Source organism: Carlito syrichta, unplaced genomic scaffold (genome assembly GCF_000164805.1).
Source record: "Carlito syrichta isolate Samal-C Ts95f unplaced genomic scaffold, Tarsius_syrichta-2.0.1 Scaffold288175, whole genome shotgun sequence".
Taxonomy (NCBI): Eukaryota; Metazoa; Chordata; class Mammalia; order Primates; family Tarsiidae; genus Carlito; species Carlito syrichta.
This window is the reverse complement of record NW_007232271.1, coordinates 1-108,719: the sequence shown is the minus strand read 5'-3', so window position 1 is coordinate 108,719 and position 108,719 is coordinate 1. Positions and strand designations below refer to the sequence as shown.

The 108,719-nt window shown below is 42.2% G+C and overlaps 4 protein-coding genes across 9 annotated transcripts; 2 read left to right on the top strand and 2 right to left on the bottom strand.

Moving 5' to 3' along the window:
- Positions 1 to 4,515: 4,515 nt before the first annotated feature.
- TRO (trophinin) lies at positions 4,516 to 12,233 on the top strand. The gene is given in 14 exon segments (XM_021710143.1): positions 4,516 to 5,450; positions 5,452 to 5,698; positions 6,353 to 6,457; positions 6,547 to 6,580; positions 6,583 to 6,606; positions 6,843 to 6,922; positions 7,436 to 7,466; positions 7,469 to 7,527; positions 8,259 to 8,340; positions 8,428 to 8,470; positions 8,876 to 8,938; positions 9,502 to 9,616; positions 10,415 to 11,398; positions 11,430 to 12,233. Coding segments are annotated over 14 exon segments (3,606 nt in total).
- Positions 12,234 to 14,351: 2,118 nt separating this feature from the next.
- PFKFB1 (6-phosphofructo-2-kinase/fructose-2,6-biphosphatase 1) lies at positions 14,352 to 65,834 on the bottom strand. 3 transcript variants are annotated; one of them, XM_008053461.1, is made up of 14 exons: positions 60,830 to 61,207; positions 42,326 to 42,451; positions 40,183 to 40,276; positions 39,322 to 39,388; positions 38,332 to 38,406; positions 37,805 to 37,861; positions 35,658 to 35,779; positions 28,997 to 29,204; positions 26,126 to 26,272; positions 22,617 to 22,721; positions 19,216 to 19,345; positions 16,116 to 16,178; positions 15,028 to 15,092; positions 14,352 to 14,669 (listed from the first exon to the last, which is right to left on the bottom strand). In XM_008053461.1, the coding sequence occupies exons 1-14, from the start codon at positions 60,921 to 60,923 to the stop codon at positions 14,610 to 14,612; spliced, it is 1,413 nt and encodes a 470-aa protein (XP_008051652.1). In that variant the 5' UTR covers positions 60,924 to 61,207; the 3' UTR covers positions 14,352 to 14,609. The 3 variants fall into 3 exon arrangements, with proteins under 3 accessions (XP_008051652.1, XP_008051653.1, XP_008051654.1); XM_008053462.1 differs by having other exon boundaries at positions 40,183 to 40,210; positions 60,830 to 60,996; XM_008053463.2 differs by lacking the exons at positions 42,326 to 42,451; positions 60,830 to 61,207 and adding an exon at positions 65,445 to 65,834.
- Positions 65,835 to 67,605: 1,771 nt separating this feature from the next.
- APEX2 (apurinic/apyrimidinic endodeoxyribonuclease 2) lies at positions 67,606 to 75,422 on the top strand. Of its 2 annotated transcripts, XM_008053457.1 has the most exons (6): positions 67,606 to 67,843; positions 68,736 to 68,819; positions 69,501 to 69,681; positions 70,226 to 70,372; positions 71,378 to 71,447; positions 74,181 to 75,422. In XM_008053457.1, the coding sequence occupies exons 1-6, from the start codon at positions 67,687 to 67,689 to the stop codon at positions 75,081 to 75,083; spliced, it is 1,542 nt and encodes a 513-aa protein (XP_008051648.1). In that variant the 5' UTR covers positions 67,606 to 67,686; the 3' UTR covers positions 75,084 to 75,422. The 2 variants fall into 2 exon arrangements, with proteins under 2 accessions (XP_008051648.1, XP_008051649.1); XM_008053458.1 differs by lacking the exon at positions 69,501 to 69,681.
- A 921-nt stretch (positions 75,423 to 76,343) lies between these two features.
- Positions 76,344 to 102,973, bottom strand: ALAS2 (5'-aminolevulinate synthase 2). Of its 3 annotated transcripts, XM_021710142.1 has the most exons (12): positions 102,929 to 102,973; positions 98,160 to 98,200; positions 93,105 to 93,300; positions 92,311 to 92,433; positions 91,357 to 91,467; positions 88,584 to 88,806; positions 87,973 to 88,157; positions 84,875 to 85,054; positions 81,572 to 81,736; positions 80,745 to 81,013; positions 79,524 to 79,686; positions 76,344 to 76,629 (listed from the first exon to the last, which is right to left on the bottom strand). In XM_021710142.1, exons 3-12 carry the CDS (start codon positions 93,283 to 93,285, stop codon positions 76,466 to 76,468), a joined length of 1,764 nt encoding a protein of 587 aa, XP_021565817.1. In that variant the 5' UTR covers positions 93,286 to 93,300; positions 98,160 to 98,200; positions 102,929 to 102,973; the 3' UTR covers positions 76,344 to 76,465. The 3 variants fall into 3 exon arrangements, with proteins under 3 accessions (XP_021565817.1, XP_008051650.1, XP_008051651.1); XM_008053459.1 differs by lacking the exon at positions 102,929 to 102,973 and having other exon boundaries at positions 98,160 to 98,284; XM_008053460.1 differs by lacking the exons at positions 91,357 to 91,467; positions 102,929 to 102,973 and having other exon boundaries at positions 98,160 to 98,284.
- Between the last annotated feature and the right edge of the window lie 5,746 nt (positions 102,974 to 108,719).

Genomic DNA, 108,719 nt, shown 5'->3' with positions numbered 1-108,719 from the left:
AAGGGGTTTGGTAGAATTTCGGTCCTTTTAAATTTGCTTATGCTTGATTTATGGCCGAGTATGTGGCCGATCTTAGAATATGTTCCATGTGGTGATGAGTAGAATGTGTATTCTGTGGTCTTTGGATGGAGTGTTCTGTAGGTATCATTAAGTCCATTTGGTCCAAAGTCACATTGAGGTTCCGGATCTCCTTGCTGATTTTTTGTCCTGATGATCTGTCTAGATTTGTGAGTGGGGTATTAAAGTCCCCAGTTATGATAGTGGTAGAGTCAATATCTTTCTTTAGTTTTCCAAGAAGTTGCTTTATGAAAGTTGGTGCACCTATGTTGGGTGCATATATGTTTAGGATAGATATTTCTTGTTGATGGATTGAGCCTTTTATCATTATGTAGTGGCCTTCTGTATCTTTTTTGATTTTTAATAGCTTGAAGGGTATTTTGTCTGAAATTAAGATCGCTACTCCTCCTTTCTTTTGTATTCCGTTTGCCTGAAAGTTTGTTTCCCATCCTCTTACTTTGAGTCTGTGGGTGTCCTTTCTAGTGAGGTGAGTCTCTTGAAGGCAATAGATTGTTGCCTGATGATATTTTATCCATTTTGCCATTCTATGTCTTTTCAGTGGGGCATTTAGTCCATTCACATTTAGGCTAATAATTGAAATGCAAGAGTTGATCCCTGTCATAAGTTTCTTACAGAGTTGATCCTGTTTATTTGTTGTCTTTCTTTGGGTTTTGGAGTTGATTCATGTGTGTTTTTAATCTTTTGCCTGTACTCTTGTGAAGAATGCTGTTGTTCTTTTTTGTTTTTCTTCTGTGTTCAGTACTTTCTTAAGTGTTTCTTGTAGAGGTGGTCTGGTGGTAGTGTAGGTTCTTAGGGATTGGATGTCTGGAAAAGATTTCAATTCTCCCTCACTAATGAAGCTTAGTTTGGCTGGGTAGGTTATTCTTGGTTGAAATTATTTCTCTTTTAGAACTTTGAAGATAGGGCTCCAGGCTCTTCTGGCCTGAAGGGTGGATAAATCTGCTGCTATTCTAATTGGTTTTCCCTGGTAGGTAGTCTGGCCTTTTTCTCTTGCTGCCTTTAGGATTTTTCCTTTCATAGCTACTTTGTTTAGGTGAATTATTATGTGTCTGGGAGTTGGTCTTCTCGTTTGTTGTCTTGCTGGGGTTCATAACTGTTCTTAATAGCCTCTTATAATCTTTTACATTTCTATGGCATCAATTGCAATGTCTCCTTTTTCATTTCTGATTTTATTTGAGTCTTGATTTTCTTAGTTCAGCTAAGTAAAGATATCAATTTTATCTTTTCAAAAAATCTCTTAGTTTCATTATGTTTTTCTGTTGTTTCTCTATTCTCTATCTCATTTATTTCTGCTATGATCTTTCCTTCCTTCCTTCTACTAACTTTGGACTTTGTTCTTCTTTTTCTAGTTCCTTGAGGTGTAAAAATAGGATGTTTGAGATTTTTCTCCTACTCCTCCTCTGCCTTCTTCTTCTTGATGTGGGCATTTATTGTTATAAACTTCCTTCTTACAACTGCTTTTGCCTTATCCCATAAGTTTTGGTATGTTGTACTTAATTTTTGTTTGTCTCAAGATATTTTAAATTTCCCTTTTACTTTCTTTTTTGACACTTTGGCTGTTTGGGAGCATGTTGTTTAATTTCCATGTATTTGTGATGAAAAAAATTCCTCCTTGCATTAATTTCTAGTTTCATATCATTGTGATTGGAAAAGATACTTGACATGATTTCAGTCTTATATTTGTTAACACTTGTTTTGTGGCCTAACTTATGATCTGTCCTGGAGAATGTCCCATGTGTGCTTGAAAAGACTATATATCCTTTTACTGCTAGGTGGAATGTTCTGTATATGTTTGTTAGGTTCATTTTGTCACATGTATAGTTTAAGGCCAATGTATTCCTATTTTCTGTCTCAGTGATCTGTGCATTGTTGAAAGTGGTTTATTAAATTCTCCTACTATTATTGTCTCTATCTCTTCCTTCAAATCTATTGTTTGTTTTTATATATTTAGCTGTTCCTATTTTGGGTGCATACATATTTATAATTATTAGATACTTTTGATGAATTGACCACTTTATCACTATACAATGACTTTTAAAATCTCATTTTACAGTTTTTAACTTAAAGTCTGTTTTATCTAACATAAAGTTACTCCTGTTCTCGTTTGAATGATTGAGTGAGTAAATGAATGCTGCAAATTGTTTTCTGCATTGGGGAGCAGTGCACTATGTTACAAGAGACAGCCTAAGTACTTTTTTAGTATACCAGTAAAGGATGATCATGGCCCACAATAGTTTTCAAATAAGTTGATTATTTTTAAAGTATTAACATAGCTATTGTGGGATCAATAAAAACCATTTGTACACATTTTTGCATTTATTGTTTTTATTCTGAATTACATACAATGTAGGGGAACCCTAACTTTTAGTGTTTGGAGCCTCTAAGTGTCATCATATGGTCGTATTTGAGAGACAAAAATGAATATGACCTAGTTTCCTGCCCCATAGAGCAGTTCCTGGGAGAGAGAGAGAGCCAGACACATAGTATAACAACATTTTATGTTATTAGTGTTGGGATAGAGGGTCTGTAGGAAGGGTTCATGTGGATGCTCAGAGAAGCACATTCCTCCTAGGAAGAACAGAAGAATCAATTAGGAATGAGAATACAGGGTGGGGAATAGAGAAATTAAATGGGATATGAGAGGGAGTGATGAATAAGGGGTAGTAAGGAGAAAAGAAGAGCCACAATGAGAAAACTGGAAAGTTGGAAGTAGGGAGCTGTGGAAGGAGGCTGACAGGCAGAAGCAGAGACCCTTCTGGAGGTGAAAAGAGGCAGGACCACTTCGGAAAGGTGGGGGGGGCTTAGACCTAAGGAGAGGCTTGGAGAGAGCAGTCCCCTTCTGAACTCTAGAGGATGAGGTGAACTGAAGTGCCTGGCTTTAGTGAAGACCTTCTGGGGGCTTTCTGGCTGAGATTTCGACACGCCTGACTCTACACGCCTCTAAGGTTTGAAGAAAACCTGCTGGGGATTCGGAACCTAACAGCTTCAAAGTGGTCGTGTTGAGAAGTGTATGAACCCAGTTCGCATGGGAAAACGTGAGGAGGCAATATTCCCTTTGGGACGCAGAAAGGAGAGATCTGGACTCGGTTCGGGTCATAGAAAGGAGGGATGCAGATCCGGTTGGGGCCGCAGAAAAGAAGGGTCAAGAAATCATTTAGGCTGTAGCAAGAGGGAAAGAGGACATAGTTCGAGAGAGAGATAGAAGACAGCATGATTCTGTTCAGGCTAGAGAAAGGGGGCAGGACCCTGTTTGGGCCACTGGAAAGAGGGGTCGGGAGCCAGAGAAAGGAGGGGCCAGAATCCCTTATGGGCAACTGAAAGTATCAGACTCCAACAGGAGAAATGAGGGGTTAGGGCCCAGTTGATTCTGGTTTGAATAGGGAAGAGATAGAACCTGGTAAGGTTTGAGAGCAAGGAATACACAGGAGGTTAATGCCGTTGGATTCAGGGGTGAGGTATCCATGTTGCAGAAAGAGTGGGCGGGCACTAACAGAGGTGGAAAGAGAGGGGAGTGGTGTTGGGGGAAGGGGCGGTGCAGAGACCTACCGCAGAGCAGAGGGAGGAGGCTTATTAATGGAAGGGGAGGTGCGGAAAAGCGCTGCAGAGAAGAGGCAGGCGGCACGTTGGCAAGTGGCGGTGCACGGTTGTACCGCAGAGGAGAGGTGGACAGTGTTGGGGAAGGGGTGGTGGGAAGTGGTACTGCAGAGCAGAGGGAGGGGGAGGTGTTGGGGAAAGGGTTGGATCAAGATGTGATGCAGTTAGCAAGAGTGGGTCAGGGGTGGGATGGAGATGCTGTGCTCTGAGAGCAGATTTATACAGGGAAGAACTGGTTAGAAACTGACAGGTTCACTAAAGCGCATGCGTGTTAAGGGCCTTGAAGACCGGGTTCTTTTGGGATAGCAGTGGGCTCGAGATGGGTCTCTGGTCGGTTCGCATGCACACTCTCAAGTTGCAGTAGGAGGCGTGGCGTGTAAAGGGACGAGGTCGTGGAACTGACCTTCTTAGAGGCAAAAGGAGCTAGGGCTAGGAAGCCATATGGCCTGAGTTTCTAGGTATGAGAACCCGAGTTGAAAGATTTTGAGCCCAAGATTAGATGAGACCCCTGCCGCTGTTCTTCAGGATAGGAGAGACATCTGATGAATCTTCCCCTCCCTCTCATTCTCCTCTAACTTAGGCCCATTCCCCTGTGGCTTGACTATGGTTTTGGGATGCCTGCATTCCAGGTGAGACCTTTGCATTCTCAACAGGCCATTTGTCTCTTGTATAATTCCCTGCTTAACCCGTCTCACCTCCCCTGCATAGTGAAGGTGGAGGAGTGGAAAATTTGCCCTACTCTTATTCCTTGTCCCTTTCCCCTTTTCCCATCCCCCTTCAATCAACCACTGCTCAGAGGAAGGCGAGGCCTTTGTGGAAAGGGGTGGGCTTTAGGGAGGCAAGATGACCCAGTCTGTAGGGACTGCTGCCTCTCCTGGGAGCCTGGGGCTTCTCTTTCCTCCAGATATACAGACTAAGACCGCAGAAGAGGACAATGTCTTGCTGATGCATACCTTGTTGGCAGCAACCAAGGACTTCCTAACAGTTACCAACAAGCCTAAGAAAAACAAGACCAAGAAGGCCCCCATAAAGGCTATTAGTAAGGCCGTGCCTGTTGCCCCTTCAGTCCCAAATGCCAATGAGATTGCCACCACCAAGCCCAAAATAACTTTGCAAGCTTTGAACCTGTCAATCATTACCCAGGTAAACCAGACTTCAGCTACCACTGAGGCAGCAAATACTCAGGCTTCTTCAGTCACCACTCAGACTAAGATGAAAAGAGTTACTGCCAAGGCAGCCCAAGGCTTCCAATCTGCAACTGGCAGTGAGGATGTCTCTACACAGCTCAAATCACCCTTGCAGGTCCTAAACCTACCAGTCATCTTGCAGACTATTCAGACTATTCAGGCTCCATCTGCCAGTGAATCAGCCAATTCCCATGCCTTGATAACCTCCACCAAGCCTTAGACAGCTGCAAATAAGGCCATATTTAATGTCACTGAGATGTCACTGACTCCAACTACCACCCATACAGCTACCATCCAAGTCCAAATTATCAATGAGACAACCAATGACACAACCAATATCCAGGCCACAACAGTCTCCATCCAAACCAAGAAAGCCTTCAATGCCAAGAAGACAACCGCTAAGGCCATAAATATTGACACTGAGCATTTAGAGGTTCCAGATGTCACCGAGGCAGCTACTAGGCAGATTGAGGCCTCAGTAGCAGCTGTCTGGCCCCCAAAATCCAAGGGCGAGAAGACTGCCAATAAAAGCCCAAATTCTGCCTCTGAGATCTCTGAGGCCCTACTTGCCACTCAGATGGTCACAAACCAAGCTAGCAGTCACTCTTCCTGTCAAAAGAGAGTCTAGGGCTTGGAAGGCCGTCACTAAGGCTTGGGCAACTGAAAGTCAGATTCAAATTGCTGACCAAGGGGTCCAGGCCAAGATGGCCACCATTCAGACCAGCATAAGTGCCCTTGAGACTCAGGCTGCTGATGCTGTTCAGGCTCTGGCAGATGACTATCTGGCTCAGTTGAGTCTGGAGCCCACAACCAGGATCCAGGGCAAGAGGAACCGCAAGGTGAGATCTCTGACATCGCCATCCTTAACTTTGTGTTTCTTTTCCATTCCTATTCTTATAGAAAAGTTTACTGAGCCTTTTTACTTTGTGCTAGTCCCTATGTTCAGATAGGCTGTGAAAGATACTGAGATGAATGTGATATAGCTTATGCTCCCTGGAAATTCAAAGATTGGCGAGGAAGTAAGACGTCCATACACTCAGCTACAACCTGTATGGAATCCAACTTGTACTGACATAGTAGTTACCATGTGCCAGGATTTATGTTGGGTACATTTGCACAGGCTATGTCTTTATGTCTTGAAAGTAACTCTTACCAGTGAGAGATCATAGGACCCAGTTTTACACATACGAAAACTGAATTTCAGAAATGTAAAATAACTTGCCCAAGTGATTCCAGCTGGCAGAATCAGTGGTGGCCAAAGGAAGAGGAGGAAGCCCCAGGCCCTATCCTTGGGTTGCTCCTGGCATGGCAGGGAAATGAAACTTCTGCCTGGAAGATAGTGAAAGACAAGCTGAGGACTCAGGGTGGCCAATGGCAGGGTCAAGCCCCAATACGGGGTAGTGTATATGGGGACTTTCTGGAGGAGTCAGGATGAGGAAGACAGAGCCATCTCTTTTAGTTGGTGACTCTGAACCTTCTTTCAGATGATGAAGTCCAAGCATCTGAGTGGGGATGAGAGATGTGGCAGTAATTACAAGTGGAACCCATGGAGCCGGAGGTCTTCACCTCCCCAAGATGTGGCCATTTTGCAAGAAAGTGTAAGAACCCAGTGCTGCCCAGTGTCTTACCTGCTTTCTTCTCTGCCACTTTCCAAGTTTTTTGCAAACATGTATTCATCTTCTCCCAGGCAAATAAGCTGGTGAAATATCTGTTGGTTAAGGACCAAAGATCCCCATCAAGCGCTCAGGTAATGTCCTACCAATCTTCCTCCTTAAGATCTCCTCTCCATTACCCTCTCTTCCATGGTCTGGGGATAACCCTTTACCATTATGGCCTACTCATTCTCTCATATATCTACATTATGCTATGGCTGGTATCTCCCGCAAACACAGTTCGGGTCTCTGGCTGCACAGGATTGGCAAAAGGGCTGTAGCTCTGTGGCCTCTCCTCAGCCCAGCTACTCCCGCCTCTCCCTTCCCTCAGACATGCTGAAGGATGTCATCCAAGAATCTGATAAATATTTCCCAGAGATCATTGAACAAGCAAGCTACGCCCTGGAGAAGGTGAAGGGGCAGCCCTGAGGGATGGGTGCTTTGAATCAAGCAAACGTGTACATGTCCCTTTTGGGGGGAACTACAGAGACCCACTAATCCAAACCATCACTGTGCAGATGGGCAGACAGTGTCCAAGGAAGGGATGTAGACTAGTCATGGGTCACACAGCAAGTCAGTGGTGAAAACATAGCTAGGACCTAAGTCACTCAACTCAGTTCCAGCTTCTGTTTGCAGCTGGACACATCCTGCCATGTATGTCAGATGCTCACCTCTCCCTTCCATTTCCCATTCTCTGTCTCTCTAAATTCCAACTAATCACAAAAACGATGTTGATGACAATAGTACACTTACTGCATGTTTACTGGGTGCTGGCACTTGGTTACATGCTTTACACACTTTATCTCTCTGATTTCTCACACACACAAAACCCCTAGGTACCTAGGGAGCTGTGGGATACCCTGGAAGCTCATTGATATCTAAACTGAATTTTGTGATCTCACATATTACTTTTTTACTTGGCAGATGTTTCAAGTCAATCTGAAGGAAATTGATAAAGTAACCTGTATATTCTAATCAGCACTCAGGAATCCTCTGCAGGCATACTGGGAACATAAGCTGGGAAAGGGCTGGAGTTGGAGGGGGGCTTCTGCTTTTGTCCATGGTGCTGCCACTCCCTGTCCTACTTCCTACACATCCTCTTAGAGATTCAGGAAAGACAGGACCTCAAAAACCCCCCTCCCAGTTCCTGCACATAGTTGTAGCTTTGTGGGCAGTAGTGGTGCCTGAATATGACTAAAGGGTGTTTGCCTGGGGCAGGGCATTCCTGCAGTCAGATTTGCTGTCTCTGAGAAGCTCCTTCCCAGGAAAACAGGCCAGTTGTTGTTTGTCTCTTCCAACTGAGTGCCTGGCCTGGCCCTGGTAGTAGGTCTCAGGCGGGGGTTCCTGGTGTGGGTGGATTAGGATACATGAAGGGCAGGAATGCCAGTGGGGCTCTGCCTAGAATTCTTTCATGGTTGAAGGTCCTGGGAAAGATGAGACTCACATTGACTGAGTGCTTGTGTTGTACCAGGTTGACAGACATTCTTCCATCTTCTTGGCAACTGGGGAGCAGAAGATATGATTTTCCCATTTTACTGAATGGGAGACTCGCGAGACTGAATGAGTTTTGACTGAGACTCGCGAGTCTAAGTGCCTCACCCAGGGTCACATAGAGCTTAAAGTATAGACTAGGTGAAATTCTCCCATATCTCAAGACTCTGGGAGAGTCTAGCCTAGTGAGCTGGCTGGTGTGTCTTTTGCAGATGGCTCCTGGACATAAACTGCTCTGTCTTATTATTCTCTTAAGACAAAGGACACACCCAAGCTGGGTCTTCTCATGGTGATTCTGAGTGTCATTTTTATGAATGGCAATAAGGCAGTGAGGGTGAGTGGCTGGGCATGCTGCTGAATGGGTGGCCATGGGCTGAATTCCGTGTTCATTTTCTGTCCCTGTCTCCTCTTGCCTCTCTTTGCAGCTGTCATCTGGAAGGTGCTGCGAAAGTTCGGGCTGCACCCTGGGTATGATTGGGCTCTCTCAGTGCTTGCTGTTCATGTTGTCCTTTGGCAAGAGAGGATGGTCCCAAGATTGCATCAGCCTGGTGGTCTGGTGGAGTGTGGGCGGGGAAGGGGTGCTAGACTGGGTGGAGGGCCCCAGGTTCTGACCTGGGAGGATGGGGAAATGTGCTGTACTCTCTGCTCCCTCTCTTCCATATGTCCTCTGACTGTTCAAAGCTGAGATGTTAGATAGACCTTCAGATGCCTGACCTCCACTGATTGCTTTTAGTGGTTATGTGCTTACTACTTTCATTGCTTCATTGAAACTGCCCATATGCTAGAGAGGTTGCTCTTCCATGTTGGGAAATGTCTCTTCCCTCATCTGGGCAGTTCAGATTTGTGTTCATGGGTTATTTCTCCCATTGCCAGGGTGAGGCATTCACTCTTTGGGGAAGTGAGGAAGCTCATCACAGACAAGTTTGTGAAGCAGAAGTAAGTGGTGTTTGGGGGCTTTGTCTGGCCCTGAAGTGTTCTGGGTATACTGTTCTGATTTGGAAGTGCTTAGTCAAGTGCCTTTGTTATAATAGCTTTAGAGGAATGAGCATCCTGTGTCCTAGAACTGAGTCCTGTCTAAAATTTCCATGGGTGGACCTTTCCAGGACTGGGCCAGATTCAACACAAGGCCCCTATGGTGGGGTCTGCTCTGAGTAGGGGGCCTCAAGAGTGACTCCTCTTTTCACCACATAGCTACAGGAATCTGGGTTTGCTCCTCACAGGTGGCAGGATACTTTGGCCTTCCTGTGACATCATGTCCTATACATGCCTCCCTTACATAACTCCAAGTGACTTCTTTGCACAGGGTCAATGGGAAATGGCTCATTATTGTAGACCAAGATGATAAATTGTATTGAGTAGTGATTCTGGAGCTGGAGGATCTTGGAAATCCCTCTCCAGGGGCTGTTTAGTATTTGTTTGGATGATGTTGCCACTTGGTGCCTATTGGTTAGACAACAGGCTTGCTTGGTTAAAAGCAAATTTCATTTCCTTTTTCCAAGGTACCTGGCATACAAGGGAGTCCCCAACAGCAGACCATCTGAATATGAATTCTTCTGGGGCCTGCATTCCTACCATGAGACTAGCAAGATGAAAGTCCTCAAGTTTGCATGCAAGGTAATAGGAGCTGCCTGAGCTTTGCATATTAAGGGAATGGGATACCCCTGGCTGGGCCAGGTATTATGCAAGGATGGGCAGGTACAGAGCATCCTATAGTTCATATATAAACTTATGGAGGCTTGTTTATGCCCCAGAATGCTATTAGGTATATAGTTTATATCATCTCATTCATTCTTCATACTTTGTATTAATCAGCTTGGCTACCTTAACAAAATACCATAGACTGTGTGACTTAAAAAATGGAAATTTATTTTCTCACAGTTCTGAATGGTGAGAGTCCCAGATCAAGGTCCAGCAGGGTCAATTTCTGGTGAGGGCTCTCTTTCAGGCTTTCAGATGGCCTCCTTCTTGCTGCCCTCACATGAAAGAGACTTTTTGGTGTCCCTCTTTAAAGGACATATCATATTAGTTCAGGACCTTAGCCTTATGACTTCATTTAACCTTAATTACCCCCATAAAGACCCTATCTCCCAATACAGTAACACTGGAGTTGGAGATTTAACTTATGAATTTTGGGGGGACCCAAATATTCATTTCATAACACACTCTTTTACCATTTCCATATTATAGTTGAGGACACATAGACTCAGTGAAGTTAAGTAACTTTTCCAAGACCATATAACACCTAAGTTATCAGAGCTAAAATTAGATCTCAGAAATGACCCATAATAGAGCCCCAATAACTAATAATTTTTAAAAAATATTGCTATTTGTTTTATACAAAGCCCATGGTAGATGGTTCACATATGGTTACAAGGGTTATTTTCCTTATAATGACTATCATTCCCATTTCAGGTGCAGAAGAAAGACCTCAAGGACTGGGTTGCTCAGTTCTGGGAGGCAGTGGAGATGGAAGTCCAAGCTGCTGCCATGGCTGTGGCCGAGGCTGAGGCCAGAGCTGAGGCAAGAGTCCAAATGGGAATTGGAGAAGAAGCTGTGGCTGGGCCCTGGAATTGGGATGACATGGATATCTACTGCCTAAAAAGGGAAGAGTTACACAGTGATGCTCAGGCCTGGAGGAGATTTTCATTTGAAATTGAGGCCAGAGTCCAAGAAAATGCAGATGCCAGCACCGACATCGACTTCAGCAGAGGAGCTAGTGCCAGGGCAGGCTTCAACAACGGTGCTAGTATTAGTTTCAGTGGTTCACTCAGCCCCGGTTCTGGTTTTGGTGGTGGAGCTGGCATTGCCTTTGGTGGTGCACCCAGCACCAGTACCAGCTTCAGTGGTGCAGCCAGCATTAGCTTTGGTGGCATACCCAGCATCAGCACTAGTTTCAGTGTTGGAGCCAGCATTAGCTTTGGTGGTGCACTCAGCACCAGCTCTAGTTTTAGCAGTGAAGCATGCTCTGGCTTTGGAGGCACAATCAGCACCACTGCTGGCTTTAGTAGTGCACTCAGCACCAGCACTAGCTTCAGCAGTGCACCCACCACAAGCACGATCTTCAGTGGTGCACTTAGCACCAGCATTGGCTTTGGAGGCACACTAAGCACCAGCATCTGTTTTGGTGGCTCTCCTAGCACCATTGCCAGCTTTGGCGGTGCACTAAGCACCAGCATCTGCTTTAGTGACTGTCCCAGCACCATTGCTGGCTTTAGCAGGGGACTCAACACCAGCACTAATTTTAGCAGTGCCATCAGCACCTGCATCGACTTTGGGAGTGCACTAAGCACCAGTGTCTGCCTTGATGGCTGTCCCAGCACCAGTGCTGGCTCTGGCAATGCAATCAGCACCAGTGCCAGTTTGGGTGGTACTGTCAACACTGTTCTGGCTTCAGTGGTGCACTCAACACCAACCCTGGCTTTGGCAGTACATTAAGAACCAGGCTGGGTTCAATGAGGCACTTAGTACCACTACTGACTTTGGCAGCACTCACAGCAATAGCATTGGTTTTGGTGGAGCTCCCAGCACCAGCCTCTGCTTTGGCAGTACGTCTAACAACAACCTGTGCTTTGGTGGCCCTCCTAGCACCAGTGCCTGCTTTAGTAGTGCTACCAGTGCCAGTTTTGGTGATGGACTCAGCACCGGTGCCAGTTTCAGCTTTGGTAATGGGTTAAGCACCAGCTCTGGCTTTGGTAGTAGACTAGGCACTAGTACTGGCTTCCATTGTGGACTAGGTACCAACACTGGCTTCGGTGGTGGACTGGGCACCAGTGCAGGTTTTGGCAGCATGCTTGGCACCAGTGCTGGCTTCAGTGGTGGATTCAGCATCAGTGATGGCTTTGGAGGTAGGCCTAATGACAGCTTTGACAGAGGACTTAGTACAATAATTGGCTTTGGCAGTGGTTCCAACACCAGCACTGGCTTTACTGGTGAATCCAGCCCCAGCACTGGCTTCAACAGTGGACCCAGTTCTATTGTTGGCTTCAGTGGTAGACCAAGCACTGGTGCGACTTCTGCAGTGGACCAAGCACTGGTGGCTTCAGTTGGACCAAGCACCAGTGACTTTGATGGTAGACCAAGCACCAGTGGCTTCAGCAGTAGACTGAGCATTGGTGCTGGCTTTGGCGGTGGACCAAGCACCAGTGCTGACTTTGGTGGTAAACCAAGCACCAGTGTGGGCTTCAGCAGTGGGACCACCAGCCTTGGTGCCTGTGGCTTCTCCTTTGGCTAATGAAGTTTTAGGTAATTGCAATATTTCCATAGCTAGGGCCCACAGGGATGGGTATGAGCTGAGAAATATAGTAAGAAACTCTGAGGCAGGAGGGCAGGGCAGGAAGATGAGGGTAACAGTGGAAGTATGAGAACTCCTGGCCTCAAGCAGTCCTCCCACCTCAGCCTCCCAAAGTGCTGGGATTACAGGCGTGATCCCAGTAGTGAGCCACCTCGTGGCCAGGAAGTATGAGAAAACAGTATATTTGGCGCTAAAATGTGTTCCTATTTGTTTTGTTTTCAGGTTTATTTCCCATGTTTACAGATACTGCTAATGAATTGCAGTGGGCCTTTCCTTGGAGCCAAGGTACATCCTCAGAAGCTTTGTCCACATAAGAGTCTAAGTGGCTGTGATCAATCAGCTGAAGGTGTCATGCTATGACAAATGTTTGCTGTTCCTGCTTTATTGTTTGCTTTCTGTGTGCTTTCATTATTTTGGTATCAGTGTTGCATTACATTTGCAAAATGAATTGGAGGGTTTTTTTGTCTTTTAATGTGCTTAGGTAGTTGTGGAGTGGCATTTGGGTTCATAGAAGAGCTGGAGATCAGCATAGCTCTTTAGGGAACATGGGGCTCCACTTTCAACTTAAAAGCCAGTGTGGCTTCAGCATGATAGAAGCCTGGAGGAAGAACTGCAGGCAAGAGCTTGAGCAAAGATATGGAGGGGGAGAGTCTGGAGGAGAAGGCAAAGAGAGAGGGATCTGGACAGTAAGCACAGATTGATTTTGAGTCATTTGTGTAAAAATGGAGGGACAGGGGATAACTAGGGGTCAACACAGAAACAAGGGGGGGCGGTTTCCTTGGGATAGGAGAGAAAGATTTGCATAAACTACAGGGCAAATGTCAATAGAGAGGGACAGGAGATAGATATGGAAGAGTCAGGAGTTAACTGAAGTAGCCCATCCCTGAGAAGGTGGGATGGAATAGGGTACTAGAGAATACAGGGTGACCCTGATTTTGAATAGGATTTAAGGGTAGTTGTGGAAGCAGCTAAATATAGATCTGCTTTAAGCAGTGATCAGTGACCCCAAGGACAAAGGCTCTAAGGAAAGGGCTGCTGCAATTCATTATCTGTAAACATTGGAAATAAACCTGAAAACAAAACAAATAGGAACACATTTTAGAACCAAATATACTGTTTTCTCATACTTCCTGGCTGGGAGGTGGCTCACTACTGGGATCACGCCAGTAATCCCAGCACTTTGGGAGGCTGAGGTGGAAGGACTGCTTGAGGGTAAGAGTTCTCATACTCCCTTTGCTGTAGTAGATCCCAGCAAAAACAAGGGATGTGGATTATAAAAGGTTTGGGTCTAGCTGGGTGGTTGTGATGGAAGGACAAGGGAACAAAGGCAGTGAGTCTATGAGTCTATCTCTTTACCACTGGGTCACTGGTACGTGGCCCATAGTAGGTGTATAGAGAGTGGCTGAAGAGATGGCCCATAGGGTCCAAACTGGTAAGGGATGGAAGAACACTGAGGATGGATTAGGAGACAACAGACTATACTCTTGATACATTATAACAGCAAATATTGTTCATTCAAGTAACACTACATACATGCCTACTGTATGGAGGCACACTGCTAGGGATCCTGTGGATGACACAAAGAGTTGTAAGGACAAAGGTAAGGCATGGACAGTGGTCAGACAGTGGGATACTTGCATTTAAGAATTCAGACTGGAGAGCTGATGCCAAGGTCCATGCAGTGGTGACTGAAGGGAAGATGACTCCTGGAATTGAAGGGGTCAGGGGACTGGGATGCCAGGGTATTAGTTGGGTCATTCATATGGATAGTGAAATCACTCAGAATGGCAGCAAGAATTGAAAAGGGAGGAGCACTTGACCCAAGTGCCAGATTCTTTTCTGAGTGTAAGGAGGGAGGCATTGTACCCCCAGCCACTTTGCCAACAAAGGAACAAAACCTACGGGCACTCTGCTCACAGGGACCTATCTTTTCCCCATTTTTAGAGATGCTACCTCATAACTCTTCCCTCCAGAAGTCCTCATCCACTACATTCTCCCACAGCACCAGAGCTGGGTCAGGATCAGGTTCTTGAGAACAATGGGAAAATCCTCATTATGTCCCCCTCTCCAGGCAGACGTCTTTATTGATTAGAGAATAGAAGTTAAGAAAGAGCTTCATTCAGAGAAATTCCTTGGTTGTGGCTAGGAACTGAGACTTGTTTTGGAGCAGTTGAAGACTTTTTCACCAGAATCAGGGCTCCCCAGTGAAGTCAAGGACAGAGTCTTCTCAGAATAGGGTAGAAGAAGAGCAAGGATAGCATTTCCTAAAGATGGAAGGCGATGAGTACACAGGCAGTCTGACTTCTTGGAAAGGACTCAGTAGTGGGCAGGGACTGTGTCCAGGGCTTCCTCAGGTTCCCGGGTGATGTCTACATTCTGAGAAGAGAGCCCAGGATTAACAGGAAGCAGACAGCAGTGTAGGGCCTCTAGTTCTTCCCCTGACTCTTGCAGTCACTGCCAGATTTCCCTTCTTCAGACAGGCCTAGATTCTGACTCTCTTGCAGGTCTGGGGGAATCTCTGCCTGAGGCCTTTTGGCAGGGGTGCCTCAGCCCTGCATCTCCATGGTGCCTTACATCTGGGCTGTGGTTCCTGCATTTCTGAGAGCTGGTTATTCCACCTGTTGGTACAAAACACCCGGGCTCTGTGGGGTTGGGGCAGCCTTTCTGTGGGGTATGGTGCTTTCTCCGTGTACTGTATCCACAGCCAGCTTGGGCCACAGTGTCCCCCACCTACCTCAGGCTTCTCCCGGTGTGTGTTCACGGCCTCCACATTCAGGTAGATGGACTCCACTTTGCAGCCTCAGAAAAGAACAACCCATCTGTCCATAAGCCCCCAAGGTAAGTACAGGTCTCCCCTGAGGTATCAATTTCCCCATCACCACCCACATCTAGCTCCATACTGTGTGCAGATTGTGACTTCCCTGCAGGGAGGGGAATTTAGACAGCTGTGTGATGCATGTAGACACCAGGCCTGAGAGGCAGCCAACAAGGCGTCCTCCCCAACAGTCTTAGTTCTCGAGCTTCAGTTGCTCATTGGTAAATGGGGATGGGGATGGGAGAAGATGAACTCTTTGGCCTCCTGCCAGCTCTTATGGTCTGGGAGAAAGCAATCTCATCTATGTAATACTGATGGAGCTCTGTGGATACTCCAAGCCATTTTAGGTGCTGAAGAGGTGGAAGAGTCCTGGGGCCACTGCCTTGGGTGATCAGTCCCAGGCAAAGCTTATCTAGAGGAGAATGTGGTTACAGCAACATTAGGGGTGTGAAAGGGCAGGAGGGAGTTCTAGGGAACCTGAAGAAGGAGGAGGTACCTCATTGGGGCCTGGAGCTGGCAGAGGAGGCCCAGTGGCTACGGAAGTTCCCTTAGCCCCATCCCTTTCAACTGTACCTTACTCTAGGATTCAGTAGACCATTATGCCCTGTTCACACTGCAGAACAGATTTGAGTCTGTTCCTTCCCTGCACCTGAACTTTTCATAGCTAACTAATGCCCCAAGAATGTCTAAACTGACCAGGCTAGTCTTTGAACTCTTGCTCTAATATGGCTCCAACTTAGATTTTCCTCTGTTTCCCTTTGGGGAGCCCTACTTCCACAGTTCAGTACTCTATGCTCAGTGCTCTGGCAGAGACAGAGAAATTTGGAGTCAGGCCCAGATACAGAGACCATCCTATTCTTTCTACTACCACTAGTCCCATCTTTACCAGGACATTCACCCACCCACACAGGGAACCTCCCCCAGGACTCTGCTGGGCAAATGGTAGGCACTGGGGCCATGCTTATAGCCTCTCTATTCCTTTCCTAGATCAGGGTGGGGGTACTTACCATAAGCAACAGGTGTGAGCTTGAGCACTGTGTGCAGAGGGCACTTGAGATATGGAAGTTCATCTGAAAAGAAGCAGAAGGAGCCCTCAGAGACACAATGTGGGCCAGGGCACTACATCCAGAGGCCTCCAGGCTTGCTGGATGCTTCTCCTTTTACCTTCGCTCACCAAGGTGGGCCCCACGCCTGCAACTCAATGGGCAGCCCTGAGAGCAGGCTGGGCATGGAGGGAAAAAGCAGGGAGGCCAGCCTTGGAGCAGGGAGGAAGGAAGACCTTGAGAAATGAGGGAGGACTGTGGGTCCCATAGGAAGGTTGGGTCAGTTACCCCAGAGACAGCCGCCTCCTCACTCACAGGGTGAACAGGAGACCAAGGCAGACCCTCCTGCCACTCAAGCCTCAGGCCTTCCACAGACTCCTTACCACAAAGGTCTGCAGTCTGCCACAGCTTTTTCAGATTCAGGCAGACTGTTAATGTTGATTTTGAAAATATTCGCTCAGGCTAGGCGTGGTAGCTCACACCTGTAATCACCAAGTGTTCTCTGAGACCCTGCTATGCTCCAGGGTCCATGGCAGAAGGGCACATGGTGCTTGACAGCTCCCACAGCCATCTCCCAGCCTGGCCTGCTCTATCCAACGATGCATACACTTGCCGAATGGACATTCAACTCGATTCACTTTCCTCAATTCCAGTTACTGACATTATGGATAAAATTGCTCTGAATATTTCTGTACAATTTCTTCTCTGGGCCCACGTTTCCATTATCAGACAAGCCTGAGAGGAAGGGACAATAGGCTCATTTCATGTACTCACCCAATGAAGGCTCCCAGAGGGAAGACGTTCCCTGAGAGTCACACAGCTGGGAAGCGGCAGCACAGGGACTCGAAGCCCACCCCATCTGAGGCCAAGATGCACGCTCTGCTCCCCGCTGAGTGGCTCACAGTAGCCTTGGGGAGACACATCCACCTATTGGGCACCCTCTGCTGATACCCACCCTCCCGCCCGCCTGAGCATACTGCTCCCCGGTTCCTTTCATTTAACCAGATCGCCACCCTTTGTGGCTTCCCTGACTCTTAGGTTCATTGTAGGTTTCTGAGGCCTGCCACTGCCCTCCCAGCCTCCTGTGACATCAGTTTGGACATTTTTTTGTGTGTGCATCTATTCTCATCTTTGTCTTTATCTTCACATCATCAGGCCCTGGGCCAAGGGTGTTTAGTGCACCATCTTGTTGCATCTTTACTGGTCCTCTGGGGTTCTGTACACTTTCATCAGAAACATTAGGATACATAATCAGAGAAGGGAAGTGATTTGCCTGAGGCCTCTGACCCAAATCTGTCATTCACTGCCTCAACTAGTGACCATGGCCCAGACTTGTCTCTCTCTGGTCCTTAGTGCCCCTATCTCACAGGACAGAATTGGACTAGATGTATTCGGAGGGTAGCCTAGCTCCAGGGTTCTTTGGGTCTGCATTCCCAGTCACATTGTCTCTCTGCCTCATTCCAGCACTTTCCTAAGTAATGGAGGTAATGTTCAGCCCTGCTCTCCCTGGCTCCCTGGGCAGTTGTGAGCAGCTAGTGTGGCCTATGCATGAAAGCAGGTAGGGAGTGGAGAAAGAAAGCTGACCATGCTCCTCATGCACTCCATGCATATCTGAGATGGAAAGGCCTCTGGCATGCACCTGGGATCAACTTAGATCCCTGACGCTCTGAGCCCCATGACCTTGGGCAAGTTACTTCACTTCTCTGGACCTCTATTTTCTCATCTGGACAATGGTAGTTACAGTGCCTGCCTTGTGGTCTCAAAATATTGCCCTGAAAAGTAGAGATGTGAACATACAGAAATCTAGCAGGGCAAAGACCACCACCCCACTACACATCCTATCACCTATTTGCAGTGAGGAAATTGAGGACCAGGCTGAGGAAACAACTTTTCTAGCGTCAAGTTTTCAAGTTCCTCAGATCCGAGTCTGGGTAACTCCATATTATAGCATCATAGAAACTAGCATCATAGAAAAGATCCAAGACTGCAGGACATTGTAGGCATTAAATATCATTTTGCATTGTCCTTAGACACTCTCAAAATATCCTGGAAATGCCCATACTTCAATACTCACATTAGGAATGGACTCTTAACACCTGAAGGTGATACAATAGTTCCTTGCCAAGGCACCTGCCCTAGTTTTCAGTTCAGCCTATGTAGTCAGTGAATAGATACTCTATTAATACAATGCCTAGATGTTTTTAAAAAATAGATGACCATTTGAAAACAATTTAAATGAAAATATCACTACCTTGGGGAAATCACCCCTAGAGTAAAAGACAGAAACCTGTGATCAGGATCATAAAGCCATGAAAGACTCTACTATCACCTGCTGACAGCATGCTTCAGAGAAATGCCAGCTCAGCTTTTTCAGATTGAGGCAAACTGTTAATGGTGACTTTGAAAATATTAGCTCAGGCCAGGTGCAATAGCTCACGCTTGCAATCTTGGCACTTTGGGAGGTCGAGGTGTGAGAATTGCTTGAGTCCAGGAGTTCAAGACCAGCCTGGGCAACATAGTGAGACCTTGTGTCTACAAAAAATTTTTAAAAATTAGCTGGGTGTGGTGGTGCATGCCTGCAGTCCCAGCTACTTGGGAGACTGAGGTGGAAGGATCGCCTGGGCCCAGAAGATTGAGGCTGCTGTGAGCTGTGAAGGTGCCACTGCACTCCAGCCTGGGAAACAAAGTGAGACCTCGACTCAAAAAAAAAAAAAAAAAGAAAAGAAAAAAGAAAATATTAGCTCAGAATAATACTGATTCTAATAGCAGCTAACATATAGTCCATATATCGTCATGAACTTTTCTAAGATTTTTATATGTTATTTATTTAAACATCACCATTATTCTCCCCATTTTACAGATGAAGAAACTAAGACCAGAGACGTTAAAATAATTTGTCAAAGGATAGTATAGCTAGTATGTTTAAGAGAAAGAATCTGAATTTAGGCATCCTTGTTCTCGATACTCTGCTCTTAACCACTAATATATAAACCCCTAATTGTTGGTATCAGGGGTTCAAATAGCATCCAGCTTGCCACAACAGGAACAGAGAGGAGGGTGGTACCTGAACTTTTATCCAGGAAGTAGGCCAGGAGACAACGCATGACAGCCTGATGGCAGATCACCAGTACATTCTCCTGTCGTTCTAGCTCCATTATAACTGGCTCCAGACGCTGAACCAGATCCTCATAGGACTAAAGGTGAGAGAGATACTTGGATAAGAAAGAGTGATGAGGCATATTTGCCTAGAGGGGAAGAATTCTAAACTGGAAATCAGGGAAACTTGGTTCTAGTGCTAGTTCAGTTGCTGACTCAGCAGTAGAACTAACGGGCAACTCATTTTCTTTTTAGGGTTTCAGTTTCTGATCTGATCAATATAGTGGACTAAATAACAATAACAACAGTAAAACTCCCCACTACAAAATGTCTTCTTAAGTGCACTGCTGACTTTTCAAAAACAATAAGTAAAATTCCTTAAATACAGGGTTCCAATACAAAGAAAAACATGGAAAACAGAGAACTGAGTGGATGTAAAAGCAACAGCTTCCCTCGGGGCATTTACCAATCATAGTAATTAAGAGGCTTGAGTTTTAAAAATCTTACAGAACTAAGAGACAAGGCCTTAGGTATGCACAAGGTGAGGAGTTGAGACTGAGACTCTCACTTAAATCTGAGGGCAAAGGGCAAATCATTACATCCTCAGTAAAGTATAAACTAGAATAAGTCTCTTCACAGGCAAAGGGAAACAACAAGAAAATGTATCTTTTTCTCCTTGGTTCTTGCTGGAAAAAAAAGGAGAAGCCTCTTATAATCACCAGCCTTCTCTCAGATGGGTTGACCATCCGAAACTACACTACCTATGTGGTTTGGAAAATAATATTAAGTTTAATAAAAAGTGGTCCCAAGTCATTTGCTTCCAGGACTGCTTAGAAGTAAATGGAAATTCTTTCTGGAGTCTCTCAACTCAGGCTGTATGAGATTCCCGTAGATAAATTCTTGTCAAACTGGAACTCACATGACACACAGGGAAATAAGCAACCATGAATAAGAATAAGCAGAAAGAATGAAAAGAAAGTCCTAAAAATTTAAGATAAGGGATTCACAATATAAAATAAATGTTTAAAATGTCTAAAGAAATAAAATGTGGAATAAAAATGTAAGGAAGAAACAAGATGCTATCAAATATACAATGTAGATTGGAAAAAACTAAATATAAATTCAGAATATTCATTAAATAAGTTGAAAGCTTAATGGAACAAGTAAACAGAATATTAGATACTCCTTAAGAAATAGTAATTTGGAAGATAAAGCTGAAGAAACTACTCAGAATGCAGCAAAAGATAGAAAATAGGAAGGAAACATTAGAAGACATAAGAATAGAGGCAGGAGTTACACATATCTAATATTTCCAGGAGATAATAGAATGTGAGAAAATAATTTTTAAATATATAATGCTTGAGAGTTTTCCAGAATTAATAAAGAATCTCAATCCTCAGATTCGGGAAGTCCTACTAACCCCAAACAAGATAAATAAAAAGAGATAAATATCCACACATATTAGAGTGAAACTTAAAAGCAACAACAATACAGAGACCTTAAAAGTAGCCAGAGAGAAAAGAAACAATAACTAGATGGACAGATTTTTTTAACCACAGTAGAAGGCCGAGACAGTGGGGGTAATATCTTCAAAGTGCTGAGAAAAAACAACTGTCAACCTAAAGTTTTTACTCAGCCAAACTATCATTACGATTGAGGATTCTCCCCAGGACATTTTTAGACAAAAAGAAGGGCAAGTTTACTACCAACAGATTTTCATCAAAAAACTTCTAAAGGAAGATTGAAAATAAACTCAGAAGGAAGATGAGATGTAAGGAGCAAGAATGAGCAAAGGAATTGGTAAACATGCAGTTAAATCTAAATAAACATTGACTATATACAATAATGTTAACAATGATAACAATGTTAACAGTGATAATTCATTTTGGACTTAAGACCAAGGTTGGTCTAAAATACAAATCAATTAACTATAAATTAGGAAAGGGAGTGACCAGAGTTTTAAAGTTCTTCTATTTTTTAGGGAGAGGATGGAGATATTGATTTTAGATTTTGTTAATTATACATATTAAAATGTTAAGAGTTCAAGCTGGTTGCATAACAACACACAGCAAAGAATTATTCCAAGTGATTTTAAAATACAATATTTTAATCTTACATCCTTAGTGGGATATCCACTAAAAATAAGAATCATGATGAAATCTTTTAAAAAATGTTAAGGGTAACCTCTAAACAAGTGGAAACAGATTATATAACTTACATATGGATGTAAAAACTCTATCAATCCTAAAGAAGGTAGGAAAAGAAAAAAAAAATAAACTAAGCATAGAGAGCTCAAGACAAGATAACAGAAATAAACTAGAGAAAATAGTAATTACAATAAAAGTATATATACCAAACATACCATTCAAAATATTTATTTTTTCAGTTTGGATTAAAAACAACAAAACCCAACTAAATGGTGTTTATAAAAGACAAAAAATAATATGCAGAGAAGTTGAAAGTAAATGAATAGATAGAAGTGAAGTAGGCAAGCAATTATCAGAAGAAATCTTCAATAGCTATATTAATAGCAGATAAAATGCACTTTTAGGCAAAAGTGATTATTGGGGAAAAGATGTTTGTCACTATGTAATAATAAAATGTACAATTCACTGAGAAGATATAATTGCTTTAAAATTGTATGCCACTAATAACATAGCCTCAAAATACATAAAAGAAAATGAGGGCAAATTAAGATGAATTTTATAATGTCATTTCTGAGGCTGAAGATAAAAATGTGAAAGTGTTGTTTAACTGTTGTTTTATCTTCCCAGATATGCTGTTTTTCTGATAATTGTTCCCAGAAATTTGTATCAGAGGTGGAGTATGACTAATAAGTGTTCTAAAATGTGGAACTGGCTAAGTGGAGACCAGACTGAAAGCAATGAGCATTCATCTCCATATGGGGACAGAGAACTGATGGTCTGGTTCATGTGGTGGCGAAGAAGTTGGTTAAATTATTAGCCTTTCTCCCTTGGGACAATGCTAACTGCCCAGAGAGGCTGGAGATTTGGGTGACTTGGCAACAAAATACCAGGAAATTAGAATATGTTGAAGTATTTCAAGCGTCTTCAGTGGGGAGTCTAGGATAAAGAGACAAGGTCTAAGATAAAGTGGGCCCTTCTGAAAGCAAAAAGAAAATCACCATGCACATATGAGTACGCGGCTTTCTAAGAAGTGGGATCTGTTGCCTATAAGCTAAGTATCTGAGACAGCTAAGGACCAGACAATCATGTGCCTTGTGGGATGGCAACTGCTGCAAAATATGCTTTACTTTGATTCTAAAGCTGTCTAGGCAACAATCCTGGAAGTTGGAATTAAGATACTGGGGAGAAGTCCTAGGAATAAGGCCATCCCTCCAAATCTTACCTCTCCCTTGGGATAGCGGTAGCGATATTTGTCTTGGTCTCGTAGTGCAAATTCTTCAGGGTAGTGTTCCTGGATTTCTTCATAGGTCATCTCCTCACAGACACCCTGAAAAAAAATTATTCGCAGGCAAACATATTCACAAGGTGAAATCCATACAGCCTTTGCCATAGTTCTGAGGCCAATGATTGTGGAACAGCAGCATATGAGCATTTGGGTCTCTATTAACACAGCTCTGGGTTTGTGCTTGTTGTCTGTGAGTGTATATGTGTATGTATGTATCAGGTGTGTGGCTGTGTGGATGTGAGAGTGAGTGTATGTGGATAGGTGTTTCAGGCTGAGTGTATGGCATTTTTCTATTATTGTCTCAATAGATCTATAGGTGCACAATATACATATAAGTATGTATTTTTAGAAATATGTAGGCTTAAGGGTTTGTGGTTGTATTTAAAAGTGTGTATGTAGCATGCTTGTGATGTGTACTTATGGTTTAAGAACTTAGGCCTTGTGTTTGTGTGTGTATTTGTCTTAGCATATGTTGTGTGCTTGTGTGTGTATGTGTATGTACAGGGTGTCTGAGCATCTGAGAATGTGCCCATGTGTGCAGCTCTGTAGTATGTCTCTCTGTGTGGGTTTCAGTGTGTCTGTGGCATGTGTATTCATGAATGTGCATGTTCCTCATTATGTCTGTAGTATATGTGTGTAAGTACCTGTGTGCCTACATCTGAGGTCTGTGTGAACTTGAGGCTATGTGTCTGTACTATGTACATGTCTATGGTATGCCTTTCATGTGGTATGACCATGTTAGGCATACATGTACAAAGACTGCACATGTGTCCATGATGAGTGTGTCCATATTTATCTCTAATTGTGTATGTCTGTCTAAGTGTGTATGTCTGTGCACCTGTGGTTCAGGTGTGATTGGTGTCTGTGAAGTGCATGCATGTGAGTATGCACACACTTGTGGGTGTCTGTGACTGTGTATGCAAGTGCATGCATGTGTGTTGTGCCCTCCTATTTTATAGCATTTTCCATCTCTCCTGTCTAGACCTCTACTTTGGGAATTCTGGCAGATAAAGAAATAGGTATCCACAGACATCTCAGAGAGGAAAAATTAGAAAGTTCCTAATGGTTTCAGAGTAGGCTTTGGGGAGATACATTCTCTTTACCCAAAAAAGGACTTGAGGTCTCAGGAAATGAGTTTCTTAAGAGTTTATGAGAGATTCCAAGTATACTGAGAAATCTCCAGAGGTGACGTGGCTGCTGGTGGTGGTGAGATGTGATGTTAAGTTTCTAACATTTCCTTCTATTTGTTTGAATTCTAATTAAACCTTCCTGTAGCGGGGCAGTGGCCTCTGGTTAATATATTTTGGGTCTATCTACCAGGCTTCCCTCAGGGGTAAGGAACTGAACCTTTGCCCCAACACACAAACAGCTCTGCAGTGTCAAACATCTTCAACTGTCATTACTTATAGAAGAAAGGTCACCCTACTAGGTACACAAGGTTCTTCCAGATTGACTTCAGCTTCCTATTCTGAGGCATGCTAGGAGCCTATTGCCTGTGGAAATAGCCACTGACTCCTTACAGACTTTAGGCAAATTGCCTAATCTCTCTGAATCTTATTTTCTTTATTTGCAAAATGAGAATTACAATTACCTCATAGAAGTATTTTGAATATTAAGGATAATGTATGTAAAAGATACTAGTACAGGATATACAAGGCACATTTTAAAAACTCAGTCAATGGAATTAAGTATTCATATTATTATTAACCATGGAAAGTAAAACAGAAACAAGCATCATTTTAAATTCTCGCTTCTTCCTCCTCCAGCTCTCATGGCCAATTCCTGAAAGTCTACCTCTTAAACTCTCTCAAATCTATTCCTTTGTCCTTCCTCTGTGTCTCCACTGCTACAGTCTTAGCATTTACACACACACACACACACACACACACACACACACACACACACACGCACGCACACACATGCACACACACGCACACTATGCTTCAGGCTTCAGCTAGGCATCACTTCCTCCAGGCAGATCCTGGCTGGGTCAGGTGCCCTGCCCCAACTTCTATGCAACCATAGTCTCATGTATCAGAGCCTGTATCACACGTACTGTTTTGTGTTTCTCTGTGTATTCCTCTATCTACCCTATTTAGCCTGAAAACTTAGTAAAGACAGGAACCAATCAGATTAATCTGTCTCCAGCATCACCCCACACCTGAGGTGTTCAACAAATGTTTACATCACATGTAGGGTAGCGATAAGCAGCAACTAACTCTTATAATGAAGAGTTTTCATATTTGCTTGCATATATTTTTCTCACAAATGTATGTGATATGTAGAACAATGCTATACAGCCCTTTTCAAAATGTGTATCTCTGTACATATATATGTATGAATGCACACACACTCACATATATATCTGTATCTATAGAAGCATAGCTGGCAGGCAAGCAAGTTAACCTACTCACACACAAGTTATCTCTACCTGTGGTGAAACTTTCGTTGATGCCTGACAACCATAATCTGTGGGCTACTGCTTAGTGCCAGTATACATACAGTTCAAGTAGACAATGGAAGCAGTTCCTTTCTCAAAGAGCTCATGGGAAAACCTGACCCTGAAGAGAGATCGGGTGGGATCCTTCACTCCTCCCTCTTCCTCACCCCTTGTAGTCAGTCCTGTTAATTTCACCTTTCAGACATTCCTCAAGTTCTTCTTCATTCCATATCCAATACCCCTATTCTTTTCCAACTTACCCTCATCACTTGCCAGACTAATGTTCTACGTGCTCATTCTGAGCCTTTTTCTAGCAAGTCTCCACACATGCCCATAGTGGGCTTTTTAAGAAAGTGAATCATATTCAGATCATTCCTCCTTGACCTAAACCCCATCAATAGCTTCCCATTGTCATTAGGTCAGCATTCAAACCCCTCAATATGGACTGAAGGCCGTATGGCCTGGCTTTCTTTGCAGTCCCATTTCCCTTTTCTCCAGACCTCACTATCACTGTCCCAGTCTCTCTGCTAATTTTTCCTTCAGTTTCCTGAACATTCCATTCCTTTTCTCATCTCTGAACCTTCATATGAGCTGTTCTCTGTACCCGAACTAAATTTATTTCCCTACCATCAGCTCATTTTTTCTGCTTAATTCACATCTAGCTTTTTTCAGGAAGCTTTTTCTGTAAATCCCCTGCCATCAAGTCTAGTCAGGAACACCCTTACCTCCGTAGTCCTTTGTACTTCTCTCATAAACCTTTGCCACTGAAATGTAATGTTCTAATTACTATCTGTCTTTATGCTTCATGAGGGCAGTGACTATGTCTATTCTGGCCTCCACTGGATCCCCAAGACACAGAATAGGGTTTAACACATGGCTGATTATCAAAAAATGTTTGTTGAATTAATCAGAATCTCCATAAGACATGGCACAGAAGCAACCCAGGGCATAAGCCTAAACTCAAGCCCCACCCTCCCTAGCAGGAAGTTCATCCCCTTCATCTCACCGCATCAATTTCATTCAGGGCCTTCCACTGCTCATAGGGGACGCCCAGGGCCTCAGCTGTCTGGATGGTCCTCTTCATGTGGCTGGTCCACACCTTCAGGGAGCTTATGCCCTGGGACTGAATGAAGTTAGCCAGGGCATAGGCATACTAGGGAGTGGAGATGCAGAAGAAGAGATGAGGGGAAATGGAAAGGTGAGAGAAGACAGTAGCCATAAAAACAAACTCAGATCTGCCATAGATGGAGTGGCGATGAACAAGCAAGAGTGGAGAGTTTGTTCCAAATTTATTAAAAAGCCATACATCCCCATGCGGTTAAGGGTCAAGAAAATAGAAAAGTATGCATGTGTGTCTGCGTGTGTCTGCGTGTGTGTGTGTGTGATTTACTGATGCTTGCTCATGAAACCCCCTTATTCGGTTACTCATTCATTAAAGCAGGCCCACCTCTAACATTTATGGAGCCTAGGACAAGAGTATCAATGGAGGCACTCACCTACAGTCTACTTCCCTAATAGTTCCATTTCTGGCACGATCCTGTACTTCTGGGTGCCTTGAGTACATGCTTGTGGATAATCCAGTCACATGACCAAGTTCTGTCTACATCCCACCTCCAACAACCCCCATGTTCCACAAAAAGCAACTCCTTGGTCACCCTTTGGCCTAAAGGTGAATACTCCTGTAACAAGAGCTGCCCTCAGGTGGATAAGGATAGGCCCATGCAGGCACTGAAAGCAGACACCGGCAATAAGGGTAAGAAATTCTAGAATTTTTGGTACCCAGAGTATGATCTGGAAGTGGGGAGTGCGAGATTTGGGAGACATTACTCTTTGGACGCTGTGACTACCCATTGCTTAAGCAGGGTTCCAGGCACCTAGGTTCTAAGGCAACACGTGCTGAGAGTGTTGTGTGGTGGGATATTCTTGTTCTCAAGACACAGCAAGGGGAGCAATGGCAGAATTGAGAGGAAACACAAAAGTCTGTGGGAGCCCAGAGGAACAAATGACTGGCTCTTCTGTGTATAGGTGTGGTGTTAATCACAGGTGTGTGTTGAGAACATCCACACGGATGCATAGATACAGGCACACATTTATATATACAGATATAGGCACTTCACACATACATTTAATTATGGGTATGAGTCAGTAGTCAGTGAGATTCAGCAGAAGGAGCCAGAATGGAAGACGGGAGACATGGATTGAACTCCCCCAGCCCCCTTTCATGGTCCCGTATGCCCTCCGACACATCCTTGCTCCACTCTGGCCTCATATCCCGCCTGTAAGATGCAAAGAGCATTGGATCCCCAGCCTGCTCTCTGGGAGCATCACTTTAGATAGTGGGTGGGGAGCACCCAGACCTCTGCCTGATACTCAGTGGGTGCTGGACAAGTGAGAGCTATGGTGCTGGGGGTGACAGTCGATGGGGAGGTGCTTTGTAAAGTGGCCTGGCGCTCTGTGCCCATGAGTGTAAGGTGGCACTGGCTGTATGTGGAGAGGATTCCCACGTAGAGACCGTCATGTGTCCAACTGGGGCTCTGAGCTGTGCAGGCAGAGCCAGGCAGTTCCAACCCAGACACCCCTGCAGGGGCTGCTGTGGGTGAGGGCCTCCAGCAGCCTCTGACTCTACTCTGAGGAATGGGAGATGGGGGAATCAGGGTTCAGAGTCTACCGTAAGGGGAGACTTCCAGTCTGGTGGTAACAGAAAGGGAGCTAGGAGAACCCAGCCTTCTGGGGCAGCACCTTGCCTGGGACATGTCCACCTCTCTAGTGGGGGAGCTGAGGCAAAGGCAGGAAGGCCTAGCTTTCAATCCTGGCTCTGTCAAGTCCAAACTGTGTGCCCTGGAGCTGTTCTCTGCTCCTCTCTGGCCTCAGCTTCCTCATCCTTACACCAGAAACATTCATGGCCACCCCTTGGAGCTGTGGTGCAGATTAAATGAGGCCACACAAGTGGAAGCAGATGGCAACATGACTGAGCATAGGTGTCCAAGAAATGACAATAATGACAATAAATGTCCCTCCTGCACTTCATTTCCCACTCATCCCTCCTCCAAGTGGTCCTCCCAGAGGGAACAATATCTGTGCTTACAAGCCCAGGTGCAGGGTCAAGTGCTGGGAACATGTAGCCCTTTATTTAGCCAGCACCCAGAACATGCATCCTCAGCTGGGGATATGGACGTCATGTTGCTCAGCAGGGGAGAAGAGACTCAGGCCAGGAGAGTCAGAGATAAGGCAGAAATGGGAGAACTGGAGCCCAGGGCATGGAGACCTGCCTGGGAGGGAGGAGAGGAGGGGGAGGGCTTCCTGGACCAGACCTTGGAGCAGGCTCTGGGCCTTGGAAGGGAGCTGGGAAGGCAGGAAGGATGCAGTCACAGATGGGGACAAGTGCTGCCAATGTGACATCTGTGGTGGGGTGGGGAAGGGGAGGGAAGCATCAGCCCTGAGTCGGGGAGAAGAAGGATTTAAGGGTGGAGCCCTCAGGGTAGCTGTCTGTGCAAGCGATGGTTACTCGCTGACAGAGGGGGCAGAGGAGGGCAGCCTAGGTGGGTGACACTGCACAAGCAAAGGGAGAGTTGTGAGAAAGATGACGGTACGGTGACGTGGGGGCCCGGGTGGTCACTGAAATGGGGCTGGAGACGCAGCCAGATTTGGGCAGGCCTTGGGTGACAGGGCCAAGCTATTAGACTTGTAGAGGCAGGTGGCATATGGGAGCCATTTGATGGCTGGGTCACAACTGAGTGGCTAATGGGTGGAAGAGCTTCTGCCCCATCCCTGGGTCCCCACCACCTCAGGACCCAGGCAGTGGCCACCTGGCCCACTCCAGCCCACCTGGGCCAACCCAGCCAACCCATCTTGGCTGGGTGCATGGGGCCCTCCCTACCTGCTTGCCCCGAGCTGAGAGGCCAGAGTCGCCCCCGATGCGGCCTCTGAGGTTGAGTTCGCTCTCACCATGCCGGCATAGGTAGATGGAGCGGGGTGTGACGTGGATGTTCATGAGGTAGTAGACTGTGCGGCTCTGGATGTGGTCCTGCACTCGGTTCACCATGTAGCGTGTGCCCACGTCAAAGATCTTGATGTAGGACAGGTGGCTGGGCCAGACCCAAGCAGGAGCAAGGGAATCTCAGGCGCTGCTAGTGGTAGAGCCCCAACCACACACCATGTTTTCAAGCCTTCACTATTCAGCTCTCACTTAACATGACATCATTCCTTGCCTTGTTCTGAGTACTTGTCCTAGATCCTTGGTTCCTAGCTACCTCGAAGAGCTTATTGTCTGCTACCATCTACTACTGTCTCCCTTCCTCAGCCTCAGCTTGAGCCAGGCTGTCTTTTCACCTTCACTCATCACACGACAGGCAGCTGAGGGGCACACCCCTGTCATACTGAGAGAGAAACAGTAATCATCTGTGTCCCTGGCTGTCTCTAACATCTCACTGGCAGCAAACCTGGCTTGTGATTCTCCCACTCTTTCAGATCCTAAGCTGGGCATTTCCTTCCATTTTTGAACCTCTCTGATATATTGTACTTTATACTCACAGGCAGTTACCAGGTTGTGCCTGTGCATGTGTATGCCTCTCTCCTCACTCAGAAAGGAGGCTGGTCTGGGTTCTCTATCTATTTGCCATGCAGTCAACAGATACACCCTCCTCTGTTCTAGGCATTGTGCTTCGTTGGGGTGGGAATCCATTGTCTGCCCTTTGGGAGCTCTTCAGCCAGTCAGGAACATATACTTGGAAACACATGGCAATGCTCAACATTCATTCCACAGTTATTCCCTCTAAGGTGTGCCAAGTGCTGGGGCTTAGGGATATATCGGTGGTACACAACACCATTGGGGAACTTGTGGTCCTTGCTTCAAGTTCCTTGTTGTCTCCTAAGTTCTGTACTCTGTCGTGAGCTAATATCCAAACACCGAGTGATAATCAAACTTTTCAACAACCTGTCTGTGGAGAAGCTGAGAAAATTGACTAATGAGAAGACGAAAACCATGGAACAAGACTCCTGTGGCCTCTGTTGTGCCAGGCACTAATCCTTTAGTTGTTGACTTGCAAGGAGTTCAGAGAGATTGCGGGGAAGAGGTGTGGGAGGCTGGGGCAATAAGGTGACACCAGCAACCCTGGTGAATTGAATGGAAAGAGCTTTACTAACCTGACGCAGGTAAGCATGCTGATGGGTTTGGTTTCAGAAAGCATCTTCCTTGATCCTCCTAGAGAAATGCTTTAAATCTGTACCACATTCATTATGCCTGGTCCTGTAATCCATGCCCAATGGCTCCCACAGGGCACTGGCATTTGTTGAACATTTTCTGTGCATCTAGCAGTGAATGAGGATTTTATAAAGTACATGTATCCTCATAATCATTATATAGAGCAGAGATTATCATTTCTGTTTTATAGGAGAGGAAACAGAAGCACAGAGAGAGGAAATAATTTGACTAAGGTCACCTTCTCAGGAAAAAGTAGACTTGAGATTTAAATCCCAGAATGGTTCCTTCTCCAATCATGTTTCCTAGGACTCCCAGAGCCTAGGGGTAGAAAATATCTGATGCAACCTTGTTGCCTAGTTACTGTCTGTTCCTTATACTAGGTCCTGCATGACTCAAGGATAACTTCCAAATTCTGCAGCTTAGTCTGATATTCTAGATGCCTTCACACACTGGCCCCAGTTGGCCTCACTTTATGGTCTCATATCCATACTCATAACTTCTCTGTTTCATTCTTGTCTTCAGACTTTTACTGTTACACTTGGAATATTTTCTGTACTTCTTTTCTCTTATTCAAATTTACTAGGCCATTACAAAGTGCTGTTCTCTTTGCTTGAAAAGATGTGCCTTGCTTGATTTTCAAAGTTGAGTTGCAAAGTTGAAACCTTCTTTGAGCCCAGGATCATGTGAAGTCTTTTAGAGGTGCTCCACACCAAAATTATTATAGTAGTTAATGCCCACTTCTACCATGTATAATTTAAAATAAAAATTATAAACCATATAATAATATGAAGAGGTCCTCCCAAGTTCTGGTATTATTTTTTCTACTATGACTACCTTGATGCTGTTTTTGAAATATCAAAAATTAAAAATTTTTAAGATAGTTTTTTTCTTATTTTTGGTAGCCCCTACCTGGCTGGTGCCCTAAGCACACATTTAATCTAATTATTGGGTAATCCAGCTCTTCTAGACCTTCTTCTTCCAAGTTAGCCTGGGGATCCCATGCTTTATGTTTCCACAGTCCACATATTCATTGTCTTCCCCCAACCAACTGGACATTCTGTCAAAGCAGAGACAGCCCTTTTCTCTTTGGATTTCATGTTCAGGACTAGGCCCCTGTACATGAACTGTAAATGTTTGTTGAAAAGAAAATGAAGTCATAAAGATGACCTTCTAGATCTGTCTTCTTCAGGGCTAAACTGATTAATTAAACACCAGTGTAGTACCTGCAGGAGTCTAGGCACACAGCTGGAATCTTTCTCAATGTCATTCTTTCACTTCAGCCCCTCTCCTTCAGACTCTTTTCACCATATGCTGTTAGCCTATATGGTGTCTTTGTGAAAATTTGAAGAATTCACACTTTTCTCGGGGTGCACACAGCCTAATTTCAGCACATATCTCGGTGAGAGAAGTAAATGTATCCTTGACCAGGGTGTTTGTACAATAAACAATGTGCACACTTGTACATAATGGCCACACCCCTTGCACTGAGCAATCATGTGACACCGAGCCTCATGTGACACTTTTTATGATATGAGAGTGTGGGAAGGGGAGAGCCAGGCTGAAAGTTTAAGGGTATGGATTTGATTATATATTTGCTATTGACTCATTGTGTAGCTTTAGGTAAGCTTTTTTTTTTGAGTTGGAGTCTTACTGTCGCCCAGACTGGAGTGTAGTGGCATGCTCCTGCCCACCGCAGCCTCGACCTGCTGGGCTCCAGCGTTCCCTCCGCCTCAGCCTTCTAAATAGCTGGAAATACAGGCGCGCGCTACCACACCCGGCTAATTTTTTTGATTTATTGTAGAGATGAGGTCTTGCTTGCCCAGGCGGGTCTCCAACCCGTGGGCTCAGGCAATCTACTCACTTCAGCCTCCCAAAGCGCGGGATTATAGGCTGAGCCACTGAGCCTGGCTAGGTAAGCCTTTTTATTGCTTTTTAAAATTTAATTCAATTTAAAGTTTTGATGTTTTTAAATTTATTTCAGGGGGTCTATGCACAGGTTAGTTACTTGGGTATACTGTGTGATGGTGAGATTTGGAACTCTGTTGAATCCATCACCCAAATAGTGAGCATGGTACCCAATAGGTAGATTTTCAATCTTTGTCCCCCTTTCCCCTCTCCATTTAGGAGTCCCCAGTGTCTGTTGTGCTCATCTTTATGTCCATGTACACCCAGTGTTTAGCTCCCACTTATAATTGAGAATATGCAGTATTTGATTTTATATTTCTGCATTAATTCACTTAGAATAATGTTGTGGCCCATGTAGTTGCCTTGAGGGTCCTGAGAGAGAGCGGCAAGAGATTAAGAAAGACACAGACACAAAGACATAAAGAAAAGCTGGGGCCAGGTGGGACACTTTCCTCTGATGGAGGAGAAGTGGCCCTGAACTAGCTCAGCATGTTTATTTTATAATTGAGCACAAAGGAAGTTGGGAGGAATTCAAGGACTATAAGGGAGCTATAATGGAGTTTTGTTGCTACCTAAATGGCAAGCTGTTCCGAGGTTATCTTGTTGTTGCTAAGGCTTTATCTGTACTATTTGCACCCGGATGTGTGAGCTCTGAGTCGCCGTTCTGTGTAGCAGGCTGCATCCCTTGATCTTTGGTTAGGGTGTGGAGCAACCAAATGGGACCTTGCCTTCACTTGGGGCCTTGCCTTTGGTCGAGGCCTGCTGTCCGGACAGTGCTCATCTGCTCCCCACAGAATAATGGTATCCAACTGCATCCATGTTGCTGTAAATTGCATGATTTTGTTCTTTTTTATGGCTGCATAGTATTGCATAGTGTATATATACCACATTTTCTTGATCCAATCCACTGTTGATAGACATCTAAGTTTGTTCACGTATTTGCTATTGTGAATAGTGCTTTAATAAACATAAGAGTACAAGTATCTTTTTGGTAAAACAATTTATGTTTCTTTGGGTACATACCCAGTAATGGGTCTGCTGGGTCAAGAAGTAATTCTGTTTTTAGCTATTTGAGAAATACTCAAACTACTCTACACAGGAGCTGAACTAGTTTACATTCCCACCAGTAGTATATAGCATTCCCTTTTCTCTGCAACCTCACCAGCATCTGTTGTTTCTTGACTTACTAGTAATAGCAATTCTGACTGGTGTGAGATGGTATCTTGTGGTTTCTATTTGCATTTCTCTTATTATTAGGGATGCTGAGCATTTTTTCATATGTTTGTTGGCCACTTGCATGTCTTATTTTGAGAAGTGTCTATGTCTTTTGCCTCCTTTTTAATGGGCTTATTTTATTGTTGTTGATTCATTTAAATTCCTGATAGAATCTGGATATTAGCTCTTTGCCAGATGCATAGTTTGCAAATATTTTCTCCCATTGAACAGGTTGTCTATTTACACTGTTGATAGTTTATTTCACTGTGCAGCTCTTTAGTTTAATTAAGTCCCACTTGTTAATTTTGGTTTTTGCGGACTTGGTCGAAACTTGTTGCCTAGGCTAATGTCCTGAAGAGTGTTTCCCAGGATTTCTTCCAGGATTTTTATAGTTTGAGGTGTTGCATTTAAGTCTTTAATCCATCTTGAGTTAGTTTTTGTATATGGTGAAAGTAAGGATTCATCTTCATTCTTCTGCATATGATTAGCCAGTCTTCCCAGCACTATTTATTAAATAGGGTGTCCTTTGCCTAATATTTATTTTTGTTGACTTTGTCAAAGATCAGTTGGTTGTAGGTAAGCAGCTTTATTTCTGGGTTCTCTGTGCTGTTCTATTGGTCTATGTGTCTATTTCTGTACCAGTACCATGCTGTTTTGGTTACTGTACTTTGTAATAAAGTTTTAAATTGGCATGTTGTCCACTGGTTCCTTCCTTCCTTCCATGGCTGCGGTATCTCTCCTGAGGGTGAGCAAAAGCACCTGGCTTCCTTTCTTGGTGAGGGAGTGTCAGTCAGAACTAGACTGATCAACAGGAGTCCACTGGGTTCCATGTGGGCTTAAGCCTTTGTCCAGACTTTCGGTGGCTCCCTGTGTTGTACTGGATACTAGGGGTGGGGGTGGGGATTGAGAAAGCTTTCCCTTTACTAGGGTTGCAAAGGTCTGTGGTGGAAACGTGGAATCCCAGGGGTTGTTTCACTCACTCACTCACTCACCCCTTCTCTTGTTAGAAATTCTCTCCTGGTTCTATGCCAGAGCTGACTTTGCAGGTTGCCTGGTCTTGCTCTACTCTGCTCTCTGTGGTCCCTGTCACTTCTCTGATGAACTTCAGGGTGTTCTCCAAAATGAGCCACTGACAGAGCTAGTGTTTACTTGCCATTTCAATCACTCTCCATGAGAGCACTGCCCTCTACATGCTTCTAGTCAACCATCTTAAACTGAAACTCTTTGGTAAGCCTTTGACCTGACTTGGGTCTCAGTTTCTCCATCTGAGGAGTGGAGCAGTAACAATACTTATCTCTCTGTACTTTGGTTGGGTAAGTCTGGAACGATGCTCTTTAAACTTCTTAGGGTGGTAATGACCATTTGAGGCTTCCTTATACTTCTCACTTGGGTCCCAAAGGGCATGAGCCATGAGGGTCTCTTCTTCTCATAATCCATTTTGAAAGGGAGTAGCGTTCTGGGAACACCTTACATCTAAAACTCACATCTGCCCTGTACTGCCTACTATCACTGCTTCTATCTTTGGCCGGTATTACAACAGAATATATCCTGTTTTTCATGGGTCTCCCCATATGTCAGGGCATTATGAAAGCTACCTCAGGATAGGATTTACCTCTATTGCCCCTATTTACATCCTCTACATATACCACAGCCCAAGGGGGCTAAATACTTGTTGACTGAAGAGGTACATGAGCGTTGTGAGAAGAGACTAAGAGACAGAACATGGTAGTTAGAATCCTAACTCTCCCCCTGACTTGTGGTGGGAACTTGGGAAAGTAGTTTCAGCTCTCTAAGACTCAATTTCCTCTTCTTGAAAACTTGTGATTTTAATACCTATCTTAGCCTCTTTACATAGTTGTTGTGGTGATTCAATGAAAGAAAAAAGGTGAACATGTTTGGAAAATTAAGTGTCATTCATGTGTGAAGAATATTTTTACAGTAACAATAGCCACGCCCACAAAAGGGAGGTAGTTGTTCCAAGGTTCCTAGTCTAGTCATACTGCTCAGGAATGCACTATTTTAGTCATCTTATGAACACTTTATACATCAAGCAATCAGAGCTAGAAGGACCCTTGAAGAAAAGTCATCAAGTCCAGTTCCCTGACATTACAGATAGAGAAACTGAGGACCAAAAAAGGAAGATATTTTCCCAGGTTCTACAGGATATCAAAACTGAGCTAATGATCCAGACCTCAGCTTTGGGATGCTGGGCTCTTACCTGTCTAGTTCTTCATCCAAGGATTGGTAGTTGACTTCATAGCACTCAATTCTCTTTAAAAAGTCCTCCAGAACCTTTTCCCGGTCACAGTCTATATAATCAGGGCTGCCAAGTTTCACTTGCTGGAAGCAGGGAGAAGGACAGAGGCACCAAGGGAGACATTGGGAGATGGAGACTATGACAGTGTCCTTAGGAAGGACCCTTAAAGACCATTGAGTACAACATCTTTCATTATAAAGGTAAGAAAACAGAGAATTGAAGAAAGGGTCATGCCCAAGTTTACAAAATCAGTCAACTGAAATTAAGTTGGACTGTGTGAACCCTGATTTCTAATCTCTGTGGGATTGACCATGTGGTCAAACAAGCCTTGTTATATTATACTCAGTCCAGAGTACACACTGCTTAAGAAGAACATTTATAAGAAGACCAGAAACTGTGATGTGAGAAATGGCTGAATAAAAGGAACTAGAGATCGTAGCCAGGGGTCATTATGGCTTACATGTACTGAGTATGTGCTGAGAAATTATGACATGCTGTCTTTGAATTTCTGAAAGGCTGGCATCTCCTAATCTTCTGATACCCACCATCTCTTTCCACAGTCCTTATCTCAGGGAGTGGCCCTTTCATCCACCCAGTAACCTGAGTCTAAATGAAATCTGGGAGTCATCTTAGATGTCTCTCTTTCTATGATCCTTCACCTCTTAGCAGGCACCAAACCCTGTGTACTGTATCTTCTCCTCTAGATATCCATTCTCTCTTCCCTGTGCTAACTATAGTTCTGTGGCTTATTGTATTATCTATGGTCGTGTTACTTTTGATGTATTTGCCATACTGGCAGTCAGAAGGATATTTCTAACATTCACATCTGGCCAAATCATTCTCTTGCTTAAAACACTTTTATATTTTCTCATATCTTTTAGGAAAAAGTTTGAACTATTTTAGCAGATGGTTCATGGCTTGTCATGATTAGGCCTCAAATTCTTTCATCATTTTCATATCTTACTAATCTCCCATTTCTCCACACATTTTGCTTTAGTCAAGCTAAGCTACTTATAGTTCCCTGGAGATGCTATACTTAGTATATGCTATTTCCTTATTTCCCATTCTTCACCCATCAAATTCCTATGCATTCTTCAATTATTACCTCCATTGGGAAGCCTTCCATTATATATTTCCCCATGTAAGTTTAGATTCTCACCTCAGTGCTTGCAAAGCCTCCTCTGTTTCCTCATCCCAGCACTGATCTCAGAGTTCTTTCTACATACTTGTCAGTCTCCCTCACTAGTCTGTGATCTCAGAGGAAGGACTCTCCTCTATCCATTTATAGGTCTCTAATATCCAGAATGGCCCAGCCCAGGTGTATAGTCAACTACTGTTGAATCAATAAATAGATGGATAGATGGTTGGATAAAGAGGGAAGTAAGAAACTGGATATGCTCTATGTCCTAACAGGTTAAAAAATGAACCAATGACTGAAAATTACAGGGAGGCAGATTTCAGCTTGACTGGAGAGTATTCATCAAAAGCTATGAACTTCTTGTCATTACAGGCACAAAACGGAAATCTAGAAAAACACTTAGCTGAGATTTCAAGTATCTGTTGGAAGGCTGAAGGAAATGACCTCTTTTGTCCCTAAGCTCCAATTATTTAATGAAGTAGGGAACAACAAAATGTGGTGAATGACTTAGCTCGAGATCACATGCCTAGAATATAAGAACAGTGATAGTTCTGATACAGATTGTGGGGCAGAATAAAGAACATAAGCTTTCAAGGAAGACAGCCAAACCTGAGGTCCAGGCCCACTTCTATCTCTTTCTGACTGTAAAATCTTTGACAACTCATTTATTTTCTTGGAACTTCAGTTTTCTCTCTCCAACATGGAAATAGTCCCTAATATGCAGGTTTGTTGTGAAAAATTACTGAGTCCAGCTTGGTGCCTAGTACATACTAAGGGTTCTATATATATATTGGCTTCATTTAATTTCATAAGATCCTTGTAGACCAGGATGGTTAGGGAATGTTTTCTATATGAAGTGGGAGGAGAAACTCAAAAAGGAATATCTTCTTGAATCTCATGGAAGTCTTTTTAGGCATGTTCCAAGTCTAAGGCAGAATAAAGAGGAGGAAAGGTAATTAGTACTCCTTACCCTGATATTTTCTGCAATGATGCCAGGGTCATTACAGATGGACTCGATGAAAAAGACCTATAAGAAACAGAAGAGAGATTTCCAGCAGGAGATTATGCTTGGTAGGAGCCAAAGATATCATGACCCCTTCTCAATGGCTCTCAGTCATCCTCAGGGGCATCTGTGACAACACGGTATTTTTATACAGCAATGCTTTCAGGCTTCGGGGTTTTATGAGGCAGATTGGTTCTAAGTTGAATGGTCCTAAACTGTTATTTTGTGTATTTACTGAGTTTTAGAATTTATGTAGGCTTTTTGTAGTGGTTCTCTCTACTCCTTTCTCACTGCCACCCCTCACAGTACCAATCTGTCAGCAGTCATCGTCCATTGACTAATGTGGCATCTCTCCTTTCCTGTTCTGCTTTGCTGCTTTTGACCTTATACTGGAAATCCACACAACCAAATTAAAATGTTGAGTCTATGATAGCTGACTTGGCTGCTCTAAGTTCCTTAATATGCTCTAGATAAGAATGGGAGTGTTATTGTACCTTATAACCATGTTCTTTGGCAAACTGCAGAATCAGTGATCGTCGTTCTCTGGTAGTGTTGGTGGCATCAAAAACCTAGAGACAGGTAATGAGATTGGGTTACTCTGAATGTGATGTTAATGGAACACTTACTCTTTGTCTATTCCTATGCTAAGTGAGGGCTTCCAGAAGGGGATAGAACTTGAACAGGGTCTTGAAGAATAGGAATGTTTTGGGATTGGCTTATGACAATTTCACAAGTACTCATCGAGCCCTTACTGTTTGCCCAGAAATGCACAATACCCTGTGAGTGTAATAAGCAAGAAGAAAATTGTGGGTTTTTATTAGGGCCATTTTACCCTAAAAAAAGAATTCCGGTGAAGTAACTCAGGACTAGAAGAAGAATCTGCCTTCACTAAAGTCATCAAGAGCTGTTGACAGAGCTCAGCTAGAACTGGTTCTCTCAACTCCTAGATGACACTTCTTTCCTTATCACCTTAGAAGTCCTCAAGAACAGGAACTAACTCCCTATCCTCGGTGCCTGAGGTGGGGCCATTTGCACATTTAATAATCTCCTCCCCCTTTAAAATTTGCAAATTCTATCCCAAGGGTCTGTGAGATTAAATTGACTAGATGTTTAGGTAAATCTGCAGAACTCAAAACTATTTATACTGCATTCTTAAACTCTAGCATAGTCCTGCTGAATTCTGGCAGTGGACTGGTAGAGCAGTAATTAAGAGTGGGGTTTCTGGAGTTATACAACCTGGATTCCAGTTCTGGCCCTGCCAGGTACAAATCATGCCACCTTGACAAATTATTTAATTTTTCTGTGAGCCATTCCTCTGGGCTCTAAAATGGGGATAACAATACCTATTTCATGGGGAAACATTAAATAAAATTATTAATATATAAAAAGCACCTTGAATGTTTGGCAAATAGTAAATGCTCAGTACACATAATCTGTTCTCCATCCCTGCAGATGACCTAAGGAAAAAATGGAAATTTCTTTACCGCAACATGACCTTCCTCACGGTTGAGATAACTGTGGACATCCTTCAGGGCTGCTAGGGCACACTGCCTGAAATAGAGCAAGAAAGAACCAGACACAATCCCTATCCCCTAGGATGCTTCCTTCTCTTTTTCTGCAATATCTTCTGTACCATCTCGCATATGTCTGCGATTAAGTTATTCATCTTTTGAACATCTACCTAGGGTTGCCTATGTTCTAGGCATCATGTAAAGCACAGAAGGGTCAAAAAGTTGAAAGTAGCTTAGGGGCAGACATGAACTAAAATACCCAGGAAAAGTTGCACAAGGATATAAGCCACAATATTAAGGACTCTGACTCTTGAGCAAATGGAAAGTTGAACTGGTTTATTAACCCATGTAGAGCCTGGTTATGTAGTCTGTGAAGTATAAGGCATTCTTTGCATGGGTAGCACTGCAAACATAGGCACAGCAGTGGCAATTTATTTTTCAGCAAAAATCTCTTAGTGACTTCTTGTTGCTGGGTTCTTTGATGAAGGCATGGATCAATAAAAGAGAACCAGGACCTGTGCTGAGATTGGATTGATGAGACTGGAGAGGCTAGAGTGGGCCAAGCTATTGAAACTCTTGTCTCAAATGCTAAGCTGAGAAATTTCCGTTTTGTTCTGTCAGAAGTAGAAGACTGTTAAAGGTTCTTGATAAGGGGATGGTTATGACCAGGAGCAGGCTTTGGGCAGGAGGATGAATGGGTTGTTCTGACTACTGTTTGAAAGTCTAGAGGGCCTCCTCCCTGGCCCAAATTACTCTGCCCCACTCCCTGAATATCTGAAAAAAGGACTCCTTCACCTAGGGGTCAGCACAGGTTCCTAAAATGTTGGTACTTACTTCCTGATTAGTAGGGCCTCCGTGTTGTCTGGGAGAAAGAATTCATAGTTCTTGTAGCTCACTGCCTCTCGTCGATACTGGCCTAAATTAAACACTGAAAGCAGGGAGCGCCAGTGAAGAGGTTGGGAAGATCCCAATAGTCAACAAACGTCCTTGCTGGGAGGAATCTCAGAGGTAGGAGAAGGTGTAATCTGTAGCTACAAAGCTTCAAATTATGGCTACCAGTTCATTTATTCCTCACAACACTCCTGGAAAGTAGGGATCACCATTTCCATTTACAAATTAGGAAAGTGAAGTTTAGAGACAGAAAATAATTTTCACAGTTAATAATTGGGGATTTGGGATTCAAACTCAGGTCTGTTTGGTTCCAAAGCTGGTGATCTTCCCACTATTCTACTTTATCACAAACTTCAATCCTTTAAATGTACTACTCCAGTGGAAAGATGAAAAAACTGAGATCTAGGGAGTAAAATCAATTACCAAGAGTCAAACTGGTGACAGATATAGTCTGGGCTTCCTGATTCCTAATCCAATATTATTTGAGCCAGGTTTTTAGGGTAGGTGGTTTTACAGGTAGGCATGGGGAGGTGAGAGTGGGGAACAAAGGCATTTTAGGTAGAGGAACAACTTGAGCAATGGTATGGCATTAGCAGAAGGCAGGGTATATTTGGAGGATGGTGAGTCATCTATGGTGGCTGAGGCCTGAGAGGCTGGAAGGGGCCAGTTGCAGAGGACCTTGAAGAACAGACGAAGGAGCTTAGATTTAAACCTGCAGGCCAAGGGGACCTTTGGAGGGTTCAGACATGATCCGTTTTGTCCTTTGAAAAATAACTTTGGAGGCATCTATGAGAATTAAATGGAATGGAGCAGAAAGGAAGCAGGAGGATCAGGGCAGAGACCCATCTGTCAGTGTCCCACATGCCCCTATGTTCAGCAAAGTCTCCTCAGAGCTTACAGTCTTCTATGAGAGCTGTTCCTTCTCTCTTTTCCCTGTACTGTTGTCCTATTGCTTCCACAGGACCCAGCTCAAACATACCCTATCCAGGAAGTTTTCACTGCCTTCCAGCTGATGAATCTCTCTGTGAATCCCCTCAGCACCCTGCTCCTGTTCTAGGATTCCTAGATAACCTGAGGTATTCTTACGCATTCAAACCAGGCTGAGAACTCCCCAAGGACAGGGCATGAGTCTATCCTTTTTTGCATTCCCAGTGCCTAGCATGGATTTTGGCACAGGGAAAGCCATTGGGGAACTTTTTTCCAGGGAATAAGATAAAGAGAATGTAGATGAAGGGAAAGAATAAATGGACAAAAGGGAACAGAAGACTTGGAGACAGAAAGGGATGGATGGAGGGAAGGGGGAAGAGAGCTAGGATATTGGGATGGGCAAGAAAAAGAAAAGAAGAAATAATGGAGAAAAGAAGAGTACATGGGCGATGTGTGATTTTTTTTCCCTTCCCATCAGTAGACCTGGCACAGTGAGTGCAGGCTTGGAATCAAACAGACCTGGGTTCATATCCTGGTTCTGTCACTTACTGGCCATGTGCCTTTGGACAAGGCACTTTACCTTTTGGGCCTTCATTTCCTCAACTATGAAATGGTGAAGAAGTGGTAATGCTAATAAAAGTTGTAATATTGGTGTAGCAATAATAGTAATGGTGATAAAAAATAGTATGTTACTCATAGGGTTGTTTTGAGGTCATGAAACCTCTTTAGAACAGACACTGAATCTTAATACTACTTTTCCTATGCCTAGCACCCAACATGTTATTGGGTACAGAGCATGTGCTCAAGAAATTATAAGATTTATAAGAATTGGAGGGGGGTGGTGGAACACAACATCAATAAGCGTACCTGATCTCAAGCCAGGTAAAGTGGGGACCAAAGGGAGGCCCAAACTTTACCTGTACAATGATCACTTGTATACCTAATCCTAAATTATACCCCACATCTTTAAAATAAAATTTAAAAAAATAAAAAAATGGAATTAAAAAGATTTATAAGAATGTAGTGGTAGTAGTAATCCTAATTCTTGAAATAATGGTGATGAGGCATTTCTGGTACTGAACCATTGGCCTGCTACCTTACTCAGTTTTCAGCCAGTGGTTTGTAGGGGTCTGTAAAACAAATGGTTTCAAAAACAAACCTTTAGTTGGTGTTCCTATCCAGTTGAGATATCGTGTGAGCTTCGTGGAGATGTAGGTCTTGCCTCGCGCTGGCAAACCCACCATGATCACCATCGTGGGGGAATTGGTAAACTGGGGTATGGATGCTGGAAAATAAGCAGAGTCTCAAAAGCTTATCCTTAGACTCATATGATCTTCTGGTATTAGCTCAGAGATTCAGAGTTGGAAAGAGCATCTCTCCCACAATAACACATTGAAAAAAAGTTGGGAAATCGAAAATTAATGACTTCTCTTGAACTCATATGAAAACAGACTGCAGTACAAATAGCTAACCCCAAGCCTGTAGAAACATGCATCTGAAGGAAGCCCCAGGCTCCAGGCATTTTCTTACTTGGTGCAGATATCACTGAACAATATATAAACTCATAAGGAGATTCAGTTACAAATTATTAATGAATTGTTAAAGGCTAGTTGTGAGCTAGGTTGAGAATATGAAGCCAGTAGGGGCTGCGGACATGGCAATTTTGCACCCTTTGCAGACTTTTTCTCCTACCAGGTGCTGACTGAGAAGAATTCTGAGAAAGATATCCTGTAGTTCTGGCTTGGGGAGGGGAACAGAACAGTAGCCATTGCTGAAATTCTGCCTAGACCATTTGCACTGTCTTCCCCGTGGAACAAATGCCTTAATATTCAAGGGGGGAAAGACTATAGTATCTGTAACTTGAGAGTACTGGTGGAAACTCACTGCAGCTGGCAGAGTGAAATGGCCGACACCACTAAAACTCTTCCCAGACAAGTCTCCCCTATGGGAAAAATGGCTTAACACTCAGAAGTAAGAGTAACAGAAACTGAGGACACTGGTGGAAATTCATGATAGCTGGGGGATAAAAAATGGGGAAAAATGTTCTAACCCAGGAAGGGCAGGAAAACATGCTAGGCCCACCATTACATTTGGAAGAGGAGCAGGAACACTTGTGAAGGTCACACCTCCAAAACCCAGAGTAAATAAATAAGACTAAGGCTTAATCAGAATAGTACAGAATGTCCCTGCCCCCCTATTCCCTGCTACCAGGCTAAAAAATATTAGTAAAAATCATAGTGGAATAAATCTATAAGGGATAAATTGTCTCCAGGGAGCAGCACAAAGGGAAGAATCAAGGCAAGGGAAAAAACGTAGTCTGAAGAGACAAAGCAATCATCAGTAACAGAATCAGTTATGATGTTGGAAATATCAAACAAGGAATTTAAAATAGCTATGATCAATATGTTAAAGGCTCTATTAGAAAAGGTAATTTCAAGCTGGATGCAGTGGCTCAAGCCTGTAATCCCAGCACTTTGGGAGGCAGAGGTGAGAGGATTGCCTGTCTGAGACCAGTCTGGGCAACTTGGTGAGACCTTGTCTCTACAATAAATAAATTAATTGGGCACAGTGGCATTCACCTTTGTTTCACCTACTTGGAAGGCTGAGGCAGAAAGACTGCCTGAGCCCAGAAGGTCAAGGCTGTGGTAGCCATTAGCATGCCACTATACTCTACAGAGGGAGATTTTGACAAAAAGAAAGAAAGAACGAAAGAAAGAAAGAAAGAAAAAAAGAAAAAGTAATTTCAGCAGGGGATGGAAGGTATAAGAAAATCAAATATAAATGTAAGAGAGAAAAACATAGTAACAGATCTGAAAAATATCTTAGATGTGCTCATCAATTGACTTGGCACAGCTGAGGAATCAGTGAACTTGAAGATAGGTTAACAGAAATTATGCAAACTGAAATGCAGAGAGAAAAATAGACTAAAGAAAGAAAACAGGAAAAAGACTCAAGAATTCTGGGACAATATCAAATAGTATAACATATATGTAAAAAAGTATAAAAAGGAAACTAATAGGGCAGAAGAAATATTTGAAGGCATAATGGCCAAAATTTTCCAACATTAGTGACTGACACCAAAGAACAGATCCAAGATGCTCAGAGAACATCAACCAAGGTAAATATAAAAAACAAACAAATAAATAAACAAAACCCATACCCATATATATCAAATTCAAATTGCAGAAAATTAAGACAAAAATAAAATCTAGAAGGCAGCCAGGAAGGAGGGAGTGGCTGGGGAATACCTTACCTACAGATGACAAAGAGAAGAATCATACTAGACTTCTTGTCAGAACCACATAAGCAAAAAGACAGTCAAATGAAAACTTTAAAGTGTTAAAAGAAAAAATGACAATTCAGAATTTTAAATTCTGGAAAAATGTCCTTCAAAAATAAGGTAAAATAAAGACTTTTTCAGATAAACAAGAACTGAGGAAATTCATCATCAGCAGACCTGTCTTACAAGAAATATTAAAGAAAATTCTTTAGGCAGAGGGATATAATATAGGTCAGAAAATGAGATCTATGTGATTAAAGAAAGAGAGTTGCAAAAGGAATAAATGAAGGTAAAATATAACTTTATTTTTCATATTCTTAATTAGTCTAAAATACAACCAATTGTTTAAAGCAATAATAGTGACAATGTATTGTGTGCTTATAGCATATGTAAAAATGTAATGGAATACAAAAATGACAAAGAATGGGAGGAAGGAATCGGGAATATTCTGTAATTAACTACTTGCACTACATGTGAAGCAGTAAAGTACTATTTGAATGTGATCCTAAATTATCTAAAAATGTACATTGTAAATGATAGAGAAATCATTTAAAAAGTTTTTTTAAAAAGACATTTAAATGATGAGTAAATACGGGAAACAAAAATGGGATTATAAAAAAATGGTCAAGTAAAATGAGAACAGACAGAAAGCAGATGGTTAGGGTTAGGGTTAGGGAACAAATACAATAAACAGAAAAAAGCAAGAACAAATATAATAAATGTAAAACAGAAAGATGGTAGATTTTAATCCAACCATATTGGTAACCAGTTTAAATGTGAATTGCCTAAACATTCCAATTAAAGACAGAAATTGTCAGATTGGATAAAAAAGCAAGACCCAACTACATGCTGTCTACAAAACATAGATAGCTAGGTCCAATTCTGGAACTTTCTTTTATCTCTCACTAACTCAAATAAAATGTTGATAGAATGCATGGATATTTATATGAAAACTAAAAAGTAATATAGGTAGGTGGATCAGGGAAGGACACCAGAGTTGAAGTACCACCTAAACATTTGTGAGTTCAACATTTTTTTTCCCTTCAGTTTTCTGAGCCTGAATTCAACATGGTGTGAAATCCAAAAGTGAGCAATGTTGAGCAGACAGAGTGAGATGCAGGAGAATCTCTGAAGTTGGGCTTAAGGAATGAACAAGAGAAGTAAAGTTCAGAGAAAATGAGGGAAATCCTTTGGGTTTTTATTTACACTACTTCTTTGGTTCTTCAGTGGATGCAGCAAACAACAAAGCCCAGAAGTAAGAGTGGCCCAAAACTGGAGCCTCCAGGAATCAAAACTCTGTGGTAAACCAACAGTGTTAAGAGGACACAACTAGACTTCATACTAGTTTCTTCTCTTTCTCTCCCCTCCTGCAACTGGTTTCTAGAAGTGGTACAACCATGACAATGGGTAGTTTCTGAATAGACGACAGAAAATGGGAGCCCAGGGAACTGGAAAGTACTGAAAAGATAAGGGAGATGTAAGAGTTTTAAAAAGCAACAGCATAAAATTGATTTGAATCCCTGGGTTTATTTCTGTACTATGAGTACTTTGATCCTAATTAGCATAACAAAGAGTTGGAAACTCAACTAGCAAGTAGACCTCCACCCAAATCCCAGACTGACTACTAGGTGGTACACACACAGAAGAGACCTAAGTAGTACTGCAAAAGTCTTGAAAACTGAAATGATGCTGGAATCACAATACACAAAAGGCTAAGAGAAAAAAATATTGACCTTCTCTATTGGATGTAAAAAAGATTCAAATCTAAAAAAAAGTACAATGTCCAGGATACAAATTAAAATTAATCAGTATGCAAATAACCATAAAAATCTCAACTCACATGGAAAAAGAAAATCAACAGACACTAATGATGAGATAAGATGCTAAAGTTATCTTAAATTATTTATTATAAAAATGCTTGAATGAACAATAACAAATGATCTTGGAACAAATATTAAAAATAGAAAACTCAGCAAAGGAATAGAAGATACATACAAGAATCAAATAGATATTTCAACTGAAAAATATAATAACTAAAATAAAAATACCAGGAATTAAAGAGGAGATACAAACTTCATAGATATTAAAATTATTAAAAGGGTATACAATGAACAACTCTGAGCACATAAATTTGACAAATAGATATAATGAAAAAAATTCCTCAAAAAGCACAAACTGCCAAAACTTGCTCAAAATGACATAGATAATCTGAACTCTTCCATAACTATTACTGAAATTAAATTTGCAATTAAAAATCCTTCAAAAGAAAATCTAGGCTCAGATGGTTTCACTGGTAAATTTTACCATACACTTAAAGAAGAGGCTAGATGTGGTGGCTCACACCTGTAATTCCAGAACTTTGGGAAGTAGAGGCAAGAGGATTGTCTGAGCCCAAGGGGGCTCAAGACCAGCCTGGGAAACTTGGTAAGATCTCATGTCTACAATAAACAATGGTATAAAAAAAGAAAACTACAAATTAATATTCCTCATGAATACAGAGTCCTTAAAAGAAAAGCAAACCAAATTTGGCCATATATAAAATAAATAATTAATATATCACAAACCTAGTTTATCCCAGGAATAAGAGACTGGCTCAATATATGAAAATCAATCAAAGTAATCCATCTTAAAGAAGTAAAACCCATAATATGGTTTGAACGTGTCCTCCTCAGTTCACGTATTGGAGCTTAATCCCCAGTGCAACAGTGTTAAGAGGTGGTCCCTTTAAGAGATAATGAAGTCGTGAGGGCTCTGCCCTCAAGAATAGATTGATAGTGTTATCCCTGGAGTGGGTTAGTTAATTCAGAAGAGGATCAGATAAAAAGGATGAGTTCAGCCCCCTTTCTTTCTTGCTCTCTCTCTCTTCAGTGCATGTGTGTGCTCTCCTACCTTTCCACTGCCCCTGTTCATAGAAAACTGGCCCGTTCATAGACAACATGATTGTCTGATTGTCTATATAAAAAAAAAATCCTAGGAAATCTATTTTTAAAAAACCCTTCTAGAACTAATAAATGCGTTTATCAAGTTCTCAAGATATAATGTCAACATATAAATGTCAATCATATTCCTATATACAACGAATGAATTCAAAACCAATATTATAAAAAACACAATTATAATAGCTTGAATAAGATTAAATACTTAGGTATAATGCCAACAAAACATGTATAGGATCTGTACGGTGGAAACTACAAAATACTGTTGAAAGAAATCACATAACTAAATAAATAGACATACTGTGTCCATGGATTGGAAGATCAACATGGTACAGATGTCCATTCTCTCCAAAGTGACCTACAGATTTAACACAATGTCAATCAAAAATCCTATCAGGATTTTTAAAGTTATAAACAGGATGATTCTGAAATTTATATGGAATAACCAAAGAACTAGAATGGCTAAAAAAAATTGCAAAATAAAAACGATATTAGGGGAACCTCACTACATGATTTTGAGACTTGTTATAAAGCTACGATACTCAAGACAGAGTGGTACTGGTAAAAGGACAGCCATCTAGATCAGCAGAAGAGAATAAAGAGTTCAGAAATAGACCCACTCAAATATAGTTAACTGGTTTTGCAAAAAGGTACAAATGTAATTCAATGGAGAAAACAGTCTTTTCAACAAATGGTGCTAGAACAGTTGGAAATCCATATACAAAAAATGAACCTCAACACTTAAACTTTATGCAAAAAGTAATTCAAAATGGATCATAGGCAGGTCTAAATGTAAAATGTAAAACTATAAAATTTCTGAAATAAAAAATATAGAAGAAAATCTGCATAATGGATTTGGCAATGAGTTTTTGGTTACATCACAAAAAGCACTATCCATAAAAGAAAAAATTGATAAATTAAACTATAAATATTGAAACATTTTAGCCACAAAATTTAAACAAAATAAAAGATTGTCATGTTTTTAATAGATAAAAGTTTGTATCTGTGAAAGACACAAGAGAATGAAAAGAAATGATAGATTGAAAGAATACATTTGCAAATTACATATCTGGTGTATCCAGAATATATAAAAAACACATAAAACAACAATAAAAGAGAAAATCTAATTTTAAAAATTGGAAAAATATCTAAACAAATATTTTACTAGCCAAAACATACAGATAGCAAAAAAGTGTATTACAAGATACTCGATCTCATCAATCATTAAGAAAATGCAAATTAAAAGTACAATGAGATCATGGTTTCTCCCCTGCCAGGTAAATATAATGAGATACACTTTGAAACATAGCTATTAAAATGTCTAAAATTAAATACATATCCATTTATATAACAATACTAAGTGTTGGCAATGATGCATAACAAAAGAAACACTCGTTCATTGCTAGTAGAAATGCAAAATGGTTCAGGTATTTTGGAAAATAGTTTGGTGTTACTTTTAAAATTTAGTGTACACTTGACATATGATCCAGAATTTTTATTCTGGGTATATATGGAAGGGAGTGGAAAAATTAAGTTTATGCAAAAATGTATATGAGAATGATTATTGAGCCTTACTAATAATCACTAAAAATGGGAAACAAGCAAGATGTTCCTTAACTGGTGAGTGAATAAACAAACTGTGGAACAGCCATAAACTAGAATACCATCCAGCAATTAAGAGAACTATTTATTCACACAACTAGGATGAATCCCAAATGCATTATGCCAAGAGAAAGAAGTCATATGCAAAAGTTGACATATAATTCCATTTATATGACATCTTGACAAAGGCAGAATTATAGGAACAGAACAGATCAGCAGCTGTCAGAGGTTGAAAGAGATCAGAGAAATTGACTATAATGGGCTATACAAAACAACTTTTTAGGGTGATGGAATTGTTTTGTATGGCCTATGGAAGTGATACCTGAACATATATATGTCAAAAATACAGAACTAAATTTTATAGTATTCAAGTTTTAAAAAAATCAATGAAAATGTCTGGATAACTCAGTATTGAATGTAATTTGTGATGAATGGATCTGTGCTTCAAGTGCACAGCAAACCTCATCAAATGGGGCAGAGATAGAAAATCTGAAATAAATATGAAAAATATTTACTGTCGGTCATTCTGGCAGACAGCCTTCAAGATGCGATGTCCCAGGCCACATTTTCCATGATCAGGGATACAGATTCCTTCTAATGCCAGCCATCGGTAGCACATTGGATCATCACAAGGTGTGCATAGACATTGTACTCTAGTTGATAAATTTGTTTCTCACAGGCATATGAGTTAACAATTCTGAAACTACCAGTGTGTGTAGTAGGGTTGAACAAATAAATAAGTAAATAAATTGTAGGTAAGGGGAGCCAGGTAGGTGTTTTACTGTCTGAGAAAGAAATTAATAATGAACAAGGGAGAAAATCTAGAATGATACCATGTAGCATTGGTTTAGGGGTCAGAAATACAGCATTAACTCATGATTATTTTAATATATTTACAAATAGATACAGAAATACAGATGTGTAAGTATACACACAAATATTTATTGACTCTGTCTGCTGGGAAGGCTAGAAAAAGTCACACACTAAAAGTAAAAAAAGCATCCAGATCTTGGCTTCTAAATGCCATTTTTCAATTACATGGATCCTTGGAGAAATGGGTGGGGTATCTTGTGGTGTGAAAAAGTAAGGAAGTGCCAAAAAAAAAAAAAATAGGGAGAATGAGAGTATGTCAAAGAGACATAGGAAGGAGAGAGCGGGATGAATAGGTGGAGTGCAATGGATTCTTAGGGCAGTGAAACTACTCTGTATGATATAATGGTGGGTATATGTCATTACACATTTGTTCAAACCTATAAAATGTACAACACCAAAAGTGAGCCCTAAAGTAAAATATGGACTCAGGATAATTAATGATGTGTCAATGTAGGTTCATCAATTTGTAACAAATACCACTATATTAGGGAATATTGACAATAACAAAGGCTATGCATGAGGGTGGGGCAGGGGCTATATTGGAAATCTAAGTACCTTCTGGTAAATATTTCTGCAAACCTAAAACTGCTCTAAAAAATAAAGTTTAGGCCAGGCGTGGTGGCTCACACCTGTATTCCCAGCACTTTGGGAGGCTGAGGTGGGAGGACTGCTTGAGCCCAGGAGTTTGAGACCAGCCTGGGCAACATAGGGAGGTTTTGTCTCCACACACACACACACAAAGTCTATTTTTTAAAAAAAGATACAGAAGCCAAATTGAAAGAGTTTCTAATCTCCAATACTGAGATAAGTTGACCAACAAAATAAATATAATATTAGATTATGACCCAAAGAATAAAATAAATATTTATTAGTTCATGCTTATATACATAAATAATTGAATGAATAAACAAATGGAAGAGAAGAACAAAATCTTTATAGAAGGATTCCAAATAATAAATGTATAAGAAATAAGGAAAACAGAAAATTGTCATTAGAACACCACTGTAATAATTGCTGCAGGAGCAATCCACTGGTGAATGCTAAAATTAGTGAATGAAGCTTCAAGAAGAATCTGAATATTTGTATAGGCTCAAATAATTTTACCCAAATTATTATGATGTTCTTAACATATTTCCACAAATTATTTAATACTCCTCCCTCTAGTGGGTGACATTTAATTCCCCTCCCCATAGTATGGGCTGGACTCAGTGATTCACTTCCAAAGAATAGAGTGTGGAAAAGGAAAACAGTATCCTGGCAGACTACACCTAATCTAAGAATTCAAGGTTAATATCATCAGTGATAAATCATGATCCTATCATGTTCCCCCTGATAAGAAGGGCACTTTACCTCTATGATATTCTTCTAAAAACCCATAGCCCTAGTCTAAACATGAAAAATATCATAAAATTCCAAGTTGAGGGTCATTCCACCAAACACCATGAAAAACAAAGAAAGACTGAAAAACTGCCACACATTGGGGAATGCTAAGGAAATATGACAATCTCAATGTAGTATGCTGAATTGAAACCTGGAACACAAAATGGATATTAGTAGAAAAATTAAAGAAGTCTGAATAAATTCTGTAGTTTAGTTCGTAGTAATGTATTAATGTTAATACCTTAGTTTTGGCAGACAGCAGAAACTCTCACTGCTGTCCTGCTTGATGTGCCCTTCACAACATATCTTCCCTTTAATACGTCTACCTTTCTTAATCCATAACTGTCTTGGTGAATATGTTCACCCCCACAACTCTGACCTACCTAGCCTGCCACACACAGCACCTCCCTTTTGTTTTTCTTTCTGTAAAAATTTTCAAAATTTTCATGACAAAATGTTCCAAAAATGTCTTAATTTTGACAAATGTACCATGCTTATGTAAACTACTAACATTAGTGGAAGCTGAATGAAGGGTATATAGGAACTCTGCAATTCTTTTGTAAATCTAAAATTATTTCAAAATAAAAAGTTAAAAAATAAAAATCTTACTCCCAGAACTGAATTAGGCAGCCATTCACTTCCTAAACTCTTTCCCTTCCTATCTAGTCCCTTCAGGTAAATAAAACTCATTTCTCCTACCACCAAGTGTTGTTCTTAGAAAAGGATCTTATGATAGCCAGTCACATTCTCCCCAAGCTCATCTGTAAACTTCCAGGTAATTTTAAGCAGTACAGTATCTTGTTCAAGTTTTATATGGTAGAAAATACATAGACGAGATTTCCATTTCTGGTAATATTTTGGACTATATTTGTAAAGAACACATCACAGTACAAAATACCTAAAAATACTGCATTTAAAACAAATAAAACATGACTGAGCTGGCGTGAAAGTAATGGAAATCCTCAGGGGCTGGGAATAAAGAAAAATACAAATATTAAAAGATAAATAAGCATTAAAATCCATATTTACACTGGTAGCCCAGAGCAGAGTTTTACCTGTCAGTAGGCCATGGAATCAATTCAGTGGGTGCAATAGGCAGCATATAGTATCACTCCTTAATGATCCCTTGTGTTATTCACAACATTGTGTAGTCACTTTTCGTTGAATGTGGGCTGAATCTAGTGACTTATTTTTAACCAACAGAATAGGACAAAAGTGATGGGATATCACTTCTGAGATTCCATCACAAAAAGACTCTGGCCTCTCTCTTGCTAGTCCTCTTTTGCTCTCTTGTTGGTTTGCTTTGTTGAACACCAGCTGTCATGTTGTGAACCTCCTTATGGAGAGGGTCATGTGGCAAGGAGCTGAGGATGATCTCTGGAAACAGCTAGTGAGAAACTAAAATGACCTCATTCCAATATGCTGTGAAAAACTGAATCTTGCCAACAACCGTGTGAGCTGGAAGTGGATCCCCACCCCTTAACCCAATCCAGTAGAGCATTGAGATGACTGCAGCTCCAGTCAATACCTTGATTGTAGCCTTGTTAGGAATCCTGAGCCAGAGGTCCCAGCTAACCTATTTACTGATCTCTGACCCATAGAAACTGTGAGATAGTAGATGTGTGCTGTTTTAAATTACCCTACATTTTAGGGTAATTTATTACATAGCAATAGACAAAAAATACAGTGGAACACAAAAAGCATTTTTTGTTTAATTCAAACATATATTACACAAAAATTTGTATGTGTTTTCTGAGAGGCAAAGTACGTGTTTCTTCTGTGGGTCACTCTCAAAGAACAGTCAAATTTCTGGCTTAGAATTTGGGAAATAGAGAATAAGAAAACATTAGAAAAAAATCAACAAAATCAAAGTCTGGTTCTTTGAAAAAGTTAACAAACTTGACAAATCTTTAGACTGACCAAGAGAAAAGAGAGAAAACTCAAATTAATAAATCCAGGAACAAACAAACAAACAAGCAAACAAATAAATCCAGGAATAAAAGAAGAGGCATTTCCACTGAACATACAGAAATAAAAAATAATTATGATGGAATATTATGAACATCTGTATGCCAACACAATAAGTGGCTTAGATAAAGCAGACACATTATTAGAATTATACGAACTTCCAAAACTGACTCAAAAAGAAAAGAAATTAGCCAGGCACAGAGGCTCATGCCTATAATCCCAGCACTTTGGGAGGCAGAGGCGAGAGGATGGCCTGAGCCCATGGGTTCGAAACCAACCTGGGAAACATGGTGAAACCTCATCTCTACAATAAATCCACCTAATTAGCTGGGTGTGGTGGTGCACACCTGTAGTTACAGCTACTTGGAAGGCAGAGACAGAAGGATCGCCTGAGCCCAGCAGGTCAAGGCTGCGGTGGCCGACTGCACTCCAGCCTGGGTGACAGAGTGAGACTCTGATTAAAAAAAAAAGAAAAGCAAAAAGAAAAGAAGTTGAAATAGATCTATAATAAGTAAAAAGATTAAGTAATGAAAAAACTTGCCACAAAGAAAAGTCCAGGATTAGATGGTTTCGCTGATAAATTTTAGCAAACATTTAAAGAAGACTTAATGAGACTTAATACCAAATTCTTCAAAAGATCTTTCAAAGAGTAGAAAAGGAGGGAATACTTCCCAACTCATTTCTTAAGGCCAGTATATCAGTGCTACCAAAGTCAGGCAAAGGTATCAGAAGAAAATAAAACTATAGACAAATATCTGTTATGAATATAGATGTAAAAATTCTTAGTAAAATACTAGTAATTTGAACCCAGCAAAGTATTAAGAGGTTTATACACCAAAAGCAAGTTAGATTTATTATAGAAATGCAAGGTTGGTTTTACGACTGAAATCAATTAATGCAATATACCACATCAGTAGAATAAAGGACAAACCTACATGATCATCTCAATAGACATAGGAAAAGCATTTGAAAAATTAAATACTCTTTTATGATAAAACCATGCAACAAACTAAGAACAGAAGAAAAGGTTCGAAACCTGACAAAGAATGTCAATGAAGAACCCACAGCTAATATCACACTTAATGGTGAAAGACTGAATGCTTCCCCCCTAAGGTCAAGAACAGGATAGGATGTCTGTTTTCACCTCATCTTTCCAACATTCTAGTAAAGGTTCTAGCCAGGGTTATTAGGTAAGAAAAAGAAATAAAAAGCAGCTAGATTGAAAGGGAAGAAATAAAATTATCTCTATCTGCAGATGACATAATCTTGCACATAGAAAATCCCAAGGAATACACTAAAAATGTGTAGGAACTAATAAATGAGTTCAGCAATGTTGTAGGATACAAGATCAATACATAAAAATCAATTATATTTCTATAAAGAAGCAATGAGCAAACAAAAGTAAATTAAGAAAAATTCCATTTAAATAGCATCAAAAATAATAAAATGCTTAAAAGAAATGTAAAACTTACACTCTAAAAACTACAAAACATTGTCTAAAAATTAAAACCTAAATAAATGCAACAACATCCCACGTTCAGGGACCTGAGACTTAATATTTTTAAGATGATAATATTCTCAAATTGATCTATAGATTAAATGCAGCCCCTATCAAAGTTCTAGCTGAATTCTTTGCAGAAATTGGAAACTGATCCTAAAATTCATATAGAAATTCAAGGGACCTAGGATAACCAAACACTCTTGAAAATAATCTGAAAAAGAACAAAATGGGAAGACTCACACATCCCAACTTAAAAATTTACTAAAAACTACAGTAATCAAGAGTGTGTTGTACAGGCATACAGACAGACATAAACCAATGGAATAGAACTGAAAGTCCAGAAATAAAAATCCTTAAATTTATGGTCATCTGATTTTCATCAAGGGTGCCAAAGCAATTCAGTGTAGAAAGATTAGTCTTTTTTAAAAAAAATGATGCTGGGACAATTGGATATCAACATGCAAAAGAATGAAGTTAGATTCCTATCTCATACCATATGCAAATGTTAACTCAAAATAGATCAAAGACCTAAATGTAAGAGCTGAGACTATAAAACTCTTAAAAGAAAACCTAGGGATAAATCTTTGTGACCTTGCAAGCTACAACATGGATTAATCTTGAAACATTAAACCCAAAGAAAGGAGCCAGATGCAAAAGGTCACTTACTGTTTGATTCCACTTATATGAAATGTCCAGAATAGGCAAATCCATAGAGACTGAAAGTAGATTAGTGTGTGTGTGGAGGTCGCGGGAGGAATCAGGAGTGATTCTGAAAAGTATGGAGTTCGTTCTCCCTCCTCCTCCCCCTCCCTTTCTCTCTCCTTCTTGAGTCAGACTCTCACTCTGCTGGGCTCAGGTGATCCTTCTGCTTCAGCCTTCCAAGTAGCTGGAACCACAGGAGCATCACCACGCCCAGCTAATTTTTTTTTATTTATTGTAGAGACGAGTTCTCGCCAAGTTGCCCAGGCTGTTCTCAAACTCTGGGCTCAGGTAATCCTCTTGCCACCGCCTTCCAAAGTGATGGTATTGCAGGCGCGAGTCACCACACTCAGCGTGGGGTTTCTTTTTGGCATAATGAAAATGTCCTGGAATTAGTGGTGATGGTTCCACAATCATGTGAATGTACTCAAGACCACTGCCTGTACACCTAAAATGATGAATTTTATGGTGTGTAAATTATATCTCTATAAAAACAATTTTTAAAAATGTATAGGAAAATATATACCAGGTGAATATTAAGCTAAATAAGGCTAATATAGATATATCAATATGAGGGAAAATTTAATTGTAGGGCAAAAATATCAACAATATCAAATTACCAGTATTATTAGAGATAATTTCTTTACACATTGAAAAAATATTCAACTACCAGGAAGATATATAAATTTCAAATTTGTTTGTAATTATCTATAAACTTTCAAAATTTACAGAATTACAAGGAGACATTAACAAATTTTCCATATCAACAGGCAGCCAAAACCCCAGAAGGACATAGAACATTTGAGCCACATTAACAAACATGACTTAATTGAAGTATATACAGCACTAAACACAACTGTAATGCACATTCTTTTCGAGTGCTCATGGGAGAACATTTACCAGAATTGTCCATATGTTGGTCCATAAAGCAAGTCTCAACAGATTTCAAATAACGGAAATAATACCAAGTCTGTTCTATGACCAGAATGGAATTAAACTGGAAATGACAAGGGCACTGATCTACCAAAACAGAAGCTGGCCCAAGGGCTGGCACTAAGTACTGGAGGCCTCCTGCTGTGTCAGGTATTAACCTTTTAGTTGGTAAATAATAATCCTGGAAAAAGAACTGAGGTGGCCAAGGCAACAGGGTAAGTAAATATTTTAAAAATTAGTATGGTCATACAATTATGCATCTATGGAATATCAGCCCTGTTTGGTAGGCCAATTATAGCACTGGATGCATATATTAGAAAATAAGAAAATCTGAAAATTAATGAGCTGAGCATTCAACTCTATAAGTTAAAAAAGGAACAACAGACTCAGTCCAGAGAAAGTAAAAGAAGTAGTATAATTAAAAGAAAAACAGTTAAACAGAAAATAAAAATATAACAGAAAGGATACATAAATCTAAAAGTTTATATTTTTAGAAGAATTATTAAAGCGACAAACTCTGGCAAGACTGTTCAAGAGGAAAAAATAGAAGATAGAAATAAACAATATTAGAATAAAAGAGAAGATGTCACTGCAAACGCATCAAAGATTTAAAATATACAAAGATAACCTTTCATAAATAATTTGAAAACTGATGTGAACTAGAAAAATCCCCACAAAATCATAACAACAAAGCTGATTTAAGTAGATGTAGCAAACTGAAATGACTCTATAACTATTAAAGAAATTCTGTCAGTTAAAATGTTAAAGGAGACGCTAGGCCCAGAAGTTTTACCTGGAAGTTCTGCCAAATATTTTAGGAACAGATAGTTCCTTGGATAATCTTTGTCCAAGAACAGAATGAAAGGAAACAGTTCCCACCTCATTTTATGAGGTTAGTATAACCTTGACACCAAAACCAGATGGGAACAACATGAGAATGGAAAAAGTGCAGGTCAACCTCATTTCTGAACAAAATGCTAAAATCCTAAACAAATAATAGTGAATAAAACCCAGAGGCTTTTATTTATTCCAGAACCACAAGATTAGTTCAACATAAAAAACTCTAATATAATGTACCATATTAATAAGTTAAAATAAAAAATCAAGTATTATCTCAGTGGATACAGAAAACATGTTCAATAAAATTATTATTCACTCATCGTTTTAAAATTACATTGGCAAACTAGGAACGAAAGGGAACTTCCTTAACCTGTTAGATTATATCTACCAAAAACTACAGCAAATTTTCTCAGTAGTGAAATTGTAAAAGCATTCCCTTTAAAATCAGTGTCAACATAAGAATCAACACTATTAACATTCCTTCTCAACAAGTATCACATAACATGTAGTGTGATAGGTGGGAGGTCTTAGCAGTATAGTAATACAAGAAAAAGAGATAACAATAAGGATTGGAAGGGGAAAATGAAAGTTTCCATTCACATACAAATTATCAAAACTAATAAGAAATGTTAGCAGGTTTGCTAGTTCTAAATTCAATGTATACAAAAAATTACATTTGTATATATTAGCAACAAACTGCCATAAGTGTTATTTTCTAAAAGGGTACTGTTTATGATACCAAAAAAAAAAAGCCAAAAAAATTTTCCAATGATGTGCAAGCCTTTCATAGATTAAATGATAGAACTTCACTCAAAAAAGATGAAAAAAGTCTATATACATGGAAAGACATACCATGTTTTGGGAAGATTCAATATCACAAAGATGGTAATGCTCTTCAAATTGATTTACAGATTGAAAGTAATTCTAAGTGAAATTCCGAGAGGAGAGAGAGTGTGTGTTTGTGTGTGTGTGTGTGTGTGTGTGTGTGTGTGTGTGTGTGTGTGTGTGTGTAACTTGAAAAGCTGATTTCAAATTTCATAGAGAAAAGCAATGGGCCAAGAATAACCAAGACATTCCATAAGAAGGATAAGATGAAGGGACTTGCTCTACCATGATAAATGTACAAAAATGTCCACTGCACTATTGTTCATAACCAAAAATTAGAAATCATCTAAATGCTCAACAATAGTAAGATGGATAAATAAATCATGGGATACTCACAAGGAAGATAAACAAACTACAACTGCATGTGACAATTAATATGGATGGCTCTCATAAACAGAATGTTGGATGAAAAAAAATTAAACAGCTGTTCAAGCACTTTATACGTTAATGCATTTAATCCTCAAAACAACATTCGTAAGTGATTGTGTGTCTTCTAGAGAGGATGCTCCAAGCAAGAAGTGACTGAGACCTTTCGAAATCAATAGCCTGGCCTCTCTAGCACGAGGTGAGCCAGACATTGCCCAGGGCAAGACTTGGCAACCACTATCTAAGCGTTTTTGTGTCTATGGTCTGATGAAATTCAGTCAGTCATTAATGAGAGACTCTTGTGCACACAGAGCCCCATTCTTGGCTATGGTAAATGGTAGAGTAGAAGTAGCACAAAGTGACCATTTACTGAGCATCTGCTATGTATGTGCCAGGTTCAGGGCTTGGTGATGGGGATATGATGGTTTATAAGACCACACAAAGCCAGGCACAGTGGCTCATGCCTGTAATCCCAGTACTTTGAGAGGCTAAGACAGAAGGATTGCTTGAGCCCAGGGATTCAAGAGCAGCCAAGGCACCATAGCAAGACCTTGTCTCTACAAAACAATTAAAAAAAAAAATTAGCCAGGCGTGGTGTCACGTGCTTGTAGTCCTAGCTACTTGGGAGCCTCAAGTGGAAGGATCGCCTGAGCCCAGCAGGTAAAGGCTGTGGTGAGCCGTGATAGCATCACTGTATTCCAGCCTGGGTGACAGAGTGAGAGTCTAACTCAAAAAAAAAAGAAAAAAAAAGACCAAATATTCACTTTCTTGTATAAATAATAATGAACATTTACTGAGTACATACTATGTGCTGGACACTCTAAGCATATCACATACTTAAGCTCATCTAATCTTCACACAATGCCATTATTAATTTTATTGTACAGGTGAGGAAACAGAATCCCAAAGAGGTTAAGAGAATTGTCCAAGGTCACAGAGGCAGGGAGTGGCAGAACTGGGACCTCAAACCTAGGTAGTCTGGATCTAGAACTTCTGAATCAGTAAATCACCCCAACAACACTGGGAGGTAGGTAAAATCCTGTTTTACAGCTGGGGAAAGTGAGGCTCAGGATTAAAGTGAACATATATTTATTTTGCACCTTCTGTGGAAATTTCTATGTATTAGGTGATTTATGCATATTATCTTTCCAACTTGAAAGACACAATTTCCAGGAATATAAGGGTTCTAACTATGGAGGACTTGTATATATGGAGAGTGCCTAGCCTGATTGTTAGCTAAATCCACAGTCCATTAGAAAGAACCAAGAGTGACTGGATTTCTAGGGGTGGGATGTAGCTCTCAGTTTCCAGGTTCCCAGATCTTTAGATGAGTGAGTGAAACTGCTGGTGGAGAGGAGAAAGGGAAACTGGAGGCTGTTTTTTTTCTCTCTTCCTCCAGCCACACTCTACGTACTATATTTAGCATCCTATATCTTCCTGGATCCTCTATGCAACTACTGCTGCCCCCAATATCTCTGAGTCTGGGCCTCCTTCAGCACTAGCAGAGTAGAAAACTGGTCAGCTGGTCTTTGGGGTGTCTAGGCCCCACAGTCCACAGCTCCCTTATCTTCAACCACCTTATGGCCCCTCAGGCCACAATCCTTGGGCTGGAACCACCTTGGCCCACTAGTGTCCCCTGTTATCTATGGGAAATAGTATATTCCAGTTTGTTTGTTTTTTAATATTTGGGTTTTGTGTGCTTCTCCTTTGCCCCTGCACTTCTTAAATTTCCAAAGTGAACACCACACCAGCAGGTTGGCCCTGAAAGACTGTCTTCTCCCTCAAATCCCCAGAAAAGAAAGGGAATTCATACATGCCAAGAAGGCAATGCAGAAGACAGGACACCCAGCCTTTTCCAACCCAAGCAGGTACAGACTTAGAAAAGGCTAAAGAAAGAGGAGAAGCAATACTGACTGTTGTGTACCCAACACCTGTCCCCTGAGAGACGATGCCAGGAATCATCTTATTTCACCCAGGCACTGTCAGTCAGACAAGACTATTTCCAAGACACTTCACAGAAGTCACCAAAATGAAACATTCTATGCTAGCACTCAACGGTCCCAAACTAGAAACCTCAAATTCCAAACAAGAAGCATTCCAAATAAGCTCTGGATAAGAAAGGAAAAGTTCCTAGTCAAAGATCCCTCTGATTAAGATGATCTTTACCTAATCCTCCTTCTTTCTCTATCTTCACCTCTTTCTTTCCATGTGTCTTTCTCTCATTCTTTCCTCACTTTTTCTGACACTAGCCTCTGGTTCTCCTACAGTTATCTCATCCAGTTGCTCATCTATTCCAGCTTTTAATTGGGGTGAGTGGATGGGGGGGAAGTACATCCTTTGCTCTTCTACACCCACTCTACCACCACCACCTTGAAACCCACAGAAGCAAACCCCACTTACAGCCCCTTCTCCGTTGCAGCCCGCTGCTGCTGCTGTGTGGAATCCAAATCTTCTGCAACCTGGTTTGGGTGAGCTCTCCCAACTGTCGAGACATCTTAGAGGAGCCGCAGCTAATGACACCACTGCCCACAAGGGTACCGGGCCTCACTTCCTATCTTACTAGCTGTACCTTCTCTCACTGTGGTCACGCCAGCAGGTGGACAGGGCTGGGATAGGAGGGCTCACTGGGCTTCTGAGCCCTCTCACAGCCTGTCTCCAGCGACCCCCCCTCTTTCCTCTAGTCCTACCCTGTCTCTGTATGTACCAGTGGGGGCTTGGGTGAAGACAGCAAGAGGTTGGGCAGAGGTCAGCAGAAGCCTCTGAACTCCAAAGGCTGTGTGCACAGGAGATAAGTTGGAGCCCAGCAAGGAAGGCAGCCAGAAAGACAGCTCAGGTCTGGCCAGTCACTTCCCTCCAATGAAGACAGGACTAATAGAGTGTGCAAACAAAAGACCAAAGATCATGTGCTTACATCCTGTGTGGGTGGGGAGGCAAAGGTGATGGAGATAAGTCTCAGCAGATTTTATGCTTTGAAATAAAAACAACAATAACAACAAAATAGTCTCAATCAGAGTGTCAAGCTCCAACCTAGAAACAGAGATCCACATCAGAAATGCCAAGTTCCCAAGGACAAAAACACAAACACAAAGTCCCTACTAGAAAATGCAATGTTTTGAGCTGCAAATTTAAGGTCCAAACTGGAAGTAGAAGGTCCTCTGCCTCACTGCTCTCTCCATTCCAAATGGCATTTCAACCCTTGTCTTCCCCTGGATTCTGCTGCTTTCCCTGATACAGGGCCTCTCCCTCCTAAAATGTGCTGCCTGGGGCACTCTTGGAGAGACGGGCACTATCTGATCATCTTTATATTCTCTCCAGTCAAGGCTAAATAAATTGGAGTAAACCTGACACCTCAGGAAGAGGAGTGGGTGCAGTCACTGCTGGAGGGGAGAAATGGTAAGCATTTCCACATGACTGCCAGCAGCCATCAGATGCCCTAGGGAGAATTGCATCGTGATCTGATCCAAAACCTGGCTAAAGATCCTCATGCCAAACTATTGGGAAAGAGGAAAGAGGCTGCAGCAGGGAGTGTGGGGAGCAGGGAGCAATGGCCTTAAAGCAGACAAGTTCATAGGCTAGAGTTATCCCTCTCAGATGACTCCTCTTCACCCACCTCCTCTCCCCACCATTGTTGTTTTGAGGCTTGTATGTGTAGAACTCATAGAACTGCACAGCTTGCCTGGAAGATGTCCAAGTGTCCTCTTTCTTCATTCTTTTGCAACCTTCCCACCCCCAATGAACCTTAAGTGATTGGCTATGAGGAAACTCAAATTTCTTCCACTGAGCTGGGCTATACAAGGGCAATCCCCTGGGGATAGAAATATCCAATCTCTGCCCTTAAATTTTCTCAGCTCCACTTTGCCTTTTAATAAGTTCCCTAAAATATATTTGCAGAACCTTAGTCTACACAAGGGTCAGATTCCCCCCAGTTGCTGTGTAAAAATCATACCAGACCTTCAATACATTCCAGAGCCCACCTATCTAAATGAATCTACTGAGGCAGTGGATCATGATGGTTAAATGCAATGGGCTCTGGAGTCATACTATCTGAGCTCAAATCTACTGCTGCTCCTTGCCAGCTATAAGATAATAAACAGAAGGCTAAACTTTTCAGTGCGTCAGGGTTTTTTATTTTTTGTCATTTGAACATGGGAATGATAGGAGTACCTACCTCTTGATAGATGAAGACTCAATGTGTTAATATATGTAAAGCAACCTGGAAAATGCTAAAAATATATTACCTAACGCTGGTAAATGATCAATCACCTCTTTGACTAATCTGCAACTTCTAATGTAATTCTGGGCATACAGGAAATGGTAAAGAAAACTTGCAATATTATGGCAAAAGGTTAACATTTATAATAGACAAAAAGTTGCTACAAATAAATTAGAAAGATGAGTTTGTTTTTACTTTTCTGGTTTTGTGTAAAGACCTACAAGATCATTTTAATCTCACCCTCTCAGGTAAGAAAACTAAAGTCTAGAAATATTTTCCTAAGATCATGTAGCAAATCGGTGATCAAGACAGGAATAGAACACTGGGAACCTAATTTCTTCCAGTTCAGGGATTTTCTTTGGTTAATTGATCAAGTGAGCCTGATTTAATAATGTGGTCTTCCAGGTTAGCTCAGAACCTCTAGAGTCTCAGAACTAGACTTCGGAAGAGATACAACTCTCTTAATTCTAACCAGTCTCTTAATTGGTATAAACCTGTTAATGTTAATCATCTTAATTATAACCCTTTTCATGTATGTTCTTCATTGCCCACAAAGTAACAACGTATCCCTTATCCTATTTGCTCCTTACGAACAGCCTCAGAGGCTTATGGGGAAACTGAGGTCTAGGGAGGAGAATTGGCTTGTTCAAGATAATTTAGCTAGTCACATGGACGCCTGTTCTATGTTTACAGATTTTTCCTCATGATCTTGCCAAGAGGCAGATAGATAATTTTAGCAGCAGGAAATCTGAGATAGGAGGATAGCAGGCTTTTGACAAAGTCTGCAAAGGTAAACCTAGTGTCCAGGCTTGAAAACCTAACTTAAAACTGCCTAGAACTAGTGATGAGACTCTCCACTACTGTTACCAATTCTGATCCCAGAAGCAGGAGAGCAAAATAAGCTTTATGGAAAGGATTCAGTCTGGTAGTCAAGGCTCTTCTCAATCAAGCTCTAATCTATCTGTCCAGCCATGTCTCTCCTTAGACCACCAGGCTTAAACTGTACTGGTTGACTTACTGAGCCCCAAAATACACTGTGTATTTTCCTATCTCTGGACCTTTGCTCAGCCGAGAATGCCTTTTCTCCCCTTTCATTCTCAACAAAATCTGACTCATTCTTCAGGGCCTGGTTCAATGTTCAACTCCTCTGGGAAGTGGTCCCTATATTTTGGGGACAGGTTTTGCCTTTGGTTCTCATATTGTTCACATGCTCCCATCTATCTAAGTATCCACCACTGTTTTTCTGCTCTGTTTCCCCACTACACCATGAGATTCTTGAGGGTGGAGACTAGGTCTCAGTGATCCATGATTTGTGTTTCCAGTATCCAGCTTTGGTCCTGGCACAAGGGAGGAAGGAGACACTTCTCAATGGTTATATGTACAAACTGGATCTCTCTGCCCTAGATGAGATGAAGATGTGTATAAGTAATCCCAGTTCAACAAGGTAAATGTTATAATAGAGGGCTGTGAGGGGAATTGGATGGGGGAGCTAACTTGGTCTGAAGTAAAAGGTGCCATCTAGAAAGGTTTCTCAACCTTAAATGGGGCAGAAAAGGATAAACAAAATAATGAAGTTCCCTCTGAAAAGGTCTAGTGAAGCTGTGGCAGAGAAAGGGCTCAATCAGTATCAGTTTCTCACTCAAGACAAGAGCTGAGCTGCAAATTCTAAAATGAGGCTACCTCTAGGGAAGAAACACATACAGCGTGACTTCCCAAAGCCCACAGATCTTGACACCCCCTTCAAAGTATGGGACATGTATGTGTGTTGGGGGGCAGGAGAATCCTCTTAAAACAGCATTAAATCAGTACTGATGGGTAATGAAATCACAAATGGGGTCTCCCTGTTGGCAATTTTTGGCGTGTGTGGGTGAGAATGCATTTGTAGAGGATTAGGAAGCAATGAGAACTTGGCTGCATGCTTCTAAGTCAGGTACATGTATATAAGTGACAGGCCTTCTGTGGCAGCAGCCTAGGATCTACTTTTTTTCAGCCACTGTCCTGGCCTACCATCCCACCACTGTTTTCATCCTCATGCTTAGGCTTCAAAGTTTACTGCGTCCTAGACCTAGGAATGGCCCTCCACAGACCACAATCAGGGAGAAGAGCAGCTGGGGGGTTGTAGGGTTTATTGCCTATAGAGGCTATAGAAAAAGAAGGATCACTCATCTCAGACAGAGCAGGAAAGTTCTGATATGTCTCCAAAGAGCTTTGGTTCCTGTCCTCCTGCCCTTCTTGATCTTCAGACACCCTCTGAGGGAAGCAGACTGGGGATGATTTCCAAGTTACTGAGCAGGCTATTTATGCCCAGAGAAGCTAGAGAGTTTGTTCGAAGTGTCACAGAAAATCAACCCTACTTTATATACCAGTGAGGAAGTAAGAAATATAATCTCAGTTACTCCGTTCATTCAAAACTGGACTAGACCAAGTTGGAGAGACTTTCAAAGGTGCTAAGAAATTGCCAGTGTCCCACAAAGGCCAGAATGGATAATGTGTGTGTGTGTGTGTGTGTGTGTGTGTGTATGTATGTATGATGCAAGAGCAATAAAAATGTTCATTTCCTTTGTCCTAGTTATCCCATTCGGGACTCAATCCTGGATGTGTGTCTATTATCTATCTATCTATCTATCTATCTATCTATCTATCTATAAAATTAGATATAGTTATCATCTTTTCCCCAACTTTTCCATACCCCTTAATGTACACCTCAACCTACCACCTATGCAAAGAAAACTATCTAGAGAGTCTGAAGAATGGATGTGAATATGTGTAACTCCTGCCTTTTTTTCCTTTTTTCTCACCTACCTTTTCTCCTAGAGGTTTTGTCTTCCATTTCTAATTATCCAACACTCGGTTCTCTTCTCTTGCATTTATAGACTCCCAAAGCAGGTCCAGTGGGTGGTCTCAAAGAGGAAGCCTGGAGTCGATCGTTGGTTCCCTGGGAAGGCTGAGGAAGTACCCTTGTTGGGGGTGGTGGTGTATGTGCTCTGTTGAAATATCAGCTGTTGTAGTTGCCAAAGGAGTTCCTCAGCCACCCGGAGCCTTTTCTTTTCAGTCCAATCATGTGTTCACCTTGCCTCAAAGGTCAGAACTAATATTAACAAGCCACTGCAGAATGGGGAAATTAAAACCAGCTATGGAGACAGGCAAGTTCAGTATTTCCCTGGGGCTAAGTTTCAGTTCAGTCTTCAGTGTAAATGGGCACAATCCCTTATTGGAAAGCAATTTGGCAATATGAAGCAAGAGCAATAAAAATGTTCATTTCCTTTGTCCTAGTTATCCCGCTCTCCTGGGACTCAATCCTGGGTCAATAACCCCCAATGCATGAAAAACCTCAAGACACAAATTTTCATGTTAATTACAAAGCTGTTTTCTGATGGCGGTAACTGGTAAGTAAGCCATAAGTCCAGAGGTAAGCCTGCAGCCATTGAGGGTGATGGTTCTTAGAATGTAGAATTCTGGGGGAAAATAATTATGCTCCAATTCTGGGTGAAGAACCTAAAGATACAAAGTTATGCTTTGCCCTGGACTTTGGGCATGTCCATTACTTCTGTTTTTGTGCTCTCAAAAAGAAGCCACAAATCTGTTAATGCTCTTGCTATTACCCTTTGTTCATCTTACAAATATTTATTGCCTTTTAATATATGCTGTATCCAGTATTAGGGGATGGGGCTAACAAGATTTATCAGATATGATCATTGTTCTCAAATTGTTGGCAGTATAGTGGCAGCAGAAATAGAAATCAATGGTAGCTGTGCCTTGTGATAAGTGCTGTGACAGAATGGACCACAGGGTGCTGTGGGTGCCCAGAGGAAAAGATCTAACTGGGGAGGTGTGTGATCAGTAAAAACTTATTTAGGAAAGTAATCCTTCAGCTAATTAAGACAGGATTTAAATCCTGGATCTACCACTATTTTGAGGCTGAAGTGAATTCACTCAACCTAACTAAGCCTTAATGTCCCTTACAGGGTTGTCCTGAAAACGAAATGAGATAATGTATATAGAAGAACCATAGACGTATTGGGAGACGGTGCTGCTCAGGAGCTTAATTTCTCTGGGCCTCGATTTTACTCATCTGAGAACTGGAGCCATGAGCAAGTACGTATTCGGTCACATCCTGCAGAATGCGAGAGGTCTAAGACAAATAATGACTACAGAGCGGGTTTGAAACAGCCTCCTACTGCCGTCTAACCCCAATAAAGCCAAAGGCCCTCCTCCTAAGTCTTATCCCAGAAGAGCGGTTCTTACTGTTCCTCCTTCAACCATAAATTTTCCTTCGACCCTGCCCAACGCGAGCTCACAGCACTAGCTACTGCCCTCTGTGCACACAGGTGGGCGGTCTGCCGCATCAGGGGCGGGGCTTCGGCCGCTGGGCGGAGCCGCTCTAGGTTCCACCGCTTGAAAAGTGGTGAAATCGCCCGGGCTCGGTGGCTCAGCCTGTAATCCCAGCGGCTTTGGGAGGCCGAGGTGAGTGGATTGCCTGAGCCCGCAGGTTCGAGACCCACCTGGGCAATTTGGCGAGACCTCATCTGTACAATAAATCAAAAAATCAGCCGGGCGTGGTAGCGCATGCCTGTAATTCTGGCTACTCGGAAGGCTGAGGCGGAAGGATCGCCGGAGCCCAGCAGGTCGAGGCTGCGGTGGTCGGGAGCGGCCGCTGTACTCCAGTCTGGGTGATAGAGTGAGACTCCAACTCAAAAAAAAAAAAAAGCGGCGAAACTGCGTATATAAGAAACCGGAAGCACCAAGTGACTTTTGAGTAGAGGAGAAACGCAATCAGACTCCGAGCCGGTGTGTGGCCGGAGGAGCGGGAGCCCAACTGGAGGCTTTCCTCTCGCCATTCCTTCTCCCCAGGTTTCCGCTCACTTAAGCTTCCACTCAGTCCCTCCTCCTGCTAATGCTAGCAGCTCGAAGCCCCACCCTCGCGTACGTCAGCGTCTTTCGCGGCACGCACGAAAACGCCTGCGCAAGCGCGCGCGCAGCAGGCGGGCCTGTCTAACTTCCGAGTGGCCTAGGCCTGAGCTGGTAGGTGTTCCAGTTTGCTAAGATGTTGCGAGTGGTAAGCTGGAACATCAATGGGATTCGGAGCCCCTTGCAAGGAGTGGTAAACCAGGAACCCAGCAGCTGTGCCGCCAAGGCCGTGGGGCGCATTTTGGACGAACTTGGTGCCGATATCGTCTGTCTCCAGGAGACCAAAGTGACCAGTGAGCGCTCAAGAATTCAGGATCTCTACCATACTTTCCCTTTCCCACTAACTTTTGCCCCTGCCCCATCTCATTTCACTCTCCCATTTTTCCAATCCTTTCAGTCCTGCTCTTAGTCGCAGATCCCTTCCCCCTTAAGCCCCTGTCGTCCTAATTCCCACTCCATTTCCTGTCCTCAGCAGAACTTTAATTCCCTCCCCCTTTTAAACCTCCGTATTCATTCAGATCCTCACTCATTCTCCGTCTCCAACTCAGTCCCTCAAATTTCTTCCTCCCATACACTGTCAATCTTCCACCCTCAAGTCATTTTCCCATCCCTGTTCCCACCTCAGATGCTCTAATTCCCACTCCATTTTTGCCCCCAACTTAATCTAATTTCCTTCTTTTCACACCTCCATCTCTAACCCCTAATTCCCTTTATCTACTCCATCTCTCCTCCTTGATTTAGAGCCCCTAATTCTTAACTCATCTCCCACCCCAGGTTTAGACCTCTAATTTTTTCTCTCTCCTACCTACCTCTCAGACCTCCTAATTTCTTCTCCCTCCATCCCCGGTTCAGATCCACTAGTTCCCTCTCTCCTACCTTCCACCCTAGCTCACATTCCCACGTCTCTCTCCCAGATCACTATTTCCCATCCTCAGCTCTCTCCCATGTAATTTTCCACCTTGTACTCTGTAGTCTCTACCCTTCCCAGCCTTTTAATCATGATAATCAATGTCTTCTCTTGATTTTGTCCATTTTCTAACCCCTCCTGTAATCATAGATACATCATTTTCCCTCCCAACTTTGGCTCTGATGTGTGCAAATAATTAACCTACAACTGTAATTTCAGGCCTTTGTGTATCCTGGGTCCTAGTTTTACTTCTGACTTAATCTTACATTTTTTTCCAGGGGATGTGCTGACAGAGCCCCTGGCTATCATTGAGGGCTATAACTCGTATTTCAGCTTCAGTCGCAACCGTAGTGGCTATTCTGGTAAATGGGGCTTTTGGGAGACTTTAGATTAGTGATGGAGGCAGGTAGGGGGAATGGGTTTCTAATATTTGATGAGGAGATAAGAAGTTTAGACCTTTAGTTCAGAGAGCTAAAGCTGCATAGTATTAAGTATGTGAAATACAATTTTTATGTATAAAACTACCCTACTGAACTTCAGAAGTACAGTAGCATGGTTAATTGTGTGAACTCTGGAGCCAGCCAGACTGCCTTGGTTTGATCATGGCTCACTTCCTAGCTGTGCATCCTCTGGCAAGTTACTCTGTCTCTTTGTGTCTCAGGTTCCTCGTCTGGAAAATTAGAATAATGCTTACCTTCTAGGGCTGTTTTAAGGATTAGACGAATTAATCCATGTGATAATAATGGCTAATACTTTTTAAGCACTTACTATTTGTTAATGTAAAACACTTAGAACATTAGCTGTTATTATTCTGTAACTTTTTTAGATGAAAACTCCAGGGTTTGAGTTGAGTTGCTCCAGGCTCTAGGGAGCCATCTATGGCCCTTGAGTTGAGAGAACTGTCAATACATAAAAAACAATAATAAGAACTATACTTGATGAAAATGACTCAGGTGATCTGTGTGGGAACAATTGGAGTGGGACAGTCTGTGTAACATGGTGTTAGCTGTCAGATCTTCTCAGAGTACTCTGTTTGTCCACAGGTGTAGCCACCTTCTGTAAGGACAGTGCTACCCCAGTGGCTGCTGAAGAAGGCCTGAGTGGCCTGCTTGTTACCCAGAATGGAGACGTGGGTTGCTATGGAAACATGGATGAGTTTACCCAAGAGGAGCTCCGGGCTCTGGATAGTGAGGGCCGGGCCCTCCTCACCCAGCACAAGATTCGGTAATAACCATATCCCCCTGCTCCTGATCACTGCTGCTGCTCCTCTGTGAGTGTGGAGATTCTAAGGTTCACATTATAAACATGCGTGCACCATGGAGAAGTTCCCTAATTTATCTTTCCTAGTCTGGTCCTGGCTGGGCTGCTCATTATGTAACCCTGGCTAATTGTGTTTTCCTCTGATCCCTGAATTTCCATCTCTACAGTAGGAGGGCTGGCCTGGTGGTCCAGCTCTTATTGCCACTCATATCTCAAAAGCAACTTAGCTAGTGCTAACTCTGCCCCAAGTTGCTCCCTTTCTGCATGTCCTATATTTGTGAATGGCAGCATCATCACCTGCTTTAACTGGATGTCATCCTAGATTCCCCTTCTCTGCCCCACCAGTAGTCAGTCCCCAAGTCCTGTGCATGCAAGCTTATTTATGTCTCTTTAATCCCCTTCCTTCTCTTGTATCCCATAAGTGGCCATTAAGTTGGAAGTCACGTGGTATGGGGAATAGAGAGGAGGCTTGAGGCTGACCTGTTTTGGGGATTTTTCTTTTTCCTAGCACATGGGAAGGGAAGGAGAAGACCTTGACCCTAATCAATGTGTACTGCCCTCATGCGGACCCTGGGAAGCCCGAGCGTCTGGCCTTTAAGATGCGCTTTTATCGCTTGCTGCAGATCCGAGCAGAGGCCCTCCTGGCAGCTGGCAGGTACTGCAAGCCTGGGCAGCAAGGATTCCTTGAGCTTGTCCCATGTGTCCGGCCCTGTGTCAAGCTCTATTGGAAGGGATATGAAACCTTTGCCTTTGTATTTCTTCACAGCCTAGTATGTCCTCCTGAATAGGCTGTGCTCTCTTGAGAACAGTGAGGATGGGGGAGAGTGAAACAAACATGGGTTTTGTACGCTGAACCCCTATCCACACTCCTGCTCTTACTCATTGTGAGCCCCAAAGCTAGTCCTGCTTCTCTTTTCTCTTGTCAAATGAGTGTAAACCTTACTTCATGGAATACTTTTAAGGATAAAATGAGATGAGGGTGGTAAAATGTTCAGGAGCACAGGAAAGTGAGAGTGGGTTAGAGTAATCAAGGGATACTTCCTAGAGGAAATAGTACCTAACCTCAGCTTTGAATGATAAGAAAGATGCCATTAAGTAGTGATCAGTGAGTCAGTTGTGTCAGACAGAGAATACTGTCACCTTTGGAGATCAGAATTGGGTTGGTCAGGTGTAAAAGGCAACAAGGTTGTGGTAAGATTGAAGAGGTAGGCCAGGCATGGTGGCTCATGCCTGTAATATCAGCACTTGGGGTGGCCGAGGTGAAGGGATTGATGACTAGGAACTTGAGACCAGCCTAGGAAGCATAGTAAGACCTTGACTCTACAAAAAAATAAAGATATCAGCTGGGCATGATGGCACGTGCCTGTAGTCCCCACTACTTGGAAGGATGAGATGGAAGGATCGCCTGAGCCCAGGAGTTCAAGGCTGTGGTGAGCTGTGATCATGCTACCGTACTCCAGCCTAGGCTGCAGAGTAAGACCCTACTCCAAAAAAAAAAAAAAGGACTGGAGAGGTGGACTGCTATGAGTAGCTGTTGGCTACAAAGCCTCAGTGTGAGAGGTCTATCTGAGCTCTTGAGCCCAGGAAAAAGGCAATGGGCTAGGACTATTTCTCTCCCTTCTTGAATGTCTAATTGATAATTCTACATTGTGTTTTTCAGCCATGTGATCATTCTGGGTGACCTGAATACAGCCCATCAGCCCATTGACCACTGGGATGCAGCCAACTTGGTAAGGCTCCCTTTAGGCTCCTAGCCCCACTCCTGACTGTGATTCTGTTTGCCCAGCCAACCAAAGCTGGGTTTTTGGCCCAGGGGCAGCTTCCTTTATGGAAAAGCAGAGCTTAGTTTGAAATACTGTTTTTGTAGAACTGTGGATTGGACACTCATTCAATAGATGTTACTGACCTTTTCCTTTGCCTGGCCATGACCTATGTGCTGGGGACTCAGTTAAGAGTCAAATCTAGCTCTTGTCCTCTTGGAACTCTCAACATGGTAATAGGCTACAGGCATATGTCCAGCCAATTAGGGCTGAGGCAGAGATGGCTTCCCAGGAAGGGATTCCCAGAGATGGGATTCCCAAGTGAGCCTGGACATCAGGACAGGCAGCTGAAAATAGCTGAATCCTAAAAGATGAATAGAATGAGCTTTGCATAGGGTGCACAAAGCATTCCAGCATGGGCAAAGGTTTCAGTGTAAGAATTTGTCTGGTATTTATGGGGGATCACAATTCCCATTCTGGTTAGAGAGTGGCATGGAAGTGAGGTGAGTAGCAGGAGGTAGATCTGGAAAGTCCTTCAGGGACCAGAATTTGAGGGCCTTGAATCCCACATTGCCTTGGTCATTTTCTTAGTGCATTGTGTTTCCTGCTCATGAACCTTCAATACCTCCCGCTTATCTCTGTGATGCAAAGAAAACACAGAGGCCTGACTTTCAAGGCTCTTTTTGTTCTGTATCCTATCCCCATTTTCAGCCTCAGTATCCTTACATGCTCCGTCCTCTCCAGACAGGTTGTCTCTTTTCTGCCCATTGAAAAAGCCATTCTCGTTCTGGCTTTTCTTGCCGCCCTCCTTTCCTTTTTCTTATATGAACCTCTCATCTCTAAGTCCCCCAAGGCCAATGGTTACCTATTCAACTGTTTATTAGAACGCATATATCAGTACCTTAGCACTACTTCAGACCAATGGACTCAGGACTCTTAGAGGTAGGGCTAGGGTAGTGGCATGTTTTAAAAGCCTCCAGGGTGACTTTACTGTACAGCCAGGCTTGTGAACCACTGTCCTAGAATCTGTAAGCCAACTCTCTTTTTGGCTTGCCTCATGAGGAGGGAGATCAGTAATTTATGCTGGCACAGTCAAACTCAGCACTGGGCTTGACTCAGAGGAGTCATGGAAAGATTCCTTGATTCATTTGTAGAAGAGCCACATAAACATAGATGTAGCTTCCAGCTGGGAAAATGAGAGAATGGTGGTGGTGGTATTGGGGGTGGCGAGGAGAGAACACTACAAAGCAGGAGGCTGTAGTCCCTCCCTGCCTCATTCTAGCATGCAGTAGGTACTCAGTGCACATTTGTTAAAAGAATGAAAGAACAGATGTCTGAGTTAAGTCTAAGAGCTGAGGGGAGGTAAGCCAGAGGAAGGGGTGAGGGAGGGCATTCCAATCAGAGGAGAGCAGCATCAGCAAAGTCCTAAGGGTAAGAGAGCAGAGCAAAATGAGGGAACTACGTAACAGACATTAACTCAATCCGTTCTTTAAATTCCTGTGATAGCATCGTATACCTTTATACATTCTCTACTTGGTTCAGAACTGTCCTTGAACTATACCTCCTTCATTTTTCCTTCCAGGAATAGAGAACTAATAGAGCTAGTTCAGATGACATATACAGTTTTTCCAAAATAGCAAAACATGTCCACTTCCCACCAGCACATCTCTTCTAGTCTTCTCATCTCTAAACGGCATCATAATCCCCTTGGTTGCTCCAACTGGAAGTCTGGGAAGTGTGCTAGTATGATACTTCTTCCTTACCTCCCTTCCCACTTTCAGTCAGTGAATACTGTTGATTCTAGTTCCAAATCATCTCATAATTTCATTTTTCTATCTCCTCTGGCACCACCCTAGTCCAAGTTACTATTATCTCTTGTGTGGACTATGGCAGTCAGCTCTAGCTGGTATTCTGGTCCACAATTTGGTCTTTCCTTAAGTTTGCACCTTCTTTCCACAGGCCCATCACAAAGGATGTTCTCGAAGTTTACAGTACCCTCAACTTAGGGTACTCCTGCTCAGTCTTCACATCTCAGCTTGTGAACACTTCCCAAAAGGAAACCTCATAGATAGCCTCATAGCCTCATATAAGTCCCCATAGATCAGGTTCCTATTTTGTCCCTAGCATCATGCCTGGTACTTAATAGGTGTTCTGTGAACATCTGTTGCATTGAATCAGTGGGTGGGTGGGTAGATTGGGAATCAGAGCCAAAGAAAGTATTCAGAGATGGGTCCTTGCAGCCCCTCAGCTCAGGAGGGAGGAATGGTCAGTGAGGACTTTGGCTCACACCAGATAAACCAAATAGTGCCAGAGGATTTAAAGGAAAAGCTTGCAGTCTTCCTAACTCCAGCTCTACTTCCTAGAGGCAACCACTTTTAACTTTCTGTTTTTCATTCTTTTGAAAAACAGTTCTGGGAATTGCTTTGCTTAAAAAACAGACTTACAGATTGGCATTTATGAACTAATTCAAGGAAAATGCAACCTGGTGTGGAGGGAAAAACAAGCATGAGCTTTTAAATCAGTAGGGATGGAAATTGGAATCTCAGCTCTGCCAGTTCTGAACTGTGTGACCTTGAGTGGTAGTTCTCTTGGGACAACCAAATTTTCTTGTTTGCAAAATGAAACGGTCTAAGTCCTTTCCAATTCTAGGTGTCTAGTTCTGCCTCTCTCTCTTCCTCCCTTTTCCCCATGCCCCTCCCCTAGGAATGCTTTGAAGAGGACCCAGGGCGCAAGTGGATGGATGACTTGCTCAGTAACCTGGGGTGTGAGGCTGGCTCCCATGTAGGGCCCTTTGTTGATAGCTACCGCTGCTTCCACCCAAAGCGAGAGGGGGCCTTCACCTGCTGGTCAGTGATCACTGGTGCCCGCCATCTCAACTATGGCTCCAGGCTTGACTATGTGCTGGGGGATAGGACCCTGGTCATAGATACCTTCCAGGCCTCCTTCCTACTGCCTGAGGTGATGGGCTCTGACCACTGCCCTGTGGGTGCAATTTTGAGCGTGTCCTCTGTGCCTGCAAAACAGTGCCCACCTCTGTGTACCCGATTCCTTCCCGAGTTTGCTGGTACCCAGCTCAAGATCCTTCGCTTCCTCGTTCCTCTTGAACAAGATCCTGTGTTGGAGAAGTCAGTGCACAGCATTCAAAAGGCACTGTCATGCAAAAACAAAGTCCGTGTGCGCTCAACCAGGTCTCGGCCCACTCAGGCTGACTCCAGTAGAGGCCAGAAAAACCTGAAGAGTTACTTCCAGCCTTCCTCTAGCCATCCCCAAGCTTCTCCTGACTTGGAGCTACCTAGCCTGCCAGGTGCCCTCGTGACTCCAAAGACTCTAGAAGAGGAGATGATGGACAAAGTGGTGGAGGAGCAGACCAAAGCTTCAGAAGCCAAAGATGAAAAGGAGGTACAGACCTCATTCTGGAAGTCTATGCTGGGGGGACCCTTGCCTACACCCCTCTGCGGGGGCCACAAAGAGCCATGTGTGATGCGTACTGTGAAGAAGCCAGGACCCAACCTGGGCCGCCACTTCTACATGTGTGCCAGGCCCCAGGGTCCTCCCACTGACCCCTCCTCCCGCTGCAACTTCTTCCTCTGGAGCAGGCCCAGCTGAACCAAATTGAGGCCTGGGGATGTCTGGCATGGCCACCCCTGCACATGATCTGAGGTCAGCTCCCCTTATCCTGAGCTGCCAGTGCTGTCTCCTCCTCCTCTAAGGCTTCCTTCTTATCTCTTCCTCCTCCAAGCCTTCTCTTTCTCTCTTCTTCCTGCCTAGCTCCTCACTGGTGAGCTTCTTGTGCCTTAATTCTGTGACCAGTCACCCACTCCACTTCCCACCTTCCTATCAGAAGTACAAGGTAACTAGCTGCCCCAGAAAGTTGTGATTTTAAACCCCTTCTATCCTTGTTGGGAAATGTATCTTTGAGTAAATAAAGTCTATGCATTTGTTTCACTGTACCACATTGAGTAGACATTGTGAGTGTGCTCCATAGAGTTGAGTCAGAGAAGATATCTCAGTACTGAGATTGCTGACTGCCTGTAACCCAATGATGTAATTCCCAGGAAGAGAGGAGAAGGGAGGAGCAGTGCTCACCATAAAGAACACTGCACTGCTGAGGTTGTATGAGCAAGGGAGCTAGGCTGTGGAGCCTTAAACTGGGGCTTCCCAACTAGTGTGCCCCACAGCTGCACAAATGGGTTACAGGATGGAAAGAAATGGTATGCCTTCAACCCTCAGAGTTGCCAGGTAGGACCTGGGATCACACAAATCTCAAGTAAGATTGCCTCCTTGGCAAGTATTATCATTAGTTCACCTAAGTGTGCCATGTAAATGTATCCCATATGCTGTATGTAACCTGGAAAATTTGAGAACATTGCTTTGAAATATGGTGCTTGCTATAGCCAAACCTCTTTTCTCATTTTGAAAAATGTAGCTGCTAAGTCCTGTTTTTTAAGATACTGTGGGAGAGAAAGAGAATAATGGACTGAGAAAGGCATTCATTCCCCTTTCTGGAAAATACCTCCTCTGTTTTGGGATACCACTTCTCTCAAGGCAGTTTGGTTAGGACTGACTTTATTTACTGACTTCAGGAGCTACATGGGGCCCAGGTTTACAGGTGTACCAGTGAAGAGACAATCCCTGGATTTCTGTTGAAATCCTTGGGGAAGAGCTATTTCAAATCTGCCAAGTTTCCTGACTCTTTGTGCAACTCACTGTGTAATTTTGAGGCATTTCCTTCTTTTTTTTATCTCAGTTTCCCTGTCAGTAAATGGGATGGTCAGACCAACAAGTTGACCTGTGGTTTTCTCATGGGCCTACCACTTGTCAGGTGTAGTGCAATTGTCTGTTCTTTGTCCAATGAAGGAATACAAATGCTGCAGTTTGCTCTTTATTTTTACACTCAAGTCAGCTAGAGGCACACAGCAAATCAGAGGACAGGAGGAGGTTCAGCCCTAAATGAACAGGTAGGATGGGGATCCGAGGCAGTTGGCTTCTCAGGCGTAGTTGGTGACATATTGGGTCCCCATGTTTCCAAAGTAGGAACGTTCCCACTCACTCATGAGCTCGAAGTGTACAGGACGGTGACAGAAATTGCAGGCAGCCACAGACACATCCTGGAGGGGCAGCCCCACCTCAGTCCAGGCTACCAGAAGCTTCTCTAAAGGCAGCAGGGGGATGTGAGGGAAAGAATTGGTTAGGCTGGGTTTTCCAAATCCCTGTGTCACGGTACAGATGCATCAAGATATTGATCCCTTCAACCCTTCAAGGTACCTCAGAGCCAGAAGTAGCCTCCTCTGTTTGCTCTAGTCTGTGCCATGAATATTACCATTTGTCTTTAGGTACCAGGTTGTATAAGAGATTGGGAGCACTCCTCTGACACAATTTGAAGCCATACTGTCCTGGCCTGAATTACTACCTAAGTACAGAATGTGCTGTGGCCCAAGAAGTGAATCTATCTGGAAGCTCCTAACCTGGCGAGGAAGCTGACACTGATAGTAACTCCACCGTGCCATTGGTGCTGTGACCAGGGAACCAGGATGGGGAGCATATCTGGGAATATGGGAACCCAGAGGATGGAACCTGACTCACCTGTAGGAAGTAACTAAGGTGTGTGTCATTTCCCTTATCCTGCTTTATTTTTTCCCATAGCACTTAAAACTAACAGGCTGTTTAATTTACTTATTTTAATTAATATTTTTTGTGTCCCCTTCCACTGGAATGTAAGGGTAGGAAGGGTATCTACCAGAAGGGTAGGAATTTTGTATCTGACTTGTCCACTGTCAGATCCCCAGCACTTAGAACAGTGTCTAGCATGCAGTAGGTACTCAACGCACATTTGTTGAAAGAATGAAAGAACAGATGTCTGAGTTAAGTCTAAGAGTGGAGGGGAGGTCAGCCAGAGGAAAGGGTGAGGGAGGGCATTCCAATCAGAGGAGAGTAGCATCAACAAATTCCTAGGGGTAAGAGCAGAGCAAAATGAGGGAACTATGTACAAGTCACTCAGTGTAGCTGAAAAATTAAAATGCATATGGGGAGGAAGTGATGGCATAGAGATCACTGTGTAGAAGGCATCAAATGCCATGCTAAGGAGCTTCAACTTTGTTCTGTAGGTCAGTGGTTTCCATATTTTTGACTATATATCCCTATCAGTACAAATGTTTTAACGTGTACCTCCAGTCTCTGAATATTTATTTATATACTATGTACATGGATCACTGTCAGCCTGTATTGTAAAGATCAATCAGTAATGCTTAATTTCCTATTTTTAAGATAAAGTTCTAATATGTATTCTATTCCCTTACTCTGTAGATCATCTTGGATATCTCACCTTGGAGGCCACTACTGAAGAGTATAGACAAAGGGAAACATGAAAGAGTTTAAGCAAGGGAGCAATATGGTCAGGTTTTTAGAAAAATCCCTCTGATGGGTAGTATGGAGAAGGGATTAGAGAGGAGCAAGAGATAAGCAGGGAAATTAGGAAGAAATGTTGACATGGATTAAAGAGGCAGCAGAGGAGAAAAGACAATGGATTTGAGAGAGATTCTAGAGAACGTTTGCAGGGTTTCAGGGTGCATTGGCTGTGGGATTGAGGGATTGGTTGAGCCATGGTGAATGCCTCTCATGTATTTTTCTGCAAAAGTCCAACTTAAGTGGACATTCAGAGAACTGAGAGTACTGAGAACTCTAACATTGAAGCCCAGAGCAATAAAGACTGAACAAAAGGTCCAGTAATCTGGGTAATCAATCAGCTCAGAGAGGCAGTAGACCTAGTGGAGATAGAGAAAGACTCCCCCAATTCCAACCTTGGAATGTGACCTTGGACCAGTGACTATATATTTTTGTGTCTCAATTTCCACATACACAGAATGGAAATGATCAGAGCATCTCTACCTCATGAGGTTGTTGTGAGGATTAGAAGACTTAATACATGTAAAGTGTTTAGAGCAGTGCTTGGCACATGGTAAATACTTAAATATTAGCTAGCATTATTTAATATTTTTAAATGAATGAATTGAATAATACCTACCTATCTTGTCTTTCTGGTACTCTCATACTGTCTATGCTCCAGACAAACAGAATGATGTCAATATATGCCCCGTGCTTTCCTAGCTCTAGGTCATTGCTCATGGAATTCCTTTGTCCTAGAATATCCTTATACCATATTCACATGCACTTCAATATGCAAGATAAAAATTTCCTCACCCACAAAGCCTTTCCAGTTTCATCCTTCCCACTCTGTCTGACCATAATGAGCTCATTTCTTCCAGCTTCTAGAACACCAGTGCTCATCATACTGGACCAGTGCCATGTATGCCTGGTTCCTCTGCTAGACCATCGACTGCCTACATGTATTTCATCCAACAGGTGGAATGAGCACTTGATTGATGCCAGGCCCTGCACTGAAAACTACATCCAACGGAAATCCAACAAACTTTGGGTGAATTAATTAAACTGGCATTTTCAGGGTAAAACTCAAACTACTCAGCTCTACAAGCCTCTCAACCCAATGTCTATCTCAAGTTGTTTTTGTAGATCATAGGTTGACATACTCTTCCTCCCTCTATTCTTACTATCCTACATTCCAATAACACCTGCTTATTCTCCATATATCCCAGGCTGCTTCTCACCCTCCTTTTTGCCTTTTGTCATGCTCTTCCCTCTGCTAGGATACATCTTCCACACCTTCTTTCTTCCAATACTACTTACCTTTCAAGACTCAGCTCAGGAGTCACTTCTAAGAAGCCTGTCTTCAATCCCCCAGGCTGGGTCAGGCCTCTGTGCTCCCTCAACTCCCCCATGCATTGCCTTTGTTGAACTTTGATTACTCCTTAATGTCATTGTCTGTGTCTACCATGGTATCCTTAGCCAAACTGGAGCCCTTTTAAGTCTAGGGTCTGCTTCTCATTCATTTGTGACCCTATTATAGGCACTGGCACATACAGATATTCCAGAAATATGTTGTGAACTGAATGGTCTCTGTCTCAATTTTTCTTTTAGATCCCAGGGACTGAGGGAGAAAGAGTGCTGTAGGCGCCCTTTTTGAGAACTTACCCACAAAATCTTCCATCATCTGAGGGCTGTGGTGGGGGGAGGGTGCTAGGCGTAGCAGCTCCTCACCCCGGGGGACAGTTGGGTAGTTGATGGCCTGCACATAAATGCCATGCTTGGAGAGCAGGAGATCACAGAGCTTGCTGTTGAGTGCTGCATCACTCACCTGGACTCAGGAGAAAGGCCTATCAGTATCTACCACCCTGGCTCCACCATCACTAGCTTCACTTAGCAGGTGGAGGGAACCGAATCAGGGAACACCACTGAATTTTGGGACAGACTTTTTTTCATAAGGGGCTTAGTCAGTGGCACCTCCAGAATTTCTATTAAGGAGATCAGAGCTAGCAATCAGATTTGAAGGGTACTGGATGGAGATGGTGCCAGGGGCCTTGTCTTGAAGCTGTTTGTAGAGCAAGCACACTGGTTTTACTTAGCTGGTATGTTAATTTGGCCGGGGGAGCTCTGTGTGAAAAAGGTAAATCCCTCAAGCCACCTCTGGGGTGCTGCCACTGGGTTAATTCATAAAATGGTGTTTAAAGATGCAGTCTTTCAAGGAAATATTAGGTTAGCCTAAGGAGTAGTGATTATTTCTTTTTTACCTTTAATGTTGTCACAAAACATTGTCCTTCCCACACTTGACTTAGACAAATAGATATCATTTAAGAAAGAAGTAGCAGCTTATTTTCAAAGGTAGTAAACACTCAAACTTAGTTGGGGGTCCAAAACAGCAGCTAGTCCTGTGGCTTTTGATTTTATTTTTCTGACTGCAATTCTCAGTAAGAAATATGTTTTACACACATTACACATACACATGTATAAAACAGAAACATATTTCTCACAAAATGATACCCTTACTATGTATGATGTACTACAACATTTTCTATTCTATTTCTTGTATATTTTAGTGCTAATCATAACCCACTAAACTGAATTTGTGACCCTCTAATGGCTTTAATCTACAGTTTTAAATACGTTGAATCATAGGCCACAGCACTCACTGTTGTGAGGGTTAGGGCAGTTCAATATGTATGAGGAAACAGGTGATGCAAAGATTTGTTAATCCAGAATGGCTGATAATTTTTCAAAAAGGGGAACAAAGCTGGCAATAAGGAGGATGGTTAGCAAGAAAGCAAAGAGTTGAAGACAGGATCAGGTATAGGTTTGCTGGGAGTGGTGAGGCCCCCAGAAGAGATAGGTAGGGAGTGGGCAAAATGAGACTCTCACCCGGATGGGGATGATGTGACTGGGGCAGGGGATGACAGGAAGGCCCCTGTCCATTAGTAGCTGGCGCATGTGCTTGACATTGCGCTGGTGGGCCCGCCTCAGGGCTTGGCCCTCCTCTCCCTTCAGCAGCCGCACAGATTCCAGAGCTCCAGATAGCACCATGGGGGGCAGTGAAGTAGTGAAGATGAACCCTGCAGCATAGGAGCGCACCATGTCCACCAAGTCACGGGTGCTGGCGATGTAGCCGCCCACACAGCCAAAGGCCTTGCCTGGAGTCAGGGAGGAGGAAGATGCACACAGATCCCATAATCAGCCTACAGAGGAGCATGATCACACCCCAGGTAACACAAGGAAGTGTACCAGAAGTTGAAGCTCTGGGTTCCTGTCCCAGGCCTCTGCTCATCTTTCCTATCCATGACAAGGCAGTCAAAGCTGATAATTCTGCTTCTTTGAGATAAGACTTTCAAGTCCTGCCATGTGCAATGACTAGATAAGCAGGAACTGGGTGGGGATGGTCAACTGGTTAGGCTCAAGAGTGAAGCTAAGATGGAGCTTGGGAGTGGGGTGGGGAAGGTTTTAGAAACACAACTCTCCACTCACCATTTGGCCCAGCTCAGGGATCTTTTCAAACTCCCCTGCAAGACTTTAGCAATTCTACATTGGGATGGGGGTGGAGGGAGGGAGACCAGGAAGACACCAGCCTGAGTCTATGAATTCTAACGAAACAACTTCTGCAGCTTTGGGGAGGAAGAAGGAAAGGATTTTGTGGGGGTGGGGGGGGCTTCTCTCTGAATTGTATATAAGAAAGGCCCAAGACATTCACTCACCAAGAGTTCCAGAGATGATGTCAATCTTGTGCATAATTCCATCACGCTCCCCAATCCCAGCACCCCGGGGCCCATATAGTCCTACAGCATGGACCTCATCCACGAAGGTCAGAGCCCCGTACTGGTGGGCCACATCACACAGCTCCTCAAGAGGACAGATGGCACCTGAGCAAAGCCGAGGGATAGAGGAAGGAGATTATAACCCTTCCCCAGCTCTGTCTCCAGTGTGCAATTTCCTCTCCATGCCTACTTTGGGTTGGAAAAGGATATTTGTAGAGATGAAGGAGGATGTGAACTATTTAGAACCACTTTGTATGTATGCATCCATTGCCTGTATTCCACCGCTACCTTAACTCTGCATGTGTGTGTTTTCAAGGCGTGACTCTGTCTTTCTGTTTTTACTTCATTCTACCTCTGTCTTCTTGTTTTTGCCATTTTCAGCATCTCTCCACCTTCTTTGTTTTTTTCCTTTAAGTCTGTGTGTACACCGATACAATCCCTCTGTACTCCCTAGAAACTGCTGAGGTACAGGGAGTTGGAATATAGAAGAAATTTCTTCAAGTGGCAACAGGGACTCCAGGCCAGGATTTTAAAATGTGAGCAGTTGGTACAATGGACAGCATGAGGGGAGCCAACTGCAGGAACTGGAGCTGGAGACAAAGAAGGCAGTGTGATGGTTCAAGCAGTACTTTTTTTTTTTCTTTTCTGTGTTTAATGATTCAGGGTCTCACTTTCACCCAGGCTGGAGTGCAGTGGCATGATCATGGCTCACCACAGCCTCAACCTCCAGGGCTCAGACATGCCTTCTGCCTCAACCTCCTGGGTAGCTGGGACTTCAGGCATGTGCCACCACACCTGGCTCTGTGTGTGTGTGTGTGTGTGTGTGTGTGTGTGTGTGTGTGTGTGGAAAGGTAAGGTCTTGTTATATTGCACAGGCTGCTAGGCTGGTCTTGAACTCCTTGGCTTAAGTGATCCTCCTGCCTTGGTCTCCCTAAGTGCTGGGATTACAGGAGTGAGCCACTGCACCTGACTCAACTATCATTTTAGTGAGAGAGATCCAGTCCTAAAATGGACAACTTAGGTCATTTCCACCAAAAAAACAAAAGGAGTAATTCATTTGCAAATGTAAGGAAGTAGAATGGTACCAGCTTGGTCTTCACTAGAGAAATTTGAATAATCTCAATGGTAGAAATATGCAAAAGGGATGGTTTTGCTTTATTGCCAGTTGTAGTAGGAGTGGGCATGCCAATTAAGTTTCTTACTATATTAACTCATTTAATTCTCACAGCTATTTAATTATTATTACCTCCATTTTTCAAAAAAACAACAATTGAGAACTGATAAACAAATCGAGAAGCTTGCCAGCTGGGCTCAGTGGCTCAGCCTGTAATCCCAGCACTTTGGGAGGCCAAGGCGAGTGGATTGCCTGAGCCTGCTGGTTTGAGACCAGCCCGGTCAACTTGGCGAGACCTCATCTCTACAATAAGTAAAAAAAAAAAAATTAGCTGGGCATGGTAGCATGCCTGTAGTTCTGGCTACTTGGAAGGCTGAGGTGGAAGGATTGCCTGAGCTCAGCAGGTTGATGCTGGGGTGGCCGTGAGTATACCACTGCCCTCCAGCCTGGGCGACAGAGTGAGACCCCCAATCAAACAAAAAAACAAAAACAAAAAAGAAGAAGAAGCAGCAGCAGCAGCAGCAGCAGCTTGCCCAAGCTAGTATATTGTCATGCTGGGATTTGAACACGGATACCCCTGGTTTTAGAGCCCACTAGCATAACTATTACATGATGCTGAGGCCAGTGAAGTTAGCTAAGTCAGGGAATACTATATACTTTTTCTTGTTTCAGTTGGAAATGAGGTGAGGACCTCATCCCTTAAATAAATCCAGAAGGGGCCATTGCCAGACCATCGCAGTCACTGCATTGCTAAGCTATGGTGTGGTCATGTGCTCTTTGAGCTATGGCCAGGCCATGTTTTATTAAGCTTTGGCCCCCTCCCCTCCCCTGGGGAGATAAATCTCCTCTTTCTCTCTCTCTCCAATTTACTTTTAAATAAACTATATTTTCTAATCTTAACAAAAATAAAAATAAATCCAGAAGGAGACAACTAAAGGAGATATGATTTCTGCTTAACAGGGCCAGCAATCGAAAGCTCTGGGCATTGTTGCAGTTGGAAGAATAAAGGAGGTAGGAGGTAAAAGATCATTTATTTTTATGAAAGCATAATAAATGTAATAGTTTCCATCATCTCTAATTCTTACAATCAGATATTTTACCTTGAGGAAAACGGAGACTCAGAGTGTTAAAGAGTTACCCAAGGCCACACAACCAGTAATTGTCAAAGATGGGATTTGAACCTAGGCCTCTCTGACTTGAAAGCCTGTTTTGATCCCAGTGCTTCACACTGGACCTTGAAAAAAAACTCTTAGGCAATGGTTTGCGAAATTTTCCATTGTAGAAACCAGACACTGGAGTGATTGATTTGCACATAATTTCTAATGAGGTGAGTGTTGTGTGAGGAATTGGATTTATATGTCCTAGCATGCAAATACTTTGGTGCCAATTTGCTGAGCAACCCAAGATAAATTGGGTGCCATCTCTGAACTTTCGTTTCTTTATCTGTAAGATGAATGTAATAGCTATCTCCATCCTTTGGCATTTACTAGCTGCATGACCTTGGACAAGTTACTCCACTTGTTTATGTATCAGCTTCTTCATGTAAAAAATCACAATAATAATAGCACCTATCTTATAGAATTGTGAAGATTAAATTAATTAATGCATGTAAAATCCTAATAATTTTGCTTGACACATAATAAGTGTTCTATAAATATTAGCTGTTTTATTATTCACAATAGCAAAAACATGGAACCAACCATGCTGCCTATCGAAAGAGGACTGGATTAAAAAAATGTGGTTCATATACACAATGGAATATTACACAACCATAAAGAAGGACAAAATTATGAATGTCACAGCAACTTGGATGGACTTAGAGTCTATAATACTGAGTGATCTATCACAGAAACAAAGAACCAAGTATCACATGTTCTCACTCATAAGTGGACCTTGAACAATTATCGTAATACTATAAGAAAGGGATTGGCAGTAGTGGGAAACTGCCGGCGGGGGGGTACACCTCATTAACAAGGATACCTGCATGATGAACATTTGTATACCTAACCCTGAATTGTACCCCACATATTTAAAATAAAAATTTAAAAAATAGCTGTTATTATTGTAATCATCCTAATTTTTGTGAGACCGATACTAGTAAGCATACTCTAACTCACACATATACATACCATCCATGGAGTGAACAGTCTCAAATGCCACAATTTTGGGTGTCTGAGGATTGGACTTCTCTAGAAGTTTCTTTAGGTGGTCAGGATCATTGTGTCTGAAGACAAACTTGGCTGCTCCACTATTGCGAATACCTTGGATCATGGAAGCATGGTTGCCCGCATCTGAGTAAATCTCGCACCCTGAGGAACCATATGTAAAATTCTTTAGCTTCTGTCCAAGTACTCCCATTTCAACCTTTTTTCCCTTTGAAGACCCTGTTCTGCTTCCTCCTTCTTTGCAAACTTTTGTGACACCTCTTCCTCCCTCGGAAGAACTTCCTTCCCTGAAATTCTGACCGCTACGCCCTTTTCTCCAGAAATTTGTAATCCTCTTTTAGCCTCTATGTTGGAGCAGAGGAAAATTTATTTCCCCAGGAAGCTTTAGAGTTTCTTGAGGACAGGCCTAGGTTCCTTCTACCTGTTATATAAGACTTAGAAAAGGAATGCTTTCTAAGGGAATGCTTGTTATTTGACTGGTGCTAGATTTGTCTTGGTCTAGATGAAATCTTGTCTCTTCCAGGTAGCATACATCTACTTATAGTTATGGAGATGGAACTTATCAGGCTTTTGCTGTTGGAATCATATGCTCATGGCATGTCAGAGATAGAAGGGCTATTAGTGACCATGGGATCCAGCCCCTTTACTGTGCAGATGAGAAAGCTAAGATCTACAGAAAGAAAGTCCTCAAGGGCTTGAAGAATTCAGGGCTTTTTACTGTACAGTGCTGCAAGGGCAGGTGGGGGTGGGACATTTGTGGAAATAGTTGATTTCTTGATCCCCCAGATTGCACTGCCATTTGGGAACTGTGACCTTTCATAAAAGTAAGAGAATATGAACCATGGCTTCCTGAAGGACGTGGCTTGAAGGACAAGCAGATTGAGAGTTTCTTGAGAGCACAAACAACATCCCTGGTACCCAGTATAGGGTTAAGTACATAGTATATGCTAAGTAAATATTTCCTGAATGAATGAATGCATAAATCAGTGACTGATTTAGATTCCTAAGGATTTGTTAGTGAGTTTAACGAGTATATGAATGACTATATTACTGAATGAGTAAGTGGAGGGGTGTCAAAAAAAATGAGGCTGAAGAGATATGTAGAAGCCAGATTATTAAGAGCTTTAGAAGCCATGATAAGAGGCCAGATATGGTAGCTCATGCCTGTAATCCTAGCACTTTGGGAGACTGAGGCAAGAGAATTGCTTGAGCCTGGGAGTTCGAGACCAGCTGGGGCATCATGGCCAGACCTCATCTCTACAAAAATAAATAAATACAAATGAAAACAACAATAAAAAAAGCCATAAGGAGTTTGAATTTAGTGCTAAAGGCAATGGGTATCCATTAAAATTTTTTTTGTTTTGATTTGTTCTTAGAGACAGTCTTGTTCTGTCACCCACGCTGGAGTGCAGTGATATATGTGCTCATAGCTCATCGCAGCCTCAAATACTTAGAATTAAGTGATCCTCCTGCCTCAGCCTCCTGAGTAGCAGGGACTAGAAGTGTGCAGCACCACACTTGGGAATTTCATTTTTTTTTTATAGAGACAAGTTCTTGCTCTGTTGCCCAGGTTGGTCTTGAACTCCAAGCCTCAAGCAATCCTCCTGCCACAGCCTCCCAAAGTGCTGGGATTATAGATGTGAGCCACTATGCTTGGCCCTATTAAAGAGTTTTGACTAGGAGAGTACCAAAGATAGGTTAGCATGTTTAAAACCATTTGACTGCTGTGATGAATAGATTGTGGGAGGCAGAGGTTAAAAAAAATGATATTGGTTTAGGCTAGGATGGTGGCAGTAGAGATGAAAAGAAGCTGAATTCTAATGGTTGAGGAGGGTATCTACTGAAAAAAATTCCAAAGATATTGAGTTTAGTTAAGGGTTATGGGTGACTTCAGAAAAAGTTTTCAAGAAATCATGGTTATATTTACAATGCAGTAAAGAATCAGCATAAGGTGAGGAAGTGGATAGCAAGTGTGGAGACTTCTCCCAAGCAGTTTGCCTGTTATAAGGAGGTGAGAGATAGGGCAGTAGCTACAGTATAATGAGGGGTCGAGGGAAAATTTTTTTAAGATGCAAGAAACTTGAAAATATTTAAGGAGAGGGAGAGACTGAAGATATAGGAGAGAAGGAGAGAGCTGATATCGACCAAGACTGCTAAGGAGGTAAGGGGGAATGGGATACAGAGAACCAGTGGAAGTATTTGTCAATAAGAAAAAGGGCACTTTTTCCACTGTGACAGGAAAGAAGGAGTGAGGAGGCATGGGTAGGCTGGGGTATTGAGGGTTCGGCAAAACTGCCCCAGAAACTTGGGGAACTAACCAGGGAAACAGGATTGCCAGAGAGAATAAGGAACCCAGTGGAAGTTGGGGACCATGACTTTTTAGTGGTTCCTGTATGAACACAGGATTGACATAGCGAAGGTAGAGAGTTGTATTCCTCTTGGGTTGAGGCTGTGATGGAAGAATGACACGGCATAGGCAGTGAGGACTTTATTGGCTGGAGAGTGAGACAGAGTGGCAAAATGGCATCCAGCATACAAGTGAAGGGATTGACTTTAGGCAGAAGGAGAAATGTGCCTTCCGTTGTAAAAGGAAAGAGTGGGGAGGGATAGAGAACAATTAGATAAATATGTAGGTTTAGTGGCAATAAATAAAGAGTTTCTTTCTGGGGGCTTCTGTTTCCGTTGTGTAGTAAGATGTGAGGTTCCTTGCTGAGTATGAAGGAGAAGGTAGTTGGAGATCTTATAAGAGGGAAGAAAGTTTGAAAAAGCTTCTGTGGAGTCATAGAAGAACTATTTTTAGGTGTTAAAAGCCCAGTTGAATTGGGAGGTGATGAATTTGTGATGCTTCCCTTCTGTGAGTTTGGGTGGTGTTCTTCAAGTAGTGGTCCTCCACCTGGATGCAGAAGGGGATGAAGCAGAGGGATATAATCATCCAGTGTTGAGGATATGCAAGGTGGATAAAAAGAAAGGTCAATGGGCACAAGGGAACTTAGAATAGAGGGAAGGAGCAATGGAAGCAGTGAGATTGGATGCCCAGAACAAAGCTCAGGCCTCAGGCTTACCTGGCAGAATCTTGGCCAAGGTGAAGAGAGTTGAGTCATTGGCCACAAAACAGGAGGAGAAGAGCAGGGCTGAGTCCTTCTGGTGCAGCTCAGCCAGTTCCTGCTCAAGCTCCACATGAAATTTACTGGTGCCTGAGATGTTACGAGTGCCACCAGCTCCAGCTCCATGACGCTGCAGGGTGTCCCTGGCCAGGAGAAAATAGACAAGGAGAAGAAAAAACCTCTTGTCAGACATTGAGGTAGTGGGTAGGTTTCTCTTCTTTGATGGATGTCAGTGTTGACTCAGTGATCCTATATGAACTGTATCCTATGTGACCAAATAGAAGGGAGGATGGGGCGGATAGGGAGACATGGGTCCTCCTAGGGATGGGGGCACTCGGATAGAGTGAGGAACCAGGTTGAGCTTGAGTGGTTTTGAAGACCTAGAAGAGGTCACACCCTATCTCTAGCAATACTAATTTTATAGCTAGATTAGAAGCACATGAAGAGTGGGCCTAAATTTAGTGGAACCTAAATTTCCACTGCCAGTTCTATATTTTCTGTCCATGTGTGGTTTTGCATTTTATCTGGGTGTGTCTCCCACAGCTCATGGCCCAGACTCTACAACTCACTGTGTGGCTTGCAAGACCCGAGGGTGCCGGCTCATGCCCAAGTAGTCATTACTGCACCAGACAGACACATCCTTTGAGGCCACAGATGCTTCAGAGAAGTGTCGGGCAAAAGGGTATGCATCAGCCCAGCGGTTCACAGTCTTAAACACACGGTAGGTATGATCCTGTTTCTTCTCCATGATCTTGTCCCTGAAAAACTGATCATAACCAAAGGCATAGTTTCCTGCAAGAGTAGAGATGGGGATGAAAATAATTAATTTTCAGTCTCTTCCTGGCTAATTTATATTTTATCTATGCTGTTGATTTTGAGTTATTCAATTCTTTTTCCATGTATTCATTTATTTGCTCAATCATGGACTTACTAGACCACACTGACTCTGCTATTTCATTCAACACCCCTTTGCTTACTCACTTATTCATTCACTCAGCAACTTATTCACACATTAATTCAAACTTACTACTTTGGGCATTGCCTCATATCTCTTCCTGGGGTTAGTACAGCAGCCTCCTTATTTGACATACTCTTTAGGTATGTCAATATGTTTTAAAACTCTTGATGCATATTTCCAAACATCCCTGCAGCAAGGATGTTACCAGTTTGCATCCTCAACAGCCATATCAGTTGCTATCTGCAAGAATCATGATGTCTGTCTCATACAGAGAGATTTAGAGTTTAACAAACCCTTTGGCAAACATTATTTAAATTAATCCTATAAATAGAGTTACCTAATTTTGTAGTGGTAGTGATTAAAGAAGTGGGCTCTGAATTATTTGCTTAATGGACACTTACTTGCTGCATGATCTTGTCCAGATTACCTAACCTTTTATGCCTCAGTTCCCTCATCTGTAAAATAGAAAAACTACCAACTTTCTATGTAGGGTTGTTGTGAGGAATGAAAAGGAATATGATTCATTGTAAAATATTTTTGATAGAGACAGGAAAGTGTAAAGAGGGAAATTTAAATCATTCAGTGTTCTACCATCCATTATTAAGTTTTTGTTATATTCTCTCCTAGAAGTTTTTCTATGGCTAAATGTACACACACACACACACACACACACACACACACACACAGTAGAAAAATGGGAAAAGAATATGAATAGTTAGTTCAATAAATGTAATTTAAAAAGGGGTTTTCTTTTTGAGTCTGAGTCTCACTCTGTCACCCAGGCTGGAGTGCAGTGGCATGATCACAGCTCACTATAGCCTTAGCTTCTTGGAGTAAGGTGATACTTTCACAACAGCTTCCTAAGTAGCTGAGACTACAGGCATGGACCACCATGCTTGACTAATTTTTTTTGACTTTTTGTAGAGACAAGTTCTTACTATGTTGCCTGGGCTGGTAGAGCTTGACCTCAAGTGATTCTCCTACCTTGGCTTCCCAATGTACTGGGATTATGCCACCATGCCTAGCCTAGAAAAATATTCTTAATCAGGACAATAAAACCAGGAAAACAATTGATTTTTTAAACAATTTTGTCAAAATGTAAAAATTTGATAATATCAAGTGCTGGTAAGAGTTTGAGGATATGGATACCCTACTTGGTAGCTAGTACAGCCACATTGGAGAGCCTATTGGCAATATTTATTAATATTTAAAATGTGCACACCCTTAGACCCCAGGAAGAGAAGCACTTACCTATGTGCACAAGGAGGTACATTCAAGGATGTTTATTCCACCATTGTTTGTAATAGAAAAAACAAACAAACAAATAGCCGAATAGAGGAAAAGCCAAATAATCTCTAGTATATCTATACTACCAAACATTTGAAAGCATTGACAAGTGAGGTCAATATATATGTACTAAAATGAAACCATCTCCAAGTCATATTGTTGAGTGGGAAGAAAACGTCACAGAGCAAAACATACGCCAAGATATAATTAGGAAAAAATCAAAACTGAAAAAAAAAGTAGTACTATACATTTTCTTTGGGTATAGTTATATGTATGAAAAACTAACATACAATCTAAATTAGAAGAATACAAAAAAATGGAAACAACCTAACATATAGGTGCTCGATTAACTGAATGATATTGCATCTATACCACAGAACACACTTCAACCACTGATAATTATTATGTAGCTGTAAGTTTACAGACATGGAATGACAAACATGACATATTGTTAAGTGAACAAAATATCATAACAAACTCGGTAGAATATGACATTTCTAATAAAAATGTGTGGTGAGGGGAGTGGAGGATTTCTGTGTATGTTTGTGTGTGCGTTTAACTATAGAAAAATATCTGGCAGAAAATATAACAAAAAATAATGGATGGTGGAACTTTGAATGATTTAAATTTCCCTCTTTAGACTTTCCTGTATTTGTCAAAAATATTTTATGATGGATCATATTTCTTTTATGTTAAAAATAAAGCAAATGTCATTATGAAAATGAATACAAACACATTCATGTGTGGGAGAAAGGCTTTCTATGAAGGATCAGAGTTTTTGAAGGAAGTATGGAGAAGAAATAATGAAAGTGAGCCTAATATTTGATGAGGCTTCATAACAAGCTAGAAACACTTCCAAAAATTCAATTTTATTTTCCCCTCATGGTAACATGTTGAAGTAGGTATTAAAATCCCATTGAAGGGAAGTGACTTACTTGCCAAAGCACACAGATCCAGCAAGTACCAACATTAAAATTTAAACTGAGATTACCTTTGGTTCCAAAGCCCTTCCATGCCCTTTCCTCTACTATGTCAGAAGCCCTTTCAGAAATCCTTCTTTATTCTGATTCCCTTTATTTCCACCTCAGCAGACTCACCAGGCATATTGTTCTCAATCAGGTGTGTGACCATCCCTGAAATCTGTTCTTGCTCCTGGAGACTAGAGAATGGCTTCCTCAGGTTGGTTGAGGCCAGGGATCTGGGCAGATCTGAGACGAAATGTGGGATTTGTTGGCCATGAAGTGGGGAGTGGGAAAGAAAGCATATGTTGTTCTTGCTAAGCTCAATGCAACACATGAAAATCCAAGTTTTAAAGTAGGGAAACCTTTTACAGGGAGAAGAAATCTTCTGCAAAGCGAGTTCCTACTCATTTATCTGAGTAGAGACTCCTATAATGTCAAGGAACCTTTCATAAGGTGAATCACACTTCTCCTCACTGGGATTTTCCCTTGGGTGAGATAACTGGGGAATCCACCCTGGGTCCTGCACTTAAGAAGTAGATGCAGAGCAGTGCACCTTACTTTTCTGAACATTAATAAATGTTAATTTTGAAATTTTTGTCCTTAATGATATCCTAAAGGGGCCTATGAAAGATGTCAATAGAATGGCCATCTCTCAAGTGTGATTATCTTGGGTGTTCTGTACCAGTTAAGTTGACCTGGGGCTCCACATCCTTCTAAAGGATGTACTTACTCCCAAACCTTTCTCTTTCAGGCAAATACAGATTCTCATAGAGTAGTCTTCCTTAAATATGGGACCCCAGACTGTTGGGATCCATTTACCTATCCAAAAGAGAGGAGGCAGAATTTGAGAGGGCTTATCTTAGACTAATGGCTAAAAGTTACAGAAGCCTGTGCGTGTGTGTGTGTTGGGAAGGGTATGCTTCAGTGTACAGTCTAAACTACTGCCTACCATGGCTTCCCTGCAAAAGACTGGACTTCCCATTTTTGGATCTGTACCGGCTGCCCTTGGATTAGCCTAGCTCAGGACTGTGATGAAGTGAGTTCATGCGTTAGGAGTAGAATTTGCATAAGATGGAACTTGACTCCAACCTGTCTTGAGAGCCTTCACATCCTCCTGGACCTCTGGGGCTGCTTTCTGCACAATCTTGCTCTTCCCATCCTGGAGTTCTGACAGCATGAAGGGACAGTGGCCCTTGGCCCAAAATGGAGAGTCTATGCAAATGTATGAGAGTAATTAGTGATGCATTAAGTTCAGTTCAATAATGATTACTAAGGTCTCCTATATCCCAAAGCCCTGTCTCAAGCTATGATAGAGATAGATGAGTCTGGTCCCTGCACTAGGGAAGCTCCTAAGCTGGTAGGAATGGTACACACTGAAGATATATTGTGAACAAATGCTGGGATTGGAGGGAGGGCAGAGGCTGTGGAAGTCCAGAAGAGGGAGGGAATATGACCCAGAACTGGAATTGGAAAGGTTGGAGGTCTGAGCAGACTTTGAAAAGGAGATGATGCCCAAGCTTAATGTCAATTAAGTTATGTGCGATACTCTTTTACAGGGTCTGGAGAGGGTAATCTGCCAGGAGCAAAAGCATAGAATCTATCTTGAGCCAATAGGGTTAATTTAGACAATTTTAAGTAGTTTCAGTGTGGTTGGAGTATATGGTGTGAGGGGCATGGGAACGAGACTTTTTCTAGAGAGTCTGGCAGAAGATTCTCTAGAATCTAGAAGATCTAGAAGATCTTGGGTATATTTTAGGCCAGTTCATGCTACCTTGACACTTTTTACATTAACCTTCCTAATTATTAGGCAATGATGGCCAATGTGACTTGGAACATTGACCCCAGAACCCAGACATTCTCCCCTTTTGCCAGAAGCCTCTTACCTCCTCCAGCCTTTGTTGCCTTAAGGTGGATTTGAGAATAGATTGGCCCTTCGGTGACCAGGATAGGGCAGTGTCCAATACCAAACAGGAACTGATGAGTCTTAACTACCTTGCCTAGGAGGCCCATAGGGCCCCGGGAAAGCACTGGGCAATACTGTAGCAACATGACTGCTGCCACCATCTTGAACCCGAAGTCCTGCAGAAGATATGGAAGAGATAAGATTCCATCATGAAAACCTGGTCAAAAGCCAGGGGTCATTACTGTGTTTGATCCTTTGTCTTTAGCTTCCCACCTAAAGCTTGCTGCCTTTCTCAGAGATGCCCCTATTATTCTCCCAGGAAAAGAACTTCTTTCCTAATGTTAAAATGTACCAATAGGGTACCAGAGAGGAGGAAATAGGAAACTGACCACTAGGCAAATAGGTGAAGGAAAGTGTTCTAACTGGAGGTCAGAAAGCCTAGAATCTGACTTAGACTCTGCCACTGACCCTCTTTGTGATGGTGAGGGTCACTGAAATGTGCGTGTGGCAGGATGAGAGTTGACAGTCCACCAAACCTTTGCTTAAGACTTAAAGTCAAGAATCTTTCTATGGATAATGATCTTAGCCAAGTGAAGGTTTGGCCTGTTAATGTAAACAGATGTCATTGAGCAGAGCTCCTGAGGCTTGACCCAGAGTGTTTTCTGAACAGGATCAGCCAAAGAGGCAGAAGGAGCTTGAGGCCACAAGTACCAGCTTTAGAGATCCAAGGAAAAGGAAGGAAGGGCAGGCTTTAGGTCTTACAGACTATGTGCCACCAGGCTAGTATTTTGCTGTCTTTGAATTTTCTCCTGGCTCTTGGATAAGCATAGATAAAGGAAGAAGTGAAAACAAGGCTCAAAGGGGTTGGAAGGCAAGGAACAAAGATATAATCTATGAGTTAGTAAAAGAGGCAGAGGCCAAGACAGAGGAGAGAAAGGGGACAGAGAGAAGAGTCAAAAAGGAGAAACCAAATGGAACACAGGCACTCATAAATATTTGTTGAATTTAGGGGTAAGTTGATGAATGAACAGGGCCTTAAATGGAGGGAAGACAAGAGGAGTAGGAGAGGAGTCAGAAGAAAAGATAAGAGAAGGAAAGTAGAGAAAGAACAAGAGTAGCCATGACAGTGAATTTAGAAGAACAGAAGTTGAGAAAGAGAAAGAGATTGAAGCCAGAGGAAAAAGGGGCAAGGTAGAGATGAGAACAGAAAAAGTGATGAGAGAAAGAAAATTAAAAAGCCAGCAGAAGAGAGATGGTGCATTTAGTAGTAGAGGTGGAGATAGACAGACGGGCACCGAAGGCACATGAGGAGAGATCAAGGTGCCTAGAGGAATATACAGAGATTCATAAAAGTGAGAGCAAGAATGGAGAGAATTCAGCAGAGGTGGAGAGTCAGTCAAACACAGAGCAAAGGAGAAATGTTGCCAGAGATTGGGGAGGGTTAAGTTACAATAAGAGTTTGGAGAAGAGGAGCATGACCCTGTTGAGGGAGACGAATGACAGCCTGAGAGACAGAGAGAGGAGTACAGAAAATTATAAGATCAAAGGATAGAGACAGAGAGTTGGCTAAAGGGGAAGGATGAGTGTCGAGAGGTGGGAAGACTGAGTGAATGACAGCTAGAGAGAACAAAAGGGAGAAATGGATTGAAAGAAAAGGGGCAAATGGGAAAGCCAGAGTCAAAGGGTAAGACAAGATAAGGGACAGCACAATGGAAAAGATATAGGGGAATGTGGGAAGACTAAAGCCCTGGCACTGCCAAGAAAGCTACTGAGTAGAATCTAGCAGCGCTCTCAGTACATAAAGTCTTATGTTGTGAGATACAGTTGAGTAGGAGGAACTCATAGCCCTGTCCGCATATGGCAACCGCCTTCACTTCTCTCTTTTTCTGGTCCCATAGAGCAAGTACCTTCCCTCTACCTCACAAAGCAATTTATTTTCCTTGTTTCATTCCAAAGCATCCTATCCCCATCTTACAGACTGTCACAGCAGCCTGAGCAAGGGTATGTGGGCCCTGAAATTGGGAAAGGCAAAAGGGTTGTTGAAAAGACTAAATGGAATAACCCATGTTAAACCTTTAGGATAGTGCCTGGCATATAGTAAGTCTTCAATAAATGTTAGTTTTTCTTATTTTAATTCTAGCTCCCCAACTCTCTTGTTGGACATTCTTGGACAATTCACTTCCTCTTTCTGGGTTTTGGCTTTAATCTGCTGTCAAATGGGAGGTAATTATTCCTACCTTACAGGGTAAGTAATGAATTGGATCCAGTGCCTACCTCATAGCTGGAGATAAGAGTTTCCCTTCCCCTGCTTGCCTATGAAGGCTAAAGCACTTGAGGCTGAGCCTGGAGACTACAGATAAAGCTCCCAGGGTTTATCGCCATTAGGGTTTGACTACTCCCCAAGCTGAGACGAGGGTGTGAGAGAGAAGGGGAGCCCCTTCCTGGAATCATGTCTGAGCATCTGGCTGGGGCTGGCCCTGATGATTGGTGCTGAGGAGAGGTGGATGGCCCACAAAGAGGCAGGCAAGGCAGAGAGCCATGCTCCAGGATCCTGTACTCCTTTTTCTCAGCATCAATACTGACAACAATAATGACAACAGTATAGGGCTATGTAGTGGGAAGGATTGGAGATAAAGTCCAGGCATTTCTTGGGATAAAGATGAATTAAGGCCTACCCCATGTATAAAAAGGGAAGAAGTTCAATATGCTCATTATTTAAAAGGGGCTTTGACCATGATATGTTCAGAGTCCTGGGAAAACATAGACTACTTCTTGGAATTTGTTGAATTCTCAAGTTCTTTCAAGATCCAGTTCTCATTTCTCCTATTCTGATACTCTTTTCCTCGAATTTTTCCTGCCTCATTCTGCCTGGCCTTGGGCTCTGTTTCCATTCCGTCTCATCACCTACCATGAGACTGGAGTGAGTAAGGAAGCATTTAGTCAATTTAGTGTATTAAGAGCACAGGCTCTGGAGCTAAACTACTTGAGTTTGAATCTTGGTTCCACCACTCACTAGTTTGGGGACCTTAGAAAAGTCACTTCCCTGCTTCATATCTTATATCTGCAAAATACAAGTAATAACAAGTTCAATGCTTTACAGGAATGTTGTGAAGATTCAGTAGGATAATCCATATAAACTATTTAGCAGAGTACCTATTCCAGAGTAAACACTGACAAAAGTGTTACCTATTACTTTTAATCAATAGACTTGATTATTTTTATTTTTTCCATTTTCTATGTAGGGAAAGTGAAGGTACAATCAAGAGAAGTAACATCAAGAATATACCAGGTCAGGTATGGAAAGCTAGAGACTGATTCTTGTTCCAGTCCTATTATAATTTACTGTATAAATGTGGACTCTGTACTTCCCCTCTCTGAGCCTCAGTTTCTCCACAGATAATTTCATAGATCCCATCTGGTTTTAATAGTTAAAAACTCACAGAGCCCTCACTGTGCGAGACCCTGTTGGAAATGCTTCACATGCATTGACTTACTTAATTATCGTATCAACCTTGTAATGAGGAAACTGGGACCCAAAAAGTTAGGTAACCTGTCCAGATCACAGAGTTAGTAAGGAGGAGAAGCAGGATTTTAACTGAGGAAATCTGGTTCCAGAGACCCCTAACTTAACCACTATGGATCCATGATTTAAATACTACTACATCTTTTCTTGACTGAGGGCCTGACTCCAGACATTTATCTCCTCTACTGCATTAATATAGGCCCCTTTCCAGGACATTTGCCTTATGTGACAAATACCTTTACGAAAGAAACATATCTCTAACTGAGGCAGAATTTCAGACACTGTCAAACATTCATTTATTCCATCATTTGACAATGTATATAACCACTGTGTGGTAATGCTTGCCTGGGAATTTCTTAAAATAATGCTTTTAATTAAAGAGATGATGGTGAAATTTCAGGCCAAGTGGCAGACTATTATTCAAAAGTCCCTACACCCTTAAAATCCTGTCTCATATCAGCACTCAATCCGCAGTTCCAGAGGTCAAAAGAGCCAACTACAGCACTACCCCAGCAGTGAGCCAGAAACCACTCATTGCAACATTCCTTGTCCCCCTCTCTTTTGTAGCCTGCTTTGCAAGAATCAGTTAAATCTGGAGGGGAAATGGTCACTTCTCTTCAGGAGTTGGAAGGATCAACCCTTACTTTCCTTCTTAGCACCCTTTCATACCATTGAATAATCATACAGAATTTTAGATACCTGAAATCAGAGAACCAGAAAACCTTAGGAAAAAAAAATTAGAAGACAACAAAATCAGAACTAGAAAGGGTAGTGGAAATCATAAGCCAAGCCTCTTTTTCAGAGGGCGAATAACTTGTCTAGGGTCTCACAGTGAATTAGGGTGAGAATGCAATTCTGTTGACTTTCTGCATAGTGACACTACTTCTCTTCCACTATCCCCCGTATTATTTCTGTTGATTATTCATCTCTCAATTCCCCCAAATCTCTTTACCCAATTCGTTATTCCCATCACTCCCATATCCCCTTAGTTTCCCTCCCTAGCTCTGGCCCTTTAGGCTCAGACCCACTGAGCTCTGGTGTCAGCCCAGCAGTCAAAGGAAGGGAGGCATGGAGAACTGCAGGAAGAAATATTGACATCTTTCTTGATAGAGAAGCAGAAAAGGAGAGGAAGCGAGAGACAAACTGAGAGATAAAAGGCTGAAGAAAGATAGAACGGGAGAGAGAGAAAGAAATTTGAGAAAAAAGATATGGTGATAACTTAGAGGAAGGAAAAATAAAACAAAGTGAGAGTGTCAGAAAGCAAGTGGTAAAGTAAGGTGAGTGAATTTGAAAATGAACACAGGAGAGAAAACAAGGGAAAACAGAGATGAGGGAAGCTGAAAACAAGGAAAGACAGGAAGAGACATAGGAGAAGAAAAAAGAAAATTCCAGACAGGTTCTGAGAAATAGACAAAGGGAAAGTCAGATCTAGTCAGGCCAGAGAGTCTGTGCACAGCCCTGAGGTGGGCAAGTAGACCAGAGAGAGGTCACCAGGCTGAAAGCAGCTCTTACCTGTTGCCCTGCACTGAGGACGAACGAATGACGGGTGAGTGCTGTGGGTTAGGATCTGGCATTTATCCATTCTCCTCTGGCTCAACTCCACCCACCCCTGCCTTCTGCTGGCCTGGCCCTGCATTGGCCCCAAAGGTATCTCAGAAACTTCCTTGCTGAAGATAAAACCCAAAGTCACCCCTAGCTCTTGCCTCCCCCACCCCCCAGCTCTGACTCTTCCCTATTTCCTTTCCCTCCTCTCTGTAGGTAAGTAAAATGAGCTCATTTGGGTTTTGGAATCAGGTCGTTCACATAGAGCTAGGGCATCTTCAGCAAAGCCACCTCTCTGTCTTTCAGTCTCCTCAACCACAAACAGAAGGCAATAAAACCCAGAAGCAACTGTAGCACAAGTGGGAAGGGCTCTGGAGTCAGACCTAGCATAGTGTTGTGCTTATGAGCTCTAACAGCTCCCACAGACTGCCTTCCTGAGTTGTAACAATTCAGTAACATCATATATAGAAAACACTTAGCACAGTGTCTGGTCCAAAGGAACAGTTAATATTGCTGATTTGTCTACTATGCCCCAAGCCCTTTGTTAAGTGCTTTGGGTAGAACAATTTAGCCTCATAAGGACCTTAAAAATAGATACTGTTATCCCCATGCTACAGATGAAGAAGTGAAGGTTCAGAGAGGTGAGGTAACTTGGTGATAATTACCCAGCTAGAAAGTACAAAACCCTATTGTGGACCTAGGCAGTCTGGTTCCAGAACCCACATTCTTCTCTCCCTCTCAGAATATACAATTTATTTTTTTATTTTTAATTTTTTTTATAGTTGAGGTCTCACTCTGTCACCCGGGCTGGAGTGCAGTAGCACGCTCATGGCCACCACCGCAGCCTCGACCAGCTGGGCTCAGGCGATCCTTTTGCCTCAGCCTTCCAAGTAGCTGGAACTACAGGAGCACACTACCATGCCTGGCTAAGAATATACAGTTTAAAATGCGAAGTTCTGTCTTCTCTTTTCCATTACTCATGCCTTCCTTTTAAATTTTCTTCCCCTTTTCTTACTCTCTTCTTCAACTGTCATTCTTATTTTTATTTATTTTTTTATTTTAAAGTTGTGGGGTTCAATTCAGGGTTAGGTATACAAATATTCATTATACAGGTACCCTTGTTGCCACTATCTTTCTTAAACTTAGGGTAGCAGAACTATGTTATAATCAGGCAATCTCATGTGTGGAATAGATTATCATCATTAGTATTCTATTTACATAAATAAGATCATAGTCTACACATTGATCCTCAATTTTCTTTTTTTCTATTCAACTATATGCCAATATTCACAGAGTTCTTTCCATGTAAATTCATTCTGTTTAGTAGAGTTATAATATTACAAAATCTGAATGTACCATAATTTCTTTAGTTAAACACTTCCTTATTGATAGAAATTTAGGTTATTCTCAGGGATCTGTCCCCCTCCACTGTTAATTATGTTGTAGTGAACATCTTTGTGTACTTGTGAGAGTATTTTTATGGGGTAACATCTTGAAATAAAAGAGTTCCTGGATGGAAGGAGGGAGGAATTTGGCAGCAGAGTCAGTCAGACTATGTGAGTCCCCATGTGGGTGAGTGAGTGTATAGAAAATTTTGCATATGAGTCGGTGAGTAAGTGGGCATGTGAGTGACTGAGTGGGGACTTGGGGACAAGTGGCCAGGACTCTGCTGGTGAAGTGGCTGGTGCTGCAGCTACTCTGCTTGGTCCCTAGTGCTTACCAGGTTGCAGAAACTGAGTGCCATTAAAAAAAAAATCAACAGAGCCCTTCCTGGGAAGAAACTGCCAGGAAAAACTGCCAGCTCCAGACTCTGCCTCACCACTGTAGTCCCTGGTTGGACACTGACAGCAAGGGCTGCAGAGGGAGTGTAGCGAGAAAATCCAGAGGCAGAGCCCCACTGGAGAAGACAAAAGAGGCACCCTGCCACCATCTTGGAAATGGGAGAAAGAAAGTGCTCCAGCTTGCTCACCAAGGAACCATAGACCTGATCTCTGTGACCAGCAGATTAACTACTCAGGGATTGATCATGACCCAGAAGGAATATCCTGAAAGCACAAACTCCAGAGGGTAGGATGAGTGCTAATTCTCAGGTACCCCACCCACTACCCTGATTCAGCTGCAGGACAAAGGATGTGACCAAAAAAGGATGAGGAAGACCTCCAAAGAGATCAGTGCTGAATCTGGGGCTGACCCAACCCCCTCCTCCCCAGCAATCTTCTGAATGTCAGACCCACATAGCTGAGGCACGACTGAGAGGGACATACCCAGGCAGAGCCTGGACCTCACCTGTGATAGGAGGACTCTACTCCAGGATAGCCCTGGCTGGGGCATCCTCCCCCAAGAGTACCTGGGGAAGAGACAGTCCCACACCTCCTCTCCAGAGGGGATTCCCTGACCATATGAGAGTAGAAAGGGAGAACTGAAGTCCCACCCACCCCTACTTTTCTCTCTTCCTTCTCTGGGCCAGACACTGGGGAGATTGTAAATGAGGCCAAGCTCTGTAGGAGAGAGCAGAGGGGCTTGCCTGTGAGCAGCTTAGAGAAACAATTACAGAACCTGCCACAATAGAGCAGAGTTTTTTGTTTGTTGTTTTTTAATTTGTAATATTTTTCCTTTGTGCATGAAAGTGTATGTGAGGGTTCCATCTACATCCCACCATCTTTTTTTTAATTTCATTTTTGTTTTCTGTTTATGTGTGTATGTGAATGATTGAGTGCTTATTGTTCAGGTTTTTTTTTGTTTTTGCTTTTTTGTTCTTCTCTTTTTTCAGATTAATGCATGTGTCAATATATCTGTGAGGGTTTGATTTGAATTCCTTCTTTTGTTTTCTTTTTTCATCTCCTTTTGTTTTGTGTTGGGTGTGTGTGAATGTGTAGTTTTTATGGGTTTTTTGTTGTTGCTGTTTTTTGTTTTGTTTTGCTTTGTTGTTTTTCTGGTTTGTTTTGGTGTTTGTGTGTGTGTGTTTAATTGTTCTTTGCTTTGGTTTCTGCTTTTGTTTTAAATTTTTTCTTTATTTTTGTCTGTCTTATTTCATTCTACTTTTCTGTTCTCCTCAATGCTGTTACTTTATCTTGGACTCAGGTGGTACACACAAGTACCCATTACATCATCATATAGAGTGGTGGTAGGGTGTGGGTCTCAGAGAACCCATACCACAGTCAGTGAACATTGTGATTTGCAAGTAGTTTCTGAATCCTAGCTCCCTGTCCTCCACCTTATTCAACTCTCAAAACTACAAGAGACAGCAAAGCTTCCCACTCCCAGCCATGTTTCAAAATAGAACAAATTCAGAGCCCTGATCAGGGAAGAATAAAGGGCTGAGCAAACATCAGAAGTGAAAACCTCTCCCACTGCCACTGAAAAATGGAACTAAAGAAGAAGAAAGAGGGCAGTCACAAATGAGGAAAAAACAACCAATGAAAGAAACAGGTAATTCTCAGTGTAACAAACAGAAAATGCCTGAAAAATCAGACCTCAGAGCCCAAACAATGGAAGTCACCAACAACTGGCTCAAGAATATAAGAGGAATTCAGGAATGGATGGAAAGAGTAAATAAGACTCAAGAAAAATAATATGCAATGCTGAAAGAATTAGTAACAGAGATTTTTGGCCATAAAAATTTCATTCAGGAAATAAATACTAAGATGACAAGCATGGAAAGCAGAATTAATCAAACAGAAAAAATAATCTCAGAACTTGAAGATAAAACATGGAATTAACCCAATCTGTAAAAACCTAGAAAAAAACTCAGAAAGAAAGAACAGAGCCTCCAAGAGACATGATTATATCAAGAGGCCGAACCTATGCCTGATAGGTATCCCAGAAGATGAAAGGGAAATAGAGAACACCTTGAAGCAAGTATTTCAAGAGGTTATCCAAGAAAACTTTCCCCACCTCACCAGAGATGTGACCATCCACACACAGGAGTTACAGAGAACTCCTGCAAGACATCAAATGAGAAGACCAAACTTTAGACACAGTAATTCACCCACATAAAGTAGGTACAAAAGAAAAAGTCCTAAAGACAGCAAGAGAAAGGTCAGACTACCTACCAGGGAAAACCAATCAGAATAGCAGCAGACCTATCAGCAGAAACACTATAAGCTAGAAGGGACTGGAGTCCAACATTAAAGTCCCCAAAGATAAATAATTTCAACCAAGAATTTCCTACCCAGCCAAGCTCAGCTTCATCAGTGATGGAGAATTAAGGCTCAGCCTGTAATCCCATGCCTTTGGGAAGCTGAGGTGAGTGGATTGCCTGAGCCCACGGATTTGAGACCCGCTTGGGTGGGCGAGACCTCATCTCTACAATAAATCAAAAAATTAGCTGGGCATGGTAGTGCATGCCTGTAGTTCCAGCTACTCGGAAGGCTGAGGCGGAAGGATTGCCGGAGCCCAGCAGGTCGAGGCTGCGGTGGCCGGGAGCAGCCACTGCATTCTAGTCTGGGCGACAGAGTGAGACTCCAACTCAATAAAACAAAAACAAACAAACAAAAAACCTTCCCAGCTGAACTCGGTGGCTCAGCCTGTAATCCCTCACCTTGGGAGGCTGAGGTGAGTGAATTGCCTGAGCCCACGGGTTCAAGACCTGCCTGGGCAACTTGGTGAGACCTCATCTCTACAATAAATCAAAAAATTATCTGGGTGTGGTAGCGCTTGCCTGTAGTTCCAGTTACATGGAAGGCTGAGGCGGAAGGATCGCTGGAGTCCAGCAAGTCGAGGCTGTGGTGACCAGGAGCGGCCACTGCACACCAGTCTGGGTGACAGAGTGAGACTCCAACTCAAAACAAACAAACAAACAAAAAAAACCCCCTTCAAATCCCAAAGAGATTATGCAGCTTCCACAACAGCTCTACAGGGGATACATAAAAAGTTATTAAGCACAAAAGAAAGAAAAAAAAGAATGACCGTGCACTTCCTAAAAGAACAGGAGAACACAGAATCCACAGAGAATACACTACGACTGCAAACTTGAAAACACACACACACACATCAACCCAAAAGCTAAAAGAAAATAAATAAACAAAAAGTCAAGAAACTTTATAAGAACCTCATGATGGGGATAAACAATCACATTTCAGTAATCAGCCCAAATATGAATGGACTAAATGCACCACTAAAAAGACACAGAATGGCAAACAGGATAAAAAACTGTGACCCAATAATTTTCTGCATCCATGAAACTCATCTCACCAAAAGGGACACACACAGACTCAAAGTTAGAGGATGGAAAATGAGTATCCAGGCGAAAGCATCACAAAAGAAAGCAGGCGTTATGATCTTAATATCAGACAAAACAATCTTTAAGCTATCAAAAATTTTAAAAGATACAGAAGGACACTACATAAAAGGCTCAATCCATTAACAAGAAATATCCATCCTAAAAATGTATGCACCCAACACAGGAACACCAGCATTTATAAAGTAAATACTAAGTAAACTAAAAAAAGATATTGGCTCTAACACTATTTTTAAAAAATAATCAATATATTTTATTATGATATTGTGGGGTACAGTTAAGGGTTAGGTATACAAATATGCTTCATTCAGGCACCCTTGTTGATAAGGCTCTAACACTATTAGCTGAGGACTTAATGCACTAACAACCCTAGATAAATCATCAAGGCAAAAAGTCAACAAAGAGATCTGGAACCTCAACTTGATGCTTGACCAAATGGACTTAATAGATACCTACAGAATACTCCACTCAACAACCACAGAATATACATTCTATTAATCACCAAATGGAATGTACTCTGAGATTGATCACATCCTTGGCCATAAATCAAGCATAAACAAATTTAATAAGATTGAAATACTGTCATGCACCTTCTCAGACCACAGTGGAATAAAAACAAATATTAATACTAACAAAATTACCCCCAAACCCACAAAGACATGGACAGTAAACAGCATGATCCTGAATGACTACTGGCTCAACACAGAAATCAAAACAGAAATTAAAGAATTCCTGGAAACAAATGAAAATGAAGAAACATCCTACCAAAACTTCTGGGGGTGCCATGTAAACAGTTCTAAGTGGGGAATCTATAACTCTATGAACACACATCAAGAAATGGAAAGATCACAAGTTAACAGCCTAACAAATCACCTATGGAAGCTGGAAAGACAAGACTACCAATACCCCAACTTTAGCAGAAGAATCCAGATCACCAAAGTAAAATCCAAAATACAGACATAGAAGAAAAAAAAAATTGTAGGCAAAAATCAACAAAACCAAAATCTGGTTCTTTGTAAGAATAAACAAGATTGATGGACCCCCTAGCTAGAATTACCAAGAGAAAGAGAGAGAAAGGCCAAATAAGCACAATCAGACATACAAAAGATCAAATCACAATTGACCGTGAAGAAATGCAAAAAAATTATCAGAGACTACTATGCATACCTGTGTGGAAACAAACTCAATAACCTAAATTAAATGGAGGTCTTTCTGACATCATATAATCTCTCAAACTTGAAAAAAGATAACACCGAGACACTAAATAGACCAATAACAACCAAGGAAATTGATGTTATTATGATAAAACTACCTACTTAAAAAAAAAAATCCTGGACCAGATGGTTTCCAGCGGAATTCTACAAAATGCTGATACTAATCCCATTGAAGGTATTCCAGGCAATTGAGAAAGAGGGAATTCTCACCAAATCATTTCACGAAGTTAACATACTGATAGCCAAACCGGGTAAAGAGTCAACAAAAAAAGAGAACTACAGACCAATATTATTAATGAACATAGATGCAGAATTCTCAAAAAGATTCTAGCAAATCGGATCCAACAACACATCTCAAAAATCATCCACCATGACCAAGTAGGCTTCATCCCCAGGATACAGGGCTAGTTCAACATCCCCAAGACCATAAATGTAATTAATACATCAATAGATGTAAAAACAAGAACCACATGATTATATCTTTAGATGCAGAAAAAGTTTTTGATAAAATCCAGCATCGCCACTTTTTTTTTGAGTTGGAGTCTCACTCTGTTGCCTAGTTTGGAGTTCAGTGGCATGCTCACGGCCACTGCTGCCTTGACCTGCTAGGCTTAGGCAATCCTTTCACCTCAGCCTTCCAAGTAGTCAGAACTACAGGCACACACTACCATGACTGGCTGATTTCTGGATTTATTGCCGTGATGAAGTCTCGCCAAGTTGTCCAGGCTGATCACAAGCCTGTGGGCTCAGGAAATCCTCTCACCTCAGCCTCTCAAAGTGCTGGGATTGCAGGCTTGAGCTACTGTGCCTGGCTCAGAATCCATTCTTGAAAAAAACCCTCAAATACATAGGCATAGAGGGAAAATAACTCAAAATAGCAAGTGCCATCTATGATAAACCCATAGCCAGCATATTTCTAAATGGACAGAAACTGAAAATACTTCTCCTGAACACCAGAACAAGACAAGGCTGCCCACTCTCACCCCTCTTGTCCAACATTGTTTTGGAAGTCCTAGCTAGAGCAATTAGATAAGAGAAGGAAATCAGGGATATCCAAATAGGAAAAAAGAAAGTTAACTTAAACCCTCTTGGCTGATATTATGATACTATGCCTTGAAAACCCAAGAGGATCTGTCAACAATCTGCTTCCACTTATAAAGGGCTTTGGCAAAGTCTCGGGGTACAAAACAAATGTGCAAAAGACAGGTGCATTTTTTTTAATCAATATTTTTTATTATGATTTTGTGGGGTACAGTTAAGGGTTAGGTGTGCAATTACGTTTCATTCAGGCACCCTGTTGATAAGAGGTGTTTTCCCATCCCCAGACAGATATTTGCAACTGTTAATCTCATCTCCCTCCCCCCATAGTTTCCCAGTACCATCAGTCATTTTCTTATAGTATTACATTGGATGTTCAAGGTCCGTTATATGAGTGAGAACATGTGATACTCGGATCATTGTTTCTGTGAGAGGTCACTCAGTATTATAGACTCTAGTTTCATCCAGGTTGCTGCGAAATTCATGATTTTGTTCTTTTTATGGCTGTGTATTATTCCATCTTGTATATGTACCACATTTTTTAAATCCAGTCCTCTTTTGATGGGCAGCATGGTTGTTTCCAGGTTCTTGCTATTGTGAACAATGCTGCGATAAACATACGTGTGCAGGTATCTTTTTTATAGAGTGATTTGAGGTCTTCAGGGTGTATTCCCAGTAGGGGGACTGCGGGGTCATATGGAAAGTCGATTTTTAGAGCTTTTAGGAATCGCCACACTGTTTTCCACAGAGGTTGCACTAGTTTACACTCCCACCAACAGTGTAGAAGTGTTCCCTTTTCACCACACCCTCTCTAGAAGCTGTTATTTTTTGAGTTGTTGATAATTGCCATTCTGACTGGAGTTAGGTGGTATCTCAGTGTGATTTTGATTTGCATCTCCCAGATGATTAGTGAGGTTGAGCATTTCTTCATGTGTTTGTTGGCTGCTCGGATGTCTTCTTTTGTGAAGTATCTGTTCATATCTTTTGCCCATTTTACAATGGGGTTGTTTGTTTTTTTCTTTTCAGCACGTTTGAGTTCCTTGTAGATCCAGGATGTTAAGCCTTTGTCAGACCTGGAGTTGGCAAATACTTTTTCCTAGTCTGTAGGCTGTCTCACTGCTCTCTTGATGGTTTCTTTGGCTTTGCAGAAGCTTGTCAGTTTAATAAGGTCCCGCTTGTCTATTTTCTCTCTTATGACCTGTGAGTTTTGAGTTTTGTTCAGGAATTGGATGCCAGTTCCGATTTCCATGAGGGTATTTCCTTCCTTTTCTAAGGTTCTTATGGTTTGAGGTTTTACATTTAGGTCTCTGATCCATTTGGAGTTAACCTTTGTGCATGGGGATAGATAGGGGTCCTGTTTCAATCTTCTGCATGTGGTCAGCCGGTTTTCCCAGCACCATTTACTGAATAGGTTCTCCTCTCCCTAGTGGTAGGTGGTGGGGGCTTTGTCGAAGGTGAGTTGGTTGAGAAATTGAGGTTTTGCTTCTGGAATCTCAATTCTATTCCATTGATCTATATGCCTGTTCCTGTACCAATGCCAAGTTGTTTTGATGATTGTAGCTTTATAGTAAAGTTTGAAGTCTGGTAATATGATACCACCTGCTTTGTTTTTTTTGCTGAGGATTGTTCTGGCTATTATTGGACGTTTGTGTTTCCATATGATTCCTGTGTTGTTTTTTCCAGAACTGAGAAGAATGTTGCTGGTAATTTGATGAGTATTGCATTGAATTTGTAGATTGCCTTAGGTAAGATGGAAATCTTCACAATGTTGATTCTTCCAATCCATGAGCATGGGATATTTTTCCACTTGTTCGTGTCAGCTTTGATTTCTTTGAGCAGTGTTTTGTAATTTTCACTGTAAAGGTCTTTTACGTCTCTGGTTAGGAAGATGCCAAGGTATTTCATTTTTTTGTGTGGCTATTGTGAATGGAATTGTGTCTTTTATTTGGGTTTCTGTTTGTTTATTATTGGTGTAGAGAAATGCGATTGTCTTTTGTACATTTATTTTGTATCCTGAGACTTTGCCAAAGGCCTTTATCAATGTAAGGAGGCTTTTGACAGATTCTCTTGGGTTTTCAAGGTACACAGTCATATCATCTGCAAAGAGAGATAACTTGACTTCTTCTTTTCCTATTTGGATACCCCTGGTTGCCTCCTCTTCTCTGATTGCTCTAGCCAGGACTTCCAATACTATGTTGAACAGGAGGGGTGAGAGTGGGCATCCTTGTCTAGTTCCAGTTTTCTGGGGAATTGGTTCCAATTTTTGTCCATTTAGGAGTATGCTGGCTGTGGGTTTCTCGTAGATGGCTTTTACTATTTTGAGGTATGTTCCCTGTATGCCTAGATGTTCAAGGGTTTTTATCAAGAAGCAGTGCTGGTTTTTATCAAAAGCTTTTTCTGCATCTAATGATATAATCATGTGGTTTTTGTTTTGACATCTGTTGATGAATTTAATTACATTTATGGTCTTATGAATGTTGAACCAGACTTGCATCCCAGGAATGAAGCCTACTTGGTAATGGTGGATGATTTTTGAGATGTGTTGCTGAATCCAGTTTGCTAGGATCTTGTTGAGAATTTTAGCATCTATGTTCATCAAAGATATTGGCCTGTAGTTCTCTTTCTTTGTTGGATCTTTATCTGGCTTGGGGATCAATGTGATGTTGGCTTCGTAAAATGATTTGGGGAGAGTTCCATCTTTTTCAATCGCCTGGAATACCTTCAGTAGGATTGGTATCAGCTCCTCCTTAAATGTCTTGTAGAATTCTGCTGGAAAGCCATCTGGACCAGGGCTTTTTTTGTAGGAAGTTTTCTTATTATGTAGTTGATTTCCTTGATTGTTATTGGTCTATTTAGGGTCTCAATTTCTTCTTGTTCCAACCTAGGTAGGTTGTGTGATGTCAGAAAGTCCTCCATTTCCTTAAGGTTTTCAAGTTTGTTTCCATACAAGTGTACGTAGTAGTCTCTAATGATCTTTTGTATTTCTTCAGGGTCAGATGTGACTTCATCTTTTGTGTTTCTGATTGTGCTTATTGGGTT

What these genes read in the sequence shown, in the direction of transcription:
- PFKFB1 (XM_008053461.1), bottom strand. Translation starts at nt 60,923, where the DNA reads ATGTCTCGACAGTTGGGAGAGCTCACCCAAACCAGGTTGCAGAAGATT. An exon ending in CCCTGAATGAAATTGATGCG is followed by an intron (nt 22,722 to 26,125) that starts GTGAGATGAAGG and finishes ATTTTTTTTCAG; the next exon opens with GGTGTCTGTGAGGAGATGAC. An exon ending in ACCGCTATCCCAAGGGAGAG is followed by an intron (nt 19,346 to 22,616) that starts GTAAGATTTGGA and finishes TCTCACCTTTAG; the next exon opens with TCCTATGAGGATCTGGTTCA.
- APEX2 (XM_008053457.1), top strand. Translation starts at nt 67,687, where the DNA reads ATGTTGCGAGTGGTAAGCTGGAACATCAATGGGATTCGGAGCCCCTTG. An exon ending in CTCACCCAGCACAAGATTCG is followed by an intron (nt 69,682 to 70,225) that starts GTAATAACCATA and finishes TCTTTTTCCTAG; the next exon opens with CACATGGGAAGGGAAGGAGA. An exon ending in GCCCTCCTGGCAGCTGGCAG is followed by an intron (nt 70,373 to 71,377) that starts GTACTGCAAGCC and finishes TGTGTTTTTCAG; the next exon opens with CCATGTGATCATTCTGGGTG.
- ALAS2 (XM_021710142.1), bottom strand. Translation starts at nt 93,285, where the DNA reads ATGGTGGCAGCAGTCATGTTGCTACAGTATTGCCCAGTGCTTTCCCGG. An exon ending in GATTGAGAACAATATGCCTG is followed by an intron (nt 88,807 to 91,356) that starts GTGAGTCTGCTG and finishes CTACTCTTGCAG; the next exon opens with GAAACTATGCCTTTGGTTAT. An exon ending in CATCATCTCTGGAACTCTTG is followed by an intron (nt 81,014 to 81,571) that starts GTGAGTGAATGT and finishes CCCTGACTCCAG; the next exon opens with GCAAGGCCTTTGGCTGTGTG.